Source organism: Henckelia pumila, chromosome 2, assembly GCF_033568475.1.
Source record: "Henckelia pumila isolate YLH828 chromosome 2, ASM3356847v2, whole genome shotgun sequence".
NCBI lineage: Eukaryota > Viridiplantae > Streptophyta > Magnoliopsida > Lamiales > Gesneriaceae > Henckelia > Henckelia pumila.
In genome coordinates, this window is record NC_133121.1 from 182787212 (window position 1) to 182931390 (window position 144179).

At 35.5% G+C, this 144179-nt stretch overlaps 8 protein-coding genes across 19 annotated transcripts; 6 read left to right on the forward strand and 2 right to left on the reverse strand.

Annotated features, from left to right (window-relative positions):
* Positions 1–20079: 20079 nt before the first annotated feature.
* Positions 20080–21669, reverse strand: LOC140884911 (uncharacterized). The gene has a single exon (XM_073291801.1). It carries the CDS (start codon positions 21598–21600, stop codon positions 20335–20337), a length of 1266 nt encoding a protein of 421 aa, XP_073147902.1. The 5' UTR covers positions 21601–21669; the 3' UTR covers positions 20080–20334.
* A 10479-nt stretch (positions 21670–32148) lies between these two features.
* On the forward strand, positions 32149–34402 carry LOC140879122 (uncharacterized). Its single transcript, XM_073282778.1, has 3 exons — positions 32149–32424; positions 32521–33085; positions 33225–34402. Exons 1-3 carry the CDS (start codon positions 32149–32151, stop codon positions 34400–34402), a joined length of 2019 nt encoding a protein of 672 aa, XP_073138879.1.
* A 229-nt stretch (positions 34403–34631) lies between these two features.
* On the forward strand, positions 34632–35561 carry LOC140879123 (uncharacterized). The gene is made up of 2 exons (XM_073282779.1): positions 34632–35107; positions 35207–35561. The coding sequence occupies exons 1-2, from the start codon at positions 34632–34634 to the stop codon at positions 35559–35561; spliced, it is 831 nt and encodes a 276-aa protein (XP_073138880.1).
* A 21165-nt stretch (positions 35562–56726) lies between these two features.
* LOC140885402 (putative disease resistance protein RGA3) lies at positions 56727–60549 on the forward strand. Its single transcript, XM_073292359.1, has one exon. The coding sequence runs from the start codon at positions 56850–56852 to the stop codon at positions 60285–60287; it is 3438 nt and encodes a 1145-aa protein (XP_073148460.1). The 5' UTR covers positions 56727–56849; the 3' UTR covers positions 60288–60549.
* A 7016-nt stretch (positions 60550–67565) lies between these two features.
* Positions 67566–68639, forward strand: LOC140879124 (putative disease resistance protein RGA3). Its single transcript, XM_073282780.1, has one exon. It carries the CDS (start codon positions 67566–67568, stop codon positions 68637–68639), a length of 1074 nt encoding a protein of 357 aa, XP_073138881.1.
* Positions 68275–71204, forward strand: LOC140885403 (putative disease resistance protein RGA3). The gene has a single exon (XM_073292360.1). The coding sequence runs from the start codon at positions 68904–68906 to the stop codon at positions 71064–71066; it is 2163 nt and encodes a 720-aa protein (XP_073148461.1). The 5' UTR covers positions 68275–68903; the 3' UTR covers positions 71067–71204.
* A 1235-nt stretch (positions 71205–72439) lies between these two features.
* Positions 72440–75792, forward strand: LOC140885404 (uncharacterized). Of its 2 annotated transcripts, XM_073292362.1 has the most exons (12): positions 72440–72488; positions 72561–72660; positions 72787–72916; positions 73005–73596; positions 73692–73754; positions 73910–74002; positions 74121–74165; positions 74247–74309; positions 74465–74557; positions 74642–74938; positions 75034–75485; positions 75583–75792. In XM_073292362.1, exons 2-10 carry the CDS (start codon positions 72602–72604, stop codon positions 74791–74793), a joined length of 1290 nt encoding a protein of 429 aa, XP_073148463.1. In that variant the 5' UTR covers positions 72440–72488; positions 72561–72601; the 3' UTR covers positions 74794–74938; positions 75034–75485; positions 75583–75792. The 2 variants fall into 2 exon arrangements, with proteins under 2 accessions (XP_073148463.1, XP_073148462.1); XM_073292361.1 differs by having other exon boundaries at positions 72479–72660.
* Positions 75793–90350: 14558 nt separating this feature from the next.
* On the reverse strand, positions 90351–94505 carry LOC140884779 (uncharacterized). Of its 11 annotated transcripts, none has more exons than XM_073291633.1 (12): positions 94429–94497; positions 94091–94146; positions 93851–93903; positions 93485–93499; positions 92501–92593; positions 92378–92405; positions 92072–92180; positions 91748–91858; positions 91504–91658; positions 91162–91225; positions 90971–91069; positions 90351–90611 (listed from the first exon to the last, which is right to left on the reverse strand). In XM_073291633.1, exons 5-8 carry the CDS (start codon positions 92525–92527, stop codon positions 91777–91779), a joined length of 246 nt encoding a protein of 81 aa, XP_073147734.1. In that variant the 5' UTR covers positions 92528–92593; positions 93485–93499; positions 93851–93903; positions 94091–94146; positions 94429–94497; the 3' UTR covers positions 90351–90611; positions 90971–91069; positions 91162–91225; positions 91504–91658; positions 91748–91776. The 11 variants fall into 10 exon arrangements, with proteins under 11 accessions (XP_073147734.1, XP_073147730.1, XP_073147739.1 ...); XM_073291629.1 differs by having other exon boundaries at positions 94429–94492; XM_073291638.1 differs by lacking the exon at positions 93485–93499 and having other exon boundaries at positions 91504–91654; positions 94429–94505.
* Between the last annotated feature and the right edge of the window lie 49674 nt (positions 94506–144179).

Below are 144179 nucleotides of genomic sequence, written 5' to 3' on the forward strand. Positions count from 1 at the left end.
TAAATTATACCGATCTAGCGGCCGCATGAAGTTTGAAGAACAGTAGGATTGTAAGTTTGGCTCGCTCGATCGGTCAAACTTTACCGAGCGAACGAGCAAGCGAGCGAGCGGGTCTGTTCGGGAAAGTGTTCTTAACTATGAAAACTCTTTTATTTTGGACTCTAGCTTTTTATTAGGTCTTTATTCCGTTTTTCTGAGTTTATTATCAGACTTTGAAGGTTTAGAACACCAAGTATTCCTTGGCGGCTAGGTTTTGTTCTTTTCTCTCTTAAGATTTCTTCTTTTCTTTTGATTTTTCTCTCGTTTTTCATGAATCGTTGTGGCTAGACTTTAGAACTTGGTTGAGGAAGACAAGCCCTTGATTTTTTTTATTCATGAGATTCAAATTTTTCAGTGTTTAATTCTTATTGAGTATCAAAAGTTGTTCTGATTTATTTCATGCTTGTATGTGAGATTTTTAGATTGGCCATCTTAGGATTTCGCTATACAATCTACTGCTAAATTAGAATTCAAATCCGTAATTGTCTGAATCATCTAATTTGTGAAGTAACTGCGTTTAATATTTTCTGCTGGTGAATTTGTTAAATCGTAGCTAGGAACAACAAGTAATTAGATTAAATACAATCGCTGGTATTTGTGTTGTCTAGATTCATCAGTTTTACTCATTTGAATGCTACATTAAATTTAAATCTAGATCGCTGGTATCCGGATTGATTTATTGGTAAGGGTTAATCTAGAATGCTGGTGTCTAATTAACTAAAATTAAGGTGAAACAGGAATTTAATTTTCAATGATGAATATTTGATAGGATTAATTATTTTTAGGTAATCGATGATTGAATTAATGATATCAAGGGTGTAGTCGACCGATACCAAGACTTGTTTCTCATTGATTTCGTCGTTATAATTTAATCTTGCATGATAGTTGATAGAAATTAATTAAATATTGTTTTTAATTTTTTTAGTATTTAATCTCAAACTCAAAACCCCCTTTATTTTATTTGTAAGAATACTATTAAATTTCTCTTTCCTCGAGGGAACGATTTTTATTCACACTACTGCATATTTGTTTATCTGATTAAGTTGGGTAATTTGGGCGTGACACGACTTAGCGCTACCACTTGACCACTCTGTCCACCGTGCTTAGGACAATCTATCTTGAAGTGATCCACACTTCCACGTATGAAACAAGCTCTAGCAGCTGCTCGACAGTACTCAGTGAGATGATCTCTCCCACAGTGATCACACTGTAACATCTTCTTTCCCAACTAACGGATCTCACCTGATCTTGCAGATGAAGAAGATCCGGACTTCTTGACTGACTGTCCTCTCGGTGCCAACACTTGGAGTACCACCAGTCTGTAAATATCTCCATCTTAGGATGTTGATCTCAGCTTGCTGACACCGGTTCACCAAGCTTTCATAAGAGGAGGCATTATCTCAAACAGACACGCGATCAAAAATCCCTCTGCTTCAAACTCAATAATTCCATCGCTTTTGCTTGACAGAGTGCTGGAGGAAAATGAAAGTCTGTGAATGTGTTGCGGAAATCTGCCCAGGTGACATTCCTATTCTCGATAATCATAGATACAGACGCAGATCTCCATCACTTGCGAGCTTTACCCTCTGGAAGAAACTCAGTGGCCTCCATCTTCTGCTTCTCTGAGCAACGAAAAGACCGAAAACAATGCTCCATGTGTTCCAACCAATCTTCTGCAGCCTCCGGGGTCTCACTTCCCACCAGTGACTTAGGTCCTATAAGGATAAACCTATGAAAATCAAACCTGCGGCAATCATCCTGCTGATGAAAATCTCAAGGATCCATATGTACCTCGTCGCCCCAACACCCGTCGCTAATATCGTCGTCGCGACCAACCATCACTCTACAAGGATAACCCAAGTTAACCCAAAATACCAGAAATATGTCCCAAATAATCTTATTACATGCTCTGATACTATAAATGTAGTGATCCGACCCGAATCATCTACTACTAGTCTTAATAATCATGCAATCAAAAATAACTTAATCAATGCGATAAAACAGATTAAACAACAGAAACTAATATCGGGTTACAACCCAATAGAATAATAATAAATACCAAATAAAAGTTTAATATAGAAATCACCGGCGACTCTTGCTACCAAGCTCTTGTCATCGACTAACCACAAATCTCGCTCTTGGTCCACCTGCAAACCTGCCCCGTCGAATGGGATGTCCAAGAAACACAATAACATGGACGTGAGTGCTAACGTCCAGTACAAAAGTATCGAGTAAACAAGCATATATGATGCATGCAACATGAATGTCTGGGTATCTAGGATCAAATCTGGAATAACATGCTCAGGACATACGCGTCTCCAGTATGCGCACGCTGCTCTGAAGATTCAGTGGGTGTTACATGGTACCCGATCGTACAAGAAAAACCCTAGGGCTGAGCGACCATAGAAACACTGGCTATCTCGAAAGACTAACAAGCTCAACATGATATGTCAATGCCGCATACAAATCATGAACAATATAATATCATGCATCTCATGTCAGATAGTAATACAATACATAATAATACAATGCATAAACATGCATACTCAGCTGAGTATTTCAGTCTGTACTTACGTACCTTACTAAAGAAGTTTTAGTAGCATTAGTCTAGGGTCCAAACCTACAAATCAATATTAACCATATCACTAATGCTAATCTAAAAGGCCTAAACTAGACTAATATCTACTCCCAATAGCTTATAAGGGTTCGATTCTATTGTTGAATGAGGGACAAATGAATGTGACCGAAAATGGAAATAATGGTACCCAACCTTGTGAAGTGAGTGAGAAAAGATGTGAATGTGTATTTTAATTTACATTGCAATATCGATGATCATCCTCTCATTGCATATATATATATAGAGAGAGAGACATGTGTTATGTGTAGTTGTAAAAATGTGTTTTCCTGCTTGTTTCTTCATTGTGTTGTATTTTGTTTCTGGGTTTAATTAAAATTAAAGAAATTAAAATTAAAGAATTCTTATGGTCAAATTGAATTAAAGTGGGAAAATGAGAGAATAATCAACTTTACAGATGAAGTTTTGGGGAAACAAAAATGGGTTGTGATTTTTTTTTTTTGGTTTAATTGCATAGTGATTGATGACTTAGTTGTGATTTATTGCCGAAAGAATTTTGGTTATATTTAGGGCTCTGCAATCGGTCAAAATCCAACCGACCGAACCGATATTTACAAAAACTGAACCGACCGATTATATTTTCTAAAAACCAAACCGGCTGAACTTGTATATAAAACCCGACTAAACCAAACCGATAAAAAATATTTGTTTATTTTTTAAAAAAAATTTACATGCTTTTTTTCTAAAAAAAAAAAAGAAGAAAAATTTTTACAGGTATTTTCAAGGCAACGATTGTGAAAATATGAGATGTTTTTTTATTGGTAGGTGGGTTAGACGTATAACATAGTTGGGTATATGTAGTTAAAGCCCAACAAAAATTAAACAACTATATATAGTTTAAGGCCCAATATTTGTTTTTTTAATTATATAAATAACTTTGGTTTAATCGATTTAACCGATATTTCAACTATATATAGTTTAAGGCCCAATATTTATTTTTTTAATTATATAAATAACTTTCGGTTTAATCGATTTAACCGATCCAAACCGAACCGATTAAACCGACTTGAACTATATTTTTAAAAAAATTAACTGATTAACCGAATAAATCGAACCGAATTTTCGATTTTTCGGTTCGGTCGGTTTGACCGATATTTTGCTCACCCCTAATTATATTAGAGGATAATTTTTAGCCCTTTGGAAGTTTGTACGTGTGTAGGCTTTGTAGTTCATGTATGTTTCACCATCAAAATTTTCTTGTAAGAAAGTATTAGTGGAAATTGTTGTAAATTTTAGTAATGTCGTTGATTGGACAAAATGCGGTTTTTCAACTGAAATTTTATGGTGATGTTTTATGGTGTTTTATGGCGTTTGAATTCAGATGTTTATCTTCTTTATGACTCAGCTTTTGATTTTTTTATTTTCATTTTGCTTGTATGGTGTTTATTATATATATACTTTCTTGTTTATCCATGATTATCTTTTATTTTATATATTAATATTTTATTTTTTTTAAAGGCTGAAATGGTGGAATTTCGATCGACTAAGTTAGAAGGGGAAGTGTTTGCCTTTATTGTCGATAATATACATCAACCCAAATATATCAACATCATGACGCAAGTCTTAGGCTCAGGGTCTCTCTATGTTAAGGGTTTAGGTCCATTGCCTAAACTATCTGTAGCAGGTGGTCCTAGAGCAACAAATATCAACTCAAAGCATTATGATGATAGTGGAAAATTTATGAATATGCCACAAATGATTGATAGGCAAAGACATACTATAGGTGAGCAACAAAAGACTATTAGTGGGCATGATAAAAAATTTGATGCAATATTGTAACAGCCTCAACACGCAAAGGTGGCCCAATTTTTTTTTAAAATTTTTTATATGGCCCAAAAATTTTAAAAATAAATTTTATTTGTTATTTTTGGGGGCTAATGTTATACTAGTCTTGGTAGCCCAATTAAAAAAATGAAGTAGTCCACCTTTTAGTTCTCTAAACTAGTCCAAAAAATTAAAAATAACAAAATAAAACAAAAAATGGGTTGTTCTTCATGTCCGCCCTTGTCTTAGTGCGATATTTTTCACTCTCTATCTTCTAAAGTTCTCTGACATTATAATGCTCTCACTTTTATAAGATATATATCGATGAAACAATGATGGAATTTGTATACACACTGAGAAATATTTAATATTTTTGTAAATAATTTTTTTTTGATTTTTTTACTGTTTTTTCTGCAAAAAAAAATGTATTTTCAGCTTCCATCATTTTTTGATTTCTCCCTAAAAATTTTTAGCCTGGTGGAGCTGAAATCCTGGCTCTGCCGGCCATTGTCAACAGGTTATTCTTGGTTTCTCTTTCCAGACTCCAGTAGCATGTTCTTCGAATTGATTTCCTCCAGCCAAGGACGGGCCTATGCAAGGGCTATGGTGGGCTGTAGCCCACCCCAATTCTTGGTTTATGTGATATATATATATATATATATATATATATATATATATTTATTAGGCTTTGATGTTAAAAAAATGATAGAAAATTAAATCTATTAGTTAATTTTTTATATGTGTTTGGTTGGGCTTAATTTGAATATACATATTGGACTTAATGTAAATATATGTGGTTGAACTTGAATTGTATATAAAATGATAGTGGATTTATTACTTAATTATGCTATATTTTCGAAAATAATATATCAATATTAATCGATCCAAATAGACTCAAGGATTTTTTCAAAAAAATAATATAGTTGGCTTAAATATTAGTCCAACTATAGATATGTTATTATATGATTGTTAAAACATACAAAAATACCTCAAAAAACTAGCCTACTAAAATTTTATTTTACTTAATTTTTTAGCATTTACTGTTTAAATATATATGCTACAATATATTTAATTTATTATATATATTAATCTTGATATGTTATATTTCCATTAAAAGTTTATAATTTGTATCAAGTTCGGCCCACCCGAATATAAAATTCTGACTCTGTCCCTGCCTCCGGCATTAACCCTTGCCTCCTGAAACGACTATATATGTAGTTTTTTTCAACTTTATCTAGTTAGTTCTTGGCTAATTATGTTATGTTTTTTACAACATTTGACTAATCGTGTATCTTTGTCAAAAACATTTGACTAATTATAATATAAGTAAATTGCACATCAATTGAATTTGATTATATTTAATTTTATTTTATTTGATATTAATATTTAATAAACTAAAAAACATTCATATCCAGGTAATTTAAAATAATATACATAACTTTCTGCGACGGCTTTAAAGCGTCGCCAAAAATCCCAAATGTCTAATATTTTTTATAGTTAAAAAATAGCCACAACTCGGACTCTAAAAATACATTTACGTGTTTATGAGCCGTCACCAAATTCCCATGCCTTTCCTAACGTTGTACATAATGCGTCGCCAAAAGTAATATTGACATTTGCCAATGCTACATCACAACAACACGTTCTTGCGTCGCCAAATAATCTACTATGTGTTTTCCTTACATTTTTGGCGACGCGTGTAAATATTCTTGTAGTTGGACCAAATACTCGAAAACTAAAAGTTAGTGTATCAAAAAAAATTTGAAAAGTTAATAGACCAAAATAAAAAAAATGGACAAGTTAATGGATAAAAAAAATATTTTTCTTGCATTTATTTTTTGTGAATATATGTGTGTGTATATATATTTAATTGTATGTCACATAATACATTAAAATTATTTTGTTTTCTTTTAACAATAAAACAGGTAATATTGATGATTTGATTCCATAGAGGATAATTAATTGCTTATTTAATTATGCGAAAATACTTTATAAAGATGTTAATATTTCTATTATTTTTAAAACAAATTTATCGAACACGTTTCTTTATTTTCTGGTGAAATTACATATGTCGTCTATGTGAAATCATGGATTTACTAATAACCTCTTTAAAAAATTGAACTAATAACACCATGTGATTTCACATCTGTAGATACGCGCACCTCCGGCTATGTTTTTACTTCATGCACTATATGGCGTAAATATCCAAGTTTTTTCGATAGAAAATATCAAAAATATGCTCAAAGGATTGTTATATATATAAAATGTCTAACCTACCCTTGCGCATTAAACTAATATTAAGTTAAAATAATTTTGTCTAATTTTTATAGTTATTTAATTAAGATTTGATTATGTTATTCAATTAAATATAGAATTATAAAACAAAATTAATTTAATTATTTATTTATTTAACTAGGGCAATTTTGTCATTTTTATTTTTCATTTGACTAAAGTCTGAGTTGTGGTGTGTCATGACTCATGTGTATGCTAATTGCTATAGATATGAAATCATAAAAAAGTTATAATAGCTTAAAAAACTTTAACATGGGGTTATCAGCAAATTAGAGATTTCACATGGATGATATAATACAATTTTCTCTTATTTTTTATTGAGATTTTAATAAAGTATCGAGGATAACGAATGGTTAAATTTTAATAAGTCGTGTTTTCGGCATAAAAAAATAGTTCTACACAAATAAAAAATAATTGCAAAGTTTTTTCTGTATATGGTTGGATGAGGATCCTTGAATATTATTTTACTCATTGGGTCTGGATTTATTTGAATATCATTTGTAAGAATTTTTATTCGTATCAGTGTGTAGATTCATCGCATAAATACTTGACAAATTGGACTCGGCCTCAGAATTCACGAGCCTCAAACTTGGATTCGAAAACAAAATTATAATAACCTCATCGTCTAAAGTTTTTTTTTTTCAGAAAAAATAATCTTTAGTTGCTCTGTCAGAAGATGAAATGTAATATAAAAAACATTTAAAATTTTTTGTTAAAAAAAACTATTTTTAAGGAAAGAAGGAAAATATATAGGAGTCTTCATGACTCGTGACATGTTTATAAGTCATCTTTGACTCCTAGTTCTGTAAATGAATATAGTCGGTTCTCGAGCTTGTAGAGTTGATTCAACAAATATTTTATTCGTATTTAAATTTATCAAACTCTTCATACATTGTGAGTTGCAATATTTTATTAATATAAAAAATTATATATTAAATATATACATTTTGAGCCTTTCGCACGTCACGATCCTTTGAATTTTAATATCCGAGCAATATTTCAAATCGAACTTGAGCAAAAAAATTTAAATTTCAAAATTCGAAGTGAGTTTGACCTCAAATATATAATTTGAGTCTTAGATTTTTTTCTAATATTCAGATCAAATCAGAATTCGTTTACACTCCTATGCATAGGGGTGAGAAAAAATACCGAATTTTCGGTATACCAAAATTATCGTATTTAAAAGTAACCGAATTTACCGATTTTTGATATACCGAAAATTTCGATACGATACAATAACGATACTGATTTTTTCGATACAGTAAGACAGCGTCAGGTTGGAGTAGAGCAACAGTGTTGTTGTGGAATAAATTAGTTGTTTTGAATAAAATAATAAAAAATATTTCGAGAATATTCTTTTTAGTGTAGAGTTTGAAGTTAATGGGTTGGAGATGAGTGTTATATTTGATGTATGAAATTTACTATTTTGAAATAGTGTTACACTAAAATAACGTAATGGGTTGGATATGGCCTAACGATATGAAGTTTAAAAAATTCGATATATATCGGTATACAGAAATACCAAAACAATATAAAAAAAATTTAAAATATATATAATATTTATAAACAATAAATGTATAAATTATAAAAAAATATAAGGTTTTTTTGTATAAAACGGTATATACCGATACCGTATCAAAATTTCGGTATGATCGGTAAGTTATTTATATGAACCGAAAATTTTGGTATACCGAAAGTTTCAAACGATATTGATATATATAGCATTTTCTTATACCGTAATTTTTTATACGGTATATGATATACGATTTTAGGTACGGTATACCACCCTTGCTTGTTCATGACACTCAAAAATGTATCATTATTATAACAATATAAAAAAATTAACATAAGATACAGCAAATTTAATTTCTGAAAATAAAAAATATACACGTGTTCAAAAAAAGACCTTTGAAATTTTCATGAAATGAATTTATTTCTTCAAGAAGCAAAAAGTTCATGAAATTACGGCCGATGACCATGATATTGAAGTAGAAATATCCGGCCCATAGAAAACAGAATCATATAGCATATCTTTCTGTATGGTACAAATTCTAATTATTTTATTAGAAAAATTACCTCAACTTTGTAATATAACCGTACAAAAACTTCTCTTTACACTGTACACAGAGGCTGCAGCATGGAATTCAAAAGACATATCGAGCGTATTCTAAGGAACCTAACACACCTATTCCACCACGCAACTATCATTTTCAAATGCTACAAATATTTATAAACTTTTGAATTAAACCTTATCAAAAACATATTTTTAAAAAAAAATTATCAAAATTTATTATAAACTTGGTAATCATTGCTTCTAAAAGTTCCCTTTTTCCATTTTCTCGTTTTAAATGTTTGGAAGTTATTAATATTATTCGATATTAGGTTAAGTACGTTTAATAGAGTATAAACCTTGTACTTAATTACTGATTGCATGCCTGGCTTTTGAATGAGAGATAAAGGTCATTATAACTAGTTTCTTTAATATTTAGCACCATTTTCGCCAAAACTGCTTGATTCGAGACTCAACACAATTTTGATGAAAATATATCAGACCAAATATGAAAAAAACGAAAACAAAAACAAAAAAACAAAAACAAAAGAAAAGCTTATAAGATCAGCTTTTGACTAACTAAAGGAGCAGAATAATCTTAGTTAGACCAAATTATAAGAGGATTTTGGAATTTTTTCTTTTACGAGTGTTAGGTGTCTCATATCTATTGTAATAAGGGTCTGTTTGGATTTTGTAGATATTTTTTTAAAAAAGTGTTTTTTTAAGCTATAATTTTTTGCTATTGAAAAAGCTCTAATTTTGACTTAAAAAAATATTTTTTAAGCACTTATTTGGACATCCAAACACCTTATTAACTGAAAAAATATTTTTTTTTAAAAAAAATGTTTTTATGACCTGTCTTTTGATACCATAGTCTTTGGGATTTATATATATATATATATGGACTTGAACAATCTTACTTCTTGAGCTAGCTTTTAGGTTGGAGTTAGCCTCAAGTTCATCATGATTTTAACATGGTATCAGAGCTCAAGTCGTGATTGATTGTCATAATTAATTGATGACCTTGTCCATTGTATATATGGAATTGAACAATCCTTCCCCGTTCTTGAGCTAGCTTTTGGATTGGAGTCGACCCAAGTCCACGATCGTAACAAAGAGGTAAAATTAGATCTTATGGGGGAAGTACATGTTTTACATGGATACAAAATTGCCTAATATTGATCTTTGCATGACAAGAGATAGTTACAAAAATCAGACATACATATGTGGAAAAGGGAGATGGAAATTTGGGTTAGAGTTTTCATACAAATATAATGTTGTATTTGTACGTAAAAGGAGTGAAATAATCACTTGAATTTACGCAAAATTAGTGTACATATCAGGCGCAAAATGATTGGTTGGCACTTAGGGGCTGTTGGGAGGCTATCTTTTTCTTGATTTCTTAGCATGCTTGCGCGTGCATTTGCCTTTATTTATATTTGATACAAGATCGCTGGATTCAGGGATTTGCTACTACAAAATTAATAACCAAACTAACACGCACATTACACATATATGGAGTTTTGATATTGTGCACCAACTGATTGCGTTCACATGTTAGATGTACAGGATGTCACATTTAATTTAATGGTGCTCACCATATCAAACTAATATATATATATATATATATATATATAAATATATATATATAGAGAGTTTTGCTATGCTGCCCACTAACCGTGCCAAACTTTGTGCCCACCATGTATAAAACAGTCAACTATTGCACATGATAGATACAGAGGTTGGCACGGTTGGTGAACAGCATACCAAAACTCTATAGTATATATATATAAACACAACACACACGTATGCAGATTAATTAATTTGCAGCATGCATGCATGCTCCCTTTTCCATTTTATTGAAATTAAAGCTAGCCCGTACCTTTTGTCTTTTCTGGATTTCTCTTCATATATTTATTTATTTGGGGCATTTGAACAGATGGGGTACTGTACCATGTTTTCGCCGCTGAAACAGGCGAAACCCGAACCTTAAATTTCAAGATTTATACATATATATTTCCAATTAAATCAAGGACAAGGAGATTCTACCAGTTGTTACCTTATCGATGATCTGCAGGTGATTTCCGCGTAAATTTTCTTTCTTTTTCATCTTGTTTACCTTTTATTTCTGCCATGCAATATTCATATATTAATCATATTCTTCTCGTTTAATTTCATATTTTTTATTTCACGGTTCTTTTTAGCGACTTTATATGTATTATGTTATATTTATTACATAAAAACTGCAAAATAAAATTTAAAGACTTTAAGATTTCCTCACAGCGTACTGTTGTAACCTTTACTTTCTCGTTGAATATACATCTTGCTAACTCATTCTATATATATCAATGGTTTAGCTTATATATGTGTTTATATACATAAAAATTTGGCTAATTAATCTTTGAATTTTTATATCCTTGATCTGTAGATTGATCTATAGAGTATCTTTATTCCAGATTAAAACTTTTTATTTCAAATAATACATAAGTGTTCGACAGCTTACTGCCGTAGGAAGTAGGATTCGTCTATTGCTTTCTTATCATAAAAAAATCTGATAGTTCTTCGCCGTAGTAATCCAGCATGAACTACATAAGCTTCTAGTCATATGATAATCGTTGGATTCGGATTTTCGAGACGATCCTACCTTGAAAATTTCAAAAGCAATCGGACCAAAAAATCAGAATATCATGCGAAACTGTCCATTTCTCGAGTTTTAGCAAAATCCAGTATTTGTTTTGGCCTACTTGCTTCGGCTTATACTAGTATACTACTAGACGAGAATATTAGCATTTAATAGGATGTTAGGCTAATCTACATTTGTATTAGTATATACTAGCGATTTTATGCATGTGATGTGAGCCTAGGTAATATTTTTTTAATTAAATATATGACAAAGTAAATGAACTTATGAAGGCAAAAGTATGCACAGTTGTAGGGATTTTTTTTTTTTTAGAGTTAAAAGCTTCACACAAATTACACTGACAATATATTTTTTAGAATTTTCTCTTAATCTTGTTTATTTATGTCAGTGTTGGCATGCACGACCTTTGAATTTAAAAAAAGATGCATAAGACAAGTTTGGATCGGATCGTCCAGGAAATATAGTCACCCTTGATAGTGAACTATCAATTGCTTGTTGACACGTTTTCTGATGGTCTATTTTGTCTGGAGCTGACATGGTTAAATATTTCGTCTTTCTTTTTCAATATCAGGTCAGTATTTCAATAAAGTTATATAATGAAAAAAAATCTTAAGCTATGGTGTTAATACCTAATTTTGATTCTTAAGACACCTCCATTAATAATGAATTTTTAATTTGTCCGAAGTTTAAAAAATTAACTCAATTACCACTGGGGTAGCGGGTTCGTGATTCTCTTTCAAAATTAATTACCATCTGTCATACAATAAATCTGGGATGAATTGGTTTGATTCTTCCAATTCAGAGCAAAATACATCTTCAAAAAATTCCCATATTCGTCCCTATAATTTCCAAAAAAAATTATCCGAATAATGTTCATGCAGCTCCATTTATATGTATCCACTTGGAGCTAGGTTGGTGTAGTGCTACAGTGTTACAACATTGTAGCAACGCTATCCTAGGTGATTCATTTTTTTATTTTTTTATTCTAAATGTTTATTATAATATTTTTAAGCCTTATTACTAATAATTTAATTATATTATTATTCAATTAATTAATAAGTTTAAATATTTAAAGTAATAAAATTAAATATTTAAAAAATTTAAATAATTCTTAAAATATATTTAATTTAAAATTTTAATTCATTAATATTTCTAATGAATATATATAGAAATTATTTTAGATATTATTGATATTTTAATTATGGTGTATTTAAAAATATTTTGTGGAATAAATTAGTTGTGAATATAATAATAGAGAATATTCTGATAATATTATTTTTAGTGTAAAATTTAGAGTTAATGAGTTGGAAATGTCATGAGTTTTGGATTTGGTATAGGAATTACACTATTTTGCATTTAAAGTTACACCAAAAGAGCGTAATAGGTTGGAGATGACCTTAAATACGCTTTCATGTCACTATCTCTATATGAATTTTCTTATCAAATAGCAGTAAAGAACTAAAGATTGGTTTATACAAATCTAAAAGCTCTAGTACATAGCCATAAGGAGTTAATTGGCACCAAAAATAAAGTTTGGGACGCCAAATTTTCTCCCAAAGTTTTCTTTGTCACCACGTCTTATTTTTATGATTTCACTCCTTTTTTTTCCCGAACTTCTCAATAAACTTTCGATATATTTTTGTCAAGATATTTTTTAAAATTTTTTATGGGGTTTATGTGATTAGAAAGTGAGGCCCACAAAAAGTTTCTTTTATGGGGTTTATGATTGTGGGGACGACATGATTTTAAAAATAGTGGGTTTTTAAATTTTGATGTGGTAATAGATGTGACAAAGATGAATCGATTCTTTGGATCATGATCGGTGATATTTGAAGGACATCATAACCCAAAATAAAATTAATAAGATAATTTTAAAGGAGGAGTTTGGCTAGTTTTCCATAAAATATGAACACAAAAGAAAAATTAAATATTTGAGAAAATAACAGAAACTAGTAAAATTTTCATTTTAGTCTTTTTCCCCTAAATAACGGAATGAATCCGGATATATATGTCAACGATATACAACATCAACTTTCAAGAGGATGTTCAAATTAGTAAAATATTAAGTGAACATTTGATAATGATCATAGTATAATTTTCTTACCAACACTTTCTCGAAAAAGCATGTTGTATAAGATTTGTTCGGTGTATTTTACGTGATTAATTTAATTTGCAGGATATTGTATTACCACGGATCGAGTTTATATAATACACATCTAAAAATTGTGACTACGAAATCATGATGTTAGCAATAACGCAATATCTTGTGTCGTATCTACACTCCAACGAAGAACAAACTTCCACAACAACAAAAATAATTTAACCCACTAAGAACAATTTCGTTTTATCAAATCGAACCATCTGAACTCAAAACAGTTCAACTTACACGTCGATTTATATGCCTATCTCCCAAACAAAAAGGAAAATATCCCCAAAAAATTAAGGATCATGCTACATGTACAAATTGGATTACAAGTTGGTTTACAAATTGCATTTGTAATTACAAAACTATCTTCCATACATTTTTGAAAGATTTTTTCCAAATAAAATGTAGGGATAATTTTGTCAAGTCAATTGTATTTTGTAACCCAACTTGTAATCTTATTTGTACATATAGCATTTTCCAAAAATTAATTTCCGTTTGTTTGTCGTATCTAAACATTTTTGGGTCGATATCTGCTTATAGAACACGCAAATTGCGCGCGTGGGTCACGCATGAGCATTTCGCAAGATGCCTAGAGCACAAAATAGCTATAGCCAGTACAAATTCCAATTGTATTTTCCAGTCAAAAATTGAAAACGACCCCTAAACAAAAACATACCACTTAATTCCTTTGTACGAACCCAAAGTCGGCACCACTCCATTCAATTTGGCTCCACTCTTCATTTAATTATTATGGCAATTTTTTTGTCCCATCATTAACTTTTTATTGCACATTATTATTGGCCTTATAATACATGCCAATAATGAGATTTCTCGAGCAATGGATAAGAGGGAATACAAAAAAGATAGCGTGACAATAATGCATGTATTTGCATTCTTAGTTACCTTATTTGCACACGCTAATCGACCTTTGTCGTAAAATCTACGTGCCGGACGGACCCTTTATACGTAAATTTTAAAGGTTATTATTATGCGTCATTTGGTTCGATTTTACTTGTTATATATTGCGCGGGATCATATATTTATAGGAGTTCATTTTTTGAAATCTTGAGTACTAATTTCTTGGATTCAAGAATTTAAATGTTTTGCAGGGAATGTGTGCGAGGAATAAATAAAAGGATCTATTTCAAACGCAGGCCGCCGTCGGATTACTGCAGGAAAATAATTGTCGGATTGCCAATAATAACTGCAAGGTATTCTAGATATATCTATATATATATATATTATATATATAATGCATTATCCTTTTGGCGTCCTATTAATTAATTAATTCATTAATTTAGTTTTTAGTTTTTTTTTCCCCTTCTCTCCGTTACGTTATATCATGGATTACATTATTCTATCCTTAGTCGACCACAATATATATATATATATAGACACACACACACATGCAAATAATGTATTATGAGGGGAAATAAGCCGATGTTGGGAAATTAGGAATTGGTTATGTAAGTTGATCTTTTTTTAAAAAATATATATATATTTTGTTAAATTTTGGTTTTCATCTTGTAACTTAGATTTTGTTTTAGTTGTGATCTTTTTAGGCTCGAAATCACTAAATCCAAAAAATATTATTTAATTGAAATCGATGTTTTCTTACGTGATTCATGTGACTATAATAAAATCTATCTTACATATATTAAAATCTAACTGAGCAAAGTGAAAAGTATTTTTCTCTCATTTCGAAATATTGAATGTTGTTCTGTTTTCTTCCTTTATTTTGTTCTGCTTTCTTCATTTATTTTGCATAGATGGAGTTTAGTGTTTGTAAGATTGGTTTTATTTGCATCATATGAGATATGTAAGAGATAATCGATATAAAAAAAGAATTAATATTCAATGAGTTTAATGGGTTTCAACGAGAAAGAGATCAAAACCAAAAAAAAAAATCAAAATTATTAGATGAAATTCAAACTTTGACAATTAATTACAGGACTGAAACCAAAAAGATGTCAACTTACATGAACAAAATCTTAATTTTACCAAGAACGTAACGTTTAATTTAAATTTTCATCTACTTTATTATAACAAAGCATAAATGAAATATATTTAATATTTAGTTTTTCTACTATAATCGGGCCCCATTTTGTAATAAGATTTTATTTTATATATTTTTATTTTTTGCGAAACTATGTTATTTACATTTCTTAGTTCACTAGGTGTGTGTGTGTGTGCACACATATTATTTAATCACGCAAAAATCTTGTGAGACGGTTTCACGTATCAATTTCGTGAGACGGATATTGAATTTGAGTCACCCATAAAAAAATATTACTTTTTATTGTAAACGTGAGTTGGGTTAATCCGTCTCACGGATAAATATTCGTGAGACCGTTTTACAAAAGATCTACTCAATTAATTATTAGTAAGATATTCTAAATTTATGATTATTTTTGTATTTATGTATAATTTACACTGACCTTTTTTAGGCTAGCTAGCTTGTATTCAGAATTTTTTTCGTGAACTTAAAGATATTTTCAATCGAAGAGATCAACGATGAATATATTAGTCTTTTAAGTATAGACTTTTTATATATCTATTACTATTATAAATATGTGAGTTTCATTGTGAATTTACATAGTTATCAATAACAACTTGTGCTTTGTTGATAAGTCAGTCTCGAGCTTAGTTTAACATGTAAATTAATTTTTCTTTTATATTTACATTAATGGGGAGGGGTTTTTCTTTTTTCTGTTTGTACATAAGTTCAGATTTACGCCATTTCTTTTATCGAGAAAAGTTATGTTACTAACCACTAGGGATGCTGGCTAACATGCATGTACATTAATTTAAAGGAAACTAGCATTCAAGCACGCTTTGTGTGTGTGATATAATATATAAATCTTATATATTTATTTTATTTTAAATATTTAATTTGAAAAAACAAAGATAGTGGGAGAAGATGGTGGGAGATGAAGATAGTGGGGTTGAATCGTTTGATTTGAAAAAAAACATATCAATGGGAGAAGATGATGGTAGATAAAGATAGTGGGGTTGAATCGTTTTTGTCTATTTTATCCAACCACAATGAAAAGTCAAAGACATTTTTTAGGGTATAAATGTAATATTAGAATGGTGTCATCATTTACATACCAAAATAATTTTTAAAAGGTAGAGAAGTATTATAATATATATATAGTAAAGATTACTGACGTGGAAATCGATATTGCGGTCGCGAACGTATCTAATATCACACATCAACAATCTACTAAATAAGGTTAAAACTAACCAAATTGAAAGTTAGTGGACTAAAACATAAATTGACCAATGAAAAAGTGCAACTTACATAACCAAAATTGTCATTATCTCTTGATCTAAATGTTCCATGGCTCACTAGTCTCATGACTTCTCAACATTTTATTGATTTAATATATTTTTCATGCATTTGGTTGCACCTAATTAAAAATAGAATTGATATTTACATATATTAATATTTAATACATAAAAACGTTTTATGAAAACATTAACATTAACATTAACATTAATATTATTATTTTATTTCAAAACTCAGAAAGTACATCGATTTTTTTTATTCGAGCGTGACTGCGTGAGCTGATTGAATGACTCGAGCTTATATATGCAAGTTGACCTTTCTCAAGAGCGAAAAATGCTATGATATTGAAATAATTGACAAATTAAATTTTAGCATTAGAACTATAAATTTTTCCTTCTCATTTAAAAAAAAAAAAACTATAAATTGTTCCAGCAATACGTATATATTATTGTTGTTGTTGTTATTGTTATTGTTGTTGTTGTTGTTGTTCTTATTATTATTATTATTATTATTATTACTATGTGTATGTTTATTTGTTGAAATCTTGTTTTAATTCGTCATTTATCTGCTTTAGCTAGCGAATACCCTTTGGATGAAAGGAAATGGGAGATAAGGATTTCAAATATTTTTCAATGAATTTATTGTACGTATTCGAGACAAATTGAGCAAATTAAAAGGCTATTTGTGTAATTTTTTTAAAAGGAAAATAATTTAATGTAAATCCTACTCCCTTCTTTGATTTTTCTAATATATATATTTAAATTTTATAGAATTTTATTCACAATTATTATACAACCAATATTTTATCAAAAATATAATTAAAAATGTTATATATAAATTGTAATTGTAGTCCTGTAAGTCAGATTGTTTTTGTTGTAACTTGACAAATTTTTGTTTTCGTCTACTAAATTGGCTTTTTATTTTTATTTTTGTTTTGGTATTCTTTTCTCCAAAATAACTAAAATTAATCCATAGAACATTTTGATTTGGTATCAATGCTCTCCAACATTATCATGTGACAAAAAATAAAGCATACATTATATGTAGATCAAATCCACCTAAGCATATATAAAGGAAAACTTAACAAACTTAATTTTTCCCTTATTTCAAAATATTGGGTGACATTTGCGTTATTTTCTCCCTTTATTTTTGCTTAAATCGTTGGATTATAATGTATGTGACATAGGCTTCATTCTCATGACATGAGCCACGTAAAAGAAAATCGGTGTCAAATAAGGAATATTCGGTGTGTTTAGTGGCTTAAGACGAAAAATAACTATAACTAAAACAAAAAATTCCAAATTAGTAGATAAAAAACCGAATTTTGACAAGTTAGACTAAAATTCAAAACATTCCAAATTTATAATGCTAAAATTGCAATTTTTCCTATGCTGTGAATACGGTAGTTGAAAATATTTAAAATTATCATATATTTGTATTAATTATTATGGAATAAATTCTTGAATTCATACCATAAGATGAAATCTGCATTGAAGTTTTAGCTACCAATTACATTATAGTAATAAATAGCACCATCAATATTAAGAGCTCCACGAAGTAAATGCTTATTTAATTTGCCTTACAAGTCTTCCATTAATTTCAAGGAAAAATAAGTTTTTTAGTCCAGTAACTTTACTCCCTTTGGGTTTTGGTCCATTAACTTTTCCGATGTGAGTTTTAGTACACTAACTTTGCATTTTTAGTGTTTTTTGGTCCAACTGCATACGTGTCAGTTTTTGATTGGTCCAAGTCATCATTTTGGACCAATCAGAAGTTTACACGTATGCAGTTGGACCAAAAAACTATGAAAATGTAAAGTTAGTGTACCAAAACCCACATCGAAAAAGTTAATAGACCAAAACCAAAACATGAACAAGTTAATGGACCAAAAAACTTATTTTTCCTAATTTCAATACTGTCGATAACTTTAAATTTGAATTTTCCACAGAATGACAAGGGTGTAATATAATAAAGTAATTAACTGTAACCTTGTAAATGTATTTTTCGTACTAATTAATAGAAGACCAAGTTTAAAAATAAAAATAGAAGACTCAACGCCTAAGGTAAATCTTACTTATAAAATAAGAGAGCAAGAAAAGTAGGCTTAGATTTTATTTTGGACTGAAATGATGTCGGAAATTGGTGATATATATCCGACATTATGTCAATAGTACTCATAAACTAAACATGTGGAAAATTAAATTTTATATAGCTAAGACAATATTTCAATAAAGTAGAATTTAAAACTTATATAAACCAACATTAAGAATCAACTTAAACAATCTTGATCTCATGAAAAATGAATCTTGGCTAAACATTTTGTGATTGGTGCAAATCATCTGGACCCCACATAATTATATGGGACCCCACATGATATGCCCCAATCACATACTTACACCTGCACCATGGGGTAGTAATACCCATGGGGTAGAATCGAACTTAACCCCGTATGTATAGGTATCTAAAATCTCAAACCAATTTTGCGAAATGGTTAAATTAGGGTGATTTAATACGTAGAATTTGAACTCAAGTGTGCCAGTTGTTTTACAGCTTAGAAAAACATATATCAATTGTTCAATAAAACCAATATTTTGTAAAAATAGAAAGCATAAAGTCTATAACATCACAAATAATATCACAACTGCCTAATAATTAAGTTGAATATTTAGTAGGATATCAATAGTAAGTCATTATTACGCACATAAAGTTGAAGTTCCTATCAATTAAGCAACCTTATCAAATGAACACTTTGAAACATTTCTCTTGATCCAATTATACAGATATTATCACTTTTGCATACAAAGTGAGTTCCGACCATTCCATTTTTAACGCATCACCAACAAGTAACATCGAATACGATTGTTACATTTCTTTTCCATGAAAATGTAGTGTTTCTTGAGTAATTTCACAGCAAAAAACAAGGGCATCCGCCATGGCCTGGCATGGCTAGTGACTAAGTTTTCGTGGACATGTTAATCATATATAAACTTATTGAATATAAGCATGCCTATTGATTCCCCATGATCTAGTACTTCTAGGTTTAAATTACTATTGAATTACCTATATATCTGAAGAACAACCTAATTTCTTAATTAGTAGATTCTTAAAATCCTTTCGAGGAGAATCCGGCACAAAACCGTGAGAATGTTTGCAAACTCTTAAAATAAGTGATGATGAATTTTTTTATTAACAATCCCTTTGCATCCAAATAATACATAAGCATAAGAAAGAACAAGAAATCTGTGAAACACAGTGCTTTTGACATAATTCATAGATACTTAATAGCAGGTAGATACATGTTCAAGAAAATTTGTTGGCTGTTATATCGCAATTATTGGGATTTGACAAACACAACTGCCATGAATCAAGAATCGCAATTAATTAATGAAAACACATATACGATTCAAACTAATCACAACCCTTGAATTATAATTTACATACACAGTACTGCAACACTTGAAGGGATTTTTCTTAATTACTGATGAAATGGAAAATTTGGGGAGGCCAAGAAAATGGGGTTAGGGTTACCTACCAGAGAAACTTGATGTGTGACTGCAGAATATATTTGACTGGCACTTGTTTTCTCATTGTTCAAAAGATCCCAGTTTCCAAGAAATCCCAAGACATTACCAGCAGAAGCAGCAGCAGGGCATTGAAAATCAGGATTAGGGCAAGAAATCGACGACGTGCTCGAAGACGCTAGTAAGTTTTCGATTGTGCCCACATCAGGTAAACTGTGGTAATCGCCATTATTGTAGTTAGAAGCCCTTTCTTGGAAACCTGAGTTTGGTTCTTCAAATGGGATATTTGAAGACCCTACTTTCTGAACATCAGCATAATTAGGGTTTGATTTGTTCCATTGGCTCAAGATCCCCAGCCCTTTCATCATCATTTTCTCTCTAGTCCTACACCTTGCTCTTGCTCTGGCCTCGTCCCGGGACTCCCGCAGAGTCGATTTGGTCGTCGTCTTTTGCGGTTTTCTTCCACTTCTTTTGCTTATGCTTGGTGGGCTTTCTGCATTTCTTGATGTAACTTTACTACTTTCTTTGATCTGATCAGTGTTTGAATTCTCCTCAATTCCAGATAGTACTTCACACTCAGAAACAAAGGACTCGCTCTTTGCATCACTAACAGAATTGTTCTTCCCTTCAAGTGAGTGATCTTTGGCGAGCTCCTTGATCGCCTTCTTCGATTTACTAAACAGCCATTCGATGGTTTTGCTTGCTTTATCGTAGCCCAGCAAGTCCTGAAGATCGAAAAATTTACGCGCGATTTGAAGCGATAATCTCATCCTCCGATCCCTCACACCTTGAGCCGTGCAAATCTTGCTGTGCCTATCTTTCTTCCCAGCCCTATTCCGCGGCACCACTCCGAGGCTTCTCCGTCTCATGACCGGCTTCGAAGCCGGGCTAGGATTCGTGTTCTCGGGCGATTTCTCTTTCGACTTCGAGGCATCAACAACATTGAACCTCGCTGCAATATCCTTGCCTGCAGGATCAAGAATATCACGAGACTCCTGACCGTGAGACACCAAGAAACCACTTCCACCCACTTGAAGATTATGAGACAAAATCTGGTTCAGCGGCAACTCATGCTCGTCGAAGAACGGAGAAGGGAAGTTGGAGAAAATCGACGACGGAGGGTCGTCATCTGGTTTGGAAATAGGGTTTTGCTCACAAAAGATTGCTCTCCTGAACAAGGACTCCAAAGGGCTATCACTACTGTGGATTGAAGGAAACATATCTCACTACAGTTGGGTGTATATACATTAATTGTCTCCTTTTTCACTTCAAGAAAAGGTTCTTGAACATGGTCATGAACTATGCGAAATCAATACAAAAAAGAAAAAAAGGGATTGTGTTCCACAATTTATAAGTGAAAGTTAGGGCATGGAAAACTGATCCAAGAACACATGATTTTGAGGTTGAATGGGTGATGCAGAAACAGTGATAGTGATGGTGGAGAAGGTGGAGTGGGGGTGATGTGCAAATTAAATTAGTGTATAATTGTGTGGGAGAATTGGATACTATGTAGCTCTTATCTCTTGTCTCATCACCGGTTTTGGAGCATTGGGTACGGAGTAAAACGGGATATAAAAAAAAAAGGGGTTAGGCTATGTTTTATGCTCCTCTTGCACGTGGGGTGATAGAGAGGGGAGGTGGCAAGAAATTTAACCTAGACTTGGTGGTGATCCTTTGTATAATTGTATATAGGTTTTTGCAACATGTATTTATTGATTTTAGATTTAGATTATCTAATTTGACCCATTTAAGAAGTTATTATTGTGGAAAGAGATGATTTGATTTCTCTGTCACACATGCATTTTATTTTATTTTCAGGGATATAGTATTTTACAGACTTTTACGTTCTATTTTTTTTTTCCTTCCGACCGTTTTGATCTTCTATGTTATCAAAATTTGAGTTTTAATCTTGTATGTATGTCATGTCGATGTGTAAAAAGGCAAACCTAAAAGAAAAAAAAAAACGAAGGTATATAGAGAACTAAAACAGAAATTTAACAACATCAAAGTTCAAAATTTTTAAGAAACAAATTTATGTATAATTGAATTTGCAGACCCAATGAGTGCAATTTATTATTTTTGTGGAGCTCTGTCCATTGATCAATTTCGGCAATGGCTTTATTATTTTAAATAATAGCTATGAAAACTTTTCCTCTCTCAGGATCCATCATCTATCACAGGAGTGGCTGGGATGGTGGGTTTAGTAATGGAGTTCGTCATTTATTTATTGACGGATTTGGACGAAAAAGATGGAGGTTCAACTTCAATGCAGCTATTAGCCCTCTGTAAACTGGAGTATATAAGTGGAAACTCAGTCTAGCTACTCTCCTAAGAAGTTGCTGGGCTGCTCACATTTCGCTCACCACTATTACGGGAATCGCTTTTGCTTTCTTTTCCTCCAAAATTTGGAAGCAAAGGTATTTGCTCGACTTTAAAACTAAAATTGGAACTGAGTGTTGGGATATAATTCGATATATAGAGAATGAATACAATAGTCAAGTCTTTAAAATTAAATCATAGATGTTCACTAACAATTCAATATATATATATATATATATATATATATAAGCAAACTACTTAGATTTATTATTTATAACAAACTTAAACCATATTTTATATCTTACTATATTATTAAAGAAGATCACCACTCAGTAACCGAATAAAAATTAATTTGGTAAAGTCAAAGATGAAATATCTAAAATATCCTTAAAGAAAGAAAAAAAAAAGAACAAAATCTCTATCTCTATTTTAAACTTTATTTGTCCATGATTTTCTCATTTTTGTGCTTTCATTTTATTTTCAAAATTTATTTGAAACAAAAATATAATATATGTATATAATAAATAATATTTATATTTTAATTAAATACGCAACGCGTGTGCAGACACGAATAATATATATATATATAATCGATTTTTTTGTAGTATTTGCACATCATATCAATTCATTTTCACAAGAATTCATATCAGACGATATCACATATTAATTTTATGAGACAAATTTTTTATTTGACCCAACCATTAATAAAAAATATTGTTTTTCGTACCAAAAATATTAATTTCGACCGAAAACTAATTTAAAATTACACACTAGGCCTGTTACATTAATTTTTATAACGTTTAAAAGCATAAGATAAAAGTAGAATGATATATATATATATATAAAATTTTGATACCCTAGGGGTGCAGGGTAACATGGGCACCGCCTACGTAGCGGTCCATGATTGGTCAGCCGTTTTTTGTAATATATATATATATATATATTTGTGTGGTTGTGGGCGCGCCACGTTGGCAGACACCCACAGATGTGCAGGGTAAAAATGTACAGGGTATCATTCTATTTCAAATATATATATATATATATATATATATATTTGAAATAGAATGATATATATTTGTTGAGAGTGGTAGGCTTTGACAGATTGTGAAAGGTCCACAAGAAAGTGAGTCCCCCCATGCCTATAAAACCTAAAGGGATAAGGGGTTGGACAATTATTTGAAGCAGTATTAAATTTGCTTTATTTTCATTGAAGGCCATGTTTCTTTGACTAGATTGCCTAATGTCGCTTTCACTTCAAAAGTTGATTCGGTCCTTTTATGTCTTTTTCTCCCTATTTATTTACCCAAAATTAGATATTTTAATTGTCGATTCTTTTGGAAATTTTTTTTAATAAATTAATCTTGTGGAACCGTAGATTAATAAAGTATGTGTTTTTTTCAATCCAATGTTTTTTCTTATTGTGACATGCAAGAAATATTAAAATGAGTTGACCAATTACGTCCCATAAGAGCCTAGGAAATCCAAATAAATCAAATATATTCTTTAATTTACGGGAAGTTACATATATATATATATATATATATATATATATATATAGCTTCCAGAAGAAATTATAGTGTTGGTTTTGTAATTTCAATATATATATATATATATATATATATATATATATATATATATATTTATAAAATGTGGGTTACATTATCAGCCAATTCATGGTTTTAATTAGGGCCGATCAACTTTAATGAAAACACGTCCTAACCGATCAAATTGAACCGCACTACATATATGTTTAATTTTTTGACGAAAACTGCGGTCGAAAAATAAATAGCAAACCGCACAGTATAATATGGTGTGGTGACAATTTTAGTGAAAAATTGCACCGAAATTGCACCGACCGAACCACATAAATAAATAAATATTTTTAAAATTATTTATAATATATTAATATAAACATGGATATATATCGTATATATAATTTATTTTAAATTCAATACATTGATCCAAATTAAACATTACTATATCCATATCTAATTATAATACCATAATAATGATAGAAATTCGAAATTTGTGTGCAAAAAAATAGACTATATAATATATCATAGGAATTAAAATTTAACTTTATTTATCATATATGTTATCCTCAAATTAAATCATGCACATTTAGGAAACTTGAAAACAAAAAAATCATCCTTACTTTGTAAAATCTTTCTATATGTTTAAAATAAACATTTAACTTAAATTAACTACTAGATAAAATCATAAATCCTAATTTCAGTGTATTCTCTCATTGGTAATTCCGTCAGTTAATTTTATTCTATTGTCTCAACTTTTTTCTTAATTCTCAACCTTTAGTATATATTCTCTTGAAAAATTTGTCAAGAGTTCAAATCTACACAAAAAATAAGTAATTTAATTTATTTATTAATATTCGAAATGCAACTTCATAAATATTGTCTCTCTACAATTTTATTTTTTAAAACAGTTTTGTTTTGCCTTTCTTATACTATTTTTTGTTAATCTTGCATGTTGAAAAAATATGAGAAAGTTTTTATACATTTCCTTGAGAATTTTTTTTTTGCATGTACTATACCTTGAAACTCGAAAGTAATTTTTGATGGAGTATTCAATTTGAATTATGAGATTCAATGATTAAAAATTTGACTATTTTTTATGTAATTTATTTTTTTTAATGATTTTGAATTTTTGATTGTATTTTTTTATTTGAAAAATAATATTTATGATTTCATGCTGCAATAAACAAAAAATGTCCTAAGTTCATTAAATATTTTCATATCAACTTATATTTTTGGTGTTATATATTGTATTCATCATATATATTTTGTCTACTTAATTATCATTCTTCTTTATTAAAAAACCACTAAACCGCCCAAAATCACCTGAAACTGTCCCACACAGCATATTCACATTTATATAAAAAACCACAATTAGAAACTATCTTTGAAACCGAACCGTACATAGTAATTCCGTTTGAATTTATGAAAATACCACATAAACCGCAAGGTCCGCAACATGATCACCTCTAGTTTTAATCCAATAACATTAATTTTGTCCTCTCAGTTTCAATATTTTTTTTAAAAACAAAATACTGACATAGAGTAAGACACATCAGCAATATCCAACGTGTGGTCACCCCTTTCTAAGGAGACGCCAGCACTTCGGTAATAGAAGGTAAAAATATTGGTGGGGAAATACAAATTAGTTCGTGGATTAAGTCCGAGAAGTAACCAATAATTAACTTGATCAAAAATGGCAAATTACAAAACTAAAAATATAATTTTCTTTAGCTTCCGAGCGTACTCCATATGTATGAGTTTTGTTTTTTGTTTTTTTGAGTGTACCATATGTATGAGTTATACTAGCTAGTTATATATGCAAAAATGGATGATTTTGATAGATTTTGATATATTGATCTTAAAAAAGTTCACTATTATTATTGAACCGTTTGAATTACATTATTTTAGTGTAAAACTTGCACCAAAATAGAGTTTGTGATTGGAGATGGCCTAAATATCGCTGAACAAAATATATTACTCAATAATTGTTTACGAAATTTTTGTTATGTTGTTTCTATCATGACAGTAGGTTTTTTTATTGCGCTGTTTGATTATAATTCATGAACACTGCAACATTTTTCCATTTATTAATTTTGACCCACCACAATAAATTACATTAATTAAATACCTGTCTCTCCCAAAAATGTCGACCATTAAATTGTGAATAAAATATATAGATTTGTGATGTCCTCATTCCATATGGAAAGAATTAAAGAATTAAAAATGGTTTATTGTAGGCTACAACACACTTCTATAACAACTTGAATTAATCATGTTAGTAAAACGATAACGGATACGAAGTAGTTGTTATAGAGATTCATTGTGCAGTAACGTGCTTTGGTAAAATTATTTTATTGTGGCTCAAGGAAATGATCTGTTTGTTTTATTTTGTTGAAGAAACAAAAGGAGAAGGGTTTTTTAATTTTTTTTTGGGAACTAAAAAGGAGAAGGTATTATTAAAATAAAGAAAAAATGTTCTCAACAAAAGATGTAGATTAAAACTATGGTACTCTTATACATAAGGCTGTGTTTGGTTGGAATATTTTTAATCCTGATATAACTTATCTCATCCAATTCCGTGTTTTTCTTGACATATTATTTATTCATCTCTTAATTATTTATTTTACATCAATCAAATCATTAATTATTTATCTTACATCAATCAAATCATCGAATTTAAATTACTATATTACCCCTTATAAATAATATTATTTATATTTTATTTATTGTTAAAAGAACAAAATGATAATTTATCATTTTTTATATATAATTTAATCAATCAAATCAATAAACTATAATCTAACAATCAAATCAAATATTATATTAACTATCATTTCTAACTTATTTTTTATTACATTACGTTACTTATCCATATATTATCAATCTTATCACCCGAACCAAACTGAGCCATAGAATTAAAATTGAAAATTTTCCTTTAACTAAATCTAATATTGTTTGTACAACAATTGTACTACTAATATTTTTCTCTTTATATATAAGATAAAACTGTTCCCATTTTCGTCATAAGTTGGAAAATATTGGTAAATGGATTATATCGCAATTTGGAGAAAGTTTAGGGTGACACACGTAAGTTTCTTGGCTGGAGACCCAGCAGGGAACCCCTCGAACAATCCCATTGAATGTCTAATGGGCTTTCATATTGGGCCAAATTAAATGGGCTTTAATATTGGGCCAAATGGCATAATTGACAATTTTTTCCCCTCACTTTATTTTAAAGATTTTTTTTAAAAAAATATTTTATTACTCTAAATTATTCTTGCACTTTTTCATAAATTCTCATCACATCCTATATCTATTAAATATTATTTTTAAAAAAAAATTCAAATAATATCACTTTTTTCTAAATTTAAATTTTTTTTATTCTTCTAATATAAGTTTATTCTAAAAATATTTTTGTCTACGTATAACTATTTACATTAATATAGAAACAATGCTTTTAAAAAATAATGCAGAGAATTGATGGTTTCAATAGGTTTCAATGTCAGATGAAATTCCTTAAATTCAGGACATTTCCATTGTTAGCATTTTACGTTCATCTTTTGTTCGATTAAAAACTTTGCATCCACATAACTTCATGTCTCCTTTTGTCTTTTTCCAAAAAAATAGCATAAGACGATAAATATTATTGGATGCTAACTAAATCCAATTAGCAACGAACATTAAATAATGTCCGAGGAGAAAGGAAACTGAAGTGGACTTTGTCTTGATCATCTAGTAACATTCTTAATTAAACTGTGAGTACGTATTTCAACTGATATTGCATAGTCAGTCTTTGTCCATTGTAGCATGTTAGTGGATTAGGCGGAATTCGAGTGAGTTTTTAGGAAGCACTTCTTAACTTTTCATTCACAAAATTTTCATTAAAATTCAAAATTTTGTGAATGAAAAGTTGAGAAATGTTTCTTAAAAGCTATCTGTTAGCCCATAAAATAAAATATTTTAGGAATCCGAGTTCCTTTGCCCAGGTCCTGAAAAATCGTGCAGCCCAAGTGTTTCGGCCCATCACAAATGAAACCCAAAAATTGAAAATCCAGCGGCAAGAAGTGAAAGTGGGAGTTACATTTGAAAAGGATGACCAAGTCAGAAACAATTTTAAAAAGGAAAGAAGTGAACGTGGCCCATTGTGAGAAGTAGTGTGGTAGAAAGTTATGAAATTGGAGACAAAAGAACAATCGGCAGAATGGAAAAGGGAAACAGAAAAATCATCAAACAAACACATCTCTCAAAAAGCTCTGCATTTCGAGCAATATTTCTGCAATTCTCAGTCTTTATCTTTTACCATTTTCCAGTAATTTTCAGTGTCTATATTTAGCATTTTCGCTGGGTTCCCCGAACTTTTCAGTACTTTCTTTTGTGAATATTATGGCAAACATTTGTCATTTGGAATTTTCAGTAGCAAGGATTAATAGATATCCAATTGCTATTAATAATTCAATTTCCATTTTGTTTTAGCTCTTTAGCGTTTTACCGGTGAACTTGAGACCGACGAAGAAATCGGGACTCATCCTTCGCTTGGTTCTTAGAAGTTAGATTTTTATTTTTTTTATTTACATTCCCATTTGGCACTCACGTGTCTGGCACGCCTGCAATCAACCCGCTCGAGCCAATTTTTGTGTGCAAACATAATTTTGGCACGCCCGGTGGGACCGTTATGGCGCCAAAGAACTGTAGAGATCAAGAGAAAGGTGATGGCAAGGCATCGCAAGGAGATGGTGCTGAGGTTATGTTTAACAAGTCGGTGATGTAGAAATGATGCGCATTGAGGGTGAAAATGTTGAAAAAACCCACAAAACTAACGAAGATGGAAGACCTAGCGGAATTCCAGAAATGTTGTTGGTTCCTGCTGAACAATTTGATTCTATGATTTCGAAAAAATTTGAAGATATGTGACAAAAACCGTATTGTAATTGTAGGTTAAAATAAAGAGTCAGTGTTGTCTGTAGTGTTACAACACCAATGACAACACAGTGCAGCGGAAAATAAACAAAAATAAATAAAACAAGAAATTAATTTTGCACGAGTATAAAAACTCGTGCGGGTGCCTTAGGGCTAAATATCACCAGTAAACGTAAGATCAGTCTTACAAAGATAATCCTAGTGATTTTACGAAAAATCATTAAATCCTAAATTTCTCAACAAGTTGAGAAATCAAATTTGCATCCTAAAATACAATCAGAGTATAAAAGAAATCAGATGCGACTCCCGTAGCCTAAATTTGAAGAGACAGTAAAGATCTTCAACAACACAGTTCCCACATTGTTGTATCTGATGTCTTCAACACGAACGGTAGCACGGGGACACTTAGTAACGACGACTACAAAATATCTTCAGAATCTTCGAATTCTTCAATGTGATTTTTTCTGAAAGCTCTCTGAATTCTCCTCTGAAGTGTACGTTTGTTTGTGCTCAGAAATCATTTACTTATAGATGAGAGTCCAAGCATGGAAGGATTTCCTTGTAGAGTCCTACACAATTAAGGAAATAAGTCTTTGTTAGGAATAAGACTCTTTTGAACACAAACAATAATATCTCGATAATATTTGATAACAATGATAACCAATAATTCCTTATCAAGATATTAATGAATCTAGGTAAATATCTATCTATAGATTTTCTATAAAAGCATATAATATTTAACCTATCATATCATATCTTGATAATATTTTATAAACATAAATCACTTAATTTCCTAATCAAGATATAATATTCATTCTAGATAAATATCTATCCTAGTCAATATCGAGAGCATAGAATATTTATACTAGATCCTATCTTTGTCTAGAAGGCAAAATTCAAATGCAATCTAATTAATCTCAAGGTAGAAATTTCAAGGAATTAAAATTCCTTTCAATATGGATGTGGTGGTTGCTTTCACCATGGAGCGTATGGAAGAAGCTCATAGGCTGGTGGTATCGGCCATGGGTTTTATGCGAGGTGAGATGAGCAAAATGAAGTTTGGTGGAGAATCGGTTCCTAAGGTCACTATAAATCAGGAACCAACAATGAATCCAAAGAAAGTTGTGGAAGAAAGCCATAAACCTAATGAAGGTGGTGGTTCAAATGGAGGATCCCCGACAGGTGATTTTCGCCGCCCTGGACATTATGGTTTTGTTCATCAAAGTGAAATGTATACTCCTCCTCATAGAAGGGACGAGGAACTGTGGGGCAGAGTGCTACCAAATCCACCAACCAGTGGAAAAGGACCTGTTATTCAAAGTTTTGCGGTCACGAATCCAGGAGCTCAACCTGGATTATATGAGGAACCATTTGTTCGCCCTTATCCCATGATGAATGGTCGGGGGGCAAACACTTATCATCACCCTTTGACTGGGCCAGGACCAATGGATCAGGAACTATTGAGGAAAATGGTGCAGGATCTATATGGACTTGGGATTAGGCCGATGGTTAGTCCTGAGTTCCACAAGCCTTATCCAGAGATCATTGATATTAATAATCCTTATCCTAAGGGTTTTAAGGTACCTGATTTTACCTTGTTCTCAGGGGATGATGATCAATCTTCTTCAGAACATATAGTTTGATTCACTATTCGATGTGGTATGTTGGCCAATTACGAGAATTTTCCAATTTTTAAAATGAGGTTGTTCCCAAATACTCTCACCGAAATAGCTTTCACGTGGTACACTCAACTGCCACGTAACTCTATTTTTACCTGGCATGAATTGGAGAAGTTGTTTCATACTCAGTTCTATAGAACTGAACCAGAGACTAGTATTGCTGATTTATCCAGGTTAACTCAAAAATCTGGAGAAACAACATGGTTGTTCATTGAACGGTTCAAGAAGTTAAAAAGCCGTTGTAAGGTGTTAATTCCAGAACCTGAATTCATCAAGTTGGATCAAATAGGGTTAGAATTCGAGTTGAGGAAGAAGTTCGAGGGAACTGAGTTCCGTGATTTCCATGAAATGGCCGCGAAAGTGGCTAAATATGAAGAACTCCTACAGTAGAGTCTCGAAGAAAGAAAACTACAGTTGGTTCTTATTATCAGGATGTGAAAAATGTTGCATTGGCAGAGGTTGGTAAATCAGGATTCTTTGTATGCCCGTCATTAAAGCGTAAGGCAGGGGAACCAGTGAAATCCGAATCTTCAATGATACTAGGTCAGAACACCCTACAATACACATTTGATGCGTCAAAAAAAGAAGAGATTTTTGACTTCTTGGTCAAGGAAAAGTTCATCACTTTTCCAGCAGATCATCATATCTCCAAGAAAGAAGATTTGAAAGGAAAAAAATACTGTAAGTATCATAATTCTTTTAATAATATCACCAATGTTTGTTGGGCTTTCAGGAACATCGTCCAGGACAGGATTATAAGGGAATACTGAAGTTTCCTGAGAAGAAAGATACCATGTTGATAGACGAAGATCCTTTTCCTCTGGTGGCACAGGTGAATTTCAGTACTCCTGATCTCAAAAACATTATTAACCAAAAAAGGGGTCTTCGAAGGGACAGGGAAATACATATGAGGAAACCAGTGATGCAAGGTTGGGTTCTCAAAGATATGTTATTTGAAACCAAAGCAGAGAACTACAGAGATAAGCCCATTTGGTATAGAAATAATAGCAGGATTCAGGAACATAAAGAAAGAAACATGGCCTATGGGCCAAGAAATTCTTTCAATGATTCCAGACGATCAAGCTCAGGGGGCAACAAGTCGGTCCCCGACAAATAAAAGTCTATCCTTAAGCTAATTGACCATTTTCTATGCAAGTGTACCATGGTCAAGAGACTCAAAACTTACGAAGGGATAAGCCGAGATTTGTCGTTCCGCCGAATATGCAACCTGAAGGACGGTGGCAGTTATTGCGTCACACAAAATTTCCTTTGCCACTTACAAGAACTAAAAAAAGGAGGCTTCTAAGAGAAAAAGGTGATGGCACGAAGAGCCAAGGAAGAATCTTCTATAGCAAACAAAAATAAATTTGATAGAAAGTCAACTGAAGATAAAGAGTTTGAGGATGATGACCTGTTGTCTGATGAGGAACCAAATGTAAAGAAACGGATTAGTTTCCAAGTAGGAAAATTCACCATATCGGTGGATTGTGCCACTGGATCTGTGGTTTTGCCTGATATGTTTAAATCCAAGGAGGGGCCTGCTGATCGGGTAGACTTAATGCAGGAGGATGTTTCTAAAGAACCATGCCATGGGGTGACTATAGAGGAGGAACCACATAAACCACAGAGAGTGGTTATTTAAAAGACAGCTATTGAAATGACCAAGCATATCAGACCTCTATATATTAAGGAACATGTGAATGGCCACCCAATCTCAAGGGTTTTGATTGATAATGGTTCTGCAGTGAATATCTTGCCATTAAGAGTGTTCAAGAACCTTGGAAAAGAAGAATCTGATCTCATTCCTACTGAGGTTTCTGTAACAACATTCACCGGCGAAGCTACTAAGACTATTGGAGTGTTCCTTGCAGAAGTTTTGGTGGGGAGTAAAGCATCAATTTCAGCATTCTTTGTGGTAAATTCTTCCGCAAATTTTCAGGCTTTGTTAGGCCGAGATTGGATACATGAAAATCATTTCATACCTTCGTCAATGCACCAATTCCTGATGTTTTGGATAGGGGACGATGTGGAGATTGTGCAAGAAGATTCCCAACCTTTCCAGGCAAGTTCCATCGTGGTTGAATCTAGATATTACAATGGTGATTTTGGACCAATTAAGTTCTATGGGAAGAACAAAGGTGGGCAACACAAATCTGTGTATATGGAGACACTAGAAACTAATCCAATGTTTGATGGAGTTCTTAAAACTACTGTCATTGCGCCTCCCAGTCCGATGATCCAACCGCTCATTGAAGGTATTGATGATTGAGTTCCATCAAGTGGAACTAGAGGTGGCTGCAACCTCTATCAGAAAAACACAGGTGCAGCAGACAATTGACTTGATACGGGATAGTTTACTATGGGAAGTAAATGGATCTGAAATTATTTACGAAGAGGAACCTGATTCTTTTGAAGAATTACAATTGGAATATCTTGCATTGGCACCATCACAGTTAGAGGATCACCAACCTCAAGTTCAAGATCCTTTAGAGAAAGTGAACTTGGGAGACTTGGATAATCCAAAGCCTGTGTATATTAGTGCTTTGCTAAATGATGAATTGAAAGTAAAGATGAAGGAGTTATTGGCAGAATTCAAAGATTGCTTTGCTTGGAGTTATGAAGATATGTCTGGGTTGGATCGACAATTGGTAGAACATCGTCTTCCCTTCAAAGATGATTTCAAGCCATATAAACAACCATCAAGACGAATGTCTAGAGAAGTGGAAGCGAAGGTGAAAGAAGAAATAGAGAAATTCGTGAAAGCAGGGTTCATTAGACCAATCAGATATGCGGAATGGCTCTCAAATGTAGTTCCTGTAATAAAAAAGAATGGAAAACTGAAAGTTTGTATTGATTTCAGGGATCTTAATAGAGACACTCCAAAAGATGTATATGTGATGCCAATAACTGATATGCTCGTTGATTCGGTAGCCAACAATGAATTGTTGTCATTTATGGATGGTTACTCTGGGTATAACCAAATAAAAATTGACGAAAGGGATACCTCAAAGACTGCCTTTAGGTGTCCAGGTGCTATTGGCACTTTTGAATGGCTTGTGATGTCATTCGGGTTAAAGAACGCTGGTGCAACTTATCAAAGAGCAATGAATGCAATCTTTCATGACACGATCAACCACTTTATTGAAGTGTACATCGATGATATTGTGGTGAAGTCAAGAAAAACAGAAGATCATGTGGAACATTTGAGAATGAGTTTTGAACGGATGCGGAAACATAATCTAAAGTTGAATCCAATGAAGTGTGCCTTTGGAGTTAAAGCTGGGAACTTCTTGGGTTTTTTATTGCACCAGCGTGGTGTTGAAGTGGATCAAAACAAGTCCAAAGCCATTTTAGAGGCAAGGCCACCGAAGAATAAAAAGGAGTTACAGAGGTTCCTTGGCCAGGTAAACTACTTGAGAAGGTTCATTTCAAATTTGGCAGGTAAAACTAAAGAGTTCTCCCAGCTGTTGAAGCTCAAGGAGTCTGACGAATTTATGTGGGAGGCACACCATCAACAAGCGTTTGAAAAGATAAAGGAGTATTATATATTGCAGCCACTCCGGAGTCAATAGGGTGTTTAATAGCCCAAAACAATGAAGAAAATAAGAAGAATTATTTAAGTCGTTCACTCCATGAGGTGGAATGCAAATACTCTGCTATTGAAAAATTGTGTTTAACTTTGTTTAATGCATGTACCAAACTGAGGCATTATTTAATTTAGTCAACTGTATTTGTTGTGTCAAAGACTGATTTGGTCAAATACATGCTTAATAGAACGGTGTTATCAGGTAGAATTGGTAAATGGTCATTAGCGTTAACAAAGTTTACATTGATTTATTGTCCTCAAAAGTCCATAAAGGGACAGGCTATCACAGATTTCTTAGCTCACCATCAAGGTTTGATGAATCAATACTGGATGAGGTGGAAATTCCTGTGTATGGGATCGAAGAACCACCATGGACATTGAAATTTGATGGGTCCAGCACTGAAGGAACTCCAGGTGGAGGCATAGTCATTATATCTCCAACCGGGGTAAAAACAACTTTATCCTTTAATTTGGATTTTTCTTGTACTAACAACCAAGCAGATTATGAAGCATTGGTGATTGGCTTGGAGATTCTCCAAGATTTGCAAGCAAAGAACATCCAAGTAATTGGAGACTCACAGTTGGTACTTCGACAAGTAGCCGGAGAATATAAATGCACTAGCCTATCATTGATCCCGTATTTTTCAGCCGCTTCCCAGTTGGCTGATGATTTTGAGAAAATAAATTTCCAGTATGTACCAAGACAACAAAATTGGGATGTCAATGAGCTAGCTCAAATTGCTTCGGGGTTGAGATTGTCAGAGGAACTCACCCATAAACTTTAATTCAGAAAAAAGAATCATCCCTCCATCATACAAAAGGGATTGCAAGTTGAGACTTTTAATTTGGATGTTAATTTGGCAGGTGATTGGAGAGAGGAACTAAAAGAAGCTTTACAATTTCCCGAAAAGTCAACTCCTTGTAGTTTAAGGATGAAAGTCCTTAGTTATGTATTGGTGAAAGGTGATTTATATAGAAAAGACATGGATGGGTTGCTGCTACGATGCATTGGGTTCCCCGAGGCAATGGAAGTCATGAAACAGGTTCATGAAGGAGTATGCGGTGCACCTCAGTTAGGAATTAAGATGAGATGGCTAGTGAGGAGACGTGTATTATTGGCCATCAATGTTGAAGGATTGCATTAGATACTCTAAAGGATGTCAGCCTTGTAAAAAAACATGGCAATATCCAACGGGTTCCTGCTGATGAAATGCATGTTATTATAAAACCATGGCCATTCCGAGGTTGGGCTATGGATCTAATCGGAAAGATTTATCCATCTTCATCTAAAGGCCATAATTTTATTATTGTGGCTACTGATTTCTTCACTAAATGGGTGGAGGCAATACCATTGAAAAAGGTGGAACAAAAATATGTGATTGATTTTATCAAGGAACATATCATTTGATAAGTGTATTTTATACACTTAATTTGGTTATGAGTTTTATTTTTAATTGTTGGTTTCGAGCAGATTTATGTGGGTGTTTTGTTGTTTTTGTGCTTGCAGAGAATTATGAAAATAATGGGGAAAAGAAGAAATATTGTGGAAGAAGAAGAAAAGGATGGATAAAAGAATAAAAGAAAAGAATTAAAGAAAATAAAAAGGAGGAGAAAAGAAGAAAAGGAACGTACAGGAAGAAAAGAAGAAAGGTTAATGGGCTTAAGTAGTGGGCCTCAATTGTTAGCGCTAAAAGAAGCGCTGAAGAGAAGAAAAACAAGAGCTATCGCGCAAGTTTTGTGAAGGCGTGAGAAATTCAAGCAGAGCCTTATGTGTGCCCGCCTGTCTATTTGAAGCGCCCACCCGTCGCTGCCATCTCAGATTTTAATTATTTCGGGAAATTTTCTTGGGCTTTATTTTTGGGCTTTTGTGACAGTATAAAAGGAATTTCTAATCGTGCAATAAGGGGAGAGCCGCACAGACACACATTAACACACGTACATATCAAAGAAAAGCTTGATCGTGATTGTGAGATTTTTGGGAGGAAATTCTGAACCTTTAATTGAAGAACGAAGATGGAGATCGATAGACCGGACACGGCATCGACGACAGATTTGATTCTTATCTTTTATTTATTTAATTCTGAATTTATGTTGAATTTTTTGAACATGTTTTGTTTTATTCAGAATTTTATTATGAACTAATTTTTTAGAGTCTAGAGGTCGGATGGAACCTGGTGTAGACGCTTTCATGAATTCTTGATTTTATTGAATTAAGTTTCTTCTAGATTAATTATTTTTCTAGAATTGATTGTCTTTTCAATTACTTGATCAATAATTGATTTGTAATATTTATTTGAAATCTGGCACTCGGAGAGGAGATTTTGAATAGAATCAATAGAAAATACACTATTAATTATTTATATTGCTCGGGAGAGTATATGATTTTAACAGAGCTTTTAAAAAGAACATTGTTTTGTGATAGATCACTGCGATAAATTCTTAATAGGGATATTGAAATTGAATTGTAGTTGATATACATTATTTGTTGCTCGGGAGAGGAAAATAATAAACTTAAGTGTTCTTGACTATTAATTGACTGTAATTCATGAAGATTAATTAATTAGGATTGATTGTTGTTGAAACCAGGTGAAATCTATACCTCTAGACCATTTTTATTTGATTGATATTTATCTGAAAGTTGTGTGTGTGCTATAAAATCATCTGATTATTTTATTATTCTGCAAAATTCTTGAATATTGATTTTCTAGATAAAGTTTGGACTATTTTAATTACAAGCACTGAATATTTTCATTTTACTCCCTGTGGGATCGATACTTGATTTTATCACTGTATTAAAACTTGACACTCGTACGCTTGCGAGTATTTTTCACAACAAGTTTTTGGCGCCGTTGCCGGGGAGTAAATTTTTATTTTTTTTAGTCTTGTTACCAATTAGTCTAGATTTTAATTTAGAGTGTTATTTATTTTGTTTTAAGTTACTAATTAATTTCTTCTTATTTTTATTTGCAGTCTATGCGACGATCTCAAAGTGCGAATTCTTTACTGTTTGATCCAGAGATCGAGCGCACTGCACGTGCTTTAAGAAGAATTAGAAGAGAAGAAATTGAAAGAATGGCTGAAGAAGAAGCACAACAAGCTCCTCTGGTGCCAATTAGAGACCACTTCAGACCGACGATCCAGGCTCACTGTTCTGTAATCGCTCGAGGGACCATTAACGCCAACAATTTTGAACTGAAGCCAACGTTAATCAACATGGTGCAATCAAACCAATTTAATGGGAGCGCCAATGCTGATACTCACCTGCACCTGCGTACTTTCTTAGAAATTACCGATACGGTAAAAATTAATGGTGTGTCTGAGGATATTATTCGTTTACGCTTGTTTTCGTTTTCTCTCAGGGATCAAGCAAGGAGTTGGTTGCAATCACTGCCTTTAGGGAGCATTGCTACTTGGGAGGGGATGACAGAAAAATTTCTTGCGAAATATTTTCCATCTGCCAAATCCACCCAACTGAAGATTGAAATCAGCACATTCAGGCAGATGGGCACTGAACAGATATACGAGGCGTGGGAAAGGTACAAAGAATTACTTAGACGTTGTCCTAACCACAATTTTACAGATTGGGAACAGATCGAGTGGTTTTACAACGGACTAAATGCGCCTACGAGGATGAATGTGGATTCTGCAGCTGGAGGTACTATATTTGCAAAGGACCATGTATATGCCTACGATATGCTGGAGCAGATGACGATTAACAGTTTTCAATGGCCATATGAGCGTATGGGAGTCAAGAAGCCAGCTGGAGTGTATGCAGTGGATCCTCTCACATCCATCACTGCTCAATTATCTGCACTAACTACACAGGTAGCTTCTTTGAATAAGATTAATGTTGCAGATTCAATTGGAGTTGAAGGATCACATACCCCAGAGGAAGTTAATTATATTAATCCTAATGGCTACCGAGGTTATGGAGCTTACAGAGGTAATCCTGTTCCCAATACTTTTCACCCTAATTTGCGGAATAATGAAAATTTTTCATATGCTAACAGTACTAATAAGGGTGATGGTAAGTTGTCTTTGGAGGATGTGGTTAGTACCTTTGTGCAGTAATCAGGTAAGAGGATGGCGAGAACTGAGTCTCGCCTTGACAGCTTGGAGATGCACATGGCCAACATGGGTGATGTACTTCAATCCATGGAGACTAGCATTGGGCAATTGGCAAACGCACTGACGGATAATAACCGCAGCCAGTTCCCTAGCAACACTGAAGTAAATCCGAAGGAACAGTGCAATGCTATCATGTTGGGGAGTAGGAAGCAAGTAGATAAAGAAGAGTGCCAACCTGAGAGCAAGAAGCCTGAAAAAGCTGTTGTTGAAGAGAAGAAAGTTGAGGAGAAGGAGATTGAAGTTGAGCCAAAACCGATGTACAAACATCCACTTCCATACTCGCAGAGGTTCAAAAAGAAGGCTCTTGATGAGCAGTTCTCCAAATTTTTGGAGATTTTCAAGAAAATTCACATAAACATCCCCTTTGCTGATGCTTTGGAGCAAATGCCAAACTATGCGAAGTTCATCAAGGAGGTCATGTCCAAGAAGAGGAGGCTACTAGAGAACAAGGTAGTAAATCTAGCTGAAGAGTGCAGTGCGGTGCTACAAAAGAAGATGCCACAAAAGCTTAAAGATCCAGGGAGTTTTACTATTCCTTGCACAATTGGTTCTTCTTATTTTAATAATGCACTTTGCGATTTAGGAGCTAGCATTAATTTAATGTCTTTGTCTGTTTTCAGGAGCTTAGGACTTGGTGAGGTGAAGCCCACAATGATCGCTTTGCAGTTGGCTGATAGATCTATTACATATCCACTTGGAATCATTGAAGATGTTTTGGTAAAAATAGATAAATTAATTTTTTCTTCGGATTTTGTTGTGCTAGATATGGATATGCCATTGATATTGGGGAGACCATTCCTGGCCATTGCGGATACCAAGATCGAGGTAAAAAAAGGTGAATTGTCGATGGGAGTAGAAGGCTAGAGAGCAATTTTCAACATATTCATGAAGACACTTAATTCACCCATCGAAGACTTATGCTCAATTGAGCCGTTTATGAAGTTGGAGGGTTGTCAAAGAGCTGATTTTGCAGTTGATTCATCGAAGGAGAAAGATCCAAATTTACCACCAAAGAAGGCCACGAAAAAGAGAGAAAAATTTAAAAGGCGGTTCGTGGAATTAATTTGGCGTGTGAAAGAGAAGGGAAAGACCTAATATCGGCGAAAGTCGGGCTGACGACTCTAAACCAAGCGATTTTTGGGAGGCAACCCAAAATTTTTGTGTTATTTAATTTTTATTTTTATTCATTTTTTTCCTTTATTATTTTTCTTTTGTTCTTTAATTAATTTATGTTTTTTTAATGCATTTTTGGGAATTTTTGGAGGTCTAATTTTACAAAAATTTTTAAATTTTTCAGGATTTTGGTCTTCTGGCAGCGGCTTGTGCACGCTCGCCCAAGATTTGAGGGCGCCCGCTCAAAATTGGGAGTTGAAAACAGAGGCTCGTGCACACTCGCTCGTGAGTATCCAGCGCCCGCGCCACTCTTCTTGTGCGCCTGCACACACATTTCGCTTCAGTTATTCAAGAACAGCGCACTACTTAGCGCTATAGCGCAACTTAAGGGTGCTCCATTAAGCGCTATCGCGCTCTCTCAACTGCGCCTAAACAAGCGCTAACGCGCTCCTGAACCGCTCCCACACAAGCGCTATTGCGCATCTCAACCGCACAATCTCCAGCGCTATCGCACTTGTTAACCGCGCAAGCTCAAGCGCTATCGCGCACTTAAGGTCTTATTTTTGCTTCAAAGGGTCAAAGGCGCACTCCAGTCTGCTCGTTTCCAGGCACTGTTTCAATCTCACACTCTCGCACGATCTTTCCATCGTAAATCTTCCACTCAACAAAATATCACCATCTCTGGGATTTTGATTTTCATTAGGCCGTGATTCTCAAAATTTGTTCTTGCTCCATCCATCCACGCTCGCACAGAATAGGGGAATCTTGGAGGATTTGGAAAATTTTCTTCTTGAACGGTACAAAAGCTGAAATTTTCTCTATTAAATTTGAGTCGTGTTAAATTTTGTGATTTGAGGCTGTTGGGTTGTTTGAATGGTGGTGTGAAGAACGCTTGATGCCATTGAATTTCGATATCATCGACTTCGTGCATACCTTGTGTTTGAACGTTGCTGGAATTGGTTGGAGTTTAGTGCATTGTTTGAGGCATTTGATTTGAGTTGAATTATTGTGTTATAATGCCACCGAAAACCAAAGGGAAAGGAGCGCTTCCTTCGTCCTCTGCTGCTCCATATGATAGACACAGATTTTGGAATGCCACAGCAGAGGAGTACTATATTGATGTGATGGAGAAAGGGATGCAAAAAGAAAGGGGAATGAGCTTAAGAGAATGTGATGCTCCGGCGTTAATTGAAGCTGAGAGAAGAGGTTGGGAGACATTTGTCAGGAGTCCGCCAGATGCTGTTATATCGTTGATTCATGAGTTCTATGCAAATTTGATGGTCAAAGATATTAATCTGAAAGTTTGAGTTCAAGGAAAATTGGTGGCTTTTGATAGGAGTATGATTAATAGTCTGTATGACATGCCGGACTTGGACATTGAAAATGATGAGTATCAGGTATTCAAGAATGAGCCATTTCCAGATAATCTTGTACTTCAAAATTTGTGTCAAGATGGGGCGGAATGGAAGAGGAATGCGAAGGATGAAGCTGTTACATTTTCATCCATCTTTCTTAGAAGAGAACCAAATAATTAGCATGAGTTTGTGGCTGCCAGAATGTTGCCATCTGGGCATACATCCGATGTGACTAAGGTTAGAGCTAGTCTTGTGTACTGCATTGTGACTGGAAAATCTGTTGATGCTGGGAGGGTGATTCAGGAGTCTATTATTGCTGCAGTTAGGGGTTCCTCGACTATCAGTTTACCCCACTCATCCTTGATTACTCAACTTTGCCGATTAGCCGGTGTTGTGTGGGATGATACGGAGCAGCTTCTTCCGATATGAGGTCCTATAAGAATTACTGGTGCACTGAGACGGGATAAGAAAAAGAAGGCGGCCAATACTTCTGAACAGGCAGCTGAACCACCGCAGCCCTCTGAGCCACTACCACACTTTGAGCCAGCACCCCTCCATTTGGAAGGACCTATGTCACTACCGTCGCATCCGGTCAGTGATTATTCTACTCTTGATGATTCTAAGGCCGTGCTTGCTCAGATGAAGAAGCAGTGGAAGATGATGCGAGCACATATGACATACATGCATGAGTTCACTGCAGCTCTCGCCCAGAATTATCCTCCCACGGTTGTGCCTTACCCACCTCCTCCACAGTGGTCACCTGATGAGGCTGCTGCTGCACCTTCTTTCCATGGAGATGATGATGATGACGCCGGGTACTGATGCTCGGTGTCGAAGGTATGAGTCCCTTGTTCTTTTTATTGTTTTTAATCATTAGGGACAATGATTACATTAAGTTTGGGGGAGGGGGGGGGGTGAATCAGTGTCTGATATTGTTGTGTTGTTTATAGTTGATTAGTTGAGTGTTATTGTGTGCTTCATAGATAAAATTTATTTTTTGTTGAGTTAGTTGTTGTTTTTGTTGAGTTGAGTTGTGAAAATAAGTCGAGAAAGAATTGGATGCATGGCCAATGATGAAAAAAATTTTGTGCTATAACTGAAATCCATGATTGTCTACCTATCTGACAAATATTTTTGAAAAAATGAAACCAATTGAATGAACAATTTCCTATATACTATGTGATTAATACTTGATTTTGATTTTTGAGACATACAGACATAGATATGATTGAGGCATTGTTTGAAATTTTTGGTCCTGAATTTTCATTGAAAAATTTATCCTTAGTTGCATATTTGAGCCTACACGTATATTTGTACTATGAGGTATGAAAATCTGAATTTTGTTGTGAAAAATCATCGTTTACTGCTGATGATTATTCTTTTTCTGCATTGATTGATATTTGTATGATTTGATTGTGGATTGAGACTTGTCTAGAACTAGTTCGGACACTCTTCGAGGCGAAATACGGGAAAAACTTTGATTAGGAATGATTTAGGCGATTTTTCTGAATTCGTTTGAGCCTTTCAAGCTACCCTATTAATGCATGTTATCCTTAGTACCTTGTTTGAGCTTATTGAAAATCTAATGGCATGCGTGTAAACGTGTGATTAAACCCCCATTTGTCATTATTTCAAAGTCCTACATTGACTACCTGAATAGCCTATATACTAATTTCCTACCTTTAAGGGAGTAATTAGAATGCTAAAATTTTTCATGCTCCTAGTGTTATTTGTGAAAATAGAATGGTGTGGTGGATGAATTGAAATGAAGAAGGTAGTTGTGAAAAGAGAAAAGATGAAAGTTGAAAATTCTATGGGGTGAAGAAAGAAAGTGTGAAATTGTGAATTAAAGGAGTTGAAGTTAGATTGAGCTTAAATATTATTTACTCCTTATTTTTGAATTCTTATTCCTTCATTTGTAGCCATGATCCAGGCCTTACATTATAAGCTGATTAAGTTCTATTGACCGAGTCTTAGTTGCCCAATATACTAGTGGAGAAGAGTTGCGAGAATTTAGCCTATGGACTGTTGATTGATACTTTTAATGATTATGAATTTGATCGAAACAAGCACACACTATTATTCTTTGAATTTACCTATTTGTGAGTGTTTTTGATAGATATCCTTTATTTGATCCTATGCTACCTTGAAAAGTCCACATAATCTATGAATGTGTGAATTGAACTTGGATAAGGGTGTTTTGAAACGTGAGTTGCGGAGATTGTGAGTTTATGCGGTTATTTTGTTATTGGCTGAAACTTTCAAGTGTTAGTTGGTTGGATAGGATTGGATTTGAATTTTTGAGATTATTGCTGAGGCCATTGCTCCATATTATTTCTTGACTATCATTGTTGATTTTTGGTTGTTAGTTTTGGTGATTTGAGTTTGGAATTTGGTTTTTATTAGTTTTGCTCGGGACTAGAAAAAGTCTAAGTTTGGGGGTATTTGATAAGTGTATTTTATACACTTAATTTAGTTATGAGTTTTATTGTTAATTATTGGTTTCGAGCAGATTTATGTGGGTGTTTTGTTGTTTTTGTGCTTGCAGAGAATTATGAAAATAATGGGGAAAAGAAGAATTATTGTGGAAGAAGAAGAAAAAGATGGAGAAAAGAATAAAAGAAAAGAATTAAAGAAAATAAAAAGGAGGAGAAAAAAAGAAAAGGAACGTACAGGAAGAAAAGAAGAAAGGTTAATGGGCTTAAGTAATGGGCCTCAATTGTTAGCGCTAAAAGAAGCGCTGAAGAGAAGAGAAACAAGAGCTATCGCGCAAGTTTTGTGAAGGAGTGAGAAATTCAAGCAGAGCCTTATGCGCGCCCGCCCGTCACTGCCATCTCAGATTTTAATTATTTCGGAAAATTTTCTTGGGCTTTATTTTTGGGATTTTGTGACAGTATAAAAGGAATTTCTGATCGTGCAATAAGGGGAGAGCCGCACAGACACACATTAACACACGTACATATCAGAGAAAAGCTTGATCATGATTGTGAGATTTCTGGAAGGAAATTCTGAAGCTTTAATTGAAGAACGAAGAAGGAGATCGATAGACCGGACACGGCGTCGACGACGGATTTGATTCTTATCTTTTATTTATTTAATTCTTAATTTATGTTGAATTTTTTGAACATGTTTTGTTTTATTCACAATTTTATTATGAACTAATTTTTTAGAGTCTAGAGGTCGGATGGAACCTGGTGTAGACGCTCTCATGAATTCTTGATTTTATTGAATTGAGTTTTTTCTAGATTAATTGTTTTTCTAGAATTGATTGTCTTTTCAATTACTTGATCAATAATTGATTTGTAATATTTATTTAAAATCTGGCGCTCGGGAGAGGAGATTTTGAATAGGACCAATAGAAAATACACTGTTAATTATTTATATTGCTCGGAAGAGTATATGATTTTAACAGAGCTTTTAAAAAGAACATTGTTTTGTGATAGATCACTGCGATAAATTCTTAATAGGGATATTGGAATTGAATTGTAGTTAATATACATTATTTTTTACTCGGGAGAGGAAAATAATAAACTTAAGTGTTCTTGGCTATTAATTGACTGGAATTCATGAAGATTAATTAATTAGGATTGATTGTTTTTGAAACCAGGTGAAATCTATACATCTAGACCATTTTTCTTTGATTGATATTTATCTGAAAGTTGTGTGCGTGCTATAAAATCATCTGATTATTTTATTATTCTGCAAAATTCTTGAATATTGATTTTCTAGATAAAGTTTGGACTATTTTAATTACAAGCACTGAATATTTTCATTTTACTCCTTGTGGGATCGATACTTGATTTTATCACTATATTAAAACTTGACACTCGTACGCTTGCGAGCATTTTTCACAACATCATACATCGGTTTGGTATACCAAAATCCATTATTACCGATCAAGGAACCATGTTTTTAGGATCAGAAGTTAAAGATTTTGCAGCAGATTATGACATAAAGTTGCATTGTTCTTCACCTTATTACCCTCAGGCTAATGGACAGGCAGAAGCTTCTAACAAAGTGTTGATAAAGATTTTGCAGAAAATGATGGAGGATAATCCAAGGGATTGGCCTAGGTTGTTGTCCGAAACACTATGGGCATATAGAACATCAAAGAGAACTGCAACTGAGGTAAGTCCTTTTTCATTAGCTTATGGGCACGAAGTTGTGTTGCCTATGGAAATCATGGTTCCATCATTACGAATAGATATGCAAAATCACTTAATCCCGGAGTTGTACAATGAAGCTATGATCACCGAACTAGAAGATCTCGATGACACGTGAATGCAGGCTCTCAATAGCCTCATGCTTCAGAAAGAAAAAGTGGCTCGAAGTTACAATAAAATATTTAAAAGGAAATCATCCATGAAGGGGATTTGGTTTGGAAAGTTATATTTCCTGTAGGATCTAAAGATAGAGAATTGGTAAAATGGTCTCCAAATTGGGAAGGACCATTTAAGTTCATCGATTTCTGGATGGGAACGCTTATTGGCTGGCCAGTGTAGAAGGGGAAACTCACAAACGATAATTAATGGTAGATATTTGAAGCAATATACTCCTAGTATGCAAGAGGAACATGAACCCTAAGTAATGTAAGTGGCTGCAAGGGCCTTATTTGTAATTATCAGGCTAAATTATGGCCGAGTATTTGTAAATAAATAAAACAATTGAAAATTTGCAGTAATGATTGCATAAAATAACAAGCGATAAATGGTAGATCAGGCCATTAGCCTTAAGAAGAAAAGAAACGAGAATGTTTAAGAGCATACATTTGAAAAGGTTCTAGCAACACAAAGAAACATTGTTTTCTCCATAAAATACTAAAATCAACCAAGTGCGGCCGCCAATTCTTCCCACTTTTGCTTACATTCTAGCTGCGTGGATATGGATTCATTCAAAATTGTGGTCCATCCTTGGTACTCAGCTTTTTGATTCACCAATTGGCTCCCAGTGTTTCCAATCTCCTGGTCGGCCGACAATATTTGTGCCTTGAGAGATTAACCCTCCTCCAGCAGTTGCACTCTCTTGACTTCACGAGCATCCAATTCCTTCTTCAAATGCAATATTTGTTCTTCCACAGTATCAAAATTCTGACTCACCTCAATCAGTTTATTGACATTACTTTCTCTCGCTCTTTTGAGATTATCCAAGTCTCTTTAGAGGTCCTGAAAGTTTCCAATTTGGCCGAGAATTCTGTATGCTTGCTCACAGCATCTCGGGCCTGTGAAAGGATAGAAGGCAAAGAGTGGGAAGTCATACCTAAGGGAGATTCAGAAAACCCCTGGGAACTCTGAAGTAAGTGAAAAACCGTCAGAAGCTTTTGATTTTGTTGGTCTGTTAGTGCGAATAAATCCTGAATGATTAAGGATTTGATGGTGGTCATAGCATGATTGACGGACTCTATGCCGGGATATGGTGGAACTTCAGGAATGGGTTCAATTTATTAATATCTTGCAGAAAGCTGAAGTCTAAGTCCATCATGATAGAAGGAAGATGCACATTTGGATCCGTCGAGAGGAATAATCCTGCAATAAGATACCAGGAGATAGTGAAATACTGACAGTAGGCACAATAATACAGTCATAAGCAAATTATTACCGTGTAAACAGTTGAGGCGGTGACTGTATTGGAGACTTGTTCAACATGAGGTGCTTGACTAGGAACATTTAGCTTGATAGAAGGAACTTTAGAGGAGATGCCTGTGATGATCTGCGCTGCAATGATGTTCTCAGCAACATCAGCAGACGTTTGTTGCTTTGTGGAGGACATTGCATCTTTTAATGGAATGAAACTTTGTGGCTGAACTACTTCAATGGTTGATCAGGAGCATCAGTGGCAATAGTAATTGAGGAAACAAATATGGTATCATCCTCGTCTACATCAATGGGAACCTCAGAACTACGTGAAGGTTGCATAGCCAATCTTTGTGATACACGGGTGATTTTTCCGATCTTGGCAGGAGGAAATTCCTTTGGAACTCCACCTCCCATAGTTTTTAGTTTTTTGGCAAAAGATTGAGCTGCTAAAGAAAAGAAAGTAATCATGAGTATGCAAGCCAATTTCAAATGCTAGTCCAAAGGTTAGAGGGTTACCGGGAGGAACTGTCAGCATAGCAGTGAGAGCTTGGTATTTGGGAGTCCACCATGACATAAAAGGAACAATGCTATCACGAGCCACTTCTTGAATTGGAGCTTGAAATAAGGATCCCCATACAACGTTTAACTTGGCAGTTGCCAAAGAGAAGCGACGATCAACTAACTTATCCCAAATGTTCTCAGGTAACTGTTGGGGGAAGAAAAAGTGGTTCTCGGGTACAGTAGGGGGAAAACCAAATTGTCGAGCCACGATCAAGGGATTATATATCTCAAAAGGGAGTGTTGCATTATCATTGGCTAAAGTACCACTGCTAACCAAAAATTTTAAATGAAGGCAAGCAATTCGTATTTCATCAACAACTTGTGGAAAAGACTTGCTTTGGTGAGACATAAAACGCATGATCCAAGGATAATTTTCCGTGTTGAGAACCACAGGAAAATAGTAACAACGCCCCTCCCCAAGGGTATTGAAGAAAGTCATCAAGAAATCCTTAGAAACTGTGGTAATGCAGTAGGATAGAGCATTACTATTAGAAGGATTAATGCTAGTGAACTGAAGGTTCCTAATGTCCGAAAAATAGGAAAAGAGCCACAACTGCAAGAACCAGCATACACCTTGAAGTTTATGGAGGGGAGTATCAAGTACACTCTTATTCAACCCTCGGTAGATAGACCCTAAGAACATGACCCCTAAATTAACAACGTTCCCAGTACTCAACAGACGTGCAAGAGACAAGTACTCCGTGGATGGACGACCAGAAGCAAGACTACAATAATTTACAAATGAGTACCCACATAAAAAAGATATGTTCCTCAGCATTAGGGGTATCATACAAGGTGCACCAACTTCCTATTATAGAGGCATAGGAAGTGTAGTTCAGATACTGGTCTGGAAGATTGGGAACATCCTTCATTGAGATGACGCCTATTAATTCTAGACCAATGACTGGAATCCTCAGTAAACGAAGGATGTCATGAAGGGTAATGGTCGTTGGTCAACAAGCAAATATGAAGGAATTACAAGAGGGAGCCCAAAAACGGATTGCGTATTCTAGCAAATTGGTTTGTAACGGTAACGGGCTTCGTAAGCTGAATGAAATAATACAACCCTTGGGATTTCCAGATATCACCAAAATAGGGTTCCAGTTTATCGATCCAATTTACCCATTCAGGGGGAAAACAGGGCCAGGATTTGAATTTAGCCGCTTTGGCAGGGGGTTGTACAAAACTGGTCAAAAGTAATGAGGAGACCGATAAAGAAGCAAGAGGAAATAGGTTGGAAAAGACAGTTGGCGGTAGGGGAACCTCTACATAGGGAGCATGATTTATTGTAGCCAACGCCTCAACACGGTTAGGTTTAATAAAAAGGGGATTTGAAGACCTGCGATGAATGAAAGTCAAATTAAAGAAAACAGGAGTGCCAGGAAATCAAAGTAACAATGACATTAATCGTTAAGCTCAAGCAGAGTGAACATACCTGATGACCTTCATTTCCTCAGGAGCATCCGATGAACTGACAGGGGTAGAAACCATAGAAGAGAAGGAGGAACTACTGCACAAATAAAAAGGTGAATCAACCTATTCAATGGTATTTTTTGTTGTGTATGCAGGTTTTAACGGATGAACAAACAAAGGGGTATCAACTTACCAATCGGAGAAGTAGCAGAAAGTCAGACAAAACCCTAGGCTATCGATGTGTTACAAGGAGCAAGGAAATCAGATCCAAAATCAGCTCAAAGTAATTACTCGGTGAAGATTAAGAGTCCTAAAGTGAGAGAGAGAGAGAGACACGAATATCGGAGGAACAATAATGATAATGCTGAGATGACGTGATCAGGTGATTCAAAAATTGAGGAATAGGATCGGTGATGTTCTTTTTGAAAAATCACAAAGCTTATCCAATTTAAACCACTTTGGTGAAGTTGCACGGCCCAACAGCTAGGAGTGAGTTCATCATCTAGTTTCGATGGCCCATTGGGCCATCAACCTGCAGGGGGCAATTGTTAGCCCATAAAATAAAATATTTTAGGAATCCGAGTTCCTTGGCCCAGCTCCTGAAAAACCGTGCAGCCCAAGTGTTTCGGCCCATCAGAAATGAAACCCAAAAATTGAAAATCCAGCGGCAATAAGTGAAAGTGGGAGTTACATTTGAAAAGGATGACCAAGTCAGAAACAATTTTGAAAAGGGAAGAGGTGAACGTGGCCCATTGTGAGAAGTAGTGGGGTGGGAAGTTATGGAATTGGAGACAAAAGAACAATCGGCAGAATGTAGTCCATACATCACATGTTAGAAGTGATAAGCTGCTCAAACAAATTCCAGCACACTTCAGTACTTTCTTTTGTGAATATTATGGAAAACATTTGTCATTTGGAATTTTCAGTAGCAAGGAATAGATATCCAATTGCTATTAATAATTCAATTTCCATTTTGTTTTAGTTCTTTAGCGTTTTATCGGTGAACTTGAGACCGACGACGAAACCGGGACTCATCCTTTTCTTGGTTCTTAGAAGTTAGATTTTTATTTTTTTATTTACATTCCCATTTGGCACTCACGTGCCTGGCACGCCTGCAATCAACCCGCTCGAGCCAATTTTTGTGTGCAAATACTATCCCAAACACTACTTTAATAGGACAAGTTGACAAGTTAAATTTTTAAAATGATCTTTTGATAAGCTGGGTGTAGACTGGCTGGATTTGCTCACTCTATGAAATCTAATTTTCTCTTTTAGCTAGGAACTTATGAATGAAGTAAAACATCTAGCAGGCTCCCTCCAGTGACATCCTAAGCTCCAGGTAGATTTCTAGAGACCTTAATTCTAATAATCTAGCAAGTTGGTCCAACGTCAAGGTACATATATTTGATTCCTCTTCTTTCCCCTATTGTCACTTGATTCCACGATATTCACTTTTGCTGCTAACTTATTGTTGTTTTTTTTCGGTGTTTCGATTGTCCTATTCTATCCTTAGTCTGACATTCAGATCTTCCAGACCCATCTCATTTGTATTGTGCTTGAGATAGTTCTTGAAATCCTTCCATAGAGGAGAGAGTTTAGCAATCAGCGTAGCGACTTGGAAGGACTCGCTTAGACTCATTCCCTCTGCATGAATCTCGTGAAGTGGTACTTGCATTTCCTGCACTTGACTCACCACGGTTCAGAGTCTATCATTTCCAAAATATTTCCTAGGATGAACTTTTTAAGACCATCATCCTCTGCTTTGTACTTATTTTCAGGCGCCTCCCAAAGTTCCTTTGATGTTTTCACTTGACAATACACATTGTACAATGTATTTTCAAGTCCATTGAATATGTAGTGTTTTCATAGGAAATTTCTTTGATTCCATACATCAATCACTACCTTCCAACGAGGATTGACCTTGTTTTCAAAAATTATTGGAGGATCTTTGTAGTATCCCGTACCCGAAATTGGTAATTAAGTGTTAAAAAATCCAATAAATCATGTTAGTTTAAGTTAAACGTGATTAAGGAAACTCTTAATGGATTAACGGAGTCCGAAAATAGACCCAGAATGATCAGAAATGGTCTGGAAGGTCAAGTGGAACGGACGCAGCGTCCTAGGATCAGACGCAACGTTCGTGCCAGCAAGAATGCATCATTGCTTACGCACATAAAGTGACCAACGGACGCAACGTTCGTCGAACGAACGCAATGATGGCGAACGGACGCAACGATGGAGGAACGGACGTTCCGTTCGATGTCTATAAATAGAGGTGCCGAGATTCATTTTCAGATGCACCATTCACCTCTCTTCTCTCGATTCCTTAGTCTTCTAACTTAGATCTAAAGAATTCTAGGCGTCCTATTGGGAATCCGGAAGTGGCGTAGAGATCCAGGCGTCGTAGCGGAGCTGTGGCCTAGTTTTGAGGCAAGAGACAGCAACGGGCTGACGACGGACGCAGGTACAACTTTTGCTTCCTAAAAATATTTAGGATTATGCAATAGCTTATTTAAGTCTTTTAAAGCACTATAATGATATTAGTATCATTTGGCATTGTAGTGCGGACTATAGGCGTGGATCCAGAGCCGGTAGAGCTTGCCTAGTAGTTGAGGTACAAAAGTACTGTTCGAGATATCCTGACTGAGTATGCATGTATTATGTGACTGCATGATTTATTTGACATGATTTTATGCTGCATACATTTGCATATTGAGCTATCTCTTTTGAGATGTCTGGTAGTAGAGTTTTACCCTATCCTGTTAGTGAATGGACTTCCATCGATATGGGTCTGGAGTATCCACTGGTTTTTGTATGTGAGCCACCTCCTGAAGCGACGGCACAACGTTCTATATACCAAGGCCCGGTCTGTCTTTGTTATCTGATTCTTGGCCTCTAGTCAGTAGGCGGTACACTTGCATTCATGTATACTCATACTCTCGTGCTGAGCGTTATATGCTCATGTCTCGTACTTTGTGTATCTGGACATCCTATTCCATGGGACAGGTTTGCGATTGGATGTGGCGGGTGGATCCAAGAGGGGCTAGACAGTGATTGGCCAGCTGGAGCTTCACCTAGGGGTTTTATTTGTATTGGGTTGATATAGTATTTCGATTTGGTTGTATAATTATTTGGGTATTTACAAATTTCTTTTCTTGGGATTGTATATTGTTATTGCTTCCACAGTTTAATTCTGGCTTATTGTTTTAATTAAGTTAATTGCATGCCTAAGTTTCTGATTAGTAGGTGATCTCGGTAAGGGTCACTACAATCTTCCTTAAGGAAACTTGTCAAATTCAATGTTGTGAGATAGAAAAACATTTTCTGCCGCCAGCATTTGAAGTTGGTGCCACTGAATTTTTTGATTTTTCTACATGTGTCACAACAACGTTGGTTGTTGACGATGATGTCACTTTCAAACTTCACAAAAAAGCAAAAAATCTTAAGCTTCTTGGTTATGTTTGTGGTGTTGGGACGAATTTGAAGATGAAGGATATCAAATATATATTGAAATGAGTTGTGGCTCGTGTTGAACACGATATCCTTAAGAAGTTTTTGTGATATTCCTTGTGTTGTCAGTATTCGGAAAACTTCTTCCAAGAGAAAATAACTTCAACTTGTGATAATAGCACAATTAATCACAAGTTCAATATTCAAAAATATATATAAACTCACTTCTCAGAAAAGAACGGGAGAATATGAATGCAAAAATGTTTTTTTTTTTATTTTTCCAGATTATTCTTGAATCAAATCTTTAGTATGATATTTAAAGTTGTTTTCATGCAGGAACATATTGTTCCATGACCAGAGATGTCTTTTTGGTCCAAAAAACCTTCTGGAATCTTCATGAAACACCAAAAGATCAACCAAAACTCATAACCTATTCGAACAACATCATCCGTGCTGGGGAGCAACCTTTTGCGTGCCCCAACGCACTGTCTGGTGGTATCCAGGCAGAACATGATGTGCTGAAGAGCTTAAAAGAGACGAGTTTGTGACGTGAATTATGTGTATATGTGTTGAATACATTCATGTATTTATGATTCTTATTAATGCGCATAATTGAGAATAATCTCTATTTTTTATAAAATAAAATAAAAAATTTTCATTTTATTTCAAATATATTTTATTTGAAATTTAAGGGATATTCATCAAATAAGCACGTTAAAAGTTTTGCATAATTACAAGTTGAGCATTTACTCTTTTTATTGATATTTATATTAATCTATTAAAATGTATTGAGTCATCAATGGAGGGAGTGACATAAGATTTAGCACATTCCTGATGAAATCATGAGACCGATCAAGCAGGTAGCTCCCATGCCCTCGATGCTACGTGCATGGATGAGCGGCGATGATATGATATATGTTGTGTTCTTAGCACGGGTGTCCACTGATACTGTTGTGATACGATTCGTTTGGACTCCGTTTGACATCCATTATTCCATTGATACATTTCATGCAGTGCATTTCATTTCATTGGATTTTATTTGATTTTATTTCATTCCAAATATATTAATCGTAATTTTACTAGTTTGTCATATTGTGGTCCAACCTAGTTTTCTTTTATGTTGTGGTTATCTGTGATTCCATAACAAGTTGTTTACGTAGATTTGATGCGTCTGGTGGAGTTTCATCTAGTGGCACCAAGTGAGTCGAGTTGTCAAGTTGAGTTTCCCATTTATATGTATGTATTATACTAGCTAGTTATATATATTTACCGGGGAGATTTCCCATGTATCTATACTATACTGATAGTTATAATATATTTTGGATTGATGTTTGTATGATCAAGCCTTGCTAGCTTTACATGTGTTTAGTCCCGGTCAGTGCGGCTATATCTATATGTTTGTAATTTGGTGATATGACTCTATTTTTGAGTATATAATTTTAGTTGTGTTGTTCAGATTTTTTGGGATGTCCTACTTATAAGAAGGTCATGCCAAAATTTCTCTGGTTCTAAAGAAAAATTTTAACTCGTTTTTGTTGTTTACATTAATTAATCCTGATTATTTTCTCATTAAATGTTAATCATCATCGTCATCATAATCATCATCTATATTTTAACAAAAAGATAGGATATTATTAATGATAAAGAACGATTACATCATAAATTAAAGTAAGGGGGAGGTAGCCCACCCTACGTGACCGTTGAGTTGTGAAATACAAGAAATCTTGATTTTGATGATACCAAAACTTGTTATTGTGTTTCTAAAATATTTACTTAAGTGTGTATTCCATACATCACATGTTAAAAGTGATAAGCTGCTCAAACAAATTCCAGCACACTTTAGTTTCTGGCGAGCTGAATTGTTTTGATGATATCTCATAGCTCAATGATCCAAATGACCAGCGGCCAAAACCAATGAACATCCAACTCAAATAGCTGCAATTCATATTTCCGAACAGTAGGACTAATTTGGATGTTATCTAGGTCAAACTGCTGTTCAAAGACTCTACTAGAATAGAACCGAATGAGCTGAAAATAGAAGCAGTAGATCTTGAGCAGTTCTGGTATTAGGGTCATATCTTGCAGCTCGGTTACACAAATGGAACAATTAAATCTGTGTTACAAATATAAGACAATGATATACAAATCATATTCAGAAGGAAAAGTCTGAATCGGAGCATAAGGAGCTTATAAACTGCACTCAAGAATATGTTTCTGCACTGAAATTCTGCAGAGCAGAATTTCTGACACAGCTGAGTATTTTAGGAATATCTCTCTCGTAGGAACTTGAAATCGAGTGATTATTGATTATATAAAAAGCTAAGACAAAGGACTACAACTTTATGTTCATCACTTTTCCCAAAAGTTAATTAATCAAGAGATATAAGCAAGAGAACTTGATACTGAAAATAGCAGCGCTGAAATCTGAAGTGCAGAAAAGGAGTAGACTCCAAAATACAGCAGAGTCCAGACCAGCAGTCGCTAAATACCAGTACTAGACCTTTATTAATGTTCATATTCTTGTGTCTAACGTATATATATATCTTGGAGGCTATAAATACAAAATCATTTAGAAAAAAAGAGAGAGAAGAAGGGCGTCTAAACAGATTTATAAGCTTGAATAAGAGCAACCCCAAGAAGGGGAGCAAAAATAGATATATTAGCTTTGTGAGAGATTTTCTCGAATGCGAGGATACATTTGAGAGATCAATACACTATAAGTGATTAAATCCTCACACACAATCACTCACATATATACAAGAGATATGAGCTTCAAATTTTAGTTGAGTGAGTCTTCGCACAAAGACATTAAAGATTTTATTTGTAATATTGGCATAAGAGACGTTAAATATTATGTGGATTTTGAGGTTGAGGACTACAATCGAGAGTGTGCTAGGAGTTTGATTAGGAAAATGATAAGTCCTAAGTCGAAATGGGTTTGTAAAAAGTTGTGTATTAATAAAATTCTTCTAGTGGATCCTTTCGAGAAGGAATAAGGGGTGACATAGGAGATTAAGATCCGAACATCCATAAAAAAATTCGTGCATATTACTTTATCGCATTTACTTATTGTTGATGTTTTTGGATGATTTGTTGAAGCATTTTATATGTTCTTTAAAGTACCAAAATGTTGCATACAAAGTGTTTGATAAAATGCTTCAACCAAAATATTTTTATTATTTCAACTTGCAATATTTTCAAACGATTTCCAAAATGCTTAATCGGTTTTTAGAGGATTATGTTGAGTGTCTTTCGCTTGGTTTTGTAACTAAACTCGATATAATCTCTCGGTGCTCGGTTCATATTCGAACCTTTCAAGAACGAGCTATTGTAGCTCAAAAATTTTAAAAGTGTGTATTCACCCTCTACACACGTATTTTAATCCTATCAGTGACCATACATAGAAGCAGTGACCTAGCTAGTGTAGGGACGGTCTAATTTGTCGATCTATTTGCAAAAAAGAAAGTACAATTTGATAACTCCAAAACTAATTTTTTGCAATCATCTATAACCAATCCAAAACTAGAAAAATCCGTATTTGTGTCATTGAGAAAAACAATCACAAGTTGAGCGTCGGATTCAACAGTTATATTACAAGTGTTCAAACTTCTTTTGGCGAGAAGTTTCTGTATATACCAGAGAACCCATTTTTTATTATACAGTAAAAATATATATTCTTTTATATTCTTTTTTTTTGAAAAAATATTCTTTTATATTCTTTAGCGTATAGTTCGTAATTATTTATTGATTATATTTATTAAGTTGATTGGTTGTGTAAATATATTACTTATTTCAAATCAATAGTAGATTCACAAATATATGAGAGATAATGATGAATGCTACTTTTTTTTAAAAAAAAAAAAATCAATTTATGATAAATAATAAGGAAGCAATTCATACGATAATATGAAATTAAGTATCAAAATAAAAAATTAATGAAATGTCATAATCAACGCAGATATTTTTGAATTTATTTTATAATTTCAATGTTCTTAATTTAAATTTAAATAAAAATTTGAAAATTTTGAAATTAATTTTAGATTTAGATTGAATATAATTAATTTTAAAAATTATTTCTTTTTATAGTATATAAATTTTTGTCAAAAATTATTATTATTTTTTTTAAAAAAAACTCTGTTTTTTTATACATATATGAAAATTTAATGCAAAATAAATAATGAAAATTGGCTATATATGCATTAATAATAAAAAAAGAAAAAAATTTGGTTTGCCATTTGATGCCATGTTTTCAAAATTGGATAGAATTGTTCGATTCGATCGGTCACATGTTCGGTCTAAAACACCCTAGAAAGACATTTTAATGGTGGAGCCGGTAGGACGGGTCAAAAATCGGAAAACTGGTTCAACCGATTTCTCGAAAAAAATATTTTGAAAAATTAATTTTTTAATTTAATATTATATATATATACATGATTATTTGGAAATTGTACTTCATTAAAAAAATAATTACTAGATTTTTTAAATTATTTAATTTATTATTTAAAAAATATATAACAATAATTGATATTTTATTATATATATTTATTCAGTTTGCAAGTCATGATAAATATATATATTTATAAGCACATTTTTTTAAATAAATTTAAAATATATTATTCATTTTATTATATTATTTAAACCATTTTTTTGTTCGAACTTGTGATTAAAATGATCCGAGATATATACTATTCCCATCAAACACGTTTGCTTTTGCTTTTAGATTGCAAAGAACATATGCAATACTTTTCTTAAAAGCGAAGGACCCAAAATCATATGCTTTTGCTTTTAGATAGCAATCCGTTACTGTTTGCTGCATTATTGTTCACAAAAAACAGAGAATATGGCTGAAGGAGCGATGATCGATGCTGCTGTTAAACTTCTGTTGGGGAAGCTGATTGCTGTTGTTGGAGAAGAGATCGGACTTGTTCGGGGCTTTAAGAAAGAAATGAAAACGTTGCAAGAATCACTGAAAATTATTCAGGGGTACTTGGACGATGCATCGAAGCGGTGTATTCAAGACGATCGGGCCGTGAAGCAGTGGCTGCAGAATCTGGAGGGTGTCGCCTTCGAAATCGACAACTTGCTGGACGAGGCCAATTACGAGATCACTCGTCGTCAAATGAAGCGGAAGGTATGCTGCTCCTTTGATTCTATGGCTTTTTGTCCTAAAATGGGGCATGAGATAAAGGATGCCAATGCGAAGTTGAAAAGTATCAACGATAGAGCCAGCACCTTTGGTCTGCAGCGGAGAGTAGCCAATTTGCCTGTTTATGTTCCTCTTGTCATGGAAACTAACTCCTTTGCAGTTGATCCTATTTTTATTGGTAGAGATGATGTCGTGTCCAGGTTCGTTGATGATATGATCCAGTCCAGCGTTGAATCGGTGATCTCAGTTGTTCCCATTGTTGGGATGGGAGGATTGGGAAAGACCACTCTAGCTCGGAATATTTTCAATCATCAAACCATAAAGAACCATTTCAGTCAAAGGATTTGGGTCAGTGTATCCAAAATTATTGACAAAAAAGATTTGCTTCTGAAAATCTGGGGAATCTTGTCCAAAGAATCTGTTCACGATTCATCTCTGGCCGAGGAAACTGTCTTGGAGCAGCTTCAATCCAAGCTGAAAGAAGCAAGATATTTGCTCGTACTTGACGATTATCTGAATGTCCAAAGGAGTGAATGGGACATCTTCATGAATTGTTTGATGGGAATAAGCCCAAAGAGGGGAAATTTCATACTTGTTACCACTCGAAATCAACATGTGCAATCATATGTGAAAACACGTACTGTTCCTTCTATAGATTTCTTATCGGATGATGAGTGTTGGTCGATAATTAAGGCGATAACTTTTCTTAGCCAACCAGTTCCTGAAGATTTTGAAGCTATTGGAAAGGAGATTGCACGTGCATGTCAAGGTCTACCGTTAGCCGCTAATGTGGTCGGGGGAACTTTACGAGCCAAGGGAATTGATGATTGGAAGTCATTTCAACACCAAAGTGCCACTGATAATTCTCTAATGAAAGTATTGAATATCAGCTATGATCGATTACCATCTTCATTGCTTAAAAAATGTTTTGCATGTTGTTCCATTTTTAGCAAGGGAGAAAAGCTAGAAAGAGAGAGATTGATTCAACTTTGGATGGCAGAAGGGTTGCTCTTTGAAAATAGTGATGGAAGTGGTGATCAAATGGAGATTCTAGGCCACAAGTTTTACAATATTCTATTGCAAAACTTTTTCCTACACGAGACAATAATGGATAAGTATGGCAGAATCAAATATAGCAAGATGCACGATTTTGTTCATGACCTATCGCGTTCGGTTGAGAAGGCCAAATCTCCTAATGCTGAAGAAGTTCCTATTCGAGTAAGATATTTACCAGTCGACTACGAGCACAACAATATAAAGAAGGAGCAGACAAGTTGTCTGCGAAATTTGTTTCTGAACAAATTCGAGGGGGACGAGTTCATTGGCAATATCATGTTTCCAGATTGCAAATATTTGCGTGTTCTTGATTTACAAGGAACAAGCATTGATGAATTGACAAGTTCGATTGGAAAATTGATACATTTGAGATTTCTCGACTTGTCCAAGAGTCAAATAAGAAATTTACCGGGTTCTATTTGTAAACTTTTCAATTTGCAAACATTAAGGCTCCTTAATTGCTGGAAGCTGACAAAGCTTCCAGATGAGCTGAAGTTTTTAGTTGGGCTGAGACACTTTGCTTTTTCTGGCTTCAAATATGACATAGCTCCTCCCCTGATGCCACCTGAAATGAGGAGCCTAACTACTCTTCGAACACTAAGCTATTTTATTGTGAGCGACAAGGAGGGATGTCGAATTGATGAGCTGGGATGTCTAAAGAATCTAGAGGGGAAACTAAGGATATGGAATCTTGAAAAAGTGGGTGATAAAGAAGAATCGAAGAGAGCACGTTTATCAGAGAAGAAAAATCTAGAAATTTTACAGTTCTTCTGGAGAAATGAATCGTCAATGGGAGGAAACAACAATGACCGTGAAGTTCTGGAAGGCCTCCAACCAAATCAAAATTTGAAGGGTTTAACCATTAAAAATTTCCGTGGAGATCACTTTCCATCATGGACCATGAAGATGGCTGTAGAACAGGGCAATACTCTGGACAAACTCATCAAGATTGTCCTGATAGATTGTGAAGGTTGCCAAGAAATCCCAACATTGGGTCATCTACCACTTCTCAAGATCTTGCGAGTGAAGGGACTTGGCACCGTGAGATCGATAGGTCCTTCGTTTTACTGGGAGGAAGAATCGAGCAGAAATTGTGTGCCGTTTCCATCACTCGAACGTTTAACACTAGAGAAGATGGAGTCTCTGAGTGATTGGGTTGAAGCACCGAATACGGGGGCAACATCCTTTCCCAGGCTTGAATATCTGAAAATTTACAAATGCCCATCCATGACAACCACTCCGAGTCATGATTTTCCATCTCTTAAAAGACTCTATATTTTACGCAGCAGGAAAGTTGCATTAGCAAATATATGCAAGAAAATAAGCTCCCTCACGGAACTGGAGATCACCTCAAATTCAGATGGCACCTTCGAACTTGTTGAGATGCTTTTGCAAAACAATCAACATCTCCAAAAACTCGACATATCAGACTTTGACAACCTAACACAACTCCGACTCCCGGATACCCTCAAGTCTCTTCGTTGGTTACATATATGGAGGTGCAATAATCTAGCCTCAATTCAAAATCTGAAGGGCCTCTCTGCTATTCAGCGCATTGAAATTACCTACTGCCATGAGTTGAGGGAGTTGGAGGGTGAAATGCAAGAGTCAAGCACGTCGCTTGAGCTATTGGAAATTACAGTTTGTCCAAAACTGAGGAGCATACCCAATGGAATGGATTGCCTTAACAAGTTGAGTTATTTATGGATGGGTCCTTTCTCAGAAGAAACAGGTTTGAGTTTGTTGAATGAAAGTCTCAAAGGACGACATCAATTACTCAGTAGATTAACATTATATGGAAATGGGAATTGGGAGTCTCTCCCAGATCAGCTGCAGCATCTCACAGCTCTCGTTTATTTAGAAGTGCAAAATTTTGGAATAGAAGCTGTGCCTGAATGGTTTTCCAACTTGTCATCTCTGGAAGAATTAAAAGTGTATGGCTGTGAGAAGCTAAGGGATGTGAGTTGCTTGCGACACCTCACCAGGTTGAAAGAGTTACATATTGATGAGTGTAATGGAATGCTCAAGGAGAAATTGAATGAGATTTCTCATATTCCCAAAGTTTATGTGTATTGATGGAGAGATTTGTTGAGGTACTCTGCTACAATTATGTTGAAGCGGATGGAACAATAATTCGGTGACCTTTGTTCATTTTTGTGTGTTATCCGATCCAACCTAGTAGTAAGCGATCCGCCAAAAGCAACCAAAATATTAGTATTTTGTTGTTGTCTTTTATTTTTCTCTTTGTTTCATTTTTTTTTTTTCAGTTCTAGAAAAATCTTAAGCGTGTGGAGATTTGATAAGTCTAATTTTTTCACTTATATTTTATTTTATTTAACTTGGCTTTTGTCGTTTATCAAGTGATATTATGCGTCTTCATATTTTTTTGTATCGTGTGCAGGAATTTAGGTAATATATAACTTATGGTGTGAAAACGTATGGAAAATGACCAAAAAAACGTTACAGAAAGAAAAACATAGTATAAAGAAATAATTCGAAATTCAAGCACCTAATTTTAGGAGCCCTGGTGCCCTTCCTATGTTTGGGAGAAAAAACAATAGTCGATCAAAGCCCGAGTGCTCATTTTTGGACGCCTTAGCACCAAAACTTCGTAAAGCTAAATTTTGTAAAAATTGAACTAGAGCCCTAGCGCCCTTTTTCTAGAGCCCCAGTGCTTCTCGAGCTCTTCTTCATTCTTATCTGAGTTGTTGGTTCAAGGTGAGTGAGTGATATAGGCGTCACTCAGTAAATGAGGGAATAACCCGCGTAAAAACATTTTCAAACTTATGCATTCATACAAAACAGAACTGAACATTCTTAAATTTTTAGAAAAAAATAGAATTTTGGACATGCGCCGATTTAACTTATTGAATTTCGTGGCTTATTGGTACCAGCCCTCGTATGTTTATCCTCTAAAGGGTGAGGAATCGGAGCAGAACAAAGATAGAAACAGTAGTTCAGAATATATATTCCTACCACTAGTTCACAAGCAGTGCAGTAACAAAAATCGGAGATTTCGGAAGTTCAGACAATTATCATGCATGTAAACTTGCTGGAACATAAACTTATTCATAGAATTTGCTATAAAACCGAAAGCACACTTATCGTAGATTTGCTAAAATAAATTTCGATTGGTCTTACAAACTCAGCCTTTGCTCAACTGAAAGCTCAACTGCTGCTCAACTCAAGGGCGGAGCCAAGATTAAAGATTACCTGGGGCTGGCTCCGCCCAATGTTAAACTATAATTTTTATAATAAATAAAAAATGGATATATGGTTTATTTAAAATTAAGTTTATGGTTTTTATTTTCTTAATTTTATGATTAACCAACCTGTAAATTCAAAAAATTTCAACAAATAATTATTTTCAAATTTCACACTTATTCAACTTTCAATTTTTTTAACTAAAAAATCGCAATACAAGCCTAATAATAATTTTATGTCAATATTCTTAAATATCGCAACCAAGAGATTATTTTCTCAAAATTCGCAACAATAGATTTTTAGGCTAAAATTCAAACTCGAAAATTTATAAATACACCACTTTGTATTAAAAAAAACAAACAAACACATTTTACCAAATACGTAAATAATAAATTGCATATATATTTAAATAATCTAAAATTTTAAAAAAAATTATATAAAATAATTGTTTTGTTATAATAGGTTGGTAGCTTAAAACCTTCTGTTAATGAAAAAAAGTCTCAACAAGTAAATTTAAGGAGATTTCGGTTAAATTATGTGAATAAATTGACAGAAAAACTAGGAAATAAATGTTTCAAGACAGGATGTATTCAAGTTGAAATTTGAAAATTGAATGGTTTATTAACATATTAATTTAATTTAAGTGATTTTATATTTATTTTGTAATTGATATTGAGACTAGATAAAATTTTAATTTTTTACATAGGACTACAAAACACAAAATTAAAAAAAAAACACTTTTTTATTTAAAATTTAGGTGGGGCTGGAGCCCACCCTAGCCCATAAGGTGGCTCCGCCCCTGCTCAACTGATTATTTTCACTCTAATTTCGTGTGTTTTGCTCAATATTTCGTGTAAAATGCCTATGAAATCTGAGTGATATTTATAGGCAAGATTATGGTTGTTAGGCTACTCTTTTATTGTCCTTAATTTTCCATGATTCTAAGTAAATGCATCAGTTACGAGTTTGAGGCTGCTGGCATCAGTTACGAATTTGAGGCTGCTGAATTTCATTCTAACTTATTCAACTGATCTTGATCAATTGGCCAACTCAGTTTACCTCGGCTCAGTTTACTTCAACTTCAATTTACTTTAAATTCAGTTTCAGTCTGCTTCAAATTTCAGTTTACTCCCAATGTTAATTTTCAGTCTTCCTCCAAACAGTTTACCTCAAGCTTAGTCTATTGAAATTTCGAATTCTCACATCTGGTGGAGCTTCATCTAGAGGCACCAAGTGAGTCGAGTTGTCAAGTTGAGTTTCCCATCTATATATTTACCAGGGATATGTCTCGCATATCTATAATCTACTGATAGTTTTAATATATTTTGGATGATGTTTGTATGATTGAGTCTTGTTGGCTTTACATGTTTTTAGTCCCGACCAATGCGGCTATATGTTTGTAAATTGATGATATGACTATATTTTTTAGTATATAATTTTAGTTGTGTTGTTCAGATTTTTTTGGGATGTCCTATTTATAAGAAGGTCATGCCAAAATTTCTGTAGGCTCTAAAGAAAAATTTTAACTTGTATTTGTTATTTACATTAATTAATTCTGATTATTTGCTCATTAAATGTTTAGTCGTCGTCGTCGTCGTCGTCGTCGTCATCATCATCATCTATATTTTTGACAAAATGATAAAATATTATTAATTTAAATGAAGAGCAATTCATCATAAATTAAAGTAAGGAGAGGTAGCCCACCCAATGTGACCATACATAGAAACAGTGACCTAGCTATTGTAGGGACGGTTTAATTTGATAATCTATTTGTAAAAAAAAAAAAAAAGAAATCACAATTTGATATTTCCAAAACTAATTTTTTTGCAGTCATCTGTAACCAATCCGAAACTAAAAAAATCCGTATTTGAGTATTGAGAGCAGCAATCACCATTTGAGTGTCCAATTCAACACTTATATCATAAGTGTTCGAACTCTTTTGGCAGAAAGTCAGGAGGTTTCTGTATATAACAAAGAACTCTTGCTTTTATTATACAATACAAATATATATTCGTTTATATTCATTAGCGTATAGTTCATAATTATTTATTGATTATATTTATTAAGTTTGATTAGTTGTGTAAATATATTAAACTTATTTCAAATCAATATATTCACAAAAATATGTGATAGATAATGATGAATATTTTTTTTAAAAAAAAACATCAATTTATGATAAATAATAAGGAAGCAATTCACACGATAATATGAAATTAAGTATCAAAATCAAACATAAAAAAATTAATGAAATGTCATAATCGATGCAGATATTTTTGAATTTATTTTATATTTTCAATGATCTTAATTTAAATTTTTATAAAAATTTGGAAAGTCTTGAAATTAATTTTAGTTTTAGACGAAGGTGAATATAATTAATATTAAAAATTATGTCTTTTATAGTATATATATTATAGTCAAAAACAATTATTTTTTAAAAAACTCTGTTTTTTTATGCAGATATGAAAATTTAATGCATAATAAATAATGGAAATTGGCTATATGAATAATAAAAAAAAGGGAAAAAAATTGGGCTGCCATTTGATGGCATGTTTTCAAAATCGAATCGAATTGATCGATTCAATCGGTTACGTGTTTGGTGTGAAACACGCCAGAAAGACATTTAAATGGTGGAGCCCATAGGACGTGTCAAGAACTAGAAAACTAGTTCGACCAATTTTTCGAATTTTTTTGTTCGAAAAATTAATTTTTTTTATTTTTAAAACTTTAAATTTAATATATATACATGATTATTTAAAATTTGTACTTCATTAAAAAATATTTTAGTGATACTAGCTTTTTTAAATTATTTAATTTATTATTTAAAAAATATACAACTATAATTGATATTTTATTGTATATTATATATATATATATATATCTTAATTTTTAATTATTATTTTTAAAAAATTATATTATGTGTACATGCAATGCATGTGCTTATTATACTAGTATATATATATTTATATACAACATTTTTGGTTTTCAAATTTAAAATATATTATTCATTTTATTATATTATATTATATTATTTAAAACGTTTTTTTGTTCGACCTTCTGAGTTCTGAATAAAATGATCCGAGCGGTTATATATATACTATTCCCATACAACACGTTTGCCTTTGCTTTTAGATAGCAAAGACTGTTATGGAGCAAGTATTAAAGGGTCAAGTTAGTCAATTCAAGTATATTATTGGATCGAATGTTTTGAGATTTTAGTGGATAGATTTTAGTCTGACAAAGGAATATTTGTTTGTTACAACATTGTTTACATTTGTCACCATTTCATTGGTTCTGTCATTCTATAATAGGAAGTCGGTGATTGTATTTTGAAGGCAATCAAATTAGATTCAATGAATACAATTATCTATTCTCTTTTTCTGGTTTTCTAACTTGGTATCAGAGCTGGTATAAGAATCAATTCTGCCTTCATGAGCAAATAATAGAGCAGCAACATCTGATAAAAGAAGAGAATCAACTCTAGAAGTGACGTGAACAACAACAGGGTCATATTCAAGCCCAAGTCCCCCAAGAACATGAAGAATTTGATCATCTTCAGACAGAGGATGACCAGAAGCAGCAAGAGTATCAAGAAGAGTCTTCATCTTGCTCAAATAATCCTTCATAGATAGACTGCCTTTCTTCAAGGTTTGAAGTTGTAATTTATATTGCATAAAACACACTGTTTGCTTCGAGTGTTTGGATGTTTATGCTTTCCTTGTTTGCGTCCTTATAACAGTCACAAACTTGAATTTCGATCAAAACCATGTACATTTCTTGGTTATAGTGATAAATATAAAGGATACAAATGCATTAGCAATGATGGTCGTCTTTTTATTTCCAGAAATGTTCGTTTTAATGAAACTGTTTTCCCTTTTGCTCAAGGTTCAGAGGATAAGTCTAAAGTCTCTCAACTTCCTCCTTCTTTCACAATACCTCTTTACCTTCCTTCTGTTTTACCATCTGCCCGTGGCACCTTTCCCTATACCTCTTTGTCTAGTTCTCCTGAGTTTTGTTCTCCTTCTGCTCCTTCTTCTGATTTTTGTTCCCCGTCCGAACAATCTTCAAGAAATTCGAGTGCTCCTAGTGTGCAGGAGAATCCTTCTCCAGCCCCTGTGAATGATCATCAAATGATTACTAGATCAAAAGCTGGAATTTTTAAGCCAAAAATTTTTGATGCTCAACTTTCTGTCTCTCATGAACCACAGACAGTATGGGAGGCTCAACAAAATCAAGATTGGGTTAAGGCCATGAATTCAGAATATGAAGCATTGATGAAAAATCATACATGGTCATTGGTTCCTTTACCTTCTGATATACCTATTGTTGGTTGCAAATGGGTTTATAAAATCAAAATGAATCCTGATGGGACTGTTGCCCGTTACAAAGCGAGACTTGTGGCCAAAGGATATTCACAAACACCAGGTTTAGATTATTCTGAAACTTTTAGCCCGGTTGTCAAACCAACAACAATTCGCATAGTGCTCACTATTGCTATTTCCAGAGGTTGGTGTGTTAAGCAACTTGATGTTAACAATGCTTTCTTGCATGGATCTCTCACAGAAACTGTGTATATGCGACAACCTCCGGGGTATGAAGTTCAATCTAGTTCAACACCTCTTGTTTGCAAATTGCATAAAGCAATTTATGGGCTCAAACAAGCCCCTAGAGCATGGTTCGACAAGCTACGAAGTGCCCTTCATCTCCTAGGATTTGTGAATTCAAGGGCAGATTCTTCTTTATTTGTTCAAAATAGTTCAAAGTTTATTATCTATATTCTTGTCTACGTTGATGACATTGTCATCACAGGTAGCGATCAAGAAAGAGTTAAAGAGATCATTTGGCAGCTTAACAAGCAATTTTCCTTGAAGGATCTTGGTGATTTATCATATTTCTTGGGCATTGAAGTTGTCAAGACTTCAAATCATTCTTTCCTTCTCAGGCAGAGTAAGTATATTAGGGACTTGCTGTTGAAAACAAAAATGAATCTTGCTAATGCTTTACCAACTCCAATGTCTACTGGTACAAAGCTGTCCTCTAAAGATGGTGATCCCTTTGATGATGTCACGTTGTATAGAAGCACTGTAGGAGCTTTGCAATATCTTACAATCACAAGGCCAGATATTGCATACAGTGTCAATCGAGTCTGCCAATTTATGCAAACTCCTCTTTTAACTCACTGGAAAGCCGTAAAACGCATACTTCGATATCTCATTGGCACATTGGACTATGGAATTCGTCTAAGTGCATCCTCACATCTTTCTCTTCATGGTTACTGTGATGCTGACTGGGGCAATGATGTTGATGATCGAAGATCAACTTCTGGATTTTGTTGGTTCTTGGGTAATTCTCCTATATCATGGAGTTCGAAAAAGCAGGCTGTTGTTTCAAGGTCCAGCACAGAAGCAGAATATAGAAGCTTAGCCAACGCTACTTCGGAGTTGTTATGGATTCAGTCCCTTCTAACAGAACTTCGGGTTCAATGTTATGGAGTTCCCATAATCTGGTGTGACAACATTAGCACCATTGCATTAAGTGCAAATCCTATTCTCCATTCAAAAACAAAGCATCTTGAGTTAGATATCCATTTTGTGCGAGAGAAGGTTGTTTCACGATTGCTCAATGTTCAATATGTTCCATCGCTTGATCAAACCGCGGATGTTCTTACAAAGCCATTATCTGCATATTTTTTCAATCGACTTCGAGACAAGCTCAATGTGGTTTCAGAACCCCATTGATCTTGAGGAGGCATGTTATGGAGCAAGTATTAAAGGGTCAAGTTAGTCAATTCAAGTATATTATTGGATCGAATGTTTTGAGATTTTAGTGGATAGATTTTAGTCTGACAAAAGGAATATTTGTTTGTTACAACATTGTTTACATTTGTCACCATTTCATTGGTTCTGTCATTCTATAATAGGAAGTCGGTGATTGTATTTTGAAGGCAATCAAATTAGATTCAATGAATACAATTATCTATTCTCTTTTTCTGGTTTTCTAACTAAGACATATGCTATACTTTGCTTAAAGTGAAAACTTGAAGCACCCAAAATCATATGCTTTTGCTTTTTGATATCAATCCGTTACCGTTTGCTGCATTATTGCATTCTTAGCTCCAAAAGATCATATCTGTATTTCACAACTAAAACAGAGATGGCTGAAGCAGCGATGATCGATTCTGCCGTTCAACTTCTGTTGGGGAAACTGATTTCTGTTGCTGGAGAAGAGATCGGACTCGTTCTGGGCTTCAAGAATGATCTGAAAACGCTGCAAGAAACACTGAAAATCATTCAGAAGTACTTGGACGATGCATCGAAGCGGTGCATTCAAGACGATCAAGCTGTGAAGCAGTGGCTGCAGAATCTGGAGGATGTCGCCTTTGAAATCGACAACTTACTCGACGAGGTCAATTACGAGTTCATTCGTCGTAAGCTTCAGATCCAAACTCAAATGAAGCGGAAGGTATGGTGCTCCTTTGATTCTATGGCTTTTCGTTGTAAAATGGGGCATAAGATAAAGGATGCCAATGCGAAGTTGAAAAGAATCAATGACAGAGCCAGCACCTATGGGCTGCAGCAGAGGGTAGCCAATTTGCCTGTTTCTCTTCCTCCTGTGGTGGAAACTAACTCCTTCGCAGTTGATCCTGTTTTTATTGGCAGAGATGATGTCGTGTCCAGGTTCGTTGATTATATGATAATGTCCAGAGATGAATCGGTCATCTCAGTTGTTCCCATTGTTGGGATGGGAGGACTGGGGAAGACCACTCTAGCTCGGAATATTTTCAATCATCAAACCATAAAGAACCATTTCAATCAAAGGATTTGGGTTAGTGTATCCAAAATTATTGACAAAAAGGATTTGCTTCTGATAATCTGGGGAATCTTGTCCAAAAAATCTGTTCACGCTTCATCTTGGGCGGAGGAAACTGTCTTGGAGCAACTTCAATCCGAGCTGAAAGATTCAAGATATTTGCTCGTAATTGACGATTATCTTAATGTCCAAAGGAGTGAATGGGACATGTTCATGAATTGTTTGAAGGGAATAAGCGTGATGAGGGGAAATTTCATAATTGTTACGACTCGAAATCAATATGTGGCATCAGATATGAAAACACATACTCTTCCTTCTTTAGATTTCTTATCGGTTGATGAGTGTTGGTCGATAATTAAGGCGATAACTTTCCCTGGCCAACCAGCTCCTGAAGATTTTGAAGCTATTGGAAAGTAGATTGCGCTTGTATGTCAAGGTCTACCATTAGCGGCTAATGTGATCGGGGGAAGTTTACGAGGCAAGGGAATAAATGATTGGAAGTCATTTCAACAAGAAAGTGGGTTTTCAAAGTCCGGTGCCACTGATGAATATTCTCTGTTGAAAGTATTGAAGATTACCTATGATCGATTACCATCTTCATTGCTTAAAAAATGTTTTGCATGTTGTTCCATTTTTAGCAAGGGAGAAAAGCTAGAAAGAGAGAGATTGATTCAACTTTGGATGGCAGAAGGGTTGCTCTTTGAAAATAGTGATGGAAGTGGTGATCAAATGGAGATTCTAGGCCACAAGTTTTACAATATTCTATTGCAAAACTTTTTCCTACACGAGACAATAATGGATAAGTATGGCAGAATCAAATATAGCAAGATGCACGACTTTGTTCATGACCTATCGCGTTCGATCGAGAAGGCCAAATCTCCTAATGCTGAAGAAGTTCCTGTTCGAGTAAGATATTTACCAGTCGACTACGAGCACAACAATATCAAGAAGGAGCAGACAAGTTGTCTGCGAAATTTGTTTCTGAACAAATTCGAGGATGCCGAGTTCATTGGAAATATCATGTTCCCAGATTACAAATATTTGAGTGTCCTTGATCTTAAAGGAACAAGCATTGATGAATTAACAAGTTCGATTGGAAAATTGATACATTTGAGATTTCTCGACTTGTCCGAGAGTCCAATAAGAAATTTACCGGGTTCTATTTGTAAACTCTTCAATTTGCAAACTTTAAGGCTCCTTGGTTGCAGGGAGCTGAGGGAGCTTCCCAATGAGCTGAAGTTTTTAGTTGCGCTGAGACACTTCGCTCTTTCTGGCTTCATAAACGTACTTTCATGGATGCCACCTGAAATGAGGAACCTAACTTCTCTTCGAACACTAAGCTATTTTATTGTGAGCGACAAAGAGGGATGTCGAATTGATGAGCTGGGATGTCTAAATAATCTCGCGGGGAAACTAAGGATATGGAATCTTGAAAAAGTGGGTGATAAAGAAGAATCGGAGAGAGCACATTTATCACAGAAGAAAAATCTAGAAGTTTTAAAGTTTGTCTGGAGTGAATCATCAAGGGAAGGAAACAACAATGATTGTGAAGTGCTAGAAGGCCTCCAACCAAATCCAAATTTAAAGGGTTTAACCATTAAAAATTTCGGTGGAGATCACTTTCCAACATGGACCATGAAAATGGCTGTTAAACAGGGCAATACTCTGGACAAACTCATCAACATTTTCCTGATAGATTGTAAAGGTTGCCAAGAAATCCCAACACTGGGTCATCTACCACTTCTCAAGATCTTGCGAGTGAAGGGACTTTGCAACGTGAAATCGATAGGTCCTTCGTTTTACTGGGAAGAAGAATCGAGCAAAAATGGAGTGCCGGCATTTCGATCACTCGAACATTTAACACTAGAGAATATGGAGTCTCTGAGTGATTGGGTTGAAGCACCGAATACGGGTGCAACAGCCTTCCCCAGGCTTGAATATCTGAATATTGAAAATTGGCCATCCATGACAACCGCTCCAAGTCATGAGTTTCCATCTCTAAAAAGATTGTATATTAGTCGTAGATGCGGCGAAGTTCCATTAACAAATATATGCAAGAAAGTAAGCTCCCTCACGGAACTGAAAATCTACTGGAATTCAGATGTCACCTCTGACCTTGTTGAGATGCTTTTGCAAAACAATCAACATCTCCAAAAAGTCGAGATATCATACTGTGACAACCTAACACAACTCCGAGTCCCGGATACCCTCAAGTCTCTTCTTCGGTTCAAAATATATTATTGCAATAATCTAGTCTCAATTCAAATTCTGAAGGGCCTCTCTGCTCTTCAGCACATGGATATTAGCTTGTGCCGTGAGTTGAGGGAGTTGGAGGGTGAAATGCAAGAGTCAAGCACGTCGCTCGAGTTTTTGAAAATTTCAGAATGTCCAAAACTGAGGAGCATACCCAATGGAATGGATTGCCTTAACAAGTTGAGTGAATTAAGTATCGGTCCCATCTCAGAAGAAACAGATGGTTTGAATTTGTTGAATGAAAGTCTCAAAGGCCCACATCCATTACTCCGTAAATTAGAATTATATGGAAATCGGAAATGGGAGTCTCTCCCATATGAGTTGCAGCATCTCACAGCTCTCGTTTATTTAAAAGTGTATGGATTTGGAATAGAAGCTGTGCCTGAATGGTTTTCCAACTTGTCATCTCTGGAGGAATTGACCTTGTTTCATTGTGGGAAGCTAAAGGATGTGAGGTGCTTGCGACACCTCACCAGGCTGAGAAAGTTATCTTTTGGTGGGGGTAATAGCGAGCTTGAGTGGAATTTGATTGAGAGCAACCCTTCTCAATTCCCCGAGCTTTCTCATATCCCCGATGTTTATGTGTGTTGAAAGGAGAGATTTGTTGAAGTGGCTATATATTAGTTCCTCGTACACACTTCTTTTTTCAAGCATATTTCCTTTTGGGGAAAATGGGGATATGGACCCCGTCTTGTTTTTATTTGAGCAAATAGACCTCGGAATGAAAAAGACAATTTTACTCTTAAGTAAAAATCTTTAGTTGAATTAAAAAAAATCCAAAATGAGATACAAACCATTTTAACACTCGTCGACTCGGTAAATGATTTCTCGACTGATGTAATTAATTGGTTTACTGCAATTTCAATTTTCCCTCAGTCTGCTTTTCAATTTTTAACGGAACCGTCGGAACGGAACCCTATTGAACCACCGTTGAAGCCCTCCTTCGTTGTCGTCGTAGCTCCTTTACTCCCCGTAACCTCTTTCGTTCTCGACAAGCAGCATTGCAGCAATGGCAGAAGAAAACGTTACTGTAAGTCATCGAGAAACCTAGGTTTTTCTATTTTCATATGTTTGTCCATTCCTAGGGAAACAGTAGTACATTCATAGTAGATTTCGACCATTTCCGAATGTTTTGTTTCATATCTCGATTTATGTTGTAATGAATCTCGACTGTATTACTTAGCACGTTGATATGAATCTCTACTGCATTACGTTGGAAGAATCTCGACTATGTGCCGACCGATTTACTTCATATATCGACTGATGAAGTTATGAATCTCGACTGTATTACTTACAAGGAATTATCGACCATTTCCCGACCGATTTCTTTCTTACCTCGACTGTATCATATTTTAATCTCGACTGATTCATTTAACTTATTATTTTGATATTGAATTTTTTTTGAACATTTATTGCTTCTGATTTCAGTCGTAATTAGGTATTCATTGATTTAATACATTTTCAGGTTGTTCTTAAAAGGAAAGGGTTCAAAGTTGATCGTTTTTCTTGCAAACTGACTACATTGGGACGGTACATAGATGTTTCTGAAAATATAATGAAGTATCTTAATCCGGCCGAGATGGAAGTCATGATGAACATAACACAATTTGGTCACCTGATATGTAGTGCAAATCGTTATAAATTGTCTGGAAGTTTGTTATGGTATTTGATAAGTAGGCAGACATTAGACTCGCCGAAAAATAAATTCTGGATGATGATTCGAAAGAGACCTATAAGATTTTCAAAACTAGAGTTTTGTTTGATCTCAGGACTTAACTGCTCCAAAGATATTCCTGAGATTCCAATGAATTTAGATTTTAAAGCTAGACATTTTGGGGATATGGATGTGGTCTTTGTGCGAAACTTGGAGGATAGGCTTGGTGTGTTGAGCAGCGAGGGCGGTGATGAGGTCAATCTTGAGAAGTTAAAACTAGCGTGCCTTCTTTTTGTCGCTGGTGTTCTGTTGACCAAGAGAACTTGGCAATCTGTGACCGTGGGCACCGAGTGGCTTAGGTTAGTGGAAGACTTTGATGTTTTTAATAGATATCCTTGGGGGTCTTGCGCATATGATGTAGTTCTTGCTAGCTTGCGGTCGATGAATTTAAGTGACAAATTGAAAGAAAGGAATGAAAAAAAACAGAATTCGCTCACATACACCATTGCAGGTTTCATCAATCCATTACAAGTAAGAAGTCATCTTGATTTGTCATTTTTTGTAATAATATCATTTGAGTCATATTTTTTTATTAAATAGAAATGTTATATAATTGCAGATCCTGTCCTACAAATGCATACCTGGCGTTGTGGACAGTTTTGCAACTCATTTAGATGAGGCTGGTCTACCACTTCCGCGTATGTGTCGTTGGAGCACGAAGGACTGGAGCAGCAAGAATGCTCCTAAGAAGGAAGAAATTAATTCATGCTTCAAATCCCTTGACAATGTAAGTAAAGGAATTGTTTTGTCTCTTAGATATATGGTATTCATTCATAAATCCATTACTCTCATTAAATTATGAGTATTACTTGTAGGCTGACATTGTCGGGATCCTTGCTCCCACTGACGAGGAGCGTATGTCAGCACACTTCAGCACTGGAATATTTGAAGACCCTTCTCCAGATCATGTGATTGATCAAATCGTTGATTTTATGGCCCAGGGGAAGAAGGTGTACTACTGCCAGCGTCCCCCTTCCCGTTTTGTTCATACACCGGATGTGAATATTTCTCCGGGGAACCCGCCGTCACACATCCATGATCGGTCACCTGATACCCAAAATGAGATGACAAACCCGCTGGTTTCCAATAGCCCCAATAATTCCACGATCCCGCCACCACCTCCAATCAATTCCAGTGGCTTGCAGCCGCCTAAGCCAAATGAAATTCAGATGTTAGGAGACATGATGCGTGCCATGCAGACATCCATTGATTTCATGGGGACGGTGATGCAAACTTCAATGAACGAGATGCGAGCCGAGTTTGCTGAGGTGCGAGGTGAGGTCGCTGAGATGCGTGGTGAGTTTGCTGATATGATACAGAAGATGACAGAGTTGGAAGATATATTGCGAGCCCATCTTGCTGTCTTTTCTAGTAGCACTCAGCAGCAGCCAAAACCTCACCAGTCACGTATGAATTTGTTTTGTTTGTGTCCAAATACCATACTATTCGTCTGAATCCTAACAACATGCTAAAATGACATGTTTATTTATTTTTCTATACAGAAGAAATGTCTTCCAATGAGGGAAGAGAGAAGGATCTTCAGTCACCACCTCACCATGAACCACGTACGTGTTTGTCATGTTAGAATCCCTTACTTTTTTGTACTCCGAACAACATTCTTAGATCAATTGCATCTTTCGATCCTCAATATCAAATTCCTTACCCTTTTTGTGATCCGAACAACATACTAAAATCACTTGTTTTAATATTTGACGATTAGTCGTCACTCCGGCTAATGCGCAGCTTGGAACCCGAACAAATGAAGAAGCGGATGTTGATGCAGATCCGATGTCACCCCCACATCGTGAGCCATGTATGTGTTCCAACGTATTAGAATCTCCAAAGTTTTCTGTGATCCTAACAACATCCTAAAATCACTTCTTGTAATATTTGATCACTAGTCATCAGTCAGGCAAAAAATCATGAAAAAGTGGCAGCAGATTCTTCACTGCAATTACGACGAACGCCACCTACCGGTATGGTTTAAGTCCTTAATTAAATATGGCTTGGGCAATTTTTTTCATCTATTTGACTTGTTTATTTATTTCTCTATACAGAAGGAATGTCTTCCAATGAGGGAAGAGAGAAGGATCCTCAGTCACCACCTCACCATGAACCACGTACGTGTTCGTCATGTTAGAATCCCTTACTGTTTTGTACTCCGAACAACATTCTTAGATCAATTGCATATTTCGATCCTCAATGTCAAATTCCTTACCCTTTTTGTGATCCTAACAACATACTAAAATCACTTGTTTTAATCTTTGATGATTAGTCGTCACTCCGCCTAATGCGCAGCTTGGAACCCGTACAGATGAAGAAGCGGCTACAGGTAGTACAATGCAATTTCGACGACCACCACCTACCGGTATGGTTCAAGTCCTTAATTAAATATGGTTTGGGTCATTTATTACATCTAGTTGACTATTTAATTTATTCCAATGTGTTTAAGAATACTGTGTTGAGGATGAGCCGAAGATGATTGTATTCAGTCACCTGACACCCGAGCGCAGGAGGAAGGTGCTGAGATCATCTGCCGTTTCAACCCCCCTTTCACGCACCCATGTATGGCGCCAACACTGCACTTCAAGGTCAAGAGTTTGAGAAGCGGTACTTGCTTAGAGTCAGACATGATTGGCCCAAGGTTGAGATGGAGAAAAAGAAATTGCGGGCCAAACAGAAACATGGGAAATATGATCGAAACTTTTTTCGTATTCTTATGACCCCTGGACAGTGGTTAGAATATGATGTGAGTTCCCCATGTCAACAGATTTTGATTCAATTGTCATTACATGCATGTGTATTGTGTTTTATATATACCTTTAACATATTTTTATGATCCAGCATATGGCAGAGTGTATGCATGGCCTCCTGAGCTTACAGAAGTTGTACCCCAAAATATTATCTGAGAACGTTTCTTTGATGAACGTTAATTTCGCACAGTTGTTCCAAACAGAGTACTCAAGCATGGACAAGCCAATTGACGTTGAGCAACTCACAAGCCACATTACTGGATGTGTAGAAGATTGGCCCTCGTCCTCTTGGTGGTCATCGAGTTTGGTTCTAGCTCCTATCCATCTACCCAACCATTGGGTTACGATGATGGTTTACATCAAGGAACAACTAATTTACTTTCTGGATTCAGATATAAGTGCGACAACTCGGAGCAACTTCGACAAAGCTGTGAAGGGTGTCATTAGCTTGGTCCCGGAAACTCTGAGATCCCTGGATTTTGAAGGTGCAGAAAGGAGTTGGACGTGCGTTAGGTTGTGTGCATTTCCCCAGCAGAAAACAAGGTCTTCCATTTACGTTACTTCTCATCAATGTTGTGTACTATAATGTTTAAGTAATATTTGGTCTATAGTGATAGCTAATTATCTTCTTTAAGTGCAGTGGCGAGTGTGGTTTGTATGCTTTGAGGTCAATTGCTGCTGAGATGACCAATGACGATCCATATCAACTGAATGATGATGTCATTGCCGATTTCAGAAAATTTTTGACCATAGCGATTTGGCTCAATGACTGGTCCCTTCCAGCTATTGATGAGATTTGATGTAAGCACAATTAATTTGTTCATGCGAACAATATAAAATTGGCATTGTACGATATATTTATTTGTGGTAGAAATCAATTTTGTCAGTATGAATGAGTTTTATAGCAAAATTTGAAGTACCTATTCATTCGGTAGCAAAATCATCGACGACCGATTATTATATGGAGTCGATCGACGTTATTCACACTCGATCGAAGGCATTCTTTATTTATTTAATATGTATAATTATAATTATAAACTAATACGATGAGTACGAATATTATTAGGAGGACGAGGAATATAAATACTATTATTTTAATCAGCTGATATATATAATTGTAATCAGGTCGATAGCAAAATCATCGACGATCGATTATTATATGGAGTCGACCGACGTTATTCACACTCGACCGAAGGCATTCTTTATTTATTTAATATGTATAATTATAATTGTAAACTAATACGATGAGTACGAATATTATTAGGAGGACGAGGAATATAAATACTATTATTTTAATCACCTGATATATATAATTGTAATCTGGTCGATAGCAAAATCATAGACGACCGATTATTATATGGAGTCGACCGACGTTATTCACACTCGACCGAAGGCATTCTTTATTTATTTAATATGTATAATTATAATTGTAAACTAATACGATGAGTACGAATATTATTAGGAGGACGAGGAATATAAATACTATTATTTTAATAACCTGATATATATAATTGTAATCTGGTCGATAGCAAAATCATAGACGACCGATTATTATATGGAGTCGACCGACGTTATTCACACTCGACCGAAGGCATTCTTTATTTATTTAATATGTATAATTATAATTGTAAACTAATACGATGAGTACGAATATTATTAGGAGGACGAGGAATATAAATACTATTATTTTAATCACCTGATATATATAATTGTAATCTGGTCGATAGAAAAATCATAGACGACCGATTATTATATGTAGTAGACCGATTGGACCTTCGATCGACCGGATTCCTGTTTTATTTAATATGTATAATTATAATTAAATTTGTACCCGTGAATTTGGCATGGAAATGACCTTGAGGATAACATAATCAATTTTAAGGTATTCCTTGATATCCCCAACAGGCAACAACACCTTGAGGATGTTTCAGTTTCTCCTGCCATTCCGAGCAAAGTTTTTGGGTACCATGTCTTTCACGAACCATGATCATGCAAAGAGAGTTTTCTATCAATCTGAATGAAAGATATAATATAGTTCTCTCTCAATCTCAGTGACAGATAACTCTATTTGCATTACCGCTAAACTTTGCTCCGACTGGCAACAAAAAGCTGAAAATTCCGAGGCTTCTGGCATAATCTGCTTCGTAGGTGATCACCTTAAAGAATCATGATCAATCTTGAGGATAGCATAATAAAGTTTAAGGTATTCCTTGATATCCCCAACAGGTAACAACACCTTGAGGATGTTTCATGTTTTTCCTGCCATTCCGATCAAAGTTTTTGGGTACCATGTCTTTCACGAACCATGATCATGCAAAGAGAGTTTTCTATCAATCTGAGTGAAAGATAGAATATAGTTCTCTCTCAATCTGAGTGACAGTTAACTCTATTTGCATTACCGCTAAACTTTGCTCGGAATGGCAAGATAAAGCTGAAAATTCCGAGGCTTCTGGCATAATCTGCTTCGTGGGTGATCACCTTAAAGAACTTGCTCCGTCCATATTTGCTCATATTGTAAACTTAACCTTCGATTTGTTTGTTTCAAAATGATCACAGATGTTGTGCTTTTATAATCAGAAATCAGAAGTCAGGGTAGGTTAAGTGTGAAGAGTCTGGGAACCCGAACAGTCGCGTGACTATTCGATGGATTTGCATAGACATAAAGCACTGTTTATAGACAAACATTGGGGCGGTGAATGTTGCATACGTGCGCAACAGTTATCGATCGGTATGAGATAGAGATGAGACAAAATGTTTTGGTTATGAAATTGAAATTTATTCACATTCATTGGGTATAGAAAAAATTAGGAAATAATACGTCTGTATATAATTATTATTATTAAATTGATGATTAGTATTATAGATAATACGTGTTGCAATTCTTTATTTTTCTCTTTGAACTTGTAGATTAAGATTTTCTTTTTTTTTTTCCATCATAATTCACAATAAAAATCTAACAGAACAAATACAAAAAAATAATTTATATAATAACAAAAATAGATTGTTGATATGAGATTTAATATAAGTACAATATAAAACGTATTTTAGATCGTAATAAATTATTAAACATTGAATAAGAATATTATTCGTAGGTCGATAGCAAAATCCGCGACGACCGGTTAATATATGGAGTCGACCGACGATATTCACATTCGATCGAGGGCATTCTTTATTATTTAATTATTCTCCATTCGGTAGCAAAATCATCGACGACCGCTTATTATGTGGAGTAAACCTTCATTCACAATCGACGACCGTTTATAATTAAATATAATATATTAAGCCTTTTTTTTAGGGGGTATAATATTTTGAACTAAGACGGTTGACAATTAGGTTGTATTGTTATTATTATCTTCATTACAGTTTCAAAAATTATCAACGCATGTGTAACGAAAAAATCATTAACGAAACATAATTTTATATAATAAAAGGAAATTTTTACAACCCTAATTCTTGAAGTAGTGAATGTTTCCATTCAGCAACCCAAGAGTACAAGTCAGATTTAGGGTGATCATAGGCGATTTTCATAAAATGATAAGAGTAAAAAATTTTCCTCACATGTTTAGACTCTTTCATTAACATTAAACGGCGAACATTTTCATCTTTGAAAATGTCCATGGAATTCGAAATGCGGAGCTTCCTCTTAAATTTTTCCTCTATGCGATCAAGTCTTCTGGCGTCTGACATTCGCCGAGGAGGTATTGGCGCTTGTCTGTACATCCTCAGCTCCTCAATCTTCGAACACGTAGACATTGTCTTCTCATAGACAAAGTCTTCGTACATCCTCTCCACATGTTGTATGTAGTGGTTGACGTTGGAACCTTCGCCTGCCATTGGAAAGTGAATGCGAGAGAGGAGAAGAAAATAAAGAGAAGAGTGCAAGAGTTTGAGCAGAACGTAATATTACGTAAACACGTAAATGCACTATTTATAGACAAACATTGAAAGTTTCAAATGTGTATTCATCCTTATCGTGAGTATCCGATGCGATGGGACGTTTTGAATGCATGTTCTCAATTAATACGCTATATTAATTGGTTGATGTCTCTTCGGTGAACTAATCGTAAACGTAATTTCGTAAGTACTGTTTACACGCTATTATTATTATCATTAATATTATCATTATGAAAACAAATGAAAAAAACCCTACTCATGGAAGCCCAGTTACACACAGGTAAGGTCCGTAAGGACTCTTCTTCTATTACCAACATAACCAACATAGTGGAAAATAGATACTATTTAACATTACAATGCAAGAAAAACAAAACAAATTACTAATGGAAACACGAAATAATACGATATCGGAATGAGAAAAAAAATCTATCAGTACTGATGGAACCCATAATACGTATTTTGAAAATAGATACTATTCTGGGGAGATGTCAAGGAAGAAATACAGACGATGAGAGTTCAGAGCCTCTCAGAGTGCGTGTACCGGCCTTTTTAACGAATTTCGCCTATAAACATTATATATTTATAATAATAACATAATAACATTAAGATAATAAAGGGAACCTAGTAACCAGCAGAAAAAAGAAAAAAAAAAGAAAAACGGGACAAAAATAAATACAATTGAGGTTCTTAAATCCCTCGATTTGCATATCGTCTTCGGGTTGCGCAAACAGCATGCGCATGCGCATGCGAGCTGAGCCCTCGGTATGTGTGTCTTCTTTGAAGTAATATTATTCATGAAATGAACCGGGAAATAAATAATCATGCGCATGCGTGCTGATCCCTCAGTATGCGTGTCTTCTTTGGAGTAATATTATTCATGAACTGAACAGGGCAATAAATAAAGTCTGGCATTTCCGTCCGTGTGTACTAAAATCATCATAATGTAGGATTAAATTGGATTCAAATTTGGTGGAGAATAATCTATCGTTATCACCATGGGTTTTGGATTGGAGCAAAATTGATCACAGTGGACGCCGATGCTACCTCTTCGACCGTTGTTCGACCGTTTTAAAATTTATGATCGACTGATCATTATTTGGCTGTCGATTGTTAAAAACTTGATATTTGACGTGATCGATTGATATTTATGAGAAGGCCACGTGATAATCCTGTGAATATTTGTACTTTACTTTGCTATATAACCTCGAATATCGCGAAAGGAAAATAGCGATAAAGAATCGAATCCAGATTCATTAGCGTGTCTTTTTGGGGATGCGCGCTTGAAATTATCGGGTTTCACCGGACCCGCAATAAGACACCCTAAACCCCAAATAATGCTAAACCCTAAACCCTAAACCCTAAATTAAAAACCCTAAACCCTAAATTGAAAACCCTAAACCCTAAATTCCATTATTATGAAACCCGAAATAATGCTAAACCCTAAACCCTAAATTGAAAACCCTAAACCCTAAAAACCCTCGGTGGTGGAGGAGATCGTTCAGATTCCTGTTTTGGTGGATGAGCCGGATGCGGCTATCTGGATCCACAGCACCGATGGTGCTTTTTCTGTGAGATCTGCTTGGGAGCAGGTCAGACCGAGAGGCTCGGTCTCGGATATCTTTACTCCCTGTTGGGGGAGCTGGATGAGGCCCACCATGTCCTTCTTCTTGTGGAGGTTTTGGCATCGGTGGTTGCCTGTGGATGAGGTGCTCCAGCAGCGAGGTTTCTCCCTTGTGTCCAAGTGCCAGTGCTGTGAGATGTCGGAGACATTCACGCACATTTTCATCGATGGTCCCATCGCCCGCTCTGTGTGGAATTTCTTTGGGGCTATCTTCAGAGTTCGCATCCCTATCACTGAGAACTTCAGTCTGTTTTTAGTGCTTGGAAAAGGGGTCGCGAGTGGTCTTCGGGGGGTAATGTGAGGGAATTCCTCCCTTTTGTCGTGCTTTGGTTCCTTTGAACTGCACGCAATGATGCTAAGCACCGTCACTTACCCTCCTCTGCGGAGACGGTTAAGTTCCAAATTTTGTCTTATTTGAGACTTGCCCATTCCGCAACTGTTATCAAGCCCCGTCTTTGGCTGGGGGCTATGCAGGCTGCGAGGAAGATGGGCATCTCGGTCGGCCTCCAACGGATTCACAAGACTGCCATCGTCCGTTGGCTGAGGCCTCCTCCTGGATCTTTCCAGTCTTCTTGGGCTTTTGGATATGGCTTGAGTTTCCTTTGCCATTCTCCTGATATTTTTCTCCGGGTCTGCTGGTTTGAGGTTGCTCCTCCTTTTTCCTGGCGGCCTCTGATGTATAGTGACTTCCCAGCTGATTGTGACTTTTGGACATATTTCTAGCGTAGCTTTGATCTTTTGTTCATCTCTGGATGGTGCCAGCCACTTTTCGCGCCTCAGTGTCGGATTTTGATTTTGCTGGGCTTGAGTTGTGGATCTCTTCTAGCTTTTTACTGCACAGGTCGACTGCTGACGATGACTTAGTTAGCTGTCATTGATTTTGTCTGTATTTACTTATTTTCTAGGGTTGTTCTAGTTGTATTTTTTCCAATACCCTAGTTGCTCTGATGTTCTATTATATTTGTATAGCCTTTAGGGAAGGTCTTGGTCTAGTCCCCCTCCTCCGTTAGGTTTTATTTGTTCCGCTTTTTTATGTTTATATATACAGGTAGGGGTCTGCCTAACCCCCCCGCTTCCGGCGGTGTTTCCTCAAAAAAAAAAAAAAAATCCCTAAATTCCATTATTATGAAATTTGTTCCATGGAGATTGTATCATATTATTTCAAAGGTTATGATTGTGATTATTCGAATTTATAAACATGATTACCTCCCTATCATAATGTAAGATTGAGATTAGTGCGACATTTGGTAGAGAAGAAAGTATCGTTCTCACCATTGGATTAAGACTGGAATCATCATGTGCGACCAGAACCTATTCAATATAATGTGATACAACATGATTTGACCCATTTTAAACACCGAGGATGCCCACGCTACCGTCTCGACCGCTGTTCGACCGAATATAATGATTGATCGACCGAATATATTTGCTTGTCGACCCATTTACGTTGTTTGAAAAGGCTCTGTTTTGACTCATATTTCCCCAACATTTGTATGTGCTTAACCATAGTCCTCTGACCTCTCATATCTAACAAGCATCGGCCTCAAGAATAAAATACCATATGCAATTTTATCTGAGATTACGATACAATTCAATAATCAGAGATATGCTAAAATTTTTCTAAAAACTTGAAAGAAAGTATATATATATTTATTTGTCCTTCTTGAGAGAAAGTATATATGTTTTTTTTTTAATTTTAATTTTTATGGAAAACCATCATATAAAAATAAATTTGGTTATTCAACTAAACCAATTGGGTTATGATTATGAATAACGTTATTGCTTACGATTATGATTAAGATTATAGTATTATGTAATATTTATATGTTATTAACCAGTCGGCGTCTATGTAATAGGCGACTGATAATTATTTGGCTGTCGACTGTTAAAAACTTGATATTTGACGTGATCGATTGATATTTATGAGAAGGCCACGTGACAATCCTGTGAATATTTGTACTTTACTTTGCTATATAACCTCAAATACCGCGAAAGTAAAATAGCGATAAAGAATCGAATCCAGATTCATTAGCGTGTCTTTTTGGGGATGCGCACTTGAAATTGTCGGGTTTCAGCGGACCCGCAATAAGACACCCTAAACCCCAAATAATGCTAAACCCTAAACCCTAAACTCTAAATGAAAACCCTAAACCCTAAATTCCATTATTATGAAATTTGTTCCATGGAGATTGTATCATATTATTTCAAATGTTATGATTGTGATTATTCGAATTTATAAACATGATTACCTCCCTATCATAATATAAGATTGAGATTAGTGCGACATTTGGTAGAGAAGAAAGTATCATTCTCACCATTGGATTAAGACTGGAATCATCATGTGCGACCAGAACCTATTCAATATAATGTGATACAACATGATTTGACCCATTTTAAACACCGAGGATGCCCACGCTACCGTCTCGACCGCTGTCCGACCGAATATAATGATTGATCGACCGAATATATTTGCTTGTCGACCCATTTACGTTGTTTGAAAAGGCTCTGTTTTGACTCCTATTTCCCCAACATTTGTATGTGCTTAACCATAGTCCTCTGACCTCTCATATCTAACAAGCATCGGCCTCAAGAATAAAATACCATATGCAATTTTATCTGAGATTACGATACAATTCAATAATCAGAGATATGCTAAAATTTTTCTAAAAACTTGAGAGAAAGTATATATATATTTATTTGTCCTGCTTGAGAGAAAGTATATATGTTTTTTTTTATTTTAATTTTTATGGAAAACCATCATATAAAAATAAATTTGGTTATTCAACTAAACCAATTGGGTTATGATTATGAATAACGTTATTGCTTACGATTATGATTAAGATTACAGTATTATGTAATATGTATATGTTATTAACCAGTCGGCGTCTATGTAATAGGCGACTGATAATTATTTGGCTGTCGACTGTTAAAAACTTGATATTTGACGTGATCGATTGATATTTATGAGAAGGCCACGTGACAATCCTGTGAATATTTGTACTTTACTTTGCTATATAACCTCGAATACCGCGAAAGTAAAATAGCGATAAAGAATCGAATCCAGATTCATTAGCGTGTCTTTTTGGGGATGCGCGCTTGAAATTGTCGGGTTTCATCGGACCCGCAATAAGACACCCTAAACCCCAAATAATGCTAAACCCTAAACCCTAAACCCTAAATTGAAAACCCTAAACCCTAAATTCCATTATTATGAAATTTGTTTCATGGAGATTGTATCATATTATTTCAAAGGTTATGATTGTGATTATTCGAATTTATAAACATGATTACCTCCCTATCATAATGTAAGATTAAGATTAGTGCGATATTTGGTAGAGAAGAAAGTATCGTTCTCACCATTGGATTAAGACTGGAATAATCATGTGCGACCAGAACCTATTCAATATAATGTGATACAACATGATTTGACCCATATTAAACACCGAGGATGCCCACGCTACCGTCTCGACCGCTGTCCGACCGAATATAATGATTGATCGACCGAATATATTTTCTTGTCGACCCATTTACGTTGAGCTTTAAATTTCATTTTTTGGGCTATATATTTATTTCATAATTCGACCCATTTCTAAATACTTCAAATTTTTCTTATCATTTTATAAATTTTTCAACCTTCCCAAATCATACATTATCTTCCAAGGATCGCGATGTCCTCAGTTTCTCAAGGGGGAATGATATTCTGTCAATGTGGACTACGAGCAAATTTGAGGGTTTCTTGGACCAGTGATAATCCAGGTCGGAGGTTCCATGGATGCAAAAATTGGAGGGTGAAAGTCCTGTTTTAATTTTTTTCACTTTTACGGGATTATCTTTATTTCTTATAATTTATTGCTCATTATATTGTTCTAATTTTTTTTGGTCCTATTTCCTCCCTTACCGTGGCAGAGTGGTGGATGTAATTTCTTCGCATGGGAAGATCCGCCGATGTGTCGTAGGGCGATGACTATAATTCCCGAGTTGAAATGGAAACTGGCCGTGCTCGAAGATTATAAGAAAAAAGCTGAAAAAGATAACCGAAAGTTGAAGTCCTTGCTTGCTGGTTCATGGTTGATTTTCATTTTGTTTACTTTGTGTTATTGGATTGGAATGTTATATTGAATGCTTGATTATCTCGAAGCTGAATAAAAATGTTATTTTTATAATAATTACATTTACAATTTAATTGTAAGGATAAGTACATTGTCAAACATCGATATGCTATTGTCTATTTACTAAATACAAATAATCGAAAACATAGATTACATGACAAGGGAAAATAATAATTCAAAATATATATATGAAAAATGAAACACAAAATTGAAAACTCCAAAAGTCTAAATCACCTTCCAAATCACCTTCTCGTTCACTCCCCCGAAGAGAAGGGTGCTTTTCAAAAATATTGAGGAGAACAACCAATCACTTTCTCGTTGTAAAATGTTGAACCAATCACTTTCTGGTTGTAAAATGTTGGATTCACATTTGGCGACAAGAAAGATAGACAAAAGGGAGCTTTCAGGGATATAGATCCAGCAAAGTTTAGGACACCTCTTGTATTCTTTTCATAATAATGGTCACTAACAACTAGCAATAAATACATTTATTTCGGAATTTTATTCGACTAATAATTAATAATAATTATCGGACGCAACTTCATGGCTATTTATATAGCAAAAAAATATATGGGATTGGGACCCCAAAAGACTTGACTGTTCGACCATGCTAGTCTCAAGACTAATTTCATGGGAATCGGAATCTATCTGTCTTCTTCGGATACACATTCCAAGAAAAAGGAATTTGAATCATTCTCACCCGTGACCCGATATGTGGGAATAATTCAATTCATTCGGCGATTATAAGGGGCTATAATTATTATTTATTACTAGCATAACGCATGTATATAAAATAATATAATAATAATAATAATAATAATAATAATAATATTATTATTATTATTATTATTATTATTATTATTATTATTATTATTATTTGAGAAATATATGATAATAACATATGTAGACTATTTCAAATTTAATTATTTATAATTTTAATGTGTAGGGACAATTTTGGAACAAAAGCTAAAGTGCTCAACCGTATGGATTATGATTATTCACTCACCCACCCAATCTTCTTCTTCTATAAATAAAGATAAAATGCGTTTAATTTTTCATATTCATATTCACCATTATTAAAAAAATTTCCATCTCTTCATCTCTTTCTTTGTCTTCTACCTACTCTTCTACTCTTCTCCTCTCTCGAATACAAAATTACAATAATTAATATTTTATCACTATGATTGTTGTTGATCAACTTAATATGTTGGACATTCCACACCCCGTATGGATTTCTGCCGATGATACCCAACCTGGGTTACAAGTTCCATCCAACTACAATAATACGAGTGGAGTCCTAATTGCAGTTCTACGTATCCTCTGTATTACCTAATAATACAAGAAGAGTCCTAACGCTGCCTGCTACCGCCATGTTCACTTCAAGATGGCAGTTGCGTTAGGTTTTTATTCCAAATCGCCTATCTCATCCTGCATGATTTCATGATTTCATGAATCAATGTAAGGATTTTGAAGACTTGGGCATTAATGTTTTATTTTCGATCGTCGAATAAACCGTTTGAAGGCCGAGATAGGTGGTGAAGAAGAAGTACTGGGATTCGAGTTAAGAAGAATTGTTGTTGCTCCTTGGTAATATCTTTTATTTAGGCAATCAGTTTTTTTACACCTAAACCCTAAACCCTAACGTTTGAAAACAACAAAACATATTTTCGTAATAATTTTCATTTATGTTTATGTGAAATTTTAGCTAGCAATATTTTTAATTAACAAACTTGTACCATTTTATATTTTTTTTATACCAACCGACTCTCCTGGATGAATTAGGCTTCGTTAAAACTCTACACACAAAGCGGTTGAGTTGTTTATATTAACAGTCGACACCATACATTAATCGGTCGACACGTTTTTCGCGCACAGACTACAAAAGTTAAATACGAATAAAATGCAAATAATAATAAATACGAAAAACCCTAACGTTTGAAAACAACAAAACAGATTTCCGTAATAATTTTCATTTATGTTTATGTAGAATTTTAGCTAGCAATATTTTTTATTAACAAACTTGTACCATTTTATATTTTTTATATACCAACCAACTCTCCTGGATGAATTAGGCTTCGTTAGTAACGAATGACGATCGATTGAAAAGAGAAATAAAACTCTACACAAACCGTCGAGTTGGTAATATTAACAGTCGACACCATACATTAATCGGTCATTGCATGCTGAATGAGTGACAAAACTAAAAATCAACGTCTTCTGGCATACTCCCCGACTGAAGGTATTCTTTTTACTTTTTTCCGTCCACGTCGGGGAATGACTAGAGGCGGCAGCACCAATATTTCCTCCTGCACTGTCCATTCACCTGGTACTGGATAGACAGGGTCCGTATATGATTCTAACCAATAACGTGTGGTGTAATAATCTGTACAAAATTCATAAACAGAAATATTTGCGTTGTACGCAGCAGCAACGACATGTGAACATGGAATCCTATCAATGTCGAATTTACGACATGTGCAAAATTTACTCTGTAAATCAACTAACTCGTTGCTTGTGCTACCGTACACGCAATACTTCCCCTCAGTTGCTTCAATGACTTCATATTTTTTAGAAACGATGAAATTCTCACGAACGATCGACTATCGCTGGTGTGAGATGTGTAGTTGATGCAACCGCTTCTTGACGATATTTACTTCTCCAGGTTGATGTGATTCTTTGCAGTGCTTCCAATAATGCAATTATTGGAAGCTCCCTCTCCTCACGCAACCTACCATTTATTGATTCCACTCCATTCGTGGTCATGATGGAGTAACGGTTCCCGGTTTGTTTCGCTCTAGACCACCTTTCGGGAGAAGTGTCATCCTCCAAATATTTAGCAACCTCTGGAAATCTCTCATTCAATTCTGTATACAAGGAATAAAAATCACTTTTCTTGTATGCTTTTGCCACCCGAATGAATAGCTCGGCAGCTCCCTTTTTTTTGTTGCTCTTGCCTTTGATGTTTTGTGACATATGCCACATACAAAACACATGATGTTCACGATTGTATAAAGATGCAACTGCATTTATGATGCACTGGTGTCTATCTGATATTATCACCAATTCGTCGTCGTCCTCTACTATGATTTTCAATCTTCTTAGAAACCAAGACCATGACTCAGAGCTTTCCTTGTCGACAACACCCCATGCAATGGGAAATTGTTGGTGATTTCCGTCCTGTGCGGTTGCTACAAGTAGCACACCGTCATACTTTCCTTTCAAGAATGTACCATCAATGCAGACAACTTTTCTCATGAATTTGTATCCCGTAATACATGCACCATATGCCAAGAACATGTATTTAAATCTTTTTTCTTCATCCACTTCTAAATCCGTGAAACTACCAATATTTACTTTCTCAACCATTTTAAAAAATGATGGCAACTTCCTAAAATTCTCAACAGAATCGCCCATCATGGTGTTAAGGACCAGTTCTTTACCTCTACGTGCCTTGAAGTATGATACTTGAACTCCCTGATTACGCATCATTGTGATTATTGATTTCGGCACAGGTGTAGTCCTTTGACCACCAAAATTTTCTAGCAACACAGCTGACACTAACCCAGAAGTAGCCTGTCGATTTTTTATACTCATGCGCATCAAGTCACAGGTGTGAATGTTACAATATGTTCGAACGTTAAAACATGTTGAGTGTGGATCTTTCTTTGCACCTCGAATCCTCCAAGTACAACTATCAGCAGCACATCGAACATCATACACGGACTTGTTAGATTTCACTATTTTGAACTCAAAAGATGACTTTATTGCAAGTCGGGACAATTCAATCTGAAATTCTGCCTTATTGGAAAATACCTACCCAATAGAAATGTTGGATCCATCACGGAATGAGTAGGTACCATTGCCACATAACTCAGCTCTATCTACCAACGGAATTCTCTTTCGGATCCGATGTCCATTTAGATACCCTTCCGGCTCGGACTCAGACCGTCTTAATTGCTGCTGGTGTAATGAAGGTTCTCCTAAAATTAAAGGATCTTCAAGTTGTTCGAATGGACAAGACATGTTGAAATTCTCAGTTGTTTCCTTATCATTTCCGTTAGGAATGACAAAAAATCCATCAAAGTATTCGTCATTATGATTCAACCCCCCCCCCCCCCCCCACAGGACAAGACACATTGACATTCTCAGTTGTTTTCTTATCATTCTCGTTAGGAATGACAAAATCTCCACCAAAGTATTCATCATTATGATTCAACCCCCCCCACAGGACAAGACATGTTGACATTCTCAGTTGTTTCCTTATCATTCTCGTTAGGAATGACAAAATCTCCATCGAAGTATTCATCATTACGATTCAACCCCCCAACATTTACATCCATCGATCTGTCACGATCCTCGTCTTCACCATCAAGACCCCGCATTTCATTGCATGATCTACCATAATCAGCGACTTTACAATTGCCACATGTATCATCTCCATCTAACAACAAATTCCTCCCAGTACGATTGATCCCCCCAACATTTTCATCCATCGATCTGTCACAAACATCAAATGATTGTTCAAAATTAGCGATGTTATTAAATGTCATGCTATCATTACTGAGGTGCTGAGTGCTTTCAAATGCATGCACCTCGTTGTCCAGTCCAACGTTCACTTCCTCTTCTTCCACCATAACATTCAGCACAGGTCTCTTGTCTGGGGCACCAAAGTAAAGGTACGCACGCAGAGTTCTATCATCCTTAATATAAAAGGGAGAAGGATGGCAATTAGGAACAATCGGCAAATAGCTGAATTTGGTTGTGTTAATATCACATGCCAAATCCAGAATGTTAACAACCTCATTCTTAAAAGATTCGAAATTGCATGTCTCATCGTCCACTATGATTAAATCCCATTTACAACTTTCATGTGAAGACCATTTGAAAACATCGTGCTCATCCCGTATCCACTTTCCATTACATTGAAGGACAACATTACTGATTGTCATAACCTATAAAAATAATTAGATTAAGCATAAGCAACTTTCAAAAAGAAAAAATAAATACACATGCGTTTTAACAAATTTTATTTGAATTACGAAGACGACATTGTCATGTCCAAAAAGTCGCCATGCTTTACATATCAACCGAGATTTCATAATAATGGTCGAAATAATATTATGCCAACGGTGGAAACTACTTAAAGTCTTGTAGTGCAGTCTATATGCTTGAAAGAGCAGTCGAAATGATTCAAAAATCAGTCGATATTGGAGGCCCACTAGTAGAATTTTGGCCTTTTACTTCGGTTATTATCTGAAGTAATAAGCAGATAATTACCGAAGTAGATGCACGTAAAGTAAAATGATATTTTTTACTTCGCATTAAAACCAAAGTAATAAGTCGATAATTACCGAAGTCTTTGTCCGGTCCAAATAATCCAAACCGTTTCGAAATTCGACCACTACCGAAGTAAAAACACGTGTATTACTTCATCAATTTCGTAAAATAACGAAGTAATTGATCCTCTATTACTTCACATATTATAAAATTATCGAAGTAAAATAGATGTACGACTTCATTATTTTTTAATTGTGGTGAAGTAAAAGGTGTCATTTTACTTCTTCTATTTTTCGAATATTGAAGTAATTTATTATATATGACTGCGACAAAATTTCAATTTACCGAAGTAATTGCTATGAATAACTTCACTAATTTTGAAATTTGACGAAGTAAATGTTTTCTTCTACTTCGCCACAAATTACATTATTCGAAGTGTTTTTGTTATGTTAATTCACCATTCTATCTATAATATACAAGTAATAAGCAACAATACCATAATATCTAAAACAAAAAATAATTAATTAGATTCATAAAATCATTGATTCAAAAAACGACGAATATCCACAAATCCATGAGTAGAACCCAAAAATGTATTCACAAAAACAAAAAATGTATACACAAATATATCCAATAAAGAAGTCATCCTATATCTCACATCATAATCCTAGGCAGGACTCCCTTCCTTTCAGTAGTATCAGTAGCATGCTTCAACTGAGCAACTCTGGGATATTAGGCAGTGGCCTTGGACAGTCCCCTTGATTGTCACTGCATCAAAATCCATAGAAACTAAAAATACAAGCCAATAAAGTAGATAAATTAGTTAACATAAATCTGATCTGGATTTCATATGCCCATACTTCATCTGATGATCATATTATCATAAAAATATGAAAGAAAGCAACATAGATAAATATCAACTCTAACAGAATGGCAACACAATCCGTACAATTGCAATAAAGAGACAATCTCATCCTATCTTGAAATAAACAAAGAAACAAAAAACAAGGCAGCTAGTTGCAAAACAGAAAGGACTCAAAAAATCTTAAAATAAGCTTATAGTTTGTAACGTAATGCTTAATTGGCAAGCATATTTACCAGAGCATAAAATAAAATTTGAAACTCACCATCGTTTCCACTCATAGAACTTCACATTCAACTATCTCTTTCATATAACTCATCACATAATATCCACATTCAACAGAACCACTTTGTTTCAGATTTCCCTATAATGAAATTGAAACTCAATTGCAGCAATCACAATCCAAATAATATGAACTATCAATTCATGTCATTCATACGTAAGCACAACACATACCGTCAGTTGTTTAAAACCTGGCCATTTAGGAATACCCCTCGTCGCATTGTACAGCTTGACCCCTCTACATTTAAAAAGTAACAAGTTATTTTTTCATATGTATAAGTGACTGCATACATAATATACTACCTACTTCATCACTATATTTTTCCATGCATCGTCTCGGCATCTGTTAGTGGTAGAGTCCAACAAATATATCATATTTTCAGCTACATTGACGATGGTCGAGATCCAATGATATTTACAAAAATGTGATGTTGAAAGAATAACTTACGAGTTTAGAAACAACATAAAACAATTGACTAGTATCCATTATATATTAATAAAGAACTAAAATCATACCCAGTGTTGTATGGGATGAGGCATACATTGTCTCTACACACTGCTTCCAAATGGTTAGCGATATGTTGTGACAAGTGACTGTCATCGTTATCAAGTGGGCATGTAGGTAAGTGGCCAGGATCCACAAATAAAATGCAATCAGCTCGGTCTTCTTCCTTCAAATATTTGTAGAGGTGACTGCACTCAATATTACATACATGGGTGAAAAATCTATCATGAAATGGACAAAAGAATATATACAAACCATGGTTCAGTATGTAGACATTGACACTTTTAGAGAGCTTTCATGACCAGTTTGCTTGAATGATGAACCCCTGTCACAGCAAGCCTCAAAATGGCGCGGCCATGGTACAAACTGCAAAGTAAAGCACAAGCACATCGAAAAGCAAGTCAGGCTGTAACACATATTGCACCAACAGAGATGATTAGGTGTTAACAGGGATTTAAAAAAAACAAATTTTGGATCATATTTCAATCATGTCAAAACAAAAGCTTATGGAGCAAATGCATTGAGAAGCATCTATATGTATAGATGTTTTGGTCTCGGTAGTTTTCATTCAGACATTACCTTGCAAGAGCTAGTCCCCACGTGTCTAAGGTATAAAACATCATTCTCGCATGCCAAATGTTAAGCATCTTATCAACTATACTCATGCCTCCTATTGCTTTCATCAAGGCTGCAAGTTACAGGGTGTCCATGAGATATGGAACATTTCGCACACAATCAATAAAAGTCTTCTGGCATTAGATAAAGACAAACGTTTTTGGGGTATAGACTATAAGGCATCCATAATATTTGGATCCTAGATTGTGTATGAGAAATATCAAAGAACTCTCAAAGTTTCCAGACTACAAACATGAAGATGAAGTGTACCTTTCTGAAGCTCTTGAGGACTTAGATTCTGCATGAGAAAGATGTTATAAATTGTTAGTTCAACTGAGAAAAACGGCCGATGGCCAGTTTGGAGTAGCACAAAACCTGGATCATGTCACATACCTGAGTTCTTGGGTTGGCCAAATACATCTAGCCATAAACTAGGCCACTCCAACCATCACTTGCTCTTCACTTACAACAAGACGACACATGAACCTGTAAATAATCAAAACCATATCGTATTAGATGGAAAAACTTCAGAAACAGCGCTAAAAAATCATCTCCTTTTGCCACAATTTTTTTCGAATCAAATAGACTTTTTATCGGGTCAGAACATCCAATCTACATGAAAGTGCAAAAGAGAAGGATTTGATGAAAACAAATATGGTACTGAGAAGAATCATAAACAAGAGGAAAAAAACATGATTAATAGATAATTAAAAGCCCACATAATTAATCTTAGTTTACAAAATAACAACCTTCAACTCATCATATCACATTAAACAATAAATAGATCAAAGTAAGCAACAAGAACCGTTTTTTTCATCTAACTTATATAATCAATAAAAATATCATCTAAATCAATAAAGGACTAACTCAAGATAATTATAAACTTGCACAAATTGTAGGTTTCAAGTAAGAAACTCCAACTAATTATTCCACGTCAAAATAATAATAAAGTAATGAGAAACAAAAAACCACCTGCAGACCAAAGAGATACCAGTAAGAGCCCACTACATGGCTGGCCCAAACATAATTTAGGAGATTTATAACCAACTTTGTCCATGTTGACTCGAAAATGAAGCCAGTAAAAGGCTGATCAGCTAGAAAACATATGAATATGTAGACCCTGGAACTGTATTGAATAAGGATGGGAATATGAAGACGATTCTTTGCGATACTGGGTCTAGAATCTCCAAAGGAATGTGATAGAATCAATAATATGTTTATCTCTAGGAAGTAAATAACGTAAGTCTGATCAGTAGCCTAAAAATTTAAAGAAGATAATATTAAAATTGAATATTCAAATTTCTCGTATATATATCCTTTGGCAAGAAAGAAGCGAGGACTAGAAGTTAATTTTATTTAAACACTAAAAATACTTACTGAGATGCAATGTCTCTTGTTGTTCAACCCCAATCAAAACCCAAAAAACAAAAATTCAAAACGTAATATTAAATTAAGAAAGCAAGCAAAAACACTTACATGGTATCATCATATTGATTAAAAATCAAAGGCGCTTTGAGAATAAATTAAATTAAGGACAAAGAGCATTTAAATGTTCTCAAAATTAAATTAAAATTAGCTTTGGTGCCATCTCCTGAAGAATTAACCTGGGAAAAAGACAATCAGCTCATTCAAATTTTAAAACAATATTTTCCCAAATTCACATTGGAAGCACGAATCAACCAAAACTAGAATGTGTACATTAAAAATACACAAAGTAACATAAGAGAGGTTTCAAACTAGAACCTGAAATAAATAATATCTCAAATTTATATCCGTCGCCACAAATCGTCGGTGTCCTGCCCAACGCATATTTGAAATTTTAGCATGCTACACATGATGTTTTACAATACAATTTATATCTTACTAATCATTAAAACTTCAGCTCCTGTCAAAACTACACCAATCAAAACTTGATGTTGCACCACAAAAAAGTTTTAAATAATTTGGTCTTGCAAATTCGGTTATTCAGAATAACTAGATTACCTTTACTGATGTTTTGTCGTCACTCAAACCTGCATTCCTCAAGGCATCATTCTTTCCTGCAGGCAAGCAAATACTATTACTTAATTCATGGTTCCGATGTGTTTATTAAGCTTGATTATTTCAAATGTTTGTTCCGTGGATAACATGTTTTTTTTAATGTATACAAATGAGCGGTACATGTTTTATTTTTCTATATAGCATGCACCTTGAAAATCAAAATAAAAAAGGAAGCCCGAATTAATTTACAAAAAAAAAAAAAAACAGAACCCAATTTCAGGAAAAAAAATAATAAAACTCATCCAAAATACTTTTAAAACCCAAAAGAGAAGGATTCATACAATTATTTCATCGGCGACAGCTCCTGGTGTTGGTGGAAGGCTGGAATTGTAAATCGGCAGCACGCTAGGGCTGAAGAAGGGGATCGCTAGAGTTTGGAAAAAGAGGATCGATGAAATTTGGAAGACGGCGAGCAGCACTTGGTGGTGGTAGAAGGCTGGAGTTGTCGATCGGCGGGTGCTAGGGCTGAAGAAAGGGGATCGATGGAGTTTGGAAGAAGGTTACGGAGTTTGGATTTTTTAAGATTTCAGCTATAATTGAAGGTTTTAGAAAGATAGGGATTTTACTTCACAACTTGCCATTAAATATTTATTTTTTTACTTTTTACTTCGGCAAAAACATATTTACCGAAGTAATATGTCCTCAAAAAATAAGTGAAGCCCGTGTTTTTTTAAATACCGAAGTTAAATGTATGGTTTTACCTCACTAGTGTTATTACCGAAGTTGTTTATAATCTATTACTTCGTAATTAATAATTGCCGAAGTAAAATATGCCGAAGTAAAAAGCAAAAATTCTACTAGTGAGGGTATAAATCGTACTAATTATATGCAAACGGCCAGGTTGACTAAGCCATTTCATTCTACACCAGCCGGCACTACAACAAGTCGGTCGATTATTACAATAAGTCGGTAGAGATTCATGAAATAGCAGTCGAGATTACGGTCGGTATGACTTTACAAAATGCATTCTTCCTTGGTCGACGTTACAAAGAGACAGTCGAGCAATAGCCTATGTCGGTCGACCAAATGTAAACCACTCAAATTTCTTCCCCGATCCAACAACAATATAGTTACTACTAGAGTCGATACAAATATTTATTAAACTGTTAGCATTAAAGACATCATTGTAAAACATATACACTAAAAAATAAAAGATAAATGTCATTTAACATAACAGAAATAAAAGAAAGGGGGCAGATTTGGAGCATTAATGATATTGCTTACTTTTTGTTCCCTCTTGGAAAATACGAGGGATAAAACAAGGGAAAGAGTTTGTTTGGTACAGGTGTGGGACTTTAAAGCAGAGTGGTCCAGTTGGAAGGAAGTTTCTGAGAATATTTTGGTCGGAGAAAGGGTGGTCGCGGTATAAAAGGAGCTGCGTTTGCACAGCAGGGGAATACGCACAAAAAAAAAAAAAAAAAAAACAGGCCCCATGAGTATATGGTCGAGATAAAGGATTACCTACCATTAACTAATCTGAGCTGGCACCACTTAAGAAATTAAGACCCAATTTAAGGGCCAACTAAGACAGTACATTAAATGAGTCCCTTTGACTTAAAAAAAAACACGCGAATCCCTTTGACTTAAAAAAAAACAAGACCGAGCCTATATATTTAAATGCCCCTTTGGTTTTGTGTCCTAATTAGTTTATCTATATTTTATCATGTAATATATATAGCTTGTCAATTAAAATTACAAAATTAGTTTTAATATATATATAATGTTGCCAATGAAATTTATTTTAATTTGATCGCATTCATGATTAGTACAAATATAATGAGTCATGAAAGACTGGTGATGTGGTTAATTGGTGTCAATTCTTAACAAACTTTTGAAAAATCTCACAGCATATAATTATTTTTGCAAACACATGCAAGACTAGATCAATTTCTGTCCATGCTGACCACCTACATATATCTCTATTTATTTAAATCAGTTGCGAGACTCATTATATTATTATTAAAAGTTTGCTGTGTGTACGTATATATTCCCCCGTCTGCATATAGCTTGTCAAGGTTTCTTCTGAGAAAGAGGTAGTTAAGCAATTTCACGTAGCAAGGACCAAGGCATTCGCCGACATGAACTGTCTGCTGTTTATACACATTGGTTGGCATATATCCATTCTTGAATTGATCTCTAATCTATGCCTTCATGTTTAAATCTTATATATACGTACATCTCGATGATCAAACCCATTCAACAAAGCCATCATTTGAGGAAAAATATAAACATATAGCTGGCATCAATGGCTAGGTTTGCAGGAAAGATGAGTGGATTTCAAGATAATTTGGCGGCCAAGGCGGATAAGTTTGGAGGAGAGGGGCTTATAACAGAACTTTGTAAAGGGTTTAGCCTTTTAGGCACCGTTTGGTTTGAGTGATAGGAAAAGTAATACATAGATAAATAATATAATGTTAATTAGATTAATAATACATCAAACCAAACAATGCCTTAGTGGACAGGGATAAAGGGGTGATCACATTGGAGAGCTTGAAGAAGAACTCATCTTGGTTGTTCTTATTTTAAGAAAACACTATGTGATTTAAGAGCTATTATTAGTTTGATGCTCTTGTCTGATTTCAGGAGCCCAGGAAATGGAGAGGCGAAGCCCACTACTATGGCATTGCATTCAACGTAAGTCAGGTTAACAACTTTAGACAAAATGCTTTTTGGGAGACAATACAAATTTTGATTTTATTTTTTGTTTTATTATTTTATTTTCTTTTAAGTTACTTTTATTTATTTATTTTATTTTTATTGGTAGTATGTCTTGTTCAAAGGCTAACATTGAAATTTCTACTCTAAGTCCTTGAAAATTGAAATTGTGAGAAATCATGTGCACCAATGCACCTACACCTGGAATGATGATGTGCGACTGCTAACGGTCGTGCTCGGGTACGTACATTCCTCCAGTCTTGCTATTGAATTATTATACATTAAGAACAATGCACAGTTTTAAGTTTGAGGTTTTTTGATTTTATTGTTGTTGTTCGTTTGAATTTCTGCGGTTGTGGTTTTAGTTTATATTCGTTTGTTTTTAATTTATTATATTATTATTGGGTAAAAAATTATTATTTAGTTAATTTTATGTTTATTTAAATTTTTTTGTGGTGTCAAATTCATGTGTTAGTAACCATAACACGTTATCAAAAAATTGAGGATTATTGTTTTGCTGGTGTTTTATATGGGAAATAGAGTCGGTGTTAGCTGCATCTTGTCTTGAGTTCACACAAAATTATGCACGTAAAGCCACGACCGTCAATACTTTTGATACTTAAAAAAACAATTGTGTGAATTTTGTGATGTGGATTAATGAACTTATTGTTAACTCTTGTGATTTTTGCTTGAATCTGAGATAGATTTTGATGAACATACAAGTTATTTAGGTAATTTTTGAAATAATTAAGTCTTTTTAGCCACCTTAAATCAAGAAAATGACAAAACAAAACGTGTAGCTGAAAAGTTGCAAAGAAAAATGTGTAGTGGCGGAGAAAGTAAGGTGAGGGAAGACCTTAAAAAAGTGGATTGAAATTCTAATATTCCAATTAAATACAAACGCTATAAAGGATGAGAATGTATGGAGTAGAAGGAAGTCTGATGCAAAATCTGGCAGTACAAATAATAACTTTTTTTGCTACTCATACTTTCCAAGTGAAAAAGGATAGCTTTGATCTGATACCTCTGCTTTAATCCTGATTCTCTGACTGACAATGATTTACTCTCTTTCCTAGCTACTTTGTTTGAACTCAACGATTACCGAAAAAATCATTTTGATATGTGCAAATAAATATTGAACTTGGTTGATTGTGTTTTGAAACATGAGGGCAGGATGAATGAATTTTTTAAGCTAACTGGTTGCATAATTTCATCTGAGTGTTAGGTTGGATAGAAGAGATTGACAAATCACACACACACACACAGAGGAACTCGTGAATTATGTGTCAAAAAATTGGAGTACACGATAAAAATAAAAATAAATTTATGAGGCCGACTACATTATATGATATAATGACTTTCATGTTTGTGTGTTAGTATTTTGTTGGTGTCTTTTATTTTTCTCTTTGTTTCATTTTATTTTTGCCCGGGAAGTTTGGGGAGATTTAATATATGTAATTTTTCAATTATATTTTACATGATTTAACTTGGCTTTTGTTTTTTATCGAGTGATATTATGCGTATTCATTTTTTTTTGTGTCGTATGCAGGAATTTAGGTAACATGTAATTTCTGGTGTGAAAACGTATGGAAAATGACAAAAATATGATAGAAAGAAAAGCATATAGTATAAAGAAATAATTCGAAGTTCAAGCTCCTAATTTTAGGAGCCCTAGCGCCCTTGCTATGTTTTGGAGGAAATACAATCGTCCCATCAGCGCTGCAGCGCTCATTTTTGGATACCTCAGCACCAAAACTTCATAAAGTTTAATTTTGTAAAAACAGCATTGGAGCCCTGACACCACTTTTTTAGAGCCCCAGTGCTCCGTACAATGTCCCAGTGCTCAAAACCTAGCACCCCAGTGCCCATGTGGAAGAAAAGTGGACTAGCCTCGGTGCCCCAGCACCGCAAATATGGTGCTCCAGCGCCAACAAGTTTTAATATTTTTGGGAACTTTTTGAGACGATTTAAAAGGAAATTTTGGGAGTTTTATTTGGAAATTTTAGATGGATTGCAGCAAAAAGAGACGGCTGGGAGATTATGGAGAAGGAAAAAGAAGAAATCTTGAGACGAAGATGGGCAAAGCGACTTCCAGGGACGGAGAAGCATCATCTACCTTCGTTTTTATTTAATTCTTTCTCCTAATTTTTTAATAATGTTCAAGAACATGATTTGTTTGATTTTTAATTTCGTAATGAACTAATTTTTTTAGTCTATATGTAGGGTAGATGGAGCATTCGATGCATTTGTGAAGAATAAAAAGGAAAAGAAATACCAGCCATAGAAAGACAAAAAACACAAGAAAAGTGTCATACTAGTTATGGAAAGACAGAAATTTACTATTTGTTGGTAAAGTAAAGAGAAATTCTTTTATTAGGCGCAGAAGCAAGAAAAATATTTGATATTTTTATTTATATATTTGAATTTTTCACATGGTTTATTTGTGTTTTCTTGAATTGATTGCATTTAGTTAACTGATCACTAGTTAAATTAATATATTTATTTGAAATCTAGCATTCAGGAGAGGAGATTTTGAATAGGACCTTAGAAAAATATATCATTGCTATTTATAAAGTTTGAGAGACCTATAACTCCATTGAAGCCGTTAAAAAAATTTTGTGTTTTTTTTATCGAATTTAATATCTAAACATTGATAGGAATATTGAGTTTAATATTAGATACACACTTTTACTATCACTTAGGAAAGGGAGTAGGAAATAATTGGATTCTTAAATATTAAAATATGAGAATTTATAATTAAGAAATTAATAGGGATTAATCATTGTGGATAGTCAAGTAAAGTTGAACTTCTAGAATTTATTTTTCATTGATTTTTCTTCTTGCAAACTCAAAGTTGGTTAATTTTATTTGCTTAAATTTTTAGTTAATTGAATCACAACCATCATTAGCTGCAAATATTTAATATAATATTATTTTATTCATTCATTTTTGGGATCGAGTTGTACTTATTTCCTATATTAAAACTTGACACTGTATTCTTACGAGCAAAAATATCGCAACATTAACTGTCACAATTCCAAGAATAAGTTTTGAAAGTATTTATTCACCGCTCCTCGAAACGTATTCTTACGAGAAAAAATATCGCAACATTAACTGTAACAATTCCAAGAATAAGTTTTGAAAGTATTTATTCACCGCTCCTCGAAACACGATTTCGATCCCAACAAGTGGTATCAGATAGAAATTTTTACTTAACTTGAGTTGAATATTTGATTACAATGACTTCTTTCAACAAATACTTATGTGTTCCGAAAAAAAATATGGTGATTGAAAATTTGTATACAGGCACATTTATCAGTGCAAGACGACGATATGTGGTACATAATCACCTATGAACAAATGAATATTTTGAAAGCCAACTGTCCCGCCCCGAGTCTGGGGCGCGATATCGGCGTTGCTTTCAAATAAGATTAAAAAAAACAAAAATCCTCAATACAAAATTTAACCAAAATCCAATATATTATTTCATGACTAAATTTGTTCTTACATCTCAAAATGCATATTATAAACCAAATACATTAGCATACGCTAAAACTTATCATCTTAGGGACATCATAACTCAAATAATAGTAGCGGTTCTAAGTTTTCTTTTTTCATCGGCCCAAGATTGGATATGTTCTTTCCTTGAAGTTCCTTTTCATTCTTATATGGGATGGAGAGTAAAGAAGGAGGTGAGTGTTGAGGGAAACACTCGGTAAGTAGGTGCCGATAGTGCATAACAAATACCAAAGATATATTTGCATATACATGTATACAGAATCATAATTTCAAAAGGAGATAACCATATTGAATCTAATACGAACAAAGCAGCAAACACTGTGATGACCCGAGTTCTAATCTCTCAATAAACATTAATCAACAATAATAGACAAGTATCAATGTCTAAACAAAAGAATAAAAAAAAAATTTTTTTTTTTAAAAAATAGATTGCCCTGCGCACGCGCGGGCATCACCCCTCGCGCGCGCGCCGGCCAATGAGACCAAGGTCTCAAAAGCTGGCTCGCGCGCGCGCGAGTACTTGCTCGCCCGTGCGCCGGCCACTGCACCAGAAAAAAATACTCAGCTGCTGTCAAAAATAGCTCTTCAAGTATTTCCATCCAAGATCAACTCAAACAAGGATTTATTCATGATCTAATCCATAGCAACATCTAACATGCATTCTAACATGCTATACAATGGATACCATTAGATCATAACAAGCCTTACAATCATAATAATCAAGACTTTCCAAAATATGCATAACACATTGCTATATAACAAGATCAAGATACTTCATGGTGTTTTAAGGATTTACAACATCTCACATGTTCTAAATACAATAACAAGATCATAATATCATCATCAACAAGTCTTGATACTATAACTATAACATGATTATGTTCAAGGCTCAAATATACATCATGACAGCTCATACAACTTCTAACTCGGATCATCACGCTATGTTCAACTCATCCCTTGTTTGTTAAGCACGCCTTTGTCCGGTTCCACTCCCTCCTATTGCAATGACACATACAACAAAACAATAGCCGGATAACTCCGGTGAGAAATAGATTTCCCAGTAAAAGCAACTAAACATGCATAACAACATATATCAAGATCATGATATAAAAGTAAGTACAATGCATGTTTTCAAAACCAGGTTCATTTCGTCATTCGTCGATTGGGATCCCGAGAAGTAGATATCATAACTAATCCACCGACTCTCCCGATCGAGGTGGGGTTACTTATCTTGCTTCTCTAGACTTTGAAGCAATCATATATGCAAATCAGACGCTAGGCTAAAACAACCACCCAGGCCATACATATACGATTCCACAAATCGTCTATTCGAACGTTTCCGTTCATTTCAAAATCAAGGAATAAGTTTTCAAGATGAATGCAACATATATCATCATCAAGGCATTCATAACATCAAAACTTATTCAACAACTCAAATAAAAACACATAAGAGCAATTAAGCAAACAAGTATGTGATTTAGGGGAAACTCGATACAAACCATCTCGAGTTATAATCCCATTCAAACCATAGTTCACTTTAACCTTTCAAATATGGTGTTTAGGATGTCTTCGACCTTGTCAAAGTCTGTACAAAATCAATCACCAAACACATCTCACAATCTGCTCAATATCAATTCAAACTTCAACAAGAACTTCAAGGCAAACTCTACCAACCTTGTTCTATTGTTTATCGGTTTCGGAGTTGACGTTCTTGAGTTGATATGCCCTGTTCAACCACTGAAATGATAGCATAACAATCAAGGAACCATTAACTAATAGCTCAACAACTTCTAAATGCAAGAACAGTAGCAAAACACTTCAATTCACGAGTTTAACGGCATATCGGTAGTACTTCGGCGATTCCGAACTCAATTACAACATGTCTAACATGAACATCAGCTGTTAAAGCTTCAAGATCAACAGAACAGCAGATATATATAGATCGAATCATAATTGGAAATCACAAGAACATGATATACAACTCAATCTTCAACCCAACTTCAAAATTATCTAAGATAGAAGCTCAACAATCACAACTCATATACAACATCTGATATCTGCTATTTTTGAATGACCAAACCCTGATGAACAAAGAAGAAACTTACATCAAATCGAAGGTCTTGTCGAGAGGATTCCAAAGCATCTTTCGGAATCGAAATCGGATATCCGTAGCTCAAGATATATGGATTTGAAGATGAAGAAGAAGGCTTGGGATTTTCTCTGTTCTTGTTCTCGGTTTCCTTTTCTTTTCTTTGCTGAGTAATCTGATGGAAGAAATGGTGTTTCACACGTGAGTGCTAGGAAAAATCACAAGTGTCCAGCCCAAATAAGGATTTTGCACTTTGACCCCTCAACTATGCAATAATTGCAATTCAGTCCTCAATTTCTCAATTTATTCAATTTCAATCCTAAATAATTTAAGAATATTAGAATTTAAATCAAAACTCCAAATATTCCCAAATTAAATATTCTCGGATTAAAATTAAATAATTCCGGGCATTACAAACACAACACGGGAAATCATCTTATTTTTCATGGTTAAATGATCATTCTCATATATGTTACTCCTCTAAGGGACGAGGCCAAACGAATAGTTACACTGCATCAAGGCCACAAATCAAATCAAATATTGTAATTTCCTTTGTCATATCTAACTCAAATCATCACAATGCGTTTCAAATAATTCAAACATACGTTTGAATATTATATCACGTGTCGAAGGAACAAGTAAGTTCAAGTAGCATGGAAATAAGTATATAACATGTCGATCGAGTTTTCAAAAATAAATAGGGACTACATTGTTTTAAAACATATAAAAATACACCCACGTATCTAATTATGCTTCAAAAATATGAGAATTTCGATGTTAAAGTGTTGTTTCACATATTTTGTCACAACAATAGAGAAGAAGAAAGAAGGAAAAACAAGTTTGAAAGAAGCTAAGAAAAACCCAAACCGTATTTTGGTTAAAACCATGGCATCGCTAAATCTTGTATTACAATTTGACCTATTATTCACTTGTCCACCACTAACCAAGAATAAAAAATTTGTGGTAAAAGAAAAAAAGTTTCAAAATTTTTTTGGGAGTTGATATTTACACTCCATTTTGTGTTATATACACTCAACTTCATGTGTAAAATATGTGTCCAATTTACTCACAAGTGGAGTGCAAATAACAAAAAATGGAATGTAAATATCAACTCTTTTTTTTTTTTTCATTCTTGTATGCTTCGGAATACTCCTACATACACACAAACCCCCCTATATGTGTGAGAGAGACTAAGTAACCAACGAAAATGCAATTGTTAAGTTAATTTTATCACTGAAGAAGATTAATGAAAGAAATGCTTCAAATTTGAAACTGTTAATAGGACATTAGTCTCAAATTAAAAATCATTCATTTGAATTTATAATCATCAATAATGAAGTCTATCTCATGACTTGTTGCGACAGGATCTGCAATAGTCATATTAACTTGATTTTATTTGCCTTTATTTGGACACTAAAAGTCCTTGGCCACATAATTTGGCTTATCAAAATTATAACAGTTCCCTTAGAACATTTTGACATTGCTCTTGTCAGGATATTAATTAATCTCTTTGCTAGAATTTGGTTCAAACAAATTAGCCTTTCCATATATGGATAATTTTTCTTTTGGTTCCGATTGCTTTGCGATTGTCATCTTCAATACGTTGTCAAACAATCAGACCCTCGAGACCCATTTTCTTTCTCTTATGCCTTGAACAATTTTTGAGATATATCTATAAAGGCGAAAGTTTCTCAATTATTGAAGAACCTTGAAATTGTTCACTTAATTGCATACCCTTGGCATACAAACCCTGCAATAATAGTTGCAATCCTGCACTTGGCTTATAATAAATTTGAAATCAACCGTTTTGAAATTCAAAAACTTACCAATTTTGTTTTCATACTTTATAGCCATTATTTTTCCACTGTAAATTTCCTTCTCAGATATTATTGTAGCCCTCACATGCAGAAACTCTACCAGATACAATGTTTTCTTTTTTTTCCAAAAGCCGCTTGTTGTGACGGGGGTTAGGTGGACCCCTAGCTGTTTATTAGAGATAAATAAGAAATTACAAAAGAGGGGGGCCAAACCAAACCTCTCGAGAAATTACAAGAAAAAATAGAAATTCTTAAAAAAAACTCAACCAATAACAAATCTTTCGAACTGCACCTAATATAAGGAAACCCAACTCTATCTAGACAACATATTCCTTCATGTTGCCCCTGGAAATCTTGAGGACGAATAATAACATTCCCACATTCAATGCCCCGATAAGCCAATTCATCCGCCGCCGCATTCGCCTCCCTAAACATGAGATTTGTGAACATTCAAAGAAAGAAGAATTTGTTGAATACATATGAGAATGTGACTAAGCTCCCTAAAGTGCTCAACCGTATGGATTATGATTATTCACTCACCCACCCAATCTTCTTCTTCTATAAATAAAGATAAAATGCGTTTAATTTTTCATATTCATATTCACCATTATTAAAAAAATTTCCATCTCTTCATCTCTTTCTTCGTCTTCTACCTACTCTTCTACTCTTCTCCTCTCTCGAATACAAAATTACAATAATTAATATTTTATCACTATGATTGTTGTTGATCAACTTATTATGTTGGACATTCCACACCCCGTATGGATTTCTGCCGATGATACCCAACCTGGGTTACAAGTTCCATCCAACTACAATAATAAGAGTGGAGTCCTAATTGTAGTTCTACGTATCCTCTGTATTACCTAATAATACAAGAAGAGTTCTAACGCTGCCTTCTACCGCCATGTTCACTTCAAGATGGCAGTTGCGTTAGGTTTTTATTCCAAATCGCCTATCTCATCCTGCATGATTTCATGAATCAATGTAAGGCTTTCGAAGACTTGGGCATTAATTTTTTATTTTTGATCGTCGAATAAACCGTTTGAAGGCCGAGATAGGTGGTGAAGAAGAAGTACTGGGATTCGAGTTAAGAAGAATTGTTGTTGCTCCTTGGTAATATCTTTTATTTAGGCAATCAGTTTTTTTACACCTAAACCCTAAACCCTAACGTTTGAAAACAACAAAACAGATTTTCGTAATAATTTTCATTTATGTTTATGTGAAATTTTATCTAGCAATATTTTTTATTAACAAACTTGTACCATTTTATATTTTTTTTATACCAACCGACTCTCCTGGATGAATTAGGCTTCGTTAAAACTCTACACTCAAAGCGGTTGAGTTGTTTATATTAACAGTCGACACCATACATTAATCGGTCGACACGTTTTTCGCGCACAGACTACAAAAGTTAAATACGAATGAAATGCAAATAATAATAAATACGAAAAACCCTAACGTTTGAAAACAACAAAACAGATTTCCGTAATAATTTTCATTTATGTTTATGTAGAATTTTAGCTAGCAATATTTTTTATTAACAAACTTGTACCATTTTATATTTTTTATATACCAACCAACTCTCCTGGATGAATTAGGCTTCGTTAGTAACAAATGACGATCGATTGAAAAGAGAAATAAAACTCTACACAAACCGGTCAAGTTGGTAATATTAACAGTCGACACCATACATTAATCGGTCGTTGCATGCTGAATGAGTGACAAAACTAAAAATCAACGTCTTCTGGCATACTCCCCGACTGAAGGTATTCTTTTTACTTTTTTCCGTCCACGTCGGGGAATGACTAGAGGCGGCAGCACCAATATTTCCTCCTGCACTGTCCATTCACCTGGTACTGGATAGACAGGGTCCGTATATGCTTCTAACCAATAACGTGTGGTGTAATAATCTGTACAAAATTCATAAACAGAAATATTTGCGTTGTAGGCAGCAGCAACGACATGTGAACATGGAATCCTATCAATGTCGAATTTACGGGATGTGCAAGATTTACTCTGTAAATCAACTAACTCGTTGCTTGTGCTACCGTACACGCAATACTTCCCCTCAGTTGCTTCAATGACTTCATATTTTCTAGAAACGATGAAATTCTCACGAACGATCGACTCTATCGCTGGTGTGAGATGTGTAGTTGATGCAACCGCTTCTTGACGATATTTACTTCTCCAGGTTGATGTGATTCTTTGCAGTGCTTCCAATAATGCAATTATTGGAAGCTCCCTCTCCTCACGCAACCTACCATTTATTGATTCCACTCCATTCGTGGTCATGATGGAGTAACGGTGCCCGGTTTGTTTCGCTCTAGACCACCTTTCGGGAGAAGTGTCATCCTCCAAATATTTAGCAACCTCTGGAAATCTCTCTCTCAATTCTGTATACAAGGAATAAAAATCACTTTCCTTGTATGCTTTTGCCACCCGAATGAATAGCTCGGCAGCTTCCTTTTTTTGTTACTCTTGCCTTTGATGTTTTGTGACATGTGCCACATACAAAACACATGATGTGCACGATTGTATAAAGATGCAATTGCATTTATGATGCACTGGTGTCTATCTGATATTATCACCAATTCGTCGTCATCCTCTACTATGATTTTCAATCTGCTTAGAAACCAAGACCATGACTCAGATCTTTCCTTGTCGACAACACCCCATGCAATGGAAAATTGGTGGTGATTTCCGTCCTGTGCGGTTGCTACAAGTAGCACACCGTCATACTTTCCTTTCAAGAATGTACCATCAATGCAGACAACTTTTCTCATGAATTTGTATCCCATAATACATGCACGATATTCCAAGAACATGTATTTAAATCTTTTTTCTTCATCCACATCTAAATCCGTGAAACTACCAATATTTACTTTCTCAACCATTTTAAAAAATGATGGCAACTTCCTAAAATTCTCAACAGAATCGCCCATCATGGTGTTAAGGGCCAGTTCTTTACCTCTACGTGCCTTGAAGTATGATACTTGAACTCCCTGATTACGCATCATTGTGATTATTGATTTCGGCACAGGTGTAGTCCTTTGACCACCGAAATTTTCTAGCAACACAGCTGTCACTAACCCAGAAGTAGCCTGTCGATTTTTTATACTCATGCGCATCAAGTCACAGGTGTGAATGTTACAATATGTTCGAACGTTAAAACATGTTGAGTGTGGATCTTTCTTTGCACCTCGAATCCTCCAAGTACAACTATCAGCAGCACATCGAACATCATACACGAACTTGTTAGATTTCACTATTTTGAACTCAAAAGATAACTTTATTGCAAGTCGGGACAATTCAATCTGAAATTCTGCCTTATTGGAAAATACCTGCCCAATAGAAATGTTGGATCCATCACGGAATGAGTAGGTACCATTGCCACATAACTCAGCTCTATCTACCAACGGAATTCTCTTTCGGATCCGATGTCCATTTAGATACCCTTCCGGCTCGGACTCAGACCGTCTTAATTGCTGCTGGTGTAATGAAGGTTCTCCTAAAATTAAAGGATCTTCAAGTTGTTCGAATGGACAAGACACGTTGAAATTCTCAGTTGTTTCCTTAACATTCTCGTTAGGAATGACAAAAAATCCATCAAAGTATTCGTCATTATGATTCAACCCCCCCACAGGACAAGACACGTTGACATTCTCAGTTTTTTCCTTATCATTCTCGTTAGGAATGACAAAATCTCCACCAAAGTATTCATCATTATGATTCAACCCCCCCCCCTCAGGACAAGACATGTTGACATTCTCAGTTGTTTCCTTATCATTCTCGTTAGGAATGACAAAATCTCCATCGAAGTATTCATCATTACGATTCAACCCCCCAACATTTACATCCATCGATCTGTCATGATCCTCGTCTTCACCATCAAGACCCCGCATTTCATTGCATGATCTACCATAATCAGCGACTTTACAATTGCCACATGTATCATCTCCATCTAACAACAAATTCCTCCCAGTACGATTGATCCCCCCAACATTTTCATCCATCGATCTGTCACAAACATCAAATGATTGTTCAAAATTAGCGATGTTATTAAATGTCATGCTATCATTACTTAGGTGCTGAGTTCTTTCAAATGCATGCACCTCGTTGTCCAGTCCAACGTTCACTTCCTTTTCTTCCACCATAACATTCAGCACAGGTCTCTTGTCTGGGGCACCAAAGTAAAGGTACGCACGCAGAGTTCTATCATCCTTAATATAAAAGGGAGAAGGATGACAATTAGGAACAATCGGCAAATAGCTGAATTTGGTTGTGTTAATATCACATGCCAAATCCAGAATGTTAACAACCTCATTCTTAAAAGATTCGAAATTGAATGTCTCATCGTCCACTGTGATTAAATGCCATTTACAACTTTCATGTGAAGACCATTTGAAAACATCGTGCTCATCCCGTATCCACTTTCCATTACATTGAAGGACAACATTACTGATTGTCATAACCTATAAAAATAATTAGATTAAGCATATGCAACTTTCAAAAAGAAAAAATAAATACACATGCGTTTTAACAAATTTTATTTGAATTACGAAGACGACATTGTCATGTCCAAAAGGTCGCCATGCTTTACATATCAACCGAGATTTCATAATAATGGTCGAAATAATATTATGCCAACGGTGGAAACTACTTAAAGTCTTGTAGTGCAGTCTATATGCTTGAAAGAGCAGTCAAAATGATTCAAAAATCAGTCGATATTGGAGGGTATAAATCGTACTAATTATATGCAAACGGCCAGGTTGACTAAACCATTGCATTCTACACCAGCCGGCACTACAACAAATCGGTCGATTATTACAATAAGTCGGTAGAGATTCATGAAATAGCAGTCGAGATTACGGTCGGTATGACTTTACAAAATGCATTCTTCCTTGGTCGACGTTACAAAGAGACAGTCGAGCAATAGCCTATGTCGGTCGACCAAATGTAAACCACTCAAATTTCTTCCCCGATCCAACAACAATATAGTTACTACTAGAGTCGATACAAATATTTATTAAACTGTTAGCATTAAAGACATCATTGTAAAACATATACACTAAAAAATAAAAGATAAATGTCATTTAACATAACAGAAATAAAAGAAAGGAGGCAGATTTGGAGCATTAATGATATTGCTTACTTTTTGTTCCCTCTTGGAAAATACGAGGGATAAAACAAGGGAAAGAGTTTGTTTGGTACAGGTGTGGGACTTTAAAGCAGAGTGGTCCAGTTGGAAGGAAGTTTCTGAGAATATTTTGGTCGGAGAAAGGGTGGTCGCGGTATAAAAGGAGCTGCGTTTGCACAGCAGGGGAATACGCACAAAAAAACAAAAAAAAAAAAAAAAACAGGCCCCACGAGTATATGGTCGAGATAAAGGATTACCTACCATTAACTAATCTGAGCTGGCACCACTTAAGAAATTAAGACCCAATTTAAGGGCCAACTAAGACAGTACATTAAATGAGTCCCTTTGACTTAAAAAAAAACACGCGAATCCCTTTGACTTAAAAAAAAACAAGACCGAGCCTATATATTTAAATGCCCCTTTGGTTTTGTGTCCTAATTAGTTTATCTATATTTTATCATGTAATATATATAGCTTGTCAATTAAAATTACAAAATTAGTTTTAATATATATATAATGTTGCCAATGAAATTTATTTTAATTTGATCGCATTCATGATTAGTACAAATATAATGAGTCATGAAAGACTGGTGATGTGGTTAATTGGTGTCAATTCTTAACAAACTTTTGAAAAATCTCACAGCATATAATTATTTTTGCAAACACATGCAAGACTAGATCAATTTCTGTCCATGCTGACCACCTACATATATCTTTATTTATTTAAATCAGTTGCGAGACTCATTATATTATTATTAAAAGTTTGCTGTGTGTACGTATATATTCCCCCGTCTGCATACAGCTTGTCAAGGTTTCTTCTGAGAAAGAGGTAGTTAAGCAATTTCACGTAGCAAGAACCAAGGCATTCGCCGACATGAACTGTCTGCTGTTTATACACATTGGTTGGCATATATCCATTCTTGAATTGATCTCTAATCTATGCTTTCATGTTTAAATCTTATATATACGTACATCTCGATGATCAAACCCATTCAACAAAGCCATCATTTGAGGAAAAATATAAACATGTAGCTGGCATCAATGGCTAGGTTTGCAGGAAAGATGATTGGATTTCAAGATAATTTGGCGGCCAAGGCGGATAAGTTTGGAGGAGAGGGGCTTATAACAGAACTTTGTAAAGGGTTTAGCCTTTTAGGCACCGTTTGGTTTGAGTGATAGAAAAAGTAATACATAGATAAATAATATAATGTTAATTAGATTAATAATACATCAAACCAAACAATGCCTTAGTGGACAGGGATAAAGGGGTGATCACATTGGAGAGCTTGAAGAAGAACTCATCTTGGTTGTTCTTATTTTAAGAAAACACTATGTGATTTAAGAGCTATTATTAGTTTGATGCTCTTGTCTGATTTCAGGAGCCCAGGAGTTGGAGAGGCGAAGCCCACTACTATGGCATTGCATTCAACGTAAGTCAGGTTAACAACTTTAGACAAAATGCTTTTTGGGAGACAATACAAATGTTGATTTTATTTTTTGTTTTATTATTTTATTTTCTTTTAAGTTACTTTTATTTATTTATTTTATTTTTATTGGTAGTATGTCTTGTTCAAAGGCTAACATTGAATTTTCTACTCTAAGTCCTTGAAAATTGAAATTGTGAGAAATCACGTGCACCAATGCACCTACACCTGGAATGATGATGTGCGATTGCTAACGGTCGTGCTCGGGTACGTACATTCCTCCAGTCTTGCTATTGAATTATTATACATTAAGAACAATGCACAGTTTTAAGTTTGAGGTTGTTTGATTTTATTGTTGTTGTTCGTTTGAATTTTTGCGGTTGTGCTTTTAGTTTATATTCGTTTGTTTTTAATTTATTATATTATTATTGGGTAAAAAATTATTATTTAGTTAATTTTATGTTTATTTAAATTTTTTTGTGGTGTCAAATTCATGTGTTAGTAACCATAACACGTTATGAAAAAATTGAGGATTATTGTTTTACTGGTGTTTTATATGGGAAATAGAGTCGGTGTTAGCTGCATCTTGTCTTGAGTTCACACAAAATTATGCACGTAAAGCCACGACCGTCAATACTTTTGATACTTAAAAAACAATTGTGTGAATTTTGTGATGTGGATTAATGAACTTATTGTTAACTCTTGTGATTTTTGCTTGAATCTGAGATAGATTTTGATGAACATACAAGTTATTTAGGTAATTTTTGAAATAATTAAGTCTTTTTAGCCACCTTATAATCAAGAAAATTACAAAACAAAACGTGTAGCTGAAAAGTTGCAAAGAAAAATGTGTAGTGGCGGAGAAAGTAAGGTGAGGGAAGACCTTAAAAAAGTGGATTGAAATTCTAATATTCCAATTAAATACAAACGCTATAAAGGATGAGAATGTATGGAGTAGAAGGAAGTCTGATGCAAAATCTGGCAGTACAAATAATAACTTTTTTTGCTACTCATACTTTCCAAGTGAAAAAGGATAGCTTTGATCTCATCCCTCTGCTTTAATCCTGATTCTCTGACTGACAATGATTTACTCTCTTTCCTAGCTACTTTGTTTGAACTCAACGATTACCGAAAAAATCATTTTGATATGTGCAAATAAATATTGAACTTGGTTGATTGTGTTTTGAAACATGAGAACGGGATGAATGAATTTTTTAAGCTAACTGGTTGCATAATTTCATCTGAGTGTTAGGTTGGATAGAAGAGATTGACAAATCACACACACACACAGAGGAACTCGTGAATTATGTGTCAAAAAATTGGAGTACACGATAAAAATAAAAATAAATTTATGAGGCCGACTACATTATATGATATAATGACTTTCATGTTTGTGTGTTAGTATTTTGTTGGTGTCTTTTATTTTTCTCTTTGTTTCATTTTATTTTTGCTCGGGAAGTTTGGGGAGATTTAATATATGTAATTTTTCAATTATATTTTACATGATTTAACTTGGCTTTTGTTTTTTATCGAGTGATATTATGCGTATTCATTTTTTTTTTGTGTCGTATGCAGGAATTTAGGTAACATGTAATTTCTGGTGTGAAAACGTATGGAAAATGACAAAAATATGATAGAAAGAAAAGCATATAGTATAAAGAAATAATTCGAAGTTCAAGCTCCTAATTTTAGGAGCCCTAGCGCCCTTGCTATATTTTGGAGGAAATACAATCGTCCCATCAGCGCTGCAGCGCTCATTTTTGGATACCTCAGCACCAAAACTTCATAAAGTTTAATTTTGTAAAAACAGCATTGGAGCCCCGACACCACTTTTTTAGAGCCCCAGTGCTCCGTACAATGTCCCAGTGCTCAAAACCTAGCACCCCAGTGCCCATGTGGAAGAAAAGTGGACTAGCCTCGGTGCCCCAGCACCGCAAATGTGGTGCTCCAGCACCAACAAGTTTCAATATTTTTGGGAACTTTTTGAGACGATTTAAAAGGAAATTTTGGGAGTTTTTTTTGGAAATTTTAGATGGATTGCAGCAAAAAGAGACGGCTGGGAGATTATGGAGAAGGAAAAAGAAGAAATCTTGAGACGAAGATGGGCAAAGCGACTTCCAGGGACGGAGAAGCATCATCTACCTTCGTTTTTATTTAATTCTTTCTCATAATTTTTTAATAATGTTCAAGAACATGATTTGTTTGATTTTTAATTTCGTAATGAACTAATATTTTTAGTCTATATATAGGGTAGATGGAGCATTCGATGCATTTGTGAAGAATGAAAAAGGGAAAGAAAGACCAGCCACAGAAAGACAAAAGAGACAATAAAAGTGCCATACTATGTATGGAAAGACAGAAACTTACTATTTGTTTGTAAAGTAAAGAGAGAGAATTCTTTTATTGGGCGCAGAAGCAAGAAAAATATTTGATATTTTTATTTATATATTTGAATTTTTCACATGGTTTATTTGTGTTTTCTTGAATTTATTGCATTTAGTTAACTGATCACTAGTTAAATTAATATATTTATTTGAAATCTAGCACTCAGGAGAGGAGATTTTGAATAGGACCTTAGAAAAATATATCATTGCTATTTATAAAGTTTGAGAGACCTATAACTCCATTGAAGCCGTTAAAAAAATTTTGTGTTTTTTTTATCGAATTTAATATCTAAACATTGATAGGAATATTGAGTTTAATATTAGATACACACTTTTACTATCACTTAGGAAAGGGAGTAGGAAATAATTGGATTCTCAAATATTAAAATAGGAGAATTTATAATTAAGAAATTAATAGGGATTAATCATTGTGGATAGTCAAGTAAAGTTGAACTTCTAGAATTTATTTTTCATTGATTTTTCTTCTTGCAAACTCAAAGTTGGTTAATTTTATTTGCTTAAATTTTTAGTTAATTGAATCACAACCATCATTAGCTGCAAATATTTAATATAATATTATTTTATTCATTCGTTTTTGGGATCGAGTTGTACTTATTTCCTATATTAAAACTTGACACTGTATTCTTACGAGCAAAAATATCGCAACATTAACTGTCACAATTCCAAGAATAAGTTTTGAAAGTATTTATTCACCGCTCCTCGAAACGTATTCTTACGAGAAAAAATATCGCAACATTAGCTGTCACAATTCCAAGAATAAGTTTTGAAAGTATTTATTCACCGCTCCTCGAAACACGTTTTCGATCCCAACAAGTGGTATCAGATAGAAATTTTTACTTAACTTGAGTTGAATATTTGATTACAATGACTTCTTTCAACAAATACTTATGTGTTCCGAAAAAAAATATGGTGATTGAAAATTTGTATACAGGCACATTTATCAGTGCAAGACGATGATATGTGGTACATAATCACCTATGAACAAATGAATATTTTGAAAGCCAACTGTCCCGCCCCGAGTCTGGGGCGCGATATCGGCGTTGCTTTCAAATAAGATTAAAAAAAACAAAAATCCTCAATACAAAATTTAACCAAAATACAATATATTATTTCATGACTAAATTTGTTCTTACATCTCAAAATGCATATTATAAACCAAATACATTAGCATACGCTAAAACTTATCATCTTAGGGACATCATAACTCAAATAATAGTAGCGGTTCTAAGTTTTCTTTTTTCATCAGCCCAATATTGGATATGTTCTTTCCTTGAAGTTCCTTTTCATTCTTATATGGGATGGAGAGTAAAGAAGGAGGTGAGTGTTTAGGGAAACACTCGGTAAGTAGGTGCCGATAGTGCATAACAAATACCAAAGATATATTTGCATATACATGTATACAGAATCATAATTTCAAAAGGAGATAACCATATTGAATCTAATACGAACAAAGCAGCAAACACAACACGGGAAATCATCTTATTTTTCATGGTTAAATGATCATTCTCATATATGTTACTCCTCTAAGGGACGAGGCCAAACGAACAGTTACACTGCATCAAGGCCACAAATCGAATCAAATATCGTAATTTCCTTTGTCATATATAACTCAAATCATCACAATGCGTTTCAAATAATTCAAACATACGTTTGAATATTATATCACGTGTCGAAGGAACAAGTAAGTTCAAGTAGCATGGAAATAAGTATATAACATGTCGATCGAGTTTTCAAAAATAAATAGGGACTACATTGTTTTAAAACATATAAAAATACACCCACGTATCTAATTATGCTTCAAAAATATGAGAATTTCGATGTTAAAGTGCTGTTTCACATATTTTGTCACAACAATAGAGAAGAAGAAAGAAGGAAAAACAAGTTTGAAAGAAGGTAAGAAAAACCCAAACCGTATTTTGGTTAAAACCATGGCATCGCTAAATCTTGTATTACAATTTGACCTATTATTCACTTGTCCACCACTAACCAAGAATAAAACATTTGTGGTAAAAGAAAAAAAGTTTCAAAATTTTTTTAGGAGTTGATATTTACACTCCATTTTGTGTTATATACACTCAACTTCATGTGTAAAATATGTGTCCAATTTACTCACAAGTGGAGTGCAAATAACAAAAAATGGAATGTAAATATCAACTCTTTTTTTTTTTTTCATTCTTGTATGCTTCGGAAAACTCCTACATACACACAAACCCCCCTATATGTGTGAGAGAGACTAAGTAACCAACGAAAATGCAATTGTTAAGTTAATTTTATCACTGAAGAAGATTAATGAAAGAAATGCTTCAAATTTGAAACTGTTAATAGGACATTAGTCTCAAATTAAAAATCATTCATTTGAATTTATAATCATCGATAATGAAGTCTATCTCATGACTTGTTGCGACAGGATCTGCAATAGTCATATTAACTTGATTTTATTTGCCTTTATTTGGACGCTAACAGTCCTTGGCCACATAATTTGGCTTATCAAAATTATAACAGTTCCCTTAGAACATTTTGACATTGCTCTTGTCAGGATATTAATTAATCTCTTTGCTAGAATTTGGTTCAAACAAATTAGCCTTTCCATATATGCATAATTTTTCTTTTGGTTCCGATTGCTTTGCGATTGTCATCTTCAATACGTTGTCAAACAATCAGACCCTCGAGACCCATTTTCTTTCTCTTATGCCTTGAACAATTTTTGAGATATATCTATAAAGGCGAAAGTTTCTCAATTATTGAAGAACCTTGAAATTGTTCACTTAATTGCATACCCTTGGCATACAAATCCTGCAATAACAGTTGCAATCCTGCACTTGGCTTATAATAAATTTGAAATCAACCGTTTTGAAATTCAAAAACTTACCAATTTTGTTTTCATACTTTATAGCCATTATTTTTCCACTGTAAATTTCCTTCTCAGATATTATTGTAGCCCTCACATGCAGAAACTCTACCAGATGCAATGTTTTCTTTTTTTTTTTTCCAAAAGCCGCTTGTTGTGACGGGGGTTAGGTGGACCCCTAGCCATTTATTAGAGATAAATAAGAAATTACAAAAGAGGGGGGCCAAACCAAACCTCTCGAGAAATTACAAGAAAAAATAGAAATTCTTAAAAAAAACTCAACCAATAACAAATCTTTCGAACTGCACCTAATATAAGGAAACCCAACTCTATCTAGACAACATATTCCTTCCAGTTGCCCCTGGAAATCTTGAGGACGAATAATAACATTCCCACATTCAATGCCCCGATAAGCCAATTCATCCGCCGCCGCATTCGCCTCCCTAAACATGAGATTTGCGAACATTCGAAGAAAGAAGAATTTGTTGAATACATATGAGAATGTGACTAAGCTCCCAACTAGCCGAGTTTGCCTCAATAATATTCAAAGCTGCCATAGAATCCACTTCTAGATAAAGCGGAAATAAATCATAGCTATGAAAGTGTAGCAGACTGCATTCATCCAGATCGAAGTTCCAGCATTCATCCGGATCAAAGCATCAACCTACCAGACCAGTCTATACACGTTTGATCCGACTTCCTGACAAGGGGCTGGAAATTCTAAGTAAACATATCAGCCTACACGCAACTTATCCGGTCCCAACAATATATATAATAATTTATCAATTTTCGGTTGAAATTTCATATATATGTGAAAATTTTCATAAATTTTATATATGATATTGTACCAATTTTTGGTGTAAATTTTGAAATTTGATAATATTTTATCACTAATTTTTAATTTTTGATAATGTTTTTGTTGTCACACACACAGAGATATGTGTGTGTAAAACATTTTTTGTAAAAAATAATAAATTTTCGTCAAAATGACAATTTATAAAAGGAAATTATTATGAATATATATGTTTACACCTACCGTTTGTTTAAAATATTTGAAAGTAAATAATAACTAAATATTTAAATAAGCGATCCTTGGTTAAGTTTAATAAAATATAAATAAATTTTATAAGATCTTATAAGCAGTTTTAAAAAATTATAAGCCTCCAGATCTTATTTTAAAAATAATTTGTTAAAATTTTTGGATAAACTTATTTTATACAATTTAAAGATGCTGATGTCTTTAGTATTATAAGATCTTATTTTTGTCAAATTACCAAAATAATGTATAATATTATAAAGTAATACTAATAATTATATATATATATATATATATATATATAGTTTTAGTATATATTTTATAATAAATATTAAACCCATATTAAAAATACGTTTATGTTGTATTCTAATTTAGTACAATTCATATTCGTTGGAATTTTTTTTAAAAAAATTTTGATGTTATAATGAATATGTTCAAGTAAAAAAATATTTCAAATATTAAATTGCTCAATAATACCTTGATAATTTCATTTTTTTAATTCTAATAAAATAGGTGGAGAGTACGGAGGACATTTTAAGAAATATACAAGGAGATTATGAAAAAAATAAAATATTACAATAAAAATTTTCTAAAAAGGGCTGAAATAACTTTTTTAAAAATAGTTTATAATATGTTAAACATGTTATTTTGACAGATTATCAGCTGTTTGAAAAAAAATTACTAAAAAAAATTTAAATAACTTATAATTTATTCTTTTAGAGTTTATAAGTTCTTCCAAACACTATCTATATGTGCAGTCTTTTAGATTTTTTTTAAAAAAATTGAACTTTATGTCCTTTTAAAATACAAGCTACATTTAGTTGTTTGCAATTATCACATACTTTCATTTAATTTTGGCCATTTTTTTAGCTATGCATAATTTTTATATTTAGTTCCAACTTTTTGTTGAAGAATATCGTCACGAATTTTTGGTATATTAATTGTTTGCAAACTTATAATATTATTGTGTATCTTAATAGAAAATTTAATATAAATATTTTAAACGTTTTCTTAAACTAATTAACATTTTAATCAAAATTATTCATCTATAAAGTTTTTTAAAAATATATTCATCTGATTAATTGCGATAATATTTTGACTTTTTAAAAAGTATTTATCATTATTTAAACAAATTTGATGGATAAAATAGTAAATGATGTTTTTAGATATGTTTTTTTATCAGTTCAACTTAGATAAACAATCGAATATGACAATAAAAATTTTTTATTTGATCATAAAATATTGATATATTATTTTAGTGTTTTCTTAAATTACATAAATATTTTTTATATAATAATTTATTAAACTAATATTTAAAATTTAATTATATTTATTACATTAGTATATATTTTTCTAAGACTATCTCACATATCTATATCAATTAGACAAGTCAACTAGATCCAAATCTCAATAATAAAAAACGGATATACTTTTAGCATAAAAATAATATTTTTTCATGAGTCAGATCGAATAAAATACTCATCTCACAAAAAAACAATCATAAGATCGTCTTATAAGAGTTGTTTTTTCCTAATAGAAGAGTTTTATTACAAGAATTTGATCATCTTCAATCAAATTTAAACAGTGACCAACATCATGTATATGATACGATAATGACCGCAGTTAATTCAAACTGAGGTGGAGTATTCTTTGTATATGGTTATAATGGAGGTACCGGAAAAACATTCACATGAAAGACTCTATCGGCAGCCTTGAGATTGAAGGGAGAGATTGTGTCAACATGCAATATCAAATAGGGGAGTCCTCTCGCGGAGCTTATTGTGAAATTCGAACTTATCAATGGGATGATGCTCTAATGATGCACAAATTTTGTTACTAGACAGAAGCATGCTCTACATAATGAGATTTGAAAATCTTTCAAGCTTTCACTTCCTTTTTGGAGGCAAATAGTTGTATTTGGCGGAAATTTTCGACAAATTTTGCCTATTATTTCGAAGGGCAGTAGGCAAAACATTGTTCGTGACACTATCAATTCGTCATATCTGTTGAGACATTGCACAGTTTTGATATTGACTAAGAATAATTTTCTTTGTAATTTGGTCTCTGATGAGGAAGGCAATGAAATTAGGAGATTTTCGAATTGGATTGAAAATATAAGAGACGGAAAAATTAAAGAACCAAATGACGGTTGTCCAATTTGATATTCGAGATGAATTGTGGAATAAAAATTTTAAAAACCTTATCGAAACAATTATCGAAAGTATATATCCGTTATTTGATAGCACGATAAGTGATACATCATACTTCCAGTACATAGCTATATTAGCACTGACTCTTGATTTTGTTCAGTTCATAAAATGAATACTTTACAATATCACTGAACAATTCGGATGGAAGATTGTATTTAAGTTCTTATTCGCCAAGTCATTCATAGAAAAATATTGATATGTTGTACGGTTTTGCATACTCCATAATTCTTAAATGGAAATAGATGCTCTAGATCGGAGTTCCGAATAACTAGCTAAATTTGAAGATTGACACTCTTATTATGTTATTGCGGAACATAGATAATTTTTTTGGATTATGCAATGGTACTAGATTGATTATCTCGAATCTCGAAAACCATGTTTTGGAAGGAAAAAAATCTTACCGAAAGTAATGCGGGTCATAAAGTGCTTATTCCAATAATGTTGTAAGGTCCAAACATCCTCTAGCTCGATCACGACAATTTTAAATAATTTATATGATTTATTCATGTTAATTTATGAAATTTATTTGTTATGTGTAAGGTATGTGATTTATGTTATTGATTTGTAGCAAATTATTTTAGTATTTTCAGCTTTGGAATTAATTCTGGACCGACGCAACGATTCTAGCCATTGAACAAGTTGAGAAATGTTTTATTTTTAATCGTAATTTTACGGTTGATGCAGTGTATTTTTTTCTTAGTCGAGTGAAAGAATTTTAAAAGTTTTTTTGCAATAAATGGGCCGACCATTAGTCACAAACTAATCAGGCATCAGGAAAACTTTTTAATTTCCATTTTCTTTCCTCCTAAACGCCGCCTATTGTCCTCTCCCTTTCCCATTCCTACGTTCAAACTGCATCAATAGCAAGGGCAGAATTTTCCTCCGTTTGGGGCTAGGTCGTTCGCAAGTCTCAGGTTAAATCCAAACACCAAAATTCAGGCAAGTTTTTAAACGTTTTGAAACCACCATCCAAGAGTATAATTGTTCTGACATGAACCCTAGGTTTGTATATTGTTGTTTGATGCATGATTTTAGAAATATTCATGAGCACAATGTTTATTCATGAAGCGTGATGCATTCCTAATGTTTTTGGGTAAATTATTTTTGTTTTTTATGAATTTATGAGCAAGAAATCAGATTTTTCTGGTGTGTGTGTGTGTGTGTGTGTGTGTGTGTGTGTGTGTGTGTGTGTGTGTTTTTTGGGTCTATGATTTGAATCATGTTGGTTGATGTTGATCATATGCGGGCAAACCCTTTTTTAGAGTAGAATTTTTACTCTTTCAACGTCGTCGTTTTTCGAATTTCTAATGTTTTTGGACAAAAGGAAGTCAAAAAGGACCAAAAAGCATCGAATTTAAGGCTTAGCAGCGCCTGTGTGCCATAGCCTGGAATACCAAGCAGGAGGGCCGCGCGCTCCAGCGGCCGTTTGGGCGCTCCTGGCCTGACCAAAAATAAGTTTTCTTGCATTTTTAAGTTCCAAATGCATGTTTAAGGTTTTTAAGCTATTTTAAGTGTTTTTAAGATGTCCTATTAGAAAAGTTTAAAATTTTTAATGTTCGGGATGGATGGAACGACTCACGTGGATCGACTAGGTTATATATTGTACATGTATGTAAATTTTCTCATGAAACTTATGTTTATATTGAAAGTCATGAAATTTATGGAGTATGACATGCATGATGATATCATGAAAGTTTACAAGCATGATATGATGAAGTTATAAGATGTATGGCGACAATATGATATGATGATGCATGAAAAATGTTTCGATGTCGTATGTGTTTTGTGGTGGCAATACGAGATTGGAACTCCGTGATGAGCTCCAGAGGGGCCTTTCCAAACTATGGCTCACGGGATGTAATTTACGGGATCGGAACTACGGATGAGCTCCGGAGGGGCCTTTTCAAAGAATGAAAGTTTAAGGGCGAAAACAATATGTGTGGGGACCTCGTGTGCTAATATCAATTTTTATTGGGAAATTAATTTAGTTAATGAAATTCAAGCAAAAAGGTAACCAACCATCTTTAAAAAAAATGTAAAGGTTAAACCCAACATCCACCTACGCTGTCGTGACTACTTTTTTCATCATGACCCGCCATCTACACGATGATTAGAGGTTAAACCAAAATTTTCAAACAATCTAAATCCCAAGATTACTATATATGCATGATCTGATACCATAAATGTAGTGACCCACGCCGTGATCACCTATTAATCAGAAGTTTAAGCATGCATTTAACTTAATTAAATAAAACATCAAAAAATATCAGCGGAAAAGCATAATTAAATTCCAAATAATTATGATACAACCATATCGAAATTTGTATCAAACTCAAATACAACATAAACAAAAGCCTAAACAATAACCCTGTTGGTCCTCCATCGCCTAAGTCCTCCTGGAGCCACCTGCCTCATCCAGCCGCAGACCTGCCCCATGAAATTGGGTGTCCAGATACAAAAAATATGGGAAGTGATCACAACAAGCTCAGTACGAGAGTATACGTATACGTTGTTATGTGTGCATGTATGAAAGTGAACTGGGTACCAAGATGCTCAGGTCAGGAAACAAGCTCATAGACCAAGCCCAGGGTATATAGCACGATGCGCCGTCACCTCAGGAGGTGGCTCATATATCCAATGGATAATGGTGACCTGATACTAGTACAATTTTCCAACATCACGGTGACCTGACATAAGACTTATGTATCCAACCATCCACAAACTCGTAGGGTGAGTGCCCTAATACAGGATACCTCTAAGGTAAAGGCTCAATATGCTCATGTATAAAACATACTGTCATAACATGCTGTATAAAGACATATAAAACATGAAATCATATAATCCATGCAAACACATAATGCATGCATACTCAATCTGGATATCTCAAATAGTACCACCGTACCTCATATACTAGGCAAGCTAGACCAGCACTATGTTCAAGCCTAATGTCCGTACTACAATGCAAAATAATCATGCATTAAAACCTTTATTCTTAAAGCCTTAACTAGACTATAGCATACTCCCTATTTACTATAAGGATCCAAAGCTATACCTGCGTCCATTGTCAGCCTGCTGATGATGACTGCCCCAGAACTTGGGCACCTCTCCGTAGCACCCCCAGAAAGCCTTGCCAGCCTCCGGACCAAGACTAGGAAGACTGAAAACACTCCAAAACACCTAGAAGACCCTAGAGCCGAGAGAGAAACAAGTGGAAGGTGTGATGAAAATAATCCTTGGAATCCCTATTTATAGGCGGAGTTCGGACGGTCCGATCGGGACTTCGGACGGTCTAATCCTTGCATGCGAGAAACATCAATGCATGCACCATTCGGACGCTCCGATCCCTTTTCGTAGGCTCCTAACTTGCTACGTGTTTGGTCAGCCTTGACACCTAACACATGCATGGCCTAATTGAGTTCGGACGGTCCGATCCTTCCGTAGCCTCCGAACCTTGGTCATGCCTCCGAAGTAGTTTGGATCCTCCGATCCTGGTTCGGATGTTCCAAACCCACCTTGGTCAAATTTTATAAATTGTTCAATTAATCCCAATTTAAGCCCTTAATCCATGTTTAACCATTTTTACTTAATTAATCTTGTAAAATGGAGTCGGGCTACTACATTCTCCCCCTACTTAAGATATTTCGTCCTCGAATAATCTTAAATACTGAATGCAGAAAATACTGAATAAGCATATTTTATTCAAACTGATTCATTTTACAAGGTACAATCTGAATATGCAATTCAAAATAACCCTGGATAATCTGTACGCATACGACTCTCAAGTTCTCAAGTGGCCTCTTCAGTGCCTCGGTGCTGCCACTGAACTAGAACAAGAGAAATGGTCTTATTGCTTAATACCTTATCCTTATGACCTATGATACGCAAAGGTCTTTCCACGTATGTCAAATCCATATTCAATTGTACCTCAGACGTCTGTAATGTATGACACTCATCTGCCACATACCGTTGCAATAGTGAAACAGGGAATACGTCTTGGATACTCGACAAATATGGCGGTAAATCCAACCTTTAAGTCAGGTCTCCAACACTTTCCAAAATCTTAAATGGACCAATGTACCTAGGAGATAGCTTACCCTTGAGACCGAATCTCAAAATCTTGCGAAATGGTGAGACTTTCAGGAACACATTCTTTCCCACTTTGAATTGCAAAGGCATGTGCTTGACATTCGCATAGCTAGCCTGTCGATCTTGCGCAATATTAATTCTTTTCTTGATCTGTACAACAATATCAACAGCCTGCTGGACTAACTCTGGTCCCTCTACCTGTCGCTCCCCTACTTTCAACCAAAACAGTGGAGTACGACACTGTCGCCCATACAATGCCTCGAACGGAGCCATCCCAATACTGCGATGATAACTTTTGTTGTACGCGAACTCAATCAATGGCAACTGATCTTGCCAAGCTGGACCAAAGTCCAAAGAACGTGATCGCAACATGTCTTCAAGATTACGAATAGTGCGCTCTGACTGCCCGTTAGTCTTCGGGTGATATGTTGTACTCAAGCTGAGAGTAGTACACGTAGCGCGCTGAAGACTCCCCCAGAATCTGGAAGTAAACATGGGGTCTCGATTACTGACTATGCTCACACACACTCCATGCAATCGGACAATCTACTGGATATACAACCATGCCATCCTATCAAAACCATAGTCCCGGTTATAAGGAATGAAATGTGCTGACTTGGTGATTTGGTCCACAACAACCCGGATAGCATCACAATTTCTCGAGCTCGCCGATAAATGGGTCACGAAGTCCATCACGATCAACTCCCATTTCCACTCAAGTGGATAAACCGTGAAGCAAACCTCCAGGTCATCGGTGTTCTGCCTTGACCTAGTGACACACAAAACATCTAAAAACATGCTGGTACACACTCTTATTCATTCTATTCCATCAAACCTGGTACGCAAATCCTTATACATCTTGTTGCTCCCCGGATGAATACACAACTTAGAATGATGAGCCTGGGATAAAATATTCTCCCATTGAGTATCATCTTTCGGAACAACAATACGGTCAGATAAACAGAGAAAACCATCTGACTGATAATGAAATCCAGATGTACTATCATCCCTGGCTAAAAGAGCCAAACACTAAATCTTCTTATCAGACATCTGAGCATCTCGAATTCGAGAATACAAAGCTGGCTCAGATAATATTGCAAACATCTGAATACTCTGCATACCTTTCTTATGCTTTAAGGTATATCCTGAAGAACAACAATCTTCAATTGCACTTGCCACAGAACAAGTCTGAAGTTCAGACACTCGCACCTTACGACTTAAGGCATCAGCAGTGAGATTAGCAGCTCCTGGATGCTACTTTATTTCACAGTCATAATCCTTAAGCAAATCCATCCAACGTCTCTGTCTTATGTTCAACTCCGTCTGAGTAAACAAAAATTTGAGACTCTTATGGTCTATGAAGATCTCAAATCTCTCGCCATAGAGATAATGACGCCAGATCTTCAATGCGAAAACAATAGCTGCTAACTCAAGATCATGCACTGGGTAATTATTTTAGTGAACTTTCAACTGTCTAGAGGCATATACAATCACATGCCCGTTCTGAGTCAGGACACATCCCAGTCCCTGAAGAGAAGCATCTGTGTACACTACATACCCTCCAGATCCAGACGGTAAGGCAAACACAGGTGTAGAAGTCAAAAATCTACGAAGCTCACATAAATTTTCTTCAAATTTTGAGGATCATTCAAAATTCATGCCCTTTCGAGTAAGTTGTGTCAAAGGTCGAGCTAGCTGCAAGAAATTTACGATAAAGCAACGATAATATCCTACTAGACCCAGAAAACTACGGATCTTAGCTACCGTCATCGGATGCAACCAGTTCATTACAGCCTCAATCTTTCTCGGATCCACAGAAATCCCATCCCTGGATATAATGTGGCCAAGAAATACCACTCGATCCAACCAAAACTTACACTTACTCAACTTGGCGTATAACTGTCTATCCCTCAGAGTCTGCAATACAAGTCTCAGATGATATGCATGTTCATTCACATCATGCGAATACACCAAGATATCATCAATAAACAAGACAACAAACTTGTCCAAAAATTCCCGGAATACTCGATTCATCAGATCCATAAATACAGCCAGTGCATTAGTCAACCCAAATGGCATTGCTAAGAACTCGTAATGCCCATACTTGGTCCTAAATGTTGTCTTGGCTATATCCTGATCTCAGACTCGCATCTGATGATATCCAGATCTCATATCAATCTTTGAGTAAACCAAATTACCCTGTAACTGATCAAACAGATCATCTATACGAGGCAAAGGATACCTATTCTTGATTGTTACCCTTGTAAACTGGCGATAGTCAATGCACAGACGGATAGACTCATCCTTCTTCTTCACGAACAGAACAGGTGCTCTCCAAGAAGAAACACTAGGATGAATGTAACCCTTGTCCAATAGATCCTGAAGCTGCTAATTCAACTCATGCATCTGTGATGGATCCAGACGATACGGTGTACGAGAAATAGGCAATGTTCCTGGCATCAATTCTATTCCGAACTCAACTTCGCGCACTGGAAGAAACCCTGGAATCTCATCTGGAAATATATCTGGGAATTCATTTACAATCAGAATTGCTTCTATACCAACACTTCCAGCGAATATATCAACTGCATAGATGAGGTAGGCTTCCGCGCCAGACTCCAAAGCTCGACGAGTTTTCGTAGCCGATACCAATGGCATCTGAGGCCGCGCTCCCTCACCGTAGAAGAACCAGCTATCATCTCCAACCGGATGAAAGTGCACAATCCTTTGATAACAATACACCGAAGCTCTATAGGTAGTTAACATGTCAATCTCTAAAATGCAATCGAAATCCTCCATCGAAAGAATCATTAAGTTCGCCATCAAGATATTCCCTTCAAATTTTAAAGGGCAACCCATTACTAGACGCTTAGCCGACGCAGACTGACCCGTTGGGATAGAAACATAGATAATTACATCTAGAGCAATAAATGGTGCTTATGTTTCTTGAAAAAACGTGAAGATATGAAAGAATGAGATGCACCCGTGTCAATAAGAACAAATGCAGATATTCCACATAATAGAAACGTACCCACAATTACCCTCTCATTCTCATCCATTGTCTGGTCATGCCTCAAGGAAAACACTTGGCTGGAAGCACGGGGTTTTAGATTAGGACCCCTTGTCGACTGTCCATGTGGTCTCTGCTGCACTGAAGCCTAAGAACCAAAACCTGAACCTGAACCAGCTCCCCCGGCTTGTGGACAATCCTTATTCAGGTGGCCAATCTCTTCGCATCAAAAATACGCTTCTGAAATATTCCGGTACTTGTTGGTAGGATGACTCCCACCACAATGTCTGCAAGGGCCCTGATTCTTTCTGCCAAAGCACATCACATCTCCGGATCCTGAGGAAAAAGAAGAAGAACCAGACCTCTTGAAAGACTGAGCACGGGGATCCAAAGAACTCGCATGTCTAGACGAGTAGAAAGATCGGTTACGTCGAATGTTTTCCTCTGCCTGGTGACATCGGCTCACTAGTCCCTCTTAAGTCATGTCATCTCCCACAACAACTCGATCATGGATTTGTGGATTAAGGCCCTGGAGGAACATATTATACTTCGCCTCCGTGCTATCAGAAATCTGAGGGCAATAGGGCAGCAACTCAAAGAAGTTCAACTGGTACTCATCGATCGACATCAAAACCTGTCGCAAACCCAGCAACTCACTTGTATTCGCCTATCAGAGAGCAGGAGGAAAATACAGCTTTTGAAAAGCCGTGCGATAGTCATCCCAGTTAGCAACTCCATGGGCAGCAATAAAAGGTGCGGAAGCGGAATCCCAACACTTCCGAGCTCGTCCTTCCACCAGGAATTCAAGAGTCTCCATCCGCTGCTCTTCAGTGCATCGAACTCCCGAAAACAGACATCCATATGCCGTAGCCAGTTACCCGCATCATCTGGCGACTCTCCTCCGACTAAGGGTTTTGGACCCATCTGCATAAACCTATGCATGCTGAAATGCCTGTGATCATCATGACGATGGTGATGACTGCCTCGACGATGCTCCCGATCGTCCTGATCACCCCAGCGTCCACCTACGCTGTCGTGGCTACTTTCTTCACCATGACCCGCCATCTACACGATGATTAGAGGTTAAACCCAAATTTTCAAACAATCTAAATCCCAAGATTACTATGCATGCTCTAATACCATAAATGTAGTGACTCACGCCGTGATCACCTACTAATCAAAAGCTTAAGCATGAATTTAACTTAATTAAATAAAACATCAGAAAATATCAGCGGAAAAGCATAATTAAATCCCAAATAATTATGATACAACCATATCAAAATCTGTATCAAAATCAAATACAACATAAACAAAAGCCTAGACAATAACCTTGCTGGTCCTCCATCGCCTAAGTCCTCCTGGAGCCACCCGCCTCATCCAGCCGCAGACCTATCCCATGGAATAGGGTGTCCAGAGACAACAAAGTACGGGACGTGATCATAACAAGCTCAGTACAAGAGTATGAGTATACGATGTTATGTGTGCATGTATGCAAGTGAACTGGGTACCAAGACACTCAGGTTAAGAAACAAACTCATAGACCGGGCCCAGGGTATATAGCACGCTATGCCGTCGCCTCAGGAGGTGGCTCATGTACCCAGTGTATAATGGTGACCTGATACTAGTACAAGTGTCCAACCATCACGGTGACCTGACACAAGACTTATGTATCCAACCATCCACAAAATCGTAGGGCGACTGCCATACTACAGGATACCTTTAAGGTAAAAGTTCAATATGCTCATGTATGCAACATACAGTCATGACATGCTGTATAAAAGCATATAAAACATTCAATCATATAATCCATGCAAACACATAATACATGCATACTCAATCTGGATATCTCAAATAGTACGACCATACCTCATATACTAGGCAAGCTAGACCAGCACTATGTCCAAGCCTATCGTCCGTACTACAATGAAAAATACTCATGAATTAAAACCTTATTCTAAAAGCCTTAACTAGACTATAGCATATGCTCTATTTACTATAAGGAGCCAAAGCTATACATGTGTTCGTCATCAGCCCGCTGATGACGACTGCCCCAGAACTTGGGCACCTCTCCGTAGCACCCCAAGAACGCCTTTCCAGCCTCTGGACCAAGCCTAGGAAGGATGGAAAGACTCCTGTAATGCCCCGTTTTTATCTTAATTAAATTTAATTGAGATAATCAGTGATCTCAGAATTGAAAATCCAACTTTTTATTGATCAGGGACTATTTTGCAATTTTCGGAAATTTTAGGGACTAAAACACAAATTGTGGATTTGTTATAACCTAGAGACTTTGGCTAAGTCTCTCATTCCCTTCCTTCATCCCTCCCAAGCGTCTCTCCACCATGGAAGTTCCCCCAACAAGCTTCCAAGCTTTTGTGATTTCGATTTTAGCTCGATCCGTCCGTTGGAATTCAATCTCGAGTAGATACCTGCGATCACAACGTCGAGTGCTCCGTTTGGAAGTAAGTTTCTCTTATTTCTAAGAGGTTTGAAATTTTGGATGTATTTGGAATTTGATTCTTATCGGATATGAAGTTCTAGAGATTATTCTTATCGTTTATTCTCAGACGGAATTGAAATAGAGCGTCGATTGGATTTGATATGAATTTTCTTATGTTTTTCGAAAAGATGGGTTTTGAGATGTGTTGGATTTGAGTTTGAATGTTTGAATGATGATTGATATGAGTTTTTTGGATTTTTATTATGCTGTCTGCGTTTTCGGTTTATCAGAATATAGCCGTTATGCCGTCAGTTTGAATTTCGGGATATCGTTTCTATTGATTTGATTATACCGAGTTTGATGAGGTTTTACTATCGATATTGATCATGTGACTTCTTCTGTTAGATTGATTCGAAGTCCTTGGAGTTGCGAGATTTCAGCTTCGATCAGTTTGGAAGATTGAGCCTGTATAGTATCGACTTTCTTACTTATCGATCGTAGAACTGGAATAGATATTGAATTGAGATTTGTTATTTTACAGATTGAAGATTTTGAAACGACGGAAAGGTATAAGACGACTTTGGAATGGAATAGGATGATTAACTCGAATCAGGATCGATTCGAGTGTCCTAGAAGAAATCATGCATATCATTTTAATTCATTACTTGATTGGAATACTTGATTAGTTGATTCATATCATGACTGATATGTTTATATGATATTACATGTTAGTCTCTTTTACTGGGAATTGTATTCTCACTGGATTATCTGGCTGTTGTCTTTGTTGTATGTGTACTTGGCAATAGGTGGGGTAGGAACGAGCCAGAGAACTCATGGATAGGTGATCGAGAGGATAGAAGTGAGGCCTTGGGTAGGTTTAGGAGTCGAATCTATATTTCGAACTTGTATCGTATTTTGGATTGTATAACTAAAACCGAAGCATGTTCTACTAGATTGATGTAATGTACAACCCTAGAACTTCATGTTTTTTTGAGGAGATTGTTTTGGTAATGCATGATTTATGTTTTGGTTGAGTTGGGGAGTTGTATTGCATGATTTCGGTTCTGTATTGTCTTATTTTTTGGTTTTGCAGCAGGGCATGGACCCTGGACATGCCCCCGTGCATGGGTCCGGACGTCCTCTGTCTCGTGTTGTTGTTTTTTTGCCGATTTGCATAGGCACGGACCTTCACACGGAGGTATGCAGGGGTCCGTGCAAAGGCCCGTGTAAGGGTCTGTGGGTCTTCTGTTTTATTTTTGAAAATTTTCGTATGTCCGGACCCTTATCCGGAGGTGGTCCGGGGTTCGTGCATTTATAAAAAAAAAAAAATTTGCGTTTAATTCACTTGGCTTATTTTTTGCCTTGTGGTTGATTAATTATGATTAGATGATTAGAATCAAGGTCCTCACATTAAGTGGTATCAGAGAGATAAAATCTTGGACTGAATTTAGAAGTGAGCGGGTTAGATCGAGTCCGCTTGAACTGGCTTCTCGCATGTGTTTGAATTATTTAATTGATTATTAAATACGATGCGAGCATGCTTTACTGATTGAAAATTAATTGAATTACATGATTATGTGATTTAATTTTTAAAGCATGAAATTACTTGAGATATCAATGGTTGGTTCTGGATCGAATGCGAATATTCTCGAAGTGGTACTATTATTCAGAGAAGGTTTTGGACCTTATGGAATTTTGGGAATGAGATTCTGTGTCCTAACCTTTGATTATCAGATTATGGGTCCTCGAAGAGTGTTGAATAGGAACCCACCGCCAGTTGTTCCTCAGAAGGAGAATCCTCCTGCAGTCACCCCTCCAAACGAACAGGGCAGTACAGTGACAGATCAGATGGATGCCACAGCTACTCCTATGGAAACCTTACTGAAGAGGTTCCAATCTTTCCGACCCCCGATTTTGAAGGGCACGGAGAATCCAGTTGACTGCGAGAGTTGGTTGGACGACATAGACCAGCTTTTTGATTCTCTCGACTATTCTGATGACCGCAGAATCCGGTTAGTCATTCATCAATTGAGAGGAGTTGCGAAGAACTGGTGGATCGTGACAAAGAGGGCTTTTGAGAATCGAGGTACCGCTATTGACTGAAATCTTTTTAAATCTGAGTTCTATAAAAGATTCTTTCCAATTTCGTACCGAAAGGATAAAGGTGCAGAGTTCGAAAATCTGAAACAAGGAAACCTGAATATCGAGGATTATGTTGCCAAGTTTGACAGCTTATTGAGGTTCGCACCTCACATTGCTGATAACGAAGAAGCTAAAGCCGATCAATTCATCAATGGCTTGAATCCTAATATCTTCACTCTGGTGAATACTGGAAGGCCCAATAACTTTGCTGATGCAATGGATCAGGCCAAGGGTGCTGAGGCAGGACTTATGAGGCAGAGAGGGAATCAATTTGCACCTCAGCAACAGCAGAGACAGTTTCAAGCACAACCATCTCAATATCATAATCCGACTCAGAGATCCAAATGTGGTAGCAGTGGAGGCAACAGAAAGGACTACTACCGACCGAAGGAAAAACAGTTTAAGAAATCAGGAAGCAGTTCTTCGAGCTCTTTTGGCTCGAATCGGTACAGTTCGGGATAGGGATCAGGTTCCTCTGGAGCCTCTTGTAGAAAGTGTGGAGGTCGTCACTCCAGCGACCAGTGTAGAGGAATTTTTGAGAATTTCTACATCTGTCAGCAGACGGGACATTATGCTATACTTTGTCCCCAGAGAGGATTGGAGAAAGCACAGAGTGGTAATGCTTCTAGACAGTCTGCACCGCCTCAGAGGCAAGTGAATGCAGTTCACTCTTTCCAGCCACAACAACAGAACCATCAAGGAGGTAACCAGAACTTGAACCAACCTCCTCGACAGCAGGAGAGAGTTTTTGCTCTGAATGAGGATCAGGCTCAGGCAGCACCTGATGATGTGATTGCATGTAACTGTACAATCTTTGGTTATCCTGCTTATATTTTGATAGATACGGGTGCGTCTCACTCTTTCATATCTGAGAAATTTGTATTGATGCATGCCTTACCTTTTGAGCCATTGCCTGCCGTGGTTTCTGTTACTTCACATTTGGGTGGAGGAATTGTTTCTATGAATTTTGTTAGGAATTTTGAATTGAGCAGTGAAGGGAATTTGATAAAGTTTGACTGTGTTATACTTAGTTTGTCTGACTTTGACTGCATAGTTGGTATAGATGTTTTGACTAAGTACAGGGCTACAGTGGATTGTTTTCAGAAGTTAGTCCATTTCAGACCAGAGATGACAGATGAGTGGAGATTCTTTGATAAGGGTTCTCGATCTAGAATTCCTTTGATTTCTATTTTGTCTATGACTAGACTATTGCAGAGAGGAGCAGAGGGTTTTCTGATCTTTGCAGTGGATGTTTTGAAGTCTAGCCCAGTGTTGACTGACATACCAGTGGTTAGAGAGTTTCCTGATGTGTTCTCGGATGAGATTCCGGGATTACCGCCTATTCGTGAGATTGAATTTGGCATAGAACTGACGTCAGGTACTCAGCCGATTTCTAAAGCTCCGTATAGAATAGCTCCGATGGAATTGAAAGAACTAAAGGAGAAACTCGAAGAATTGATCTCCAAGGGATACATTCGGCCTAGTGTGTCGCCTTGGGGTGCTCCTGTTATTTTTGTTAGGAAGAAAGATGGCTCCATGAGACTTTGCATCGACTACCGCCAACTGAACCAGGCGACGGTTAAGAACAAGTATCCTTTATCACGTATAGATGACCTTTTTGATCAGTTGCAGGGCTCTTGTGTTTATTCAAAGATCGATTTGAGGTCTGTGTATCATCAGCTGAGAGTGCGAGAAGAGGATGTTCCTAAGATTGCGTTTAGGACGAGGTATGGCCATTTTGAATTTCTTGTCATGTCGTTCGGTTTGACTAACGCCCAAGCAGTCTTTATGGGGTTGATAAACCGAATCTTTCAGCGCTTTCTAGATGAGTTTGTTATTATCTTCATTGACGATATCCTGATCTATTCGAAGAGCAGTGCTGATCATGCAAAGCATCTGAGGATTTATTTGCAGATTTTGAGAACTGAACAGTTGTTTGCCAAACTGTCAAAGTGCAAATTTTGGTTGGACCGAGTCGTTTTTCTTGGTCACATTATCTCTAGAGATTGGATTTTTGTCGATCCCAGCAAGATCGAGGCAGTTATGAACTGGCAAAGACCGACTTCTGTGCCTAAAATTCGAAGTTTTATGGGTTTAGCGGGTTACTATCGCAGATTTATTCAAGGTTTCTCATCTATTGCGAAGCCAATTACCCAGCTGACTCAGAAGAACGTGCCTTTTGTTTGGACTGAAGAGTGTGAGACCAGTTTCATTGAGTTGAAGAAGAGATTGACTAGAACTCCGATACTTTCTATTCCATCAGGTTCTGGAGGTTTTACGGTGTATTGTGATGCTTCTCATTCAGGTCTTGGTTGCGTACTTATGCAGAGGAAGCACGTGATAGCGTATGCGTCGAGGTAGTTAAAACCGCACGAGACTCGCTATCCAGTTCATGATCTTGAACTCGCTGCTATTGTTTTTTCCTTAAAGATCTGGTGTCACTATCTGTACGGTGAGTCTTTTGAGAAATTTTCTGATCATAAGAGTCTTAAGTACTTATTTTCACAGTCTGAGTTGAATATGAGACAGAGGAGATGGCTAGATTTATTGAAGGACTTCGACTGCGAGATTAAGTATTACCCGGAAAAGTCGAATGCAGCTGGTGATGCTCTGAGTCGCAAGCTTTGTTCCTTATCTCTTTCGACCATGGGTGTGTCTCATTTGATTGACGGCTGTTGCAATTCTGGGTTGGAGTTTGAATCAGATAGGAATCCTATCAGAGTTTGTAATATCCAGGCCGAGCCAGAGTTGTTTGTGTCGATCAGAGAAGCACAGAAATCCGATGAGAGTATTCAGCATTCGTTAGAGAAAGTGAGATCTGGACACCAGTCTGAGTTTCAGGTCAGGGATGATGTTTTATTTGTGAATAACCGTATTGTTTTGCCTGATATTTCTGAGTTAAGACAGCGTATTCTGCGAGAGGCACATTGCAGTCGGTTTAGTGTTCATCCTAGAGGACGAAAGATGTATAATGACCTGAAGAGCCAGTTTTGATGGAAGAAGATGAAGAGTGATGTTACGAGGTTTGTATCCCGTTGTTTGAACTGCCAGCAGGTGAAGGCCGAGAGGAAGAGGTCGGGTGGTCTTCTGCACATTTTATCTGTTCCGGAATGGAAGTGGGATCATATATCGATCAATTTCATCACGAAGCTACCCCGATCAGTTCGAGGATGCGATGCCATTTGGGTAGTGATTGACCGTTTGACGAAGTCTACTTGTTTTATTCCGTATCGGATGGCATATCATCATGATCAGATGACCGAGTTGTATGTCAGAGAGATTGTCAGATTGCATGGTGTGCCGAGATCGATTGTTTCAGATCGAGATCCTCGGTTTACCTCTCATTTCTGGCATAGTCTTCAGGAGGCTCTTGGTACTCGGTCGCACTTGAGTACAACATACCATCCTCAGACCGACAGTCAATCAAAACGGACGATTCAGACTCTGGAGGATATGTTACGAGCAGTGGTGCCTGACTTTGGCACTACTTGGCAAGATTCATTGCCTCTCGTTGAGTTTTTGTACAACAACAGCTTCCAGACGAGTATAGGAATGGCACCATTTGAAGCGTTGTACGGAAAGAAGTTCAGATCTCCTCTGTACTGGGATGAGATGTCTGAGTCCCCAGAATTGGGACCAGATATGATTCGTGATATGGCTGAGTAGGTGAAGATTATTCGATTGAGAATGAAGACTGCTCAGGACCGTCAAGAGAAGTATGCGAATATCCGTCACAGACCTCTATCTTTCGATCAGGGAGACCATGTATTCTTGAAGATTTCTCCGTTTAGAGGTACTGTTAGATTTGGGAAGAGAGGGAAGTTGTCACCGAGATTCATCGGTCCGTATGAGATTTTGCAGAAGATAGGCGATCTAGCCTACAGATTAGCACTTCCTCCTTTCTTATCTGGTATTCATGACGTATTTCATGTCTCGATGTTGAGGAAATACCATCCCGATCCTTCTCATGTTCTGTAGCCTGACGAAGCCGAACTTGATGAAACTCTGAGTTATTTTGAGAGACCGATTCAGATCCTTGACAGAAAGGAGAAACAACTCAGAACCAAATCGATTCCGTTGGTGAAAGTTCAGTGGAGTCGTCACAGAATCGAAGAAGCGACTTGGGAGACAGAATCAGATATGAGATAGAGATTTCCGGATTTGTTTGTCTGACATGAGTCCTTAATTCTGTTCTTGATTCTTATTTTTTTCTTATGAGTTGATATTACTGATTTCGAGGACGAAATATATTCTTAGAGGGGGAGAATTGTAACGCCCCGTTTTTATCTTAATTGAATTTAATTGAGATAATAAGTGATTTCAGAATTGAAAAGTCGACTTTTTATTGATCAGGGACTATTTTGCAATTTTTGGAAATTTCGGGAACTAAAACGCAAATTATGGATTTGTTATAACCTAGAGACTTTGGCTAAGTCTCTAATTCCCTTCCTTCATCCCTCCCAAGCATCTCTCCACCATGGAAGTGCCACAACAAGCTTCCAAGATTTTGTGATTTCGATTTTAGCTCGATCCGTCCGTTGGAATTCAATCTCGAGTAGATACCTGCGATCACAACGTCGAGTGCTCCGTTTGGAAGTAAGTTTCTCTTATTTCTAAGAGGTTTGAAATTTCGGATGTAGTTGGAATTTGATTCTTATCGGATATGAAGTTCTAGAGATTATTCTTATCGTTTATTCTCAGACGGAATTGAAATAGAGCGTCGATTGGATTTGATATGAATTTTCTTATGTTTTTCGAAAAGATGGGTTTTGAGATGTGTTGGATTTGAGTTTGAATGTTTGAATGATGATTGATATGAGTTGTTTGGATTGATATTATGCTGTCTGCGTTTCCGGTTTATCATAATATAGCCGTTATGCCGTCAGTTTGAATTTTGGGATATCGTTTCTATTGATTTGATTATACCGAGTTTGATGAGGTTTTACTATCGATATTGATCATGTGAATTCTTCTGTTAGATTGATTCGAAGTCCTTGGAGTTGCGAGATTTCAGCTTCGATCAGTTTGGAAGATTGAGCCGGTATAGTATCGACTTTCTTACTTATCGATCGTAGAGCTGGAATAGATATTGAATTGAGATTTGTTGTTTTACAGATTGAAGATTGTGAAACAAAGAGAAGGTATAAGACGACTTTGGAATGGAATAGGACGATTAACTCGAATCCGGATTGATTCGAGTGTCCTAGAAGAAATCACATATTGCATGTTTATATGCTTATTTGAATTTATGATTGAATTGTTATTGAATGCATGAGATTTCATATGCATTCATATTGAGCTGATTGATTATTCATTTTGAATTAGACGATCTGGAGATTTTAGCTGAGTGGCCTTGGTAGGCGATTTACTACAAGCGTCGATTAACTCACTATAATGCTCTGGAGTCTAGAAGATTAAAATATGCCACGTCCACCTCGAAAGGGGAGTTCGGTGTGATTTTGAATATTTTAACCTCGGGATCCCAAACCAAAGAAAGAAAGAAAGAAGAATTACTTTTGATTATCTGATTCTGTTAATCCAGAAGTTTTAAAGTCATGCATATCATTTTAATTCATTACTTGATTGGAATATTTGATTATATTTGGAAGTTGATTCATATCATGACTGATATGTTTATATGATATTACATGTTAGTCTCTTTTATTGGGAATTGTATTCTCACCGGATTATCCGGCTGTTGTCTTTGTTGTATGTGTACTTGGCAACAGGTGGGGCAGGAACGAGCCAGAGAACTCATGGATAGGTGATCGAGAGGATAGAAGTGAGGCCTTGGGTTTAGGAGTCGAATCTATATTTCGAACTTGTATCGTATTTTGGATTTTATAACTAAAACCGAAGCATGTTCTACTAGATCGATGGAATGTACAACCCTAGAACTTCATGTTTTTTTAAGGAGATTGTTTTGGTAATGCATGATTTATGTTTTGGTTGAGTTGGGGAGTTGTATTGCATGATTTCGGTTCTGTATTGCCTTGATTTTCTGGTTTTGCAGCAGGGCACGGACCCTGTACATGCCCCCGTGCATGGGTCCGGACGTCCTCTGTCTCGCGTTATTGTTTTTTTGCCGATTTGCATAGGCACGGACCTTCACACGGAGGTATGCACGGGGCCCGTGCAAAGGCCCGTGTAAGGGTCCGTGGGTCTTCTGTTTTATTTTTGAAAATTTTCGTATGTCCGAACCCTTATCCGGAGGTGGTCCGGGGTCCGTGCATTTATATAAAAAAAAAAAATTGCGTTTAATTCACTTGGCTTATTCTTTGCCTTATGGTTGATTAATTATGATTAGATGATTAGAATCAAGGTCCTCACAACTCCAAAAACACCTATAAGACCCTAGAGCCGAGAGAGAAAGAAGAGGAAGGTGTGATGAAAATGAGCCTCGAAACCCCTATTTATAGGCGGACATTGGACTGTCCGATCGGGACTTCGGACGGTCCGATCCTTGCATGCGAGACACGACAATGCATGCACCGTTCGGACGCTCTGATCCCTCTTCGGAGGCTCCAAACTTTCTACGTGTTTGGTCAGCCTTGACACCTCACACATGCATGGCCTAACTGAGTTCGGTCGGTCCGATCTGGGTTCGGACGGTCCTATCCTTCCGTAGCCTCTGAACCTTGGTCATGCCTCCAAAGTAGTTCGGATCCTTCAATCTTGGTTCGGATGGTCCGAAACCACCTTGGTCAAATTTTATAAATTGTCCAATTAATCCCAATTTAAGCATTTAATTCATGTTTAACCATTTTTACTTAATTAATCTTATAAAATGGAGCCGGGATACTACATGTTTGATCTAGATAACATATATTTTGCTCAAATAACATGAATTATGATATTTTTCAAATTGAGGTTACTATGCAGTCGTCTTGGCGGCTAATCATTTCATCACTGAGCTGTGAGATATCATCAAAACACTAAATCTCATCATAAGTTCAATTTGACTAAATTTCAGTTTTGGCTTCCATTTTGAATTTAACAACTTTACAATAGAGTAAATATGTAAGAAACACAATAACAAGTTTTGTTATCATCAAAATCAAAATTGCTTGTGTTTCACAACCCAACAACTACAAACACAATCTTTAAAGTCTTTGTGTTAAGACTCTGTAGTGACCCAACCCGGATCCACTACCTAATCAGAGTTTAGAGTAGGGGTATAAAAGAGCCTAGCTACTCGTGAGCAACTAGTAAGTAGCTCGGTCAAAGCTGGACTCGAGCTAGATTTGACCGAGCTCGAGCTCGAGTAGCTTGAGCATACAATCGAGCTCGAGTCGAGCTTTGAAACTATGTGATCAAGTAGCTCGCGAGCTACTCGATAAGCCACATATATATATTAAAAAATAATATAAATAAATATATATAAATATAATATATATAATATTATATTTATATATTAATTTATTTATAATATTTATAAATTAATTTATAATATTTATATATTTTATTTTATGTTTTATATTTATATATTTATTTATTTTATAATATATATAATATTATATTTATATATTTTTAATATATTTTTAATTTATATTTATATATAATATAAAAGCTCGAGCTCGAGTACTCGAACTACAAACGAGCTCGAGATCGAGCACACATATTTTACTTCTCGATCGAGCTCGAGCTCGAGTAGTAAAATATGAGCTCGAGCTCGAGCAGTGTGCTACTCGAGCTCGGCTCGGCTCGGATCAATAACACCCCTAGTTTAGAGCATAATTAAGCATGCATTAAATAAATCGCTGCGAAAGACTTAAATAAAAGCAGACGGGCAGAATACAGCCGGTTAAATAAATCAATATACAACCCAATCGAATTAAAAATAATCCTAAGAGTTAAGACCTACAGCTAATCCTGCTGTCTTCAAAGGTCACTGACCTCTTCAAGCTCCTGGTGCTCAATCATGCACCTACACCTGCCTCGTCGAATGTGGTGTCCAGATACAAAGAAAAGATTGGACGTGAGCTCTAAGCTCAATACGAAATCACGGGTAAAACATACAAATATGATGCATGCAAATGACAGGTTATCCATATCTGGGATAACTGTATACAACTACTCAGTAATGAAACCTAGTACATGAATGGTACAACCCGAGAACCAAACCATGCGTACACTGCTCATTCCTACCGGACGTAGACCGTGTCCTATAGATGCCAGTGTCGGCTAACCCATCGGTCGCAGGGCGCTCGACATCAACCGTCCAAACAGGGCTAAGCGGACCTACATGCCTTATCTCAAAAGATGGACATGAACAATATGATATTCACATGCTGCAGAATGATATGACACACAATGCAATACATAAGCATGCAAACCCGCTGACTATCTCATTCAGTACTTACGTACCTTATTACAGGTAGTCCTAGCAATCCCACTCTAGGTTCCAAGCCTATCATCAATTTTACAATGCAAATACCCATGCATCATTCATTATGCTCTAAAAGTCTTAACTAAACTATTGCATACTCCCAAATAATTTTAGGAAGCAAAATCTATACCTGCGTCCGTCGTCAGCCCGCTGATGACAATTGCCTCAAAACTAGGCCAAAGCTTCGCTACGACGCCTGGGTCGCTATGCCACTTTTGGAATCTCAAAAGAACGCCTATAATTCCCTAGATCTAAGCTAGAAGGCTAAGAAATCAAGAGGAAAGAGAGATTTGGTACACTCAAAAATGAAATCTCGGTCCCCTATTTATAGACGGAGTTCGGAGCCTCCGATCCTGATTTCGGATCCTCCGATCCGGTTTGGATCCTTAGTTCCCAACTTTGGATCCTCTGAAGTCCTATTAGTGACGTCACCAATGACGTATTATTCTCGGACAGCTGGCCATGCAACTTCAGAGCCTCCGATCCGAGGTTCGGATCCTCCGATCCCTCCGAACCCTCGGAACCTTCCCGGCCATTTTCGAGTGTTCTGAACCCATTTTTGAACTCCTTAGATCCTTTTGGAAACCCCTTAATCATTTTTTACTAAATCTAAACATGATCACTTGATTAATTACTCATTAATCATTAATTCTGGATACGGGTCACTACATTCTCTCCCCCCCCCCCACCCCTTAAAATATTTCATCCTCAAAATCTAGGGTATAGCCTCGAGAACGTATTAAAAATCGTTACTTGCGTGTCTGGTCGAATAGCTCTAGACACACTCAGACTCTTGTCAAGATTCCTTCAAGCTCCATTAATGCTAAACATCATTAGCATTCTCCCAGCTGAAAACTACTGCGCTACTTGACGACAGTCAAACTTCTCTAGCACTAATGTATCATAACACTAATACACCTTCTATCCTGATCACGATCTCACTGATCACGAAGGATACTAACATTCGTTTGATTGAGATCATCGTCCCAAGGAAAATATCAGACTGATGAAAACCAAGTCGTAACCTGACTGGCTTACAACATTCGTCGAATCACTAACTAAATCTAAACATCTAATGGTTCCCAAAAGCTCTCGGTGCATAACACCTCTAGTCAGGAAACACCAATCCCAACACTATGCTGACACATCCTATCATGAATCTCTCTTCAAGAGAATCTAGTTGACACAAAGTTTTACTCCAACATAACTGCTTAACACGATTTCCAAACTGGTTATACCTCCCATTCTCCCCTGAAGCAAACAAGCTTCCCAAGCAATACTGGCAATTCAGTCCTGTAGTAACCCAGATACCATTTTAAGATAATAATACGTTAAACATGATTAAGGGTTGGTATTTAACCAATTTCGGAGTGTTATTGGACTTCAGAAGTAAAATTTGGGCTTTTTAATTTTGGGCCGGATAGTAAGCTCCGATCCCAGATAGTAAGCTCCGATCCTAGATAGTAAGCTTCGATCGGAACGGAAGCTCCGATCCTGGAACGGAAGTTCCGATCCCCAGCTGCCAGCAATGATCGATGACTCAGTCGCGAGTTTTGACAAGTGTCGATCATAGAGCAGATCGGAAGCTCCGATCGTAGATCGGAAGTTCCGATCCTGGCGTGGCAGACATGCACGCAATGAGCTGGATCGGAAGCTCCGATTCCGAAATCGGAAGTTCCGATCCTGGCCGAGAAATTTGGCTATAAATAGGGCCGTTCAGAGTTCATTTTCAATTACGAATTCCCGAGTTTCCTTCTTCAGTTATATAGTTTGAGATATACACTTGAGGGCCCTATCGGTTATAATCGAAGTTCTGGAATAACCAAGTTGTGGTTATAGTCATCCGGTACTAGCGTCTTCAAAGGGCTTACTTTGGATGAAGGTATGGTCCGGGAATCGATTTAAGTTTTGGGAGTACTTATTAGCTTAGTTAAGGCTTATAGAACTTGTGTAGTGATACGGTGAACTTTTGAATATAGGCTTGGAACCTAGGATCTACTTTACTTGAACTAGCCTAGAGGTACGTACACATTGACTGAGATTGTCAGCGAGTATACATGTTTATATGTTGCATTTATTTGGCATTATTATATGGCATGATGTATGATTTACCGTTTTCTATACTCATATGTCATGTGCATATACACGTTGAGCCTATTCCTTGTTATACCTGATTATAGAGCCGCTCAGCTCTATACTCGATAGTCTGTCATTGAGAGTACCGCGACGGCGGGGGCATTTATGTCTGTCTACTCTGGTGTACTAGACGAGTGTGGTTGCACCCAGAGGTTGATCCGTGCGGTGGCAGCACTCATATGGCGCCGGTTCTGAGCATGACTTTTCAGATGATCTTTTACCAGTCATCATGTTGCATGCATTATATACATATGTTTACTCATGTCTATGTACTGGGCGTAGCGCTCACGTCCTAGTTGTTATCTTGGACACCCTATTCCGTGGGGCAGGTCGCAGGATGGACGGAACTGGTAGTTCAAGGCAGGACTAGGGAGCAGGAGCCTTGAGGAGTTTATTATACAACATGATTTGTTAGCTGTATAATGTTTATTTTAAGAATTTCGATATGGTTGTATCATTACAGATTTAAGCCTGGATTATATTACTAAGCTGATATGTAATTTATGGTTAAGTTTTCGCACGTTTTTACTCTGTTAAGTATATTGTTGTATTAAGTTTAATGCATGCTATTAGTTGCCAGTCAGTAGGTGATTTCATGCAGGGTCACTACATTTTTGGTATCAGAGCATGCATAGATTTTGGGATTAGTACTTGGGATTTAGTTTAGTCTTGAGTAATTCTTGCGCATTTGGGATTTTAATGTGCAATTCTTTTCAGGATATGGCTGACGAGAGTCACGGTAGTGTTGGCCAGGGAGGTGGTCATCATCATCGTTGCCATCATCATCAGGATGATCGACATCGTCCTCATGAGGGTCGACGTCGCTATACTATTAATAAGTTTATGCAGGTAGGACCGAAACCCTTAGTGGGAGGAGAGAATCCTGAACAAGCTAGAAGCTGGATGTCTAAACTTGAGAGCACGTTCCGAGCTTTCGAGTGTACTGAGGAGCAGAAACTGGAAGTTCTAGAATTCGTTCTAGAGGATAGAGCACGTTTTTGGTGGGATGCCAAGGTTTCTCAGGCACGTACTGAGAGAGGACAGGTGACTTGGGGGGATTTTTGTCGGGAGTTTCAAAAATTGTATTTTCCTCCGGCTGTTCGCCAAGCACGATCTATGGAGTTGCTTACTCTGAGGCAAGGATCAATGACTATTGATCAGTATCAGCAGCGATTTCTTGATCTGCTACCTTTCAGTCCTCATATTAATGCGAGTGATCCTTCGAAGTATGATATCTTTCTGCAAGGCCTGAACCAAGATATCTACGCACAGGTTGTCGTCTGTGATGACCCGGTGTCTTATGAGACTTTGGTGAACCGTTGCCGTATTGTGGAGACCAGCAACAGGCGTGGACAGTTGATGATGCCAGCACAGCCTAGTGGATTTGTTGAGCCTCGAGCTCAATCTGTTGTGCCATCTGTACCTACGTCTTCTTCTACTCCTACTACTTCATCTGGTTCTCGTGGTTCACGAGGTACTTTCCGCTTTGGGAAGAAGAAGAAGAAGGAGGAGGAGTTTTGTAGCCACTGTGGTGGGAAGCATCCTGCAGCTTCATGTCGGAGAGCTACTGGGGCGTGTTATATTTGTGGTCAGCAGGGACATCTGCGGAGAGATTGTCCTCAGCGTATGGGTTCTGCTAGTGGATCGGGATCCCAGGTTGGATCTCAGGCTTCTACTTTTCCACGTCAGCAGCCAGCACCACAGAGTTCTTCTGGTTTTATTCCCCAGACTCAAGGGCAGGTGTTTGCTCTGTCTCAGGAGCAGGCTACTGAGGGAAGCGATCGCATGTTGGCAGGTAACTTCTTGTTATGTGGTATTCCTGCACTTGTATTAATTGATACTGGAGCATCGTATTCCTTTATTTCTAGTCGCTTCGTTAAGAGACATAGATTACCTTACGTATCATTAGATATGGATTTAGTTGTATCTACTCCGTTAGAGCAGGAGGTAGTAACTAAGCGTCTAGTGATGGGTTGCCTTCTGGAATTTGAGGGTAATGTGTTATCGGCTAATTTGATGATATTAGCGATGACGGATTTTGATTGTATTTTGGGAATAGATATGCTGACTTTGTATCACGCTACTGTGGATTGTTATCAGTGTCTGGTACAGTTTCATCCCGTTGAGGGTGATAGCTGGTACTTTTATGGTGAGGGTGCGCGACCTCCGATGCCACTTGTTTCGGCTCTGAAGGCATGTCATGTCTTGGAGTCAGGTGGGGAGGGCTACCTCATCTATGCGGTTGATATGTCTGCGAGTAGTCCGGGTATTGATCAGCTACCGATTGTCAGCGAGTTTCCTGAAGTATTCCCTGATGAGATTCCTGGTTTTCCTCCGGTTCGAGAGGTTGAATTTGGTATTGATCTAGTACCAGGAACTACGCCTATATCCCGAGCACCTTATCGTCTGGCACCGTCAAAGATGAGGGAATTGAAACAGTAGTTGCAAGATCTGCTTGATAAGGGATATATTCGTCCGAGTGTTTCTCCATGGGGAGCACCTGTTTTGTTTGTCAAGAAGAAGGATGGATCGATGCGATTATGTATTGATTACAGGCAGTTGAATCGTGTCACCATAAAGAATAAGTATCCTTTGCCGCGGATTGATGATCTGTTCGATCAACTACAGGGTACTTCTGTTTATTCGAAGATAGATCTGAGATCTGGATACCATCAGATGCGGGTAAGAG

Coding starts and splice junctions, on each gene's coding strand:
- LOC140885402 (XM_073292359.1), top strand. CDS start 56,850: ATGGCTGAAGGAGCGATGATCGATGCTGCTGTTAAACTTCTGTTGGGG.
- LOC140879122 (XM_073282778.1), top strand. CDS start 32,149: ATGGCACGAAGAGCCAAGGAAGAATCTTCTATAGCAAACAAAAATAAA. Junction 32,425..32,520: donor CTAAAGAACCATGCCATGGG/GTGACTATAGAG, acceptor CTATATATTAAG/GAACATGTGAATGGCCACCC. Junction 33,086..33,224: donor GATCCAACCGCTCATTGAAG/GTATTGATGATT, acceptor TTATTTACGAAG/AGGAACCTGATTCTTTTGAA.
- LOC140879124 (XM_073282780.1), top strand. CDS start 67,566: ATGGCTGAAGCAGCGATGATCGATTCTGCCGTTCAACTTCTGTTGGGG.
- LOC140884911 (XM_073291801.1), bottom strand. CDS start 21,600: ATGTTTCCTTCAATCCACAGTAGTGATAGCCCTTTGGAGTCCTTGTTC.
- LOC140879123 (XM_073282779.1), top strand. CDS start 34,632: ATGGTCATTAGCGTTAACAAAGTTTACATTGATTTATTGTCCTCAAAA. Junction 35,108..35,206: donor TTTGAGAAAATAAATTTCCA/GTATGTACCAAG, acceptor ACTTTAATTCAG/AAAAAAGAATCATCCCTCCA.
- LOC140884779 (XM_073291626.1), bottom strand. Junction 91,226..91,503: donor CTCATCCCATACAACACTGG/GTATGATTTTAG, acceptor TTTTAAATGTAG/AGGGGTCAAGCTGTACAATG. Junction 91,070..91,161: donor CAGGTTTTAAACAACTGACG/GTATGTGTTGTG, acceptor ATTTCATTATAG/GGAAATCTGAAACAAAGTGG.
- LOC140885403 (XM_073292360.1), top strand. CDS start 68,904: ATGGCAGAAGGGTTGCTCTTTGAAAATAGTGATGGAAGTGGTGATCAA.
- LOC140885404 (XM_073292362.1), top strand. CDS start 72,602: ATGAAAAAAAACAGAATTCGCTCACATACACCATTGCAGGTTTCATCA. Junction 74,310..74,464: donor ACCACCTCACCATGAACCAC/GTACGTGTTCGT, acceptor TTTGATGATTAG/TCGTCACTCCGCCTAATGCG. Junction 74,558..74,641: donor TCGACGACCACCACCTACCG/GTATGGTTCAAG, acceptor AATGTGTTTAAG/AATACTGTGTTGAGGATGAG.